At 55.6% G+C, this 138741-nt stretch overlaps 4 protein-coding genes across 4 annotated transcripts; 2 read left to right on the top strand and 2 right to left on the bottom strand.

Annotated features, from left to right (window-relative positions):
- The first annotated feature begins 19018 nt into the window (after nt 1-19018).
- Nucleotides 19019-49800, top strand: KRAS (KRAS proto-oncogene, GTPase). Its single transcript, XM_055118083.1, has 5 exons — nt 19019-19176; nt 21152-21273; nt 33673-33851; nt 34974-35133; nt 45585-49800. Exons 2-5 carry the CDS (start codon nt 21163-21165, stop codon nt 45699-45701), a joined length of 567 nt encoding a protein of 188 aa, XP_054974058.1. The 5' UTR covers nt 19019-19176; nt 21152-21162; the 3' UTR covers nt 45702-49800.
- A 251-nt stretch (nt 49801-50051) lies between these two features.
- Nucleotides 50052-51034, bottom strand: ETFRF1 (electron transfer flavoprotein regulatory factor 1). Its single transcript, XM_004611272.2, has 2 exons — nt 50990-51034; nt 50052-50908 (listed from the first exon to the last, which is right to left on the bottom strand). The coding sequence occupies exons 1-2, from the start codon at nt 51032-51034 to the stop codon at nt 50687-50689; spliced, it is 267 nt and encodes an 88-aa protein (XP_004611329.1). The 3' UTR covers nt 50052-50686.
- An 8412-nt stretch (nt 51035-59446) lies between these two features.
- Nucleotides 59447-97332, top strand: DNAI7 (dynein axonemal intermediate chain 7). Its single transcript, XM_055118057.1, has 15 exons — nt 59447-59459; nt 61026-61110; nt 62741-62832; nt 65461-65562; nt 69406-69543; nt 72299-72445; nt 73557-73660; nt 75474-75867; nt 81133-81211; nt 83402-83562; nt 84458-84614; nt 88870-89084; nt 93875-94042; nt 95774-95887; nt 96990-97332. The coding sequence occupies exons 2-15, from the start codon at nt 61071-61073 to the stop codon at nt 97266-97268; spliced, it is 2190 nt and encodes a 729-aa protein (XP_054974032.1). The 5' UTR covers nt 59447-59459; nt 61026-61070; the 3' UTR covers nt 97269-97332.
- On the bottom strand, nt 97331-124694 carry IRAG2 (inositol 1,4,5-triphosphate receptor associated 2). Its single transcript, XM_055117987.1, has 17 exons — nt 124661-124694; nt 123305-123495; nt 121522-121568; nt 121363-121433; nt 117485-117558; nt 115485-115542; nt 114294-114342; nt 114165-114192; nt 113404-113544; nt 110981-111115; nt 106104-106251; nt 104577-104620; nt 100734-100796; nt 100571-100620; nt 99779-99880; nt 98533-98640; nt 97331-97765 (listed from the first exon to the last, which is right to left on the bottom strand). Exons 1-17 carry the CDS (start codon nt 124692-124694, stop codon nt 97525-97527), a joined length of 1584 nt encoding a protein of 527 aa, XP_054973962.1. The 3' UTR covers nt 97331-97524.
- Nucleotides 124695-138741: the final 14047 nt, after the last annotated feature.

The following is a 138741-nucleotide window of genomic DNA, read 5'->3' as shown; positions in this document are numbered from 1 at the left end:
CGAGGGAGACACGCACGTTTCTAACTCGCTTTGCCTAGCGTGGGAGCCTTCGGTGGAAGCTGATCGACGTCTGCAGTTCCTGCAGGTCTTTGCCCGGAGGGGGCTTGGGATCGTGAAACTGCCCCCCCCCCACCCCAGAAAAGGAATTGAACGAGCTGTTTCCTCAGAACGGCCTGAGAGCTCGGCCTGAAAATTGCCCCAATATTTTTCCTTCCTTTGTATAGCTGGATAGGAGGGGGGAGGGGGAGCAATCTCCCTAAATACCCTTTTCTTCCCGTGATGAACAAAAATATAGTAATTTGGATTCCAGAAAATTGCTGGGCCACCGGAAAGGAAGCAAGCGCGCTCTTCCATCTAGGTGGACGGGGAGCCTCGGGCGGCAGGGGGAGGGCAGACAGCCCCGGGGGAACAAAGGTGTCAGCCTGTGGAGCAAAAAACGTGTGTTTGCTGGAACCCCCCCGGGGGGGGCAGCCAGAGGGGCCCCCCACCTGCAGGCCAGAGCGGCACCCCCAGCTGGCCCAGAGCCGGGCAGACATCCTCAGGCATGGCCCAGATCTCTCCGCTCAGGTTTCCACATCTCCGAGTGCCCTGAGACCAGCTGGAGCAGGATCATATGTGACTCCGCCCACAGCGCCCTCCACTCAGCTTACCGACCTCCCCCGAACTTCCAGGATCACCTGCATCTGGTCAGCTGCAGCGAGGGTGAGCCCAGGCCTGCCTTGGCCCCGTGACCTGCAGCAAGCCCGCCAGATCCGGGTAACCTGGCCATCACGGCCCAGTTCTGTGTTGGCGCTACGAGCAGGAGCTCGGCCTGAGGGGTGGCTCAGGGGGGTTGGGCCATAAGCTCCGGGCACAGGAAGGAGCCCCAGCCGAGCCCCTGGCACCGCATGGTCCCCCGAGCACTGAAGGGACAAAACTCCTGTCCAATAGCTGTGAGACAGAGGCCGCGGCAGGACTCTGAGGAAGCCGGAGCAGCCCCGTGCAAATACACTCAGTGTAAAGTTTATAACCAGTCGCATGTGTGAGGCCCTGGGTTCGACCCCAAGCACCACTAAAATCAATGACAAGAGCATGTTAGCGTCTCCCCTTAGCAATGCGTCTACGCCATTCTCCTTTTAGGAAGAGGGAGTTGTTTTCATCTTATTGTTAATTTAATGATTACCGTTCCGGTCACATGTTAATAGTAGTGCTAACATTTATCATTTGGACATGTCTAGTTGCCTCGCCACCCCCGAAATTCCCAACACCTTCCCCGAAACGCTCCCTCATCACTCTGCCCCCGCCATCCCGGCCCCTCCCCCTCGCCCTCTCCCCTGCTCACTGTTCCTAGTTCTGTCAGCAGGGCTCAGGTTTGGTAGCATCTGCTACAGTCCGCGCCCTGGTCTCTCTGCACACTGACCGGGCCGTCCAGTGTTGTCCTCTGGTGGCTGATTTCCCTTCGCGCGACACTCCCCAGCGCTAGCCACACTGCCGCCAACTGCGTGAATTCCCCTTTCTTAAGGCTGTGCAGTATCTCACTGCACATCTGGGTCACGACTTCTCCATGTCGCAGACACTTGGTTTGTCCCCACGCCCCGGCCCTGGGACTTGGTCCTGCCGTGAACATAGGCGTGCATACGTCTTTCGAGTGGACGCTTTTGGGAGGGAGCGGTAGACGCCCAGAGACGGAAGCCGAGTCTTGCTCTTGTGGGAAATCTCCCGACGGCTGCCCACAGGCCGGACCAGCGACGTTCTCTCGGCCTTGAAGGGAGGCACCTTTCTCGCCGTGGTCCTGCCACATCGGGGTTTCCAGTCTTCGTGAGGTTGACATTCGCACCTGACTCGGTGCTTAGTCATTTCTATGTCCTCCTCCCTGATGACGAGTGACCACGGATGCTCTTTCTCAGGCCTGTTGGCCGTCCATTGTTCTCTTGGTACAAGCTTCTGTTCATCTCCTTCCTCTCCCCATTTTTTGATAAGAGTCATTTGGTTCTGAATAGAATTTTTATAAAGGTGAAGCAAAGAGAGATTTTCTTTTGTTTATTTTGTTTTGTTTTGTTTTTGCTTTTTGGATCACACCCGGTGATGCTCAGGGGTTACTCCTGGCTCTGCACTCAGTAATTACTCCCGGCGGTGCTCGGGGGACCTTATGGGATGCTGGGAATCGAACTCGGGTCGGCCGCATGCCAGGCAAACGCCCTCCCCGCTGTGCTATCGCTCCAGCCCCAAAGACAGATATTTTTTAAGGAAAACGTTGTGCTTTGGCCTCGACATGTCACCAGCCTGTCTGGGGATAGTCCCCCGAGCCCCCTTCCACTCCGGCTGCCAGCTGGCCTTGCCACAGCCCTGACCACTCGTGGTTGGCTGTGCCACGCGCAGAGAACACAGAGCGTCGGGCTCCAGACTCGCCCTTCTCCCAGTCCTGTCGGGTGCCGGCTGTCTCGAGGACCGTGATTTCTCTCATACAAACAAGTGCCGTGTTTCCGGCCCTGAGCTGCCTGGCCCCGGCGTCCGTTGGCTGAAGCCGTGAGAGCCAAGCACTCCATCCTCGAGTGACGTTTGTAGATCCCAACCCCGTTTCGGGGCCAGCGGAGATGCTTTCTAGACAGCGACCCCCGTCCCACCGGCCACTCAAAGGCCAGCGCCCACCGAGGCTCAGCTGCCCTCCCCACCCCCACCCAGGCAGCCAGGACGAGGCTCTGGGAAACTGGGACAGAACCAGCTTCACCAAGGCCAGCGGGGAGCACTCCGCCCTGAGCGGGCGCGCCCTGCCCTGCAGCCTGGCGGGGCCCAGTCCCTCTGGGGGGTCTCCTGCGCCCCCACCCAAGCAGCCTGACTTCCTCATCGGACAGGCTTGCACGTGCCCTGAGCCCCCCGGGAGAAACCCGCGTGCTCTGGGGAGCCCGTTTCCTTCTGACGTCTCTCCCAGTCCCTAAATAAAACATCCCGGCATCACTCTGTCTTCTCCAGAACAGAACATCTTCTCTGCAAGAGGAGACGAGGAACAGAGGAGACCTGGGCTAGGACGGGGGGTGGGGGTGGACACAGGGGCTGTCCGCACCAGGCAGGAGCCCCTCCAGCCCCGGGCTACTCGTGGGCACGGTTTCGGGGGGCAGGCGGGATGCTCCCCATCTCTGGTGCTTGCCCTGTGCTGGGCTGCCCATGCGGCCAGCCGTAGCACAGAGCAAAAGCCTCACCTGTCTGTACACCAGCCTGCGTTAACCGGTCCCTTCCCGCCTGTCTGTCCTCAGCTTCCAAATACAAGGCTGGTGACTCTGGCTGGAGACTCAGGCTGGAGCGGTAGCACAGCGGGAAGGTCACTCACCTTGCGCAGAGCCAACCAGGTCTTGATCCCCGGTACCCCCGAAGGTCCCCGGAGTCCACCAGGATGATCCTTGAGCGGAGAGCCCTGAGCACCGCCAGACGTGATCCCCACCCCCACCCCCCAAAGCAAATCTGTTAAGTCATTCTAGAGAACGTCCCTTTGATGCTGGGTGTCAACTCTGCCCTCGCAGCCATGACAGGGGCAGGCCCTGAGGACCGAGGGGCCAGCGGGGGACGCCTGGTAGCCAGGCTGCCGACGGGACCTGGTTTCTGGAAACTGCTGGGAATTCTTTCAGGGAGTGATCTCCCCTCCAGGAAGGAAGCGGGGGACAGTGATGCTTCCAAAGCCGCTCGCCGTGTCCTGGCGTGGCGGGTGGGGCTCCGGGCCCTCCCCCTTAGAGACTCGGGAAGAGCTGGGCTCCCTGGCCTTGCAGCTGTGAGGCCATCGCTCGCAGCCCTCGGCTCATACACCCAACACGTCACTTTATTCTTTTATTTATTTATTATTTTTTTTCTTTTTGGGTCACACCTGGCTATGCACAGGGGTTACTCCTGGCTCTGCACTCAGGAATTACTCCTGGCGGTGCTCAGGGGACCATATGGGATGCTGGGATTTGAACCCAGGTTGGCCGCATGCAAGGCAAACGCCCTACCTGCTGTGCTATCGCTCCAGCCCCACTTTACTCTTTTAGGACGGAAAATTATCTGCTGAGGTAGGGCATTTGTCTTGCACACGGCCGGCCTGGGTTTGATCCCCGGCATCCCTATGTACATCGCCCGGGCACTTCCAGGAGGGGCTCCAGAGTGCAGAGTCGGGAGTAGACCCCGAGCATAGCCGGCCGTGACCCACTCCACCCCACAAACACCCCCCCCCGCAAAAAAAGAGAAAATAATCTGCTGAAAAGAAAGTGAACTGTTCAGTGGAACATCCATCACAAGGACACACGGGGAGTTGTGAGCACAGGGAGGGCCTGGTTCTAAAGCTCCTGGCAGGGTGGGCGAGATGCTTGGGAGCCCTCGGACCCTCGGCAGTGGCAGAGTTTAATTGGCAGATACCAGGCCACCAGAACGTTGTGTGATTAGAGAGGGAGAGCGCCATTTGCACGAGCAATGTTTTCATGACCGGAAAAGCAGAGCGGTGCGTGGAGTTTCGGGGAAATGTGTGTGTCTCTGTGAACACCAGGCAAACCTCACTCACAGAGACCTGCTGAATATAAATTGAGGCTGAGGGGGTCATACATTATGCATCATGCCAAGAAGCTGTGCTATAAAGCCTAGTTCCTGGGGAGCAAAACATTTCATATGGAAACTCCGCGTTTCCTTTCTTAACTCAAGGGGGCTAACACCGATGGATCACATGCTGAAATCCGGCTGTCTGAAGAATTCATTCCTGATGGGATTTTCTGGGACCACGTCTTTACCGTCAATGCTTTGGACCAGAACCGTCCCCTAACCAGGTTTGGTACTGTTTCAGTGCTACATCTACACCAGAACCATCCCTCACCTTCTTTCTGTTCACACAACAAAAAAAAAAATGTGGAAGGAAATGATATCGTGTGCCTCTCTGCACACACCAAAGTGATCATGCAAGAAAAGCAGATAAATCATCTTCTTTAGGGAGTGGAAGCATTTTTATCTGGTAAGTGATTTGAAAGTGAAATGAGATTCTTACATAAACATTTTACATTTTTTATGGACTTATCTTTTATTGGTATTCTTTCCAGGAAAGAATCATTGCTAGGGAAAAAGGCACATGCATGTGTCAAAATATCTGCCACAAAGCACAGTTCTGGGTGATTTGTGCTAGAGAAATCCAGAAACCTTGCAAAGCGCGTGTGAGAAGGAATCTAGTGATTAGCAGACTAAGAAGGGGCATGAAAGACAGAAGCAACCACAATGTCTTTGTGAGCATAAACCCGCCACCTAGAAATACAACCCAGAAGCCATGACCAGGGAGAGAGAGAAAAGTTGCTTTTGTAAATAGTTTTTTGTGCCATCCCTGTCTTCCTTTGGCGGGCCTGTGGGGCGGGGCTAGAAATGCAGTAACGGGATCGAAAATGTAAACTTAGTTGCACATTCTCGCTCCACCCCTCAAATTCTTCTCCACGGCATCTAAAACGCCCCTTGGCAGTGCCTGCAGCCTTGCAGGGACCCCAGCCTATGTGAAACCCTACAGAGCCGTTTCTGACATAGCCCGCCTTGGGGGAGCACGCGAAACTGGCCCAGGACCCGCCTTGCGTCTCTGGCTTCGCCCCCCTCGGAGGGAAGATGCAGAGAGGAAGAGGAGATGCTTCTGCCTTAGGGGCTCAGTGTGTGTGTGTTGGGGGTCCTTGGCCGGTGTCTGTGGTCTCCGGGATGGTCTCCCAGGCGCGCAGACTGGCTGGACTCGGCTCTGTCGGGCTGCGGAGTTGCGAGCGTGAGTTGACGTCCAGGAGACAGGCCACGAGGCTGTCCGGAGCCACGCAGAGCTGGCGCTAGTGTCTGGGGGGGGGGGGCGCTGCTCTCCAGCACGGCGGGACAGCCCCTCCCCCAGCAGAAAGAAAAAGGTGAGGGAGTCCGTTAGCGTTCAGACCAGAGGGAATTATTTCTTCTTTTTTTTAAGTTTCTTTCTTTCTTTCTTTCTTTCTTTCTTTCTTTCTTTCTTTCTTTCTTTCTTTCTTTCTTTCTTTCTTTCTTTCTTTCTTTCTTTCTTTCTTTCTTTCTTCTTTCTTTTTTTCTCTCTCTCTTTCTTCCTTTCTTCCTTCCTTTCTTTCTCTCTCTCTCCCTTCCTTCCTTCCTTCCTTCCTTCCTTCCTTCCTTCCTTCCTTCCTTCCTTCCTTCCTTCCTTCCTTCCTCTCTTTCTCTCTTTTTTTCCTCTCTTTCTTTCTTTCTTTCTTTCTTTCTTTCTTTCTTTCTTTCTTTCTTTCTTTCTTTCTTTCTTTCTTTCCTTCTTTCTTTCTTTCTTTCTTTCCTTCTTTCTTTCTTTCTTTCTTTCTTTCTTTCTTTCTTTCTTTCTTTCTTTCTTGAATCACTGTGAGAAAGAGTTACAAAGCCTTCATGTTTGAGTTTCAGTCATATAATGATAGAACACCCATCCCCTCACCAATAGACACAAGGGCCAGGAATATTGCCCCGTAGTTGGTAGCCTGCCTCAAGAGCTGGGGGAGAAGGCAGCTGGGACAGAGAAGGGATCACTAAGACAATGATGGTTGGAGGGATCACTCAGGATGGGAGATGTGTGCTGAAAGTAGACAAAGGACCAAATATGATGGCCTCTCGGTATCTATACTGCAAACCATAATGCCCAAAGTAGAGAGTATGAGGGAATTGTTTCTTGCAAAGAGACTCCAAAACCAGTTTCACAGAGAGAGTGTGTGTCCTGGTCAGTGCCTGGGAAAAAGTGGGCCCTCCCACCACCCACCCACCCACCGCCCCAGTATCAAACCATATCAAACCGGGAGGCTGGTTGTTTTCCTTCTTTTAAAAAAAAAAACTTTTTTTAAAAAATTGTGGTAGTGCTGGTTTATGCAGCCACGGATGTTTCAGGGGTGTGACTTTATAGCTGTTCAAAATGCTTGTCTCTAACCCAGAATGCGAGGAGCCGTGTCCCTCCATCACCGCCCAGGTCCCCTCGGGTCAGAGGTGGAGGCCGTGTCTTCCCTGAGCTTTGCTGCTCTCGGTAGCTCACCTGTGCGTGGGGTCGCCTGGTATTTCTTTTTCTCCTTCTGGCCGATTCCTGATCCTCTGCAGTTCCACCACACAAGAGGCAGGGAGGCGCCTTTTCTCCTCGCCGAGTCTCTTGTGTCTGTGGACAAAGAACACAGCTTTCCTGGCCGCTCATCGGTCACCGGTACCTGGGCTGTGTCCAGACCTTGGCTCTGGTAATGGCACGGTGAACATACGTGTGTCTCTGTCGGCCGGACTTAGTGCTGGTGTGTGCTTGGGGGAGGCTGGGAATTGCTGGGTCACATCGTAGCTCAGGTTTTGAATCTGAAGCAACATCCATACTGGCTTTCCCGGGGGGTGAATCCACTTCGTGGTGCCAACAGTGAACGAGGAGGCTCCCTTTCCCTCCAGCACTGGGTGTCTCTGCCGGGTGTGTTTGTTTTTGAGATGGGCCTTCCTGGTGTCAGCTGATAACTCATTGTCACTCTGATGAGCATTTCCCTGACAGTAAGTGCTGTTGGAGAGCACTGTGGTGGGGGGTTGGTGTTGGACCACTGGAGTCTTAAAACCCTCTCTTTAACAGGATTTAAACCACAGGGCTTCCCTCCCTCCCCCACTCCCCCCCAAAAAAGCTGAGAAGATCTTTTCTTGGGCCCATCGACCACCTGCCTGTCTCCTCTGGTGAAGTGTCAGTTCACTTTTTCTTCTGGTTCATTTATTTATTTATTGGTTTGGAGGCTGCACCCCCCGGTGCTCAGGGCTTACTCCTGGCTCTGTGCTCAGGGATCACTCCCAGAGGGTCATGGAGGACCATGTGTGGTGTTGGGGGATGAGACCCAGGTTGACCGCACACCAGGCAAGCACCCTCCCCGCTGTGCTATTGCTTCACTGCCTGCCCTTTTTTTCTTTTGCTTTTGCTTTTTGCTTTTTGGGTCACACCTGGTGATGCTTAGGAGTTCCTCCTGGCTCTGCACTCAGGAATTACCCCTGGCGGTGCTCGGGGGACCCTCTGGGATGCTGGGACTCGAACCCGGGTCAGCCACATGCAAGGCAAACACCCTCCCCGCTGTGCTCTCGCTCCAGCCCCCTGCCCAGTGTTTGGTGATCCTGTTTTCTTGTTAGGCATAGCTGGGTCTCTCATGTATCTTGGCATCATCTCTTTTTCACATGCACGGCGGGTGGATTTCTTCTTCCCCCAAAGGGCCCTTTATCTCCTGTGTGGTTTCGTGGTGCTGAGGAGCACCCAGAGGTCCAGCCTGAGGGGCTGTGGGGCTGAGGTGGTTCCCCTCCCTCGACTGGGAGGCTCGGAAACTGCTCCCGAAGTGCTGCACCGCTGGGGACGTTTCTGTTTCTCTTTCTTTGGGTTTTATTATGATTTTATAAAGGAGCTCACAATATTTGATTACGTTTCATAGTCAAACACCAGTCCCAGCACCATGACACCTTCCCACCGCCATATTCCTGTGTTTCCATCCAGAACCCCAACCCCTACCCCAAAGCAGAAATGAAATAATTTATTTTGTGTTGTTTGTTATAAATAAACTACTGAGAATGCTCCAAAATGCATCTTTCCTTAGAGGAGAATGTGTGAATATTGTTGTACTTCACCCAGGGGCCAGTAAGTCCTTCTATAAGAGATTACTTATAGATTACTTATGTTGTTAAGGGTTGAGCCTTATGTGCTTATATGATATATGTGTGTGTATGTATATAACCTTCTACTGTATCACTGTCATCCCGCTGTGCATCGATTTGCTCCAGCAGGTGCCAGTAATGTCTCCATTCATCCTGTCAAGTTCAGGGTCAGAGGAATGAGGCCCATTATTGTTACTGTTTTTGGCATACCGGATACGCCACCCGTAGCTTGCCAGGCTCTGCCGTGCTAGAGCTCTCTTCTGCATTGCTCTCTTCCGAGAACTTTGTTTTATAGTCTCTGGACCTTGGCCGTTGATGAGATTACATGGCGCCGGGGACAGTTTGTGGGTGTGACTGCCTAGCTACTGGAAAACTGGGGATCTGGGTGGAGGAGGCCCAGTCCCGATCCAAGCAGGCTTGGAGATCTCAGCCACTGGTCCCGCGTACCTGGGTTCCTCTGTTGGTTCCTTCATGCGTGAGGCTCATCCGAGCATGTAGAGAGTGGCCTTGAGCATGGCTATGGCTAGGTTCTAGGTGTTTTTGACTGCCAGGGCTCTGCTTGGGGCAGGAAGGGAAACTCAACCTGCCCCCTTCCAAAGGTCCCCAATGAAGACATCGGGGCAGGAGGTTCCACTAGGTTGATTAATGGTGCAGAAAGCATAGTTCTGAGTTACTTCTATCTTGCCGTCCTATTCAGTCCCTCCCATGGAAGATGGTTTCACTTGTGTCAAAGCATCTCTTCCCATGTTGGAAGCTTCATGCAACCCTTTAACCATCAATTTCCTTTTTGAAAATTTTGTTCCAATGTACTGTTCCTCTTCTACAGTGCAATCTGGCTTAGATGAAATGTTCTCTGGTGTTAATCCCATGGTGCAACAAAAATTAAGAGCTGTTAAAAATCCATATTCTCTCCAAAGGACTACATGTGTTCATAGAACTGAGAACGAATACTTAGAACCAGTTTGGATGTTCTTTGGCACTGTAGCCAACTGACAGGCTGGGGGGAAAGCAATTAATTCTGCACTTTGAGCTGAGGTTCCCCCTAGTAAAGCTCTGGCATCCAATGGCCTGGTCAGACTAGCATGTACAACATCGAGTCCCAAGGACTAGGCTGCTTACTTTACAGTCAGTAAAACACGTTTTATCTGAATTTCCCAAAGGGTATGCATATATCTGTAAAACTATATTTCCCTCTCAGATGGTTGCCTTCTACTTTAAACCCCATCAAATGTGCTACATAACTCTTGGAGTGTCCATGGTGTGAGGTATGGGATGTCTAGGGATAAGTTTACTCGTGGGTAAGGCTCAGCCAGAGCGTGTGGAGAGCCGCCGTGAGCAGGCGGCAGTTGAGTTCTGGAGGTTTTCCACTGCTGGGGCTGGGTCCCTTGGGGGCGGGGTGGGACCTCACCTGCCCTGCTCCAGGTGCTCTGAATCGTCAGGGACATTTCTAAGGTTCTGGTGGAAATACAAGTAGGTAACAGGTGGCCCCTTTGGAAGGGGCCACTTTCCACTTCTCTGGAAAGCCCAGGCTGCCTCAGCCCTGCGTCTGTAATGCGGCCCGGGAGCCAGCTCTCCCTCTGCTCCCAGGGGGCCAGGGCACTCCCAGATGCAGGAAGCAGTATTCCACTCAGTGGACAGATCAGTCAGAGTCAGGAGGAACCCGGGATAACCGATGCCCTGCTTCCGGAAGGGGACAGTGGAGACAGAGCCTGGGTGGGGAAGCCGCTGTGGGCGGGAGCTTTGTCCTGCAGGGAACCACACTGCCGACACTCGGGATTCCTGAGCAAGGGAGGGACGTCAGCCGTGCAGAGAGTACGAAGAGGATTTGGGGCAGGAAAGTCACAGTGGGGGAGGGCCCGGGGCAGGCGGGCTCAGGACAGGGACCCAGGGCAGAACCCTGGGTGAGAAGGGGACCGCCCTCCCGAGAACACTCTCCAGCTGATGCCGTCCCTTCACCTGAGTCCACTTACTGACCAGTCCCGGCTCACCAGCCGCCCGCACTCTTCTCCACCTGCATGACCCGGGCCTGCGTCCAGCTGTGAGCACTCACTGACTGTCCTCCCAATGCTGAGTGTCCTGAGCAGAGCTGTCCCCACACCTGCCTGGCCCACGTCCTTTTAACGTGGCGATTGCTCTTCCAGTGCTCTTGACAACGCTTGGGTTTGCGAGGAAAGACTTCACCTCTTGCTCTTGGCTGGAACCAGCTGGACTCCCTTTGGACCCCTGCACACCCCCTGGGCACTGCAGACACCAGTGGAACCCTACACCCAGCTCCAGCGGGGGCTCCCGAGAACCTGCTCTAGGAATATTTGGGAAAGGGCCCACGAGCAGATCAATCATGGCATCGATACTTTGCTTTTTTTTTTTTTTGGCTTTTTGGATCACACCTGGAGATGCTCAGGGTTTACTCCTGGCTCTGCACTCAGGAATTACTCCTGGCAGTGCTCAGAGGACCACACGGGATGCTGGGAATGGAACCCAGGTCGGCTGCATGCAAGCCAAACGCCCTCCCTGCTGTGCTGTCGCTCCAGCCCCTCTCCTTCTTTATTCTGTAGGATTGCTGATATTTTATTGGGGAAGGAGCCAAGCCAGTGGTTCTCAGCATTCTTCCCTCTGAAGCTGAGATCGCTGCATTCATCCTTGACAGCCCTGGGAACCAGCTGTGACTCCCATTCGGAGACACCAGAGAATTCCAGCCCACGTGAGGAGTATGTACAGGGATGAGCCTGAGCAGGAATTTAATTCTGGAAAGCAAATTCAAGTGTGAACAGCCTTAATATTAGTGACAGATGGCCTCGTGCCGAAATGCACCCCTGCCTGGCCCTATGGGTCAGGATGGTGCCACCATCACCAGGGCTGTGTGGCTCCGGGAACACGCAGCACACGCGTGCACATAGGCACACACGTGCACACGTGCACACACACACACACTACCTGGCACACACGTGCATCACGCCTGAAGCAGACCCACGTCTGTTCACGAAGGTCTCTGCTTTCTCAGGCTCTGCCAATCCGCCCCCGCCGCGTGGACTGTGCCCTTGAACATCATTTACAGGAAACTACGTTTAATGGCAACAAGTTTTCGTTGAGAAAATTCAACTGGTAATTGAGAATTTATTATGTTCTCTGTTTTTCCAGAACTGACTTCAGGCGCATTGGTATTCTTTTGCCGTGCTTTGTGCTTTTTGTGTTTGGATTGTACCCAGCAGTGCTCACTGCTCCCAGCTCGGTGCTCAGAAGTCATTCCTGGCAGTGCTGGGGGACCAGGTGGTGCCAAGACAGAACCCGGGTCTGCTGCATGCAAAGCCTGCACCGCAGAGCGGGAGCCAAGCGGGGGCCCCTCCAGTCTTTCTCCCTCGCCCTGCCCCACCCCTCTCTCCCTCCCCCTCTCCCTCTCCCCCTCTCCCTCTCCCTCCCTCTCCCTCCCCCTCTCTCTCCCTCCTCCTCTCCCTCCCCCTCTCCCTCTCCCTCTCCCTCTCCCTCTCCCTTCCTCTCCCTCCCCCTCTCTCTCCCTCTCTCTCCCTTTCTCTCCCTCTCCCTGCCCCCCTCTCCCTCTCCCTCTCCCTGCCCCCCTCTCCCTCTCCCTCTCCCTCTCTCCCTCTCCCTCTCCCTCTCTCCCTCTCCCTCTCCCTCTCTCTCCCTCTCCCCCTCTCCCTCTCTCTCTCCCTCTCCCTGCCTCCCTCTCCCTCTCCCTCTCCCTCTCCCTTCCCTCTCCCTCTCTCTCCCTCTCCCACTCTCTCTCCCTGCCTCCCTCTCCCTCTCCCTCTCCCTTCCCTCTCCCTCTCTCTCCCTCTCCCACTCTCTCTCCCTGCCTCCCTCTCCCTCTCCCTCTCCCTCTCCCTTCCCTCTCCCTCTCTCTCCCTCTCCCACTCTCTCCCTCTCCCTCTCTCTCCCTCTCCCACTCTCTCCCTCTCCCTCTCTCTCCCTCTCCCTCTCCTTCCTCTCCCTCTTTCCCTCTCCCTGCCTCCCTCTCTCTCCCTCTCCCTCTCTCTCCATCTCCCCCCTCTCTCCCTTTCCCTCTCTTTCCCTCTCCCTGCCCCCTCTCTCCCTCTCCCTCCCCCTTTCCCTCTCTCTCCCTCTCCCTCTCCCTCCCCCTCCCTTGTTCCCTCTCCCTCTCCCTCCCCCTCTTATTCCCTCTCCCTCCCTCTCCTTCTCCCTCTCTCTCTTTCTCTCTCTCTCTCTTCCTGTCTCTGTCTGTCTCTGTGTGTGTTTGTCTGTCTCTCTCTCTATCTCTCTAACTCTGTGCATGGTTCACTGTCTGTCTCTCTCTGTCTCCTTACCCTTCTCTCTCTCCCTTTTCCTCTCCCTCTCTCTCCCCCTCTCCCACCCTCTCTCTCCCTCTCTCTTTTCCTCTGCCTCTGTCTGTCTCTCTCTGTGTTTGTCTGTCTGTCTCTCTCTTTGTGTCTGTCTAACTCTGTGTTTCTCTGTCTGTGTGTCTCCCTTTCCCTCTCCCTCCCTCTCCCTCTCTTGCTCCCTCTCTCTCTTTCTCCCTCTCTCTTTCTCCCTCTCTCTCTCTTCCTCTATCTCTGTCTCTGTGTGTGTTTGTCTGTCTCTCTCTCTGTCTCTCTAATTCTGTGTTTCTCTGTATGTCTGCCTGCCTTCCTGCTTGTCTGTCTGTCTGTCTGTCTCTCTCTGTCCCCTAGTAGGTGAGGTAAGTCATAAAGAGAAAACAAGAAACCTAGGGCCTCTCGGGGCTTGCCACAGGCTGTTCCTCGCCCCGAATGCCTGGGAAGAGGGGACACAGGAGCCCTGCCTGTGTGCACCTCAGCCTGCGCTTTGCCTGGCCTGTACTGTGAATCGGGTGTGTGTGTGTGTGTGTGTGTGTGTGTGTGTGTGTGTGTGTGTGTGTGTGTGTGGTGGGGGGTGATAACATGGGAAGAAATCCAAACACACCATCAGAGGTCATGGAGTGCTTCACCGGCATGAATCACAAGGAACGTTTTCACGGTGCCCACGGGGCGTACCCCCCGCAGAGCCCGCCCGCCCACCGGCCCTGTGTTCACGCAGCAGCGCCGGGCACCACTCGGGGGCTCACACGTGCGCGGCGGACCCGCATCCCTGCCCTCATCATCACTGTGAAGAGGCAGCACAGCCCGTGCCTCACGCGAGGCCCAGAGACAGAGTTAGGGACGCGGTCTCTCTCCCCCAGCCTGGGGACTCACGCGCTTCAGAGTGTTCTCTGGAAATGCATATTTATTGCAGTTTGGGATCATTTTTATATATAGATCCATTTATTCACTCTAATATATGTTGGAGTGCATCTGGGTTTGTTTGTTTTTTAATCGTGTGTGTGTGTGTGTGTGTGCGTGTGTGTGTGTGTGTGTGTGTGTGTCTTTGGGCCACACTGAGCTTACTCCTGTGCTCAGTGGTCACTCCCCGCTGCTCCGTCTGTTCGCCTGTGTGCTGCGAGGAGGGGACCCAGCTGTGGCGCTGGGGATCTCGCCCCAGGGTCTGCCGTGTGGAAGTGAGTGCCCGTCCTCCTGCCCTTGCCCTGAGCACTGTGAGAGAGGGCCTTCTCCCAGGGCGTCTGTTCCAGAACTCTAGACAGCAGCTCGGCAGGGAACATGCCAGACCCAGTCCCAGCTCTCGGGGAGAGGGAAAGTGAAGCAGATTGCGCGGCAGACGGGGCGTGTGCGTGGGGAGGCTGTGCCGAGCAGGGCCTGGCGCTGGGCACAGCCGCCGTCTGCCAGGCGGGCAGGCCTTTCCCGGGGGTGACCTTGCACCCAGGCCCCGAGGAGCCTGGGAGGGGCTCAGTGGCCAGTAGGACGGGTGAGAATAAGGCCCCGCACGGTGCGTCTGCGGGTGCCCAGGAAACCCAGGCACCCACAAAATGACCACAGGAAACGGGAAAGGACCCCGAGATTAGGAAGCCTCAGGCACTTGGGGATCACCGTGGGGGCAGCTGCAGGAGGTTCCAAACAGGAGGGCCTGTGGTTTATGGTGGCCTTCGGAGCGTGGGGGGAATTCCCACCCAGAGCCAGTGAAAAACCGAGTTTCAGGCCCAGAAAAGCAGGATGATGCTAATTTTTTTGTTTTTAATTTGATTGAATCACTTTGAGGTAGTTACAAGCTTTCATGTTTGGGTTACAATCTCTCAATGATCAAACACCCATCCCTCCACCAGTGCACATTCCCCACCACCAATATCCCGGGTATACCCCCCTTTCCCACCCTCCCCCTGCCTCCATGGCAGACAATATTCCCCAGACTCTCTCTCTGCTTTGGGGCATTATGGCTTGCAACACAGACACTGAGAGGTCGTCATGTTTGGTCCATTATCTACTTTCGGCACACATCCCCCATCCTGACCGATTCCTCCAGCCATCATTTTCTTAGTGACCCCTTCTCTATTCCAGCTGTCTTCTCCCTTCCGCCCATGAAGCAGGCTTCCAGCTATGGGGCAATCCTCCTGGCCCTTGTATCTACTGTCCTTGGGTGTCAGCCTCATGTGATGTTCTTTTACACTCCGCAAATGAGTGCAGTCCCTCTGTGCCTGTCCCTCTCTTTCCGACTCATTTCACTCAGCATGATGAGGACCCTGTTCTGATTCCGCTGGTGAACCCCGCTTCCCGGGGCCTCGTTCCGAACTGGGCCCGAACCAAGGCGAGAGCTCTGCTCTGTAGAGTACCTGATGGGAGACGGGGCCTTGGCGGGCAGCTGGCACCAAGAAGCAGAAAGTCCCTTGGCAGGGGCGTCTGGTTTGGAGTCTGTTCCCAGGGCGAGACTGGACAGCAGGACGGCAGAGGGCAGGAAAGTGGGAGCTCGGGGAGGGACCCGGATAAGCACTGCTCCTGATCGAGACCCAGATCTGCTCAGGGAAGCTTCCCCGTGCCCGTCGCTGTGTGTCAGCCACACGGGAAGGAAGAACGAGGGAGCTTCGGGCCGTCCCTGGAGTTAAGGAGACTGCCGCCGCTCTCGAACGCCACCCTCTGAGGGTGCCACGGTGTTTGTGCTCCCGTGTCACTGCTCCCCAGAGGCCCGAAAGAAGCCCTGGCCGTGGTAAGTGCCCACCCGAAAGTCCTTCAGTGACCAGTTCCTCGAGTGAGTACTGAGCGGTTCCCTCACCCGCCCAGTGGAATGACCAGCAATAGCCCGGGGAGAAATGGAAACAGGCCTTTCCGTGTTGGCGCGGGCGGTGGGGGAGAGAGATTCCTGAGTTCGGAGCCAGGAGGAAGCCCTGACCCGCCCCCCCCCCCCCGCAACAAGGCGAAACTAGTAAGTTTTCAAACAGAACACTAGGGAGGACCGAGAAGGCCCTGGCCGGCTGGGGCCGTGAGGGGGTGGGCGCGCTGCAGCTGTGGTGGTCCGCTCTGTGGGCAGTGGCCCGGGTGGCCGGCCAGGACGGAGCCCTCTGAGAGCTGGGGGGCTGAGACAAAGTCCAGGTGAGCCGCCCAGAGGAGGCAGGTCCGAGAGCTGCACCAGCTTCCTGCCCAGGGGAACAGGGTCCCCGGCGTGGGCTCCTGCAGACTGCCCCCACGTGCCACCTGGCACTGCCCTTGCCCTGCCCCATGGCCCGAAGACGTCCGGACGCCCAGGCCACGTCCCTACGGGCCGTCCTTAGTGGACAGGAACCATACTGGCATCCAAATCCACTTGGGCTGTTGGAATGCTTGGGGTTTTGTTCTGGGGTCACACTCGGTGTCTGGAATCAGGCCTGCAGCGTTCAAGGCGACCGCCCGACCGGTTAGCGCCCGCGGTGGAGACCCCGGCAGGCAGGCGCCGAGACACGGATGCCAGAGCGAGGGGCAAGGGGCGCCGCCTGGGCTCATGCGTGTCCTGGGGGCTGCGGGGAAGGGGCCGTGCCTGGGCTGTCCCCAAGGACTGGGGGTGGAGCTAGCTGGAGGTCCGGCTGGTTCTCTGCTTCTTCCCTCTCCTGCTTTCCTTTAAGGCCGTTTCCTGGAAACACACCCAGATCCACAGTGCTCCGAGGAGGGTCCTGCCCCTCCTGTGATCCCAGAAGGGCCTGCTGCACGCACAGGGGGCGCTCCCAGCAAGAGCGCCCTCGTGCCCTGGGCCCTGCGCAGGACTGGCAGAGAGTGCAGGCAGGTGGACAGAGCCCCCAGGGCCGGCATCGCGCCCCCACCATGGAGGCAGGTATTCCCTCCCCGTCCCCCGCCCCTCTCCTGTATCTGCCTGCCCAGCCCTGGGGTCAACAAAGGAAGGGGAGCCAGGGAGGTGCCCCTGGACTTGAGGCAGAGCCGCCCTGGAGAAGACCCGCAGGAGAACAGCTGCCCCAGGGGGAGAGGAGTTGGCGGAGCCCATCCCCCCGGGCTCTGTGCAGACAGCAGGTCGCAGGCCCCGGGGGTCCTGAGCACCTTGGGGTGGGGCCCAAGAAACAAGAACAAAAAGCACTGAGCTTGGATCTCAGCAAAGCACACCCGTGCCCCCACTCCCGTGCTTTTCATAGACAGACAGACAGACAGACACACACACACACACACACACACACGCACGCACACGCACACGCATGCGCGTGCCCCATGCCTCTTCATCTTCAGAGGTTCTCCGGTGGTCCGGGAAGGGCTTCAGACACAGCTCTCCAGCGTGGCGTCGGGAGGAGGGACCTGTGACTCCCAGGCCAGCACCAGCACCGGACCAGTGGGGACGGGCGGCAGGGCCCAGCGCCAGGAGAGAAGCCAAAGGGCCCAGCTGTCCCGGTCCGCAGGCTGGGCGCCTCCTGGGTGCCCTCTCCCACTTCTCCCGCCTCCTGGGTGCCCTCTCCCACTTCTCCCGCCTCCGCTGGGCCCTCTCAGGACCCCCGCAACAGAGCAGCAGGGAGAACACCCTGCTCGGAGCTGTCAGGAGAACAAAAGCTTATCATGTACTTGAAGTGGCACAAATAAATCTGTGCTTTATACGTCGGAACATCTTCAAAGTAACATGCAAAACGAGTGCAAATTCACCGATGGAACAAAAAAGGCATTGTGCCACGGAGCGCGGAGCACGGGCGAGGCGGATTCCTCCAGAAGGTGGGGGTGGGCAGAGGGGTCGGAGGGTGTTTCGCCCACCCCGTCACCATTCCCCGGTATTTGCTGAGGGCCGTGTGTGGCGGGACTGGGCGGGGCGGCCAGCCACGGGCCGCACTCCCTGAAACCCCCTGAACCCGCTCTCATTCCCTGGACAGCGACAGGGCAGGGCCTCAGAGGTGTGGGAACTGCACTGTGGGGCTAGGGAGAGCGCAAGCAGTGCAGTTCCTCACTCCCTGCCGGGGGTCTTTGGGTTCAGCCAGGACTGGCCCCCACCCTCGAAGGAAAAGAGGGGCGTCCAGCAGGGCGAGGGAGTGTCCGAGGTATGTCAGGAGCAGTGGACGAGGGCAGGGCCTCCACACCCGCAGCTTGCTGCTGGCCTTCTCTTAGGTGAAGCGCAGAAGCCACTCGGGGAGCCGTGCAAGGTGGTGCCCAGCGGCGGGGAGGGCGGTGGTCAGTCCCCCTCCTCTGTCTCTCCCACCAGGAGGGGAACTGACTGTCAGAGCAGGAGATAAACGGATTAGTTCAGGTTTCGTGCCGTGGTCTAGAGCGGTGTTTGTCAACCTTTGGGTCCTTGTCAGACTGACCACATAGGGTGGACGCTGGACTTCACCCCTGTAAGGTGGGCCCCGAGACTCACCCCATAGGGTGGGCCGTCCCCTCATGCCCCACCTCCCTTTAGAGCCTTCACCTGTGTCCTCCTTGCGACATCTGGGGGCACTGCAGATGGACAGAGTCTAAGTGGACAGGCCAGGATGCTGAAACAACTGACCTATCCAGACTATCTGTCCACTGCTGTGATGGCCCTTCTGTTTTGGGGGCCTAACCCCCTGTGGGGGGTCTCCTCTCTAATGAACCCCTGCTGTCCTTCCCGGAGCGGGGGGAGTGCAGCCCAGCCAGTCCGCGGCGCCCCTCCTCCGCTGTGACCCGGGAGGTCCCGCACGACCCCTCCCACCTTTGTCAAGTGTCCGCATGTCTAGGCGCGTTATTGAGGGGACACGAACGTGTCCCCGGGCAGACCGGTCCGCAATGCATGTGTAGCGGGGGTGGACTCTCCGGAGCAGCCTCTCTGTGGGGACCTCCCGCCCCCCGGTGCCCCTGCCGGGATCCCACCCTGCGCGACAGCTGCGCGACAGTCGGGGGCGCCGCCGCCCGGGTCCCGCAGAGCCAAAGGGCGCTCGGTCCCCGCCCGGCCGCGGTCCTCCCCGCGGCCCTGAGCGCCCAGCCCGGGCCTTCCCGAAGCCCCGCCCCAGCCGCCCCGAAGCCCCGCCCCAGCCGCCCCGAAGCCCCGCCCCGCCTCAAAGCCCCGCCCCGCCGTCCGAAGCCCCGCCCCGCCCCGAGGCCCCACCCCACCCCGCAGCCCGGCCGCCAGAACGCCCCGCCCCCCGCGTCCCGCCCCGCCCCTCCCCGGCGCCCGCCCCGCCCCGCGCCGTGCGGAGGCTGCGGCGCGCCGAGCGCATCGATCGGGGCTGGCGGCCGCGGCGCGCGGGCATCGCTGCGCTCGGCGCTCGATTCCCCTCGGCGCGGCGGCGGCGGAGGCGGCGGCTCGGGCCGGACTCGCGGCCCCGCCATTTCGGAGCGGGCGGCGGCGGGGCCAGAGGCGCGGCGGCTCCGGAGCGGGGCCCAGGTAGGCGCGGGCGGCGGCGCCGGGCGGGCGCGGCGGGGCCGGGGCCGGGGGCGGCCGGGCGGGGGCCGGACTCGGGGCCGGGGCCGGGGCCGGGGCCGCGGCGCCGCTTCCCGGACGGGGCGGCCCTTCCTGCCGCCGCCGCCGCCGCCGCGCGGGCCGGGGTCGGGGCCCGGGGCGGCGGCCCGACCCTTGACCCCCGACCCCGGCCCCGGCCCCGGCCCCGGCCCGGCCCGGCCCGCGCGGCGGCGGCGGCGTCCCCTCGGCCCCCGCCCGGCCGGCGGTGACATTGGCGGCCACAAAGGCGGGGCCGGCGGCGGTGTCCGCGCAGGTGTCCACGCCCTGCGGCGCCCGCGGCCGGCCCGGCCCCGCCGTCCTGCTCGCCCCGGGCAGCCGGGGGCCGCGCCCGCACCCCGGGCCAGGGCCTCCGCACCCCGGGCCAACCCCTGGGTCCCAGCGCGCCCGCACCCCGGGCCAGGGCCTCCGCACCCCGGGCCAACCCCTGGGTCCCAGCGCGCCCGCACCCTGGGCCAGGGCCCCCGCACCCCGGGCCAGCGGCCCCGCACCCCGGGCCAACCCCTGGGTCCCAGCGCGCCCGCACCCTGGGCCAGGGCCCCCGCACCCCGGACCAGCGGCCCCTGCACCCCGGGCCAGGGCTCCCGCACTCCGGGCCAGCGGCCCCTGCACCCCGGGCCGGCGGCCCCCGCACCTCCCAGGGCCAACCCCTGGGTCCCAGGGCCGCCCGCACCCCCGCGGTCAGCGCTCCCCGCGCCCCTCGCCCAGCTGAGGGCTCACCCAGACCCCGCGGCCCGGGGCTCCAGAGCCGCCCGCTGCCCGCGGCAGGGCCCGAGGCCGGGCCTTGGGGGCCGGGGGCTGACGCCCCCCTCGGCAGCAGCGCGGGCAGAGAGGCTTCCTCCTGCTTCGGCCCCCGGTGCAGGTGGTCTCTGCGGGGGACGCGACGGGAGCGGGTCCGAGGGCAGAGGCTTGAGCCTGCGGCCCCAGGGCCCAGCGCTGACCCTTCCCGGCCTCCCTGACGCCGGCTGGCCGGAGGGTGGCCGCGATGGCCCGTGGCCCCTGGCCTTGGGGGTCTCCCCGGCCAGGCTTTGGTGCCTTCATGGGGCTGATGGATGAGATTTTTTTTCTTCGCATAAAAGCTGAAAATGGGAAAAGCAGATGTGTCCCCCTTGCAGCCCCGGGATGGGGTCCCGCGGAGCGGTTGCTGCCCAGTTTCCCCGCAGACCTGCTCTCAGGTGTGACGGCCCTGGGGACGGGCCCGCTCCCGCGCGGGGAACAGGCCAGAAACTTCTGCCTCCCAGAAGCTGGAGGCGCTGGCGCAGCTGCTGGCCCTGACCGTGGCCAGAGCGCGGAGAATTTTTAACATTCTCGCCGCAGGCAGCTCCTTTGAACTTGGTAGCCTGCTCGTCCTGGGTAGAGTTTCTTTGCACTCACAGACCCGGTGGCGATGCCGAATAGGTCCGGGCTCCCCGAGGGGTCACACCATCACTCCCTGTCGCCAGAGTGGCTGCGTCCTGCAGAAGCGTCCTCAGGGGGTGCCACTATCGGTGTTCGAGTCTTCCCCCCCGGGCATGGCCTGTGCTGTCCGTGGCGCCTCCCGCCGCCCCTCCGGTCCTGTCGGCGGTCTGGACCGTCGCCGGCTCGCTCCCCAGGCGCCGGCCCACCGGAGGGGGTGACCCTCACCCTGCATGCGCCCGGCCCAGTCTGGAGCTTGCTGGCAGGAGCTGGCACAACCTCAGCCCGAGGGGTAGAGCCCGGAGTGCGCGTGGGGTGCAGGGGCGAGTCTGTAAGCCCAGGGCAGCCCGCGACGTGATTCCGCGCCCGTAGTCGGCTCCAGCTCGCGGGGCATTGTGGCGTCCCTTTCTGCGTCAGGGTGCGTCTGTGCTGGACGGCCTGTCGGGGGTCGGTGCCGGGCCCTCCCGAGCAGCGCGCGCTAACCCAGCCGCCTCTGTTCTCTCGCAAGGCCTGCCGAAGATGACCGAGTACAAGCTGGTGGTGGTCGGAGCTGGTGGCGTGGGCAAGAGCGCCCTGACGATTCAGCTGATCCAGAACCACTTTGTGGACGAGTACGACCCCACCATCGAGGTAACGCGCCGCCCAGAGGCGCAGGACACTGTGCTGGAGGGGCCCGCCGGGTTCCCTGCGGTGGCCCGGGCGGCCGGTGGTGTGTGTGTGGCCTTAGGGGGCGCGTCTGGGGGTCACCCGCCGGCTGTGTCGGCCTGTGTGCGTTTTTGCCAGAGCCCGTTGTCAGGCTGCGGGGCGGGGAGTGTTAGTCTGTGCTACAGGCCCCTCACTGACGGTCTCAGCTCAAAAATGCAGATGTTTTTGTGCACTTCTTGGTATCGTGACATGGTGCTAGATGTTGGTCGGAGTGTGAGCGACGGTTGTTTGAAAAATGAAACCATCTTCACGTTGGAGCGCTGAGGAAGCTGCAGCTTTCAACGTGGGGGCCACTGGGCCACACCCAGTGGGACTCGGGACCATTCCTGGAGGGCCCCGAGGGCCCCAGTGAGGTGCGGGGGTCAAAGCCAGGCCCCAGATGTGCCATGCAAATGCCCTGCCTGCTGGGCTGTTGCTGTCGCTCCCAGTGTGATGGATCTCTAAAAGAATCCATCCTTTGCTTTTGTATCGGGCGATCTGTAAGGTACTGTTACTCAGTCTGTGCTCTGTTGCCTTTTCAGCGTATTGAAAAAAATCGTTTCCTCTTAGTTCTGTCAAGATTTCCCTGAGTACAGCCCAGAAAGCTGGGGTCAAGTGTGGGCAGAGAGTGGGGCCAGGTGCCGTCCCCTCGGGTGAGGGGCAGAGAGTGGGGCCAGGTGCTGTCCCCGCGGGTGAGGGGGCAGAGAGTGGGGCCAGGTGCCGTCCCCTCGGGTGAGGGGGCAGAGAGTGGGGCCAGGTGCCGTCCCCTCGGGTGAGGGGCAGAGGGTGGGGCCAGGTGCCGTCCCCTCGGGTGAGGGGCAGAGGGTGGGGCCAGGTGCCCTCCCCGCAGGTGAGGTCTGCAGAGGGGGCTGTCTCACGTCTGCCTTCCTCATCATCTCCAGAGTGTAATTCTTAGCAGTTTGATGCCTACTCGAAATTTCCAGGTCAGTTTAACATCCATGGGAATGGAAGGAGGTGATTGGCCTGTTTTAGAAATGAGTCTGGGGTGTTGAGTTGTCTCTCGGTCTTCTCTCCTTGGGTTAAGCAGGCCCTACCTCACTGTCCCGGGAGTGAGTCAGTCTTTAAAGATCAGCTGTGAAGACGGGGTGTGGCTCCTGTGGCAGTGCCCCCGTGCTGGTGTGGGGGCCCCGGGTTGGACCCCAGCACCCCTGGGAAGAACAAGAAGCCTTGAGTAGGTTCCAGAACTTATCTTTGAGTTCCAAGAGACACGTGCATGCATTGCTCAGAGACAGACTGGGTGGGGGGAGGGGGTTAGTGACCTTGTTCAGAAGCTTTAGCGCTTCTCGGGCTGATTAAATCATGGCTTCTAAGGGAATGTCGACTGTTTGGTGTCACTGATTTGCAAAGCCAGCTCGGTGTAAACCTGGGAGCACTGTTGTTTGGCTTCCTCCCTCCAGATTTGCATTAGTTAGGGGTGGGACACCCCTGCCCTCACACGCTCGCGCTTCCGTGGCTGCTCGGTTCGTGCTGGAGGGTGGTTTTGTGTCTTCCCGAGGAGGCTTACACAGTGGCTCTGTGTCAGAGCCGTTGCTGGCTCTTCAGGGTTCACTTCAAGTTCGTTCCAGTCGCAGTTCGTGCCCTACTCAACCATTCGTGGCAGATCTGAAAGGAAGTTTTCAGGGCGCTCAGGTGGAGCTTGGGAGTTGGCCTGCGCCTGGCAGGTGAGCGCACAGGTGCCTCCGTCTGACGTCCCTGCTGCCCAGCACGGGCCGGGGAACGCTCCGTGGTAGCGGGAGCGAACCAGGTGAATCAGGTAGGAAATCGGGCTGTAACATCTCAGGTGCATTCCCTTAACGCCCACGCCCTGTCTTTGGGGGCGGGTGGAGAGATGCATTTCCCCGACCTGAGCTGGAGTTCTGCCCCAGCCCAGGACTTGGCTCTGCAGCTTTGATTACCTGTGACCTTTGACACGGCTCCTCCCTCCTGGGTCAGCCGGCAGGGGGAAAGTCCCAGGGAGCGACGGTTATCATCTCCCGCACCCGGGCTCCGCAGGGGAGAGAGGTGAGGATTCAGCCCCGTTGTCATGGACCGTCGGTGTCAAGAGCTGGGACTTGGGAGCTCCCTGTGGCCCGAGTGCTCACGTGTGGGGTTTCGCCGGGGCCTCAGGACTGTGCTTGTGGGACTCACACCTGCTCTCCTGCACTCAAGCAATCAAGTCCAGGAAGCAAGTTGGAATTTCAAGCAAACCATACTCTAAGTTCGAGTGACTTAGCTGGGAAGGTGGGCGCCCTCTTCCCATCCTCCCTGTAAAAACGGCCCCAGAGGCAACGGATGGCCGCCTTGGCCCCGGTCACTGGCCGGTGAGGGGCATTACGATTGGGAGGGCCTGAGACCCGGTTCCGTGCGGAGCTCCCTGTGTCCAGTTTCACAGTTTCTTAAAAGCAGAAAATAGTTGGAATCTCGGGCGTGTAGTAGTGGAGGTGGCCTTGGCCTCAGTGCTCCCGAGTCTGGTGTAGAGCCCTCACTGCCGCGCGTGCACGAGCTCACCTGTGCGTCACGACACCGCCAGAGCTCGGAGCTAATGAAGGAGCTTGGCAGCAGGGCAAGTCCCCAGAACTTCACCCACTTCACGAGCAGATACCGGGCAGAGGTGATGCTTCCCCGTGTTTGTGTGAGGCAGCACCCGCAGTGCTGGGCGCTGGGTGCCGGGGGCCGCTCAGGGTGCCCGGGCACCGAGCGCGCTGCCGGGCTCCGTCTCGTCTCGGGCCTCTCGCATGCGAGACAGGTGTCTGGCTGCAGCCCTGGCCCCAGATGTTTTTTGGTTCTGAGATTACTTGTTGCCATAGCACAGTTCCCGAGACGCGTTTCTCTAAAAGCTGGTGGAAGGGCACTTTCGTCCTTTAACAGTAAAGCAGCGTACCGAGAGCACGAGCTCAGTCCCGCTCAGCAGACACCTCGGGGCCGGCCGGGGAGCGGGAGCAGGTCTCGGAGGCCCCGTCCCTGATTCCCGGTGGGCTGCGCTTGTCTCGCCCCTCGGGAGGAACCGACTCAAAACAGACCAAGTCGGCGTGTCTCGGGCCCTGAGCCTCCACGGTGTGTCAGTCTCCTGGTTTGGGGCTCTTTGCTTTCTCTTGTTTCCTTTTATCTCTCCGTGCCCTACCTTTCTGCGTGCAGAGTGCCGAGAGCCAGGGCGCGTGCTCTAGGGCTGCTGGGGCCGGGTGGGCCTGTCCGGCTCGCCAGGGGCTGCTCCTGGCTGTGCTGCGGGGACGGCGGGGGGTGAGGGGATGCAGCGAGCCCGCCTGAGTGAGGCCAGGTGGGTGCCGGCTCCGCCTTTCCTAAGGCCACAGTGGGACCTTCTGGGGCGGATGGAGCCGTCTTGGAGCCCTGGGCGCGCAGGCGAGCCTGGGGCCCTGCCGCCCTGTCCCTCCCGGCGCGCGCGCGCCCCCTGCCGGCCAGCCGCCCTGCCGGAGCCAAGGTGCGCTCGCGGTCCAGCGCCGGGCCGTGCGCATCCCGCATCCGGCTCGTTCAGAAGGCAGGACTGGCGGGCTTTCCCAGGCGGATGTTCGCAGTCCTGGGACTGGTTTGGCCCGACAGAGGGCAAGTGAAGCGGGAGAGAGAGCCGTTCACTCCTGGGTGTTCCTCTTCCTGCCTCACCGTGTGCCCTGCAGGGCGCGCAGCAGCCCGGGCTTGTGGCGGGGCCGCGCGAGGATGAGCCGGCGGATGGGAAGAAGGGCAGCGAGTAACCACCCGGACCTCAGACGCCCCGGGACACGTTTGTTCTAACGAGGGGCTCTGTCAGTGCGGAGCCTCCAGAAAGTAGGGCGGAAGCCGGCCGTGGAGATACCGGAAGGGAAGGAGGTGTGAGCCCTCTGAGACAGGCTCACGGGGCCTGGGGCCTGCCCCCGTGCACGTGAAGGGCGGTCACGCTCCGGAACACGCCTGGTCCCCTCGGGCTCCCGGGTACGGAACAGTCCTGTTGCCCTGGCCGAGACATCATGAGCTTAGGGGAAATGGACAGAGAAGAATACAATCTTTGATAGGATTCAGGAGAGATCAGCGCCTGCCTTAAGGAATTTTTATTTTCCCTTAGTGATTTTCCCCACTTTTGACTTTGAAAATTATGAAACCTCTGGAAAAGTCTCTAAAATAAACAGGAGCTGTTAGGTGAGACTTAGGAGCACGCTGCCGTACTGGCTAGCCCTGTCTGTGTGCAGTGGTACATGGATTGTCACTAGCACTGTCATCCCGTTGCTCACCTACTTGCTCAGGCGGGCACCAGTAACGTCTCCATTGTGAGACTTGTTACTGTTTTTGGTGTATCGAATATGCCACGGGGAGCTTGCCAGGCCCTGCCGTGTGGGCGGGATACTCTCGTTAGCTTGCCGGGCTCTCCAGAGGGGCGGAGGAATTGAACCCGGGTGGGATGCATGCAGCGCAAATGCCCTACCCGCTGTGCTGCCGCTCCAGCCCCAGGTACATGGACACACACTGCAATACATGTTTGTTTGGGGCTGGGGGGCTGCTTCTGGCTCTGTGCTCAGGGGGCCGGGTGCTGTCGGGGTGGAGTGGGGTCAGCCTCCTCTCCCGGCCCCTCCGGCCCTGTTCTTGGGGACTCGCCTGCAGTGCGGTGCCGGCACCGGGGGTTGTCGCTGCTTTGGGGGGGCCGTGCTGAAGCATGCCCAGCGCCCCTGGCCCGCTGCCGGGACCGAGGACACGGCACTTGAGCTGTCAGCTCTCGGGGCTGCGGCGGCCGCTCCTGGATAGTCGATGAGGGTGGGGCGGGTGTGCTGGTGGGAGGCAGCACTCCGCTCCGTGTCACCCGAACCCGTCCCTGGCGTGTCGTGGCGGAGCTGGCCACCTCCTCACGGGGGCGCCCTCGCACCGGCATGCCCGTGGGATCTGTGCGGGTGAGAGGCGCTCCGCCCTCGTCTGTCTTTCACACGGCCTTGGGTTCCTTTTGGTCGTGTGTTCCAATCTGTTGTCCTGCAGCCTGATTGGGCAGCCTGCGGCCTCTGCACGGCCAGATAGGGCTACTCTGGCCCCACTTCCCCTTCCTGTTCCCAGCTGGCCCCTGCCACTGGCCAGAAAGCCAGGGGCCCTGTGTGGGACTGATAGAAGGAGGGCGGCCCGCATGCTGGGTGTTTCGGGCATCTGGGATGGCACTGCTTCCAGAACCTCCCTGGGATGGCACTGCTTCCAGAACCTTCCTGCAGGCAGAGCTCAGAAACGTCGTTCGTGGAAACGCCTTGAGTTCTTCCTCACCTTCTTCCATGTCTTTTTTCCTCTTGTGAACCCTGGATTTCTTTTGCATAGATTTTAATATTACATGTTAGACAGCTGTTAACATAAAATGATAATTATGTCAGTCAGTATTATCTGATTCACAGAAGGTTGAGCAACAAAACGTTAATTTGTAGAATTAGTATTAATTTTTTTCCCCATAGAGAAGCAAAGATCCGTTCTGTTTTCAAAATAGTCTTAAATAGTCTTAAAATTAACATTTAGGGGGCTGGAGTGATAGCACAGCAGGTAGGGCGTTTGCCTTGCACGCGGCCGACCCGGGTTCAAATCCCAGCATCCCATATGGTCCCCTGAGCACCGCCAGGGTAGTTCCTGAGTGCATGAGCCAGGAGTGACCCCTGTGCATCGCCAGGTGTGACCCAAAAAGAAAATTAAAAAAATAAATTAACATTTAGGAAAATATATTTAAAATTGTAGCTATTTGGTCAATAAGAATTTAGACTCCTTCAACAAAGAGGTAAGTGAAAGGAAAAACCCAGGAAAACTCTTCTCCTTGATCAGGAAGCTCTTTGGTGTAAACTAGAAAGAAATGAAGATCCAAGTTGGAAGAATTGGGAGCTGGGGGGAAGGGGAGTAAAAGATATAAGTATCTAGTCTAGGTATCAGAAAAGAAATAAAATAATTTGTATATGACATGTAAAAGATGTACCAGATTTCTTCCCCAGACTCTGGGGAGGTCCGTGGTCTTTCTTGAGCTCCTCCGCCCCACCTGTGTCTGCTCTCGCCCTCAGCACTGAAGTGCGTTTCCTTCAGCAGGACTGTTTGCTTCATGGAATAAGGATGCGTCACAGATACGAAGATGCCTGTTCAGCCGCTCTTGCTTTGCGTCCATCACGCTGGGGAGTTGGGGTGCGCGGGGAGACGCACGCCGGACTCCGGGCCGGGACTGTGCTGGGGAGCAGGGGACGTCACTGGTGTGGGCGCGTTTCCGTCACTTCACACCGTGTTCACCGTGCCACTGACCACTGGCAGCGCGCGCGTCTCAGACTGGGGACGAGAGGCTCCGTGCTCCCGCCTGTCCCTTGAGAGGGAGGGTGGCCGCTGGGGGTGCCAGGGCTCGAGGCTGCGGGGGAAGAGCGCGCGGGCAGTCCTCACTTCATCTTTCTGCCCGCTTCCACGCCTCAGTACGTGGGCACGCAGGAGAGGGCCGGGCTCGTAGTCAGCGGGAACACGCCCGGGGCGCTCCCTTGGCCTCCTTGTGGTCCGGCCGGGCCCCAGGCTGCCCCGGGCTGTGCTGCCGTCCCCTGCCACGGCTCTGGCCGCTGGACTCTGCATCACGGGCGCGGCAGTCTGAGCTGCCCGGGGCCCGGGGTTGCGCGCAGGCCTTCCAGCCGGCCGAGTGTCTGGGAATAGCTAGCCGTGGGGGTGCTGGTCAGACCCGGCTGTCCCCTGGCCCCGCCCTGGCCGTATCTGGCCTGGCCCTCAGAGCTCTCTCCTGGCCTTGGGTTTGACTTGCTCGACTTTGGTTTTGGAGCCACGCCCCGAGGCGCTCAGGAGTTACCCGTGGTGGGCTTGGAGGGCTGTGGGGGACTGGGGTGGGCCAGTGTCGGCTGCGTGCAAGTCCGGCGCCCTCCCCCTGCCCCCTCTCCCCATCTGTGCTTATCTCCGAGGCGCTGTGGGGCGCTTCTCAGCATCTGCGTCTCTCTCAGCGCCAGCTGGGGACCAGCCCCGCCGCCTCCCCACCCCTGCTCACCTGCCTCTTGGTTTGAGCACTCATTCCTTGAGCTCAGTCGTAGTCACCTCCCAGCCTCTGGTCTGGCTCCTTCTGACTTGTGGCCTCTGGGAGCAGGGTCAACCCGACCTGCCCTTGCCCCTTCGCACAGGGGTGATGTCGCACAGGGTGCCGCTCCGGGCCCCTTGCAAGCGCTGGAGAGCCTCCGAGCGCCGCCCCGAGCGCCGTGAGCGGTGCAGTGCCCGAGTGCCCGGGCCCCGGGGCCTGCACGGGGTGTCGGAGCTGCCTTTGCCCGGCGAGCCGCGGGAGGGCCGGGGCCGAGGTGCCTGGCTGAGTCTCAGTAGGTGGGGTGCAGGCCTGAGGGTGCGGGATGCCGGGCTGGAAGAGGGGGCGGAGCTCCCTCGCAGGGGTGCGTGTGCCCCGGAGGCCTCGTCCCCTCCCTGCTGCGGTGGGACGGGCCCGGCCGTGCTGTGCGTTTCCGGCTTCCCCGAGCGCTGGCTGCACCCGTGGGCTGGAGGCGGACGTTCTGTGAGCAGCTCGGTCCTGCAGAGGCCACGCGACGTGAGCCCGGGTGTGGGTGGGCGTCTCTCGCCAGCGGCCGTGCGCGGAGACGCCTCAGACTGACACGGGAACGCACCCTGCGGACGCCTCGGCAGTGAATCCTCAGCCGTGCGGGCTGACATTTCCACAGCCCTGTTCATATTTACAGGCGCGCGGAGGGAATCCCGGCCGGAGCCCGGGATTAGGGGCTTAGGCCGAGATGTGCTCATCAGGCCTGGCAGGAGCGGAGGCGCGGGGCTGCCTGTGCGCCGGAGGGGGTGCGGCTGCCTGACTCCTTTCGGGCGTGCGTCCCCATGCCGCCTGCGCTGGGGACCGCGTGCGAGGTGACACTGCTCGGCGGGACACACTGCCATGAGGGCGAGCGAGCGAGCGAGTGTCTGGGAGGTTCGGTCTCCGCTTTCAGACTCCTCCTGTGGCGTCCTTCAGTCTTTCCATGCTGTGCCCGGGGTCCGAGGACCGGCGGGCAGTTGGAAGCAGGCGGGAGAAAGCAAGAAGGCCTCTGCGCCTGCTGCTCTGGGTGCGCGGGTGCCAGGAACAGCAGGAGGCGTCGAGGGCAAGCACTAGGTGTGCGCGGTCGCGGAGCAGGGCGGGAGGACGGGGTTATGGACACAGGAACTCCTGGGCCTCAGGAAAGGACCGTTTGGCCCTAGTCCGCCGAGGGGAACCTGAGGGGAGCTAGAACTGAAGTTCCTCTTGGCACTGACGGGGGCCTGGGAGGGGTGGGGAGCCCTGCAGCCTGGGCCCGCCTGACGGGGCCGCGGTGGGCGCGGGTCCCGGTCCTTGGGAGGGGGGTAGGCACGGGTCCCAGTCCTTGGGAGGGGGGTGGGCGCGGGTCCCGGTCCTTGGGAGGGGGTGGGCGTGGGTCCCCGTCCTTGGGAGGGGGGTGGGTGGCCCAGGCGTGCTCGCTGCATCCAGTCTCTTTCCAGAGCCTGGAAATATTTTTTCTGTTTTCTCCCGTGGGGCTCAGTTAGTTTTGCCCGGTACTCGTGTGAGCTTAGCGTGTTTAAAACACTCGGCGTGGAAGGCGAGGTCCCCTCGGCTCCCGTGCCCGGCTGCGTCAGAGCTGGGGGCTCGAGTGGGGTGGGGTGGGCCCTGTGTGCTGAGCCTGGGGCACGCCCTCGCAGGCGCTCACGCTGAGCCGTCTCGGCCCGTCGTGGTGTTCCCGCCGCTGCTGTGCGCCCCCTCGCTGAGACGTGTCCTGTGCTGTGCGCCCACGCGGGGCGGTTCCTTCAGGGACAGTGGCCTTCTGCGCGTGGCTGCCGGGCGGAGGCCGCAGCGGCGTTTCCTGGCCAGAGGCATTGTTGCGGGCAGCCGTGCGCGTGCGGAAGGAAGCGCGGAGATCCTGAGGAAGGAGGGGGATTCTCTGCGTTTCCGGCTGGGGACGGAGGGTGCTCCGGAGGCGTGGCGGCACCGACAGCACCGCGGGGGCCAGAGCTGCCCAGGGCTGTGCTGGGGGAGTCTCTGCTGGCGGTACTGAAAGGGTGCGCGCTGCGGGTCGGCGTTACGATGCTCTTGGTGACCGGAGGGTTAAGACTCCCGCGTGGCAGCGTGGCCCAGCCCGGTCCCACCCCGGACACTGGGTACCGTCGGGCCCCGGGCACCACCAGGATGGCCCCCCAGGGATACGGCGCTAGATATGTTTCTGTGTTTTTAGGATGCCGTGTAAAATGTGTTTTTTTGGTAACAGTATTTCTTAAATGCAGATTAGATGCCCATGGCGCTTATGCATTTCCTAGAAATGGCATTATTGTGTCAAAGGCTATGGACATTGGCGTGCTGCTCCATGGATAGCAGTGCTGGTTTCCATGTTGTTGTATCACGTGAAACAGTTGTATTTTTACTCCCGTGAGCTTTGGCTGCCATAGTTTATATTTCACACAGAAAAGCTGTTTATTTTGTTAGTAAATGAAAAGGATCCTTGAGCTGAGCGTTCGGGCAAGTGTACGGGATAGCTTGCTTGCTTGTGGCTTTACCCTTGAGTAGGTTGGAGTCACCGGGTTCGCCCTTATTTCTCGAGGCCTGTGGCTGCTCCCGCAGGGGCTCGGGAAGCTCATTTGGTACTCAGGTAAACGCTTGCTGGTGACAAATCATAATTTTATTTTACATTTAGTTTCATGCTTCTGTAAGGTGTCATGATTTCTGGTTTAAGGAATGAGGGGCTGAAAGAGAGTGTCAGCACTTAAAAAAATTGAAAGTCAGAAATACATTTAACATCACATCTGGTACAAAAGGGGTGAAGTTATGTCTTAGTCTCTCCCTTAAAGATGGAGCCTCGGCCAGCACTTTGATGTAACTGTCACCGGCATTTAAATGTCTGAGCGAGGGGCTAGAGCCTTAGAACCGCCGATAAGGTGCTTGTCTTGCACCCCACATGGCCCCTCAGGAGCGAGCCCTGAGCACTGAACCAGGAGTCAGCCCTGACCACCACCATTGGGTGTAGCCACAAACCAAGCCCTAGGCTCTCCTGCACATGGCTACTTCAGTGCATCAGCGCCAGACAGGTGTCTTCCTGATAGTCTACAGCATTTCCCAGCCACTTGCCTGGGAGTGCACCGTCACCGGCTGTTGCTGCCGTGGGGTCTGAGGTGTCAGCTCTCCGGCCCTAGACTGGCCACTCACCTGTCCCCTTGTCCCTGAAGCTGCTTTGACTGTGTGTGTGCACACGTATGTGCGCATGTGTGTATGTGTCCATGCATGTGTGTGTGTGTGCACATATGTGGGCGTGTCTGCATGCGTGCATGCCTTCGTGTAGGCACATGCACATGTTCCTTGAAAGTCGTGTTGCTTCCCGGGGTCTGTAGGGAAGCCGCCCTCCCGTGTGCGGAGTCAGCGCGCTGGCTCCTGCTCTTCCTCTCGCTCTCCCCTCCCTGGAATCCGCAGAGGAAACAGCTCTCTGGAGTGGTTAGCATCCGCCTGGCTGTTATGGACTGTTCCCCAGACTCCAGCCGTGTTAGGGCAGTAAATTCCCACTAGGGACCGTGCTCTGCAGTGGTCCCTCGGCTGTAAGTAAAATAGAGGCCGGTAGTTACTTGTAAGATCACTGATTTTTTTTTTTCCCCTTGGATCTGAATCATGAAAGTAATGGAGTTGTCATGATTAGAGAAATGCTAATCAAAAATGACCATGCGATACCATCTCACACCGTGAGAATCCGTGTCAGAGAGTCTGGACCGGGCCGGCGTGGGCGGGCCGGGAAAGGAGGGGAAAGCAGTCCAGAGATTTCTCCAGAAAATAGGGCCCAGCTGTGACCCAGCAATACCCCTCTTGGCGTCTGCCCCCAAACACAAAGAACATCAATTCGAAAGGATCTGTGGACACTGTGTTCGTCACTGAACCTAGTGTAGCAGCCCAGGTGCAAAAACACGCCAAATGCCCGTCTGTGTGAGTGGGTCAAGAGGTCATGTGTGTACACAGGGGAATAGTATGCGGCTCTGACAAAGAGCAAGACTGGTCAGTTTGCAGCTACATGGTAGAGCTAGAGGAGGCCGTGCTGCGCCCACATGAGAGGGACACAGAATTCCCCTCCGCCCCCGGACACAGTGAGACAGCAGCAGAGAGCCAAGGCACTTCACGGGGAACTGACAGGCACCATTGAGATGGGAGGGAGGGAGACCCTGCAGATGGGCATGTGGGTGTCCGAGTTACATCCATGAGAAACCACTAATAATATTTTGTAAGACATGGAGCTGGAGTGATAGCACAGCGGGGAGGGCGTTTGCCTTGCACGCGGCCAACCCGGGTTCAATTCCCAGCATCCCATATGGTCCCCTGCGCACCGCCAGGGGTAATTCTTGAGTGCAGAGCCAGGAGTAACCCCTGTGCATCGCCGGGTGTGACCCAAAAAGAAAAAAAACCAAAAAAACCCCAATATTTTGTAAGACAAAATAACATGAAAAGAAGAAAATAATAATGAGTGGTAAAATTTGCCGATTTCTTTTGTAGAGAATTTGTGTCTTTATGATTAATATGTCCACTTTGCTCTCTGTAACACCTTTTTGTCATAAGCTAGATATCAGTAATTCATTTCTATAAAGTAGTTAAATTAATGAACTTACCAGTTAATATTAAATTGGCATGGCAGCATGAAACGGTAGCCATTTTTAAAGTCCTTTAAGCAAAGTGTACATTGGGTAAGTCACATTAAGTAAATTCACAATATCATGCAGCCATTGGTGAGATCGTTTTCCAGAGCCTCATCCCGGACGGAGACTGCCCGGGCCCCACTGACTGCAGCCCAGGGCACCCATTCTCCGTCTCGTCTCCGGCCTGACCCCTCCTAGGCGTCTCTTTATAGGGAATGGGAGGCCGCCTGTCTCTCTGGGTCTACTTGTTCTGAGCTGGTATAACGTTTTCAGAGTTCCTCGATGTTGTGTCATTGCGTTGCTTTCTGTGGCTGAGTAATACCGCGCCTTGGTCTCCCCGTCAGGTGTGTCAGACCGTCCCATTCGGGTTGGCTTCGGCTGTTGTGAATAACGCTGCTTTGCACGCTCCCAGACAGCGTGCTGTCTCCCCCCCACTCCCGTTCCTGTCGGTCATCGCCCAGGGCCAGAGGAGTGGGGTCACGTGGTCCTTCTGTGTGCGTCTTCCACGGTGAGCCCCACCTCACTCCCGTCCCAGCGTGCAGGGCTGCTGGCTTCTCGGGTCCCGAACACTGCTGGTTGCCGGCACCCTCCAGACGGGTGTGAGGAGCAACGCTCAGTGGAGTCTCCTTAGCGCGGGCGAACATCTCTTCCAAGGCTTAGTGGTCGTTTGTTTGTCTGCTTTGAAGAAACTGTGGGTTGTCTGTTCTACACTGTTCTGTCTGACAGCGCCAAGATGCACCCTAATCATGCGACTGTCTCCTTTCCCAGGACTCCTACAGGAAACAGGTAGTCATCGATGGAGAGACCTGTCTCCTGGACATTCTCGACACGGCGGGTCAAGAGGAGTACAGTGCAATGAGGGACCAGTACATGCGGACTGGGGAGGGCTTTCTCTGTGTGTTTGCCATAAATAATACTAAGTCCTTTGAAGATATTCACCATTATAGGTGGGTTCCAAGGAGATAGAGTAAGTTGCCATTCAAGAGTCCTTTCCCTTGCGTCGTTGACTGTTTGCTGAGCACTGCGCCCTGAGCTCATTTCCACTAGAAACCAGCCCCTGGTGCAGACCCAGGTCTCGGCTCCGGGCAGTGAGCTCCTCACTGCAGGGGCGGCGCCTGCCGGAGTCGGGAGACCCCAGCCACCAGGACACCCGTCTCGGGAGGGAAAGGCCTCAGCAGACCTGGGCAGGGGGGGTGGAGGTGCTCACCCCTTGAAGGGCCTTGAAAAGAATCGAGTGTATGTAATTAGGATTCCTTGGACTCGGATCAGCGTTGGCCTTGGAGATGTAGGGGGAAATGCACTCTGGAGGTGAACAAGACTGAGACGTGCTTTCAAGACACTTTCAGAAATCATTATTAAGAGTAGCTTATAGTTCGTCTCTCAGGGTTTAGTGTTCCCGTGAGCAGGGTTCTGTGCACATGTGTCATTCTCTGGCCTTGTCAGATGACAGGGAGTTGTCCTCGGAAAGGCTCTAGCGTTTTGTGTGCACGTATTACAGCAGGTTTTCCTGTAACCTGGTAATGGAGAAGAACAAATCGGGCAACGCTATTTTAGTCGAGCGGTGAATAGGTATGGAGGTGCTGACTCACCCAGCCCTCTCAGCGGGCGAGGAGAGACCGGGCCGGGGGCTGGGCCTGACCCCTGTCCGCTGCTCCTTCTCCCGGGCCGTGTCTTCAGTTGTCAGAAGTATGAAGGAAGAGTTGTATTAAAGTCTGAGCCTGCAGAAGGCCTTTTACAGGCTGTGGCGGCCGCAGTGTGGAGAAACGAGGTGTCCTTCCGCTGGCAGGTGGGAACTAAAGACACTTGCAATTCCACGCGTTTGCATCTGACCACATGTACAGCATGTGTCTGGGAGGCGATGGCCTTGAAGAGCACGCACAGTTTTCAAGGCTTTGATCTTTGTCACCGGCCCTCATAGGAACGCATTAGATGGCAGTTTCTAGGGGTTTGAACCCTTGAGATCTAGAACCGCCCCCTTGGAAGAGTGAGGGCAGCTGGTGTGGTGGGTCGGTGGGGTTGGGGGAAAATTCTCTGTTACTAATGCCTCTACTTTGATTTTTCTTCCTCAGAGAACAAATAAAAAGAGTCAAAGACTCAGAAGATGTCCCCATGGTCCTAGTAGGAAATAAATGTGATTTGCCTTCTAGAACAGTAGATACGAAACAGGCGCAGGATTTAGCAAGAAGTTACGGTATCCCTTTCATTGAGACATCGGCCAAGACAAGACAGGTAAGTGGAGCTGGAGTGACTCCAGGCCTGTGCTCTGCTCACTGTCTCCCGTGATCTGAATCAACCGTGATTTACCTGCTAATGCTCTAACAACGTCACTTCAGGGCCAGGAGCGTGGGAACAGTCAGAAACGTAAACCCTCCAGCACAGCGCCTAGATCATCGATGGCGTTTGTCTGTCTCTCTCCTCCGTGTTCTCAGCTCGGAAACAGAGCAGTGTTCACGTGTTAGACGTTCTGTTAAGGATATACTAGGGCAGCGCTTCTTAATTCTGTATTCGTGGTATGATTTGAGGCTTTGATTTCTTTCCACGTTCAACGTTTCCGCTCTGTTCAGCACACCTTCCGTTTAGGACTCAAGAACTTGGGCGGTTTCTTCTCTGCTCGCTCTGTAAGCTGGAGGCGGGGCCCGGAGCTCGAGTTCCCTGTTTGACAAGCGCATGGCAGTATTATGTCCCGTACTTTCAAATGAAATTTCGTATTTGAAGAATTTTACTTTGGTTGAATTTTTTAAAGGAAGGGAAATTTCCATTAGAGCACGAAAACAGAAAGCAAATAGCAATTCTCAGTTACTTGCTTCCTCTGTCCTGACAGGAATGAATGCTAGTTGGCCCTGACTGATTCCATCAGCATCTCGTGTAAAATGATTGCTGACGGGGTTGGAGGTGCCCTGTGTCGCCAGGGCCCAGCCCGAGCCTCTCACCCGGGGTCGTCTCCATTTCAGAGGCTCTCTTCTCCGGCAGAGCGTGTCAGTTGGTGTGGCGTAGCCACTTTGCTTGCCGTAAGCGTTTACTGGGACAGAAGCAGCCGGAGCTGTGGTAACAGTGAGGCGTGTCGCCTCAGACGAGGACTGGTCGTGTCTGCTTCCGTGCCAGACCGACTCTGTTTCGGCTTCATCCGCTTCTGTGTTCTGCTGAGCCCTAGAAGCCCGTTTTGTGGAATGTTTCCCTTTTGTAAGTGGAGGAGTCAAGAAAATGGGTGAACAGCTCATCCGGGGCTGAGGTAGCTAATTTCCTGAAACCACGCAAAACCTGCTGCCTCGTTTCTCAGGCTTTTTAGAAGAGGCGTTGAGGACAGCCGGTGTTGAGTCTACGTTTGACAGAGGAAGGAGAAAACCTGAGTCTGGGCCCAGTGTTTCAGAGGCCAGCGGGGTGTAGGCACGGCCAGCGGGCCATTCCCGCTGCCCTCGTGAGTCCACCTCGTAACGCACCCGCTCACAGAGCACTGGGCACGGTCAGCGGGCCGTTCCCGCCTCGCTCGGGAGCCCGACACCTCCTAACACACTCACTGCCACTTCAGGCCCGCGGGTCACACACCTGGAGAGGCGGGGCCAGCAGCCTCGTCCTCCCCCGTCCTGCCATCTGGGCACAGCTGTGTCTGGATGTGGTCACTAGTGGATTCTTGGTGTCTGCCCCGATGCCCTAGGACACCACTGCATTCATAATTCATTAAAACTAATAGAGTCATAAGGTTGGTGGGAAGGTGAATGTTGCATGAACGATTTGGAAATGGATTGATTAAAATTTGATTTGTAGGACTTCTGGGGCTCATCTAAAATACAGGGGGATATAATTGAAAGAAGTCCGTCCTTTCTCAACCGAGCTCTCAGGTCCCCTAATATGTAGAGCCTGAGTTATTGGTATCTGGATGGAATCTTGCTGAGCTCTAATTTAGAAGTTTTAATTTCTGGTCTTTGGTTTCTCTTTACTGCATGGACTTTGATTAGCCTTTTGCCAGTTTTTTCATCTTCTGTTGAACTAAAATTTGGCTTTTGGATTCTCTTGGGAGACTTCAGAGGGCCATTCCAGGTAAAGGTTGTCAAGTGCAGTTTGCAGCGTTGGTGCACTCCTCAGCTCCAGGGTTTGAGGCCCGTTTCCTGCAGTCCTGTGTTGCTCGTCGGCTGTAGCTGGTTTTCGGATGAGGCGACTGTGCATGTTCTTACAGCTTTCAGTGAAAGCACTCAGTTCATGTCTGAGCTGTTGATCTTGAGTATGAGCTTACGATAAAAGCACCAAAAAGCGTCTTATTCAAGTTGACAGGACAGGTACTTCAAACTTGTCTGGATTCGCTGGGGGCTGGGAGGCGTCATCTGTGAGGTCCAGGTAACAGCTGAGTCGGGCGTGGTGAGCACAGGAGTGTCGGTGCTTTCTCTCTTCAGCATCCTCAAAGATGCAGGAGTCACACCCGGCCTCTGGACAGCAGCGGGGAGAGGCCGTGGCCACCTGGCCTGCGGCTGTGGTGCGCGGTTGCTCGGCCCCCTGAGGTCCAGGCACACTTCAGACTTCACGGGCAAACGTCAGTCCTGGTCAGGTCAAACCCAGGCTTCCTGGGCAGGAAGAGGGGGCGTCTCACTCGAGCACGCCCCCAGGTGAGGGTATAGAATGGCCGTGTCCCTTCCTTACTCATTGTGTCCTGCGGGCCGTGTTCCCAGGAGCTGGCCTGCTGCACCGGGCGGGGCTCTGGGCCCCTTGGCCGTGCAGGGCACTGTCGTCAAAGGCTGCGGGGACCCAAACGTGGACTCCGTGGCCATCGGCTCTGGATTTCCAGGTGGAGAGGAGAGTTCTGGAAGGTGGGTGACAGAGCAGCCCCCCCACGCCTGTCTTGCTTTCTGGAGCCACTCGGTGGTTCCTGAGCCCGGTGAAGGTTAGTCGCATGACTTGGAGACGTTTCTGAGTGGGTTTTCCTGTTGCGGGTGTTGATTCCCAGATTCTTGGCCTCCCTGGGAAGACTCGCCTCCATTAAAGGACGCTCTGGTCAGATCTTCCGGCAGCGGACCACAGAAAGGCCTTCCCTGCCGTATTTCTACTTCTGATCGTACCTGAGTTTCTGTCCATGAGAGCAGCATTTTGAGGCACTTTTTTTATGAATTAAAAATAGAGCATTTTCTGAGCCCTGCTGTGCACCCGCATTGAGGGGCTTCAGAAGAGGCTTTCCAGGTGTGGGTATGACATGGGTGTCAGTCTGCCACTCCGTCTACCTCCTGGGAGAACCCCAATTTGGCGACGGGGGGCCCATCACGAGATCTTCTTCCTGGCACCTGGCTACAGCACAGGGCAGCCTCGGCCCTCTGCCCCGCCCTCCTCCGCCTTGAAGCCCCCGGGTACTGCAGTGCAGGGCAGTGCTGGCGCCCGTCTCTGTTGTCCCCTGTCTCTGTGCTCTTCAGAGGCACGGAGTTAGACTTGTCCTTCCGCTCACGTCTGATGGCGAGTCAGCGACTAGCCAGCTGAAGGAAAGAACCTGGAAGAGAAGGAAGAATTCCCTCCCCACAGTGGCCTCCTGCGAATGGGTGGGCCTCACCCAGTGCTGCAGAAGGACGTCTTGTTGCTCCTGTTCTCTCCCGAGGAAGCCCGGGGCTGCATCTGTCTCCTCTTGGGTACTTTGAAGTGGTGTTTCCTGAGGGAATTCGCAAGAGGATAGCAGATAATAAATCACTCGCCCAGGACTAAATATTTGTTCAAAATTAAATCTTGGTGAAAGCATTACGGGCCCCAGGGTGGGGAGGAAAGTTGTGTGCCGCCAGCTGTCTCCGGGACGCAGGGCTCAGTCCACAGGCCCACGTGGTCTCCTCCGAGAGCTGGGCTGCAGGCATTTGCATGTCTCTTGTTGGAAGGAGTTTGGCCTACATTGGCATGTGTGCTTCTGGCTCTACGTAAATGTTTCCAGTTCTTTGCAAGTACATGTGACAACAGAGCGTATTCTCCAGAAACAATGGGTTTAGTCCCAGAGCTAAGTGGGCATTAGACACTTGTTCTGGCTGTACTTTTCCTTTTAAAATAACCCACAACCTTCCGGATTTGAACCAGCTCCGTGCAGTGTGCTTTAAGAGCACACAAGGGTGAGTGGTGTCTGTGAGAAAAAGAAGTGACTGAAATCAGAGACGCTGTGGTGATCTCCCGTGAATGTTGTTAGTGAAACAAACCGCCGCTGCCGGTGTTGCCCCTCAGCCGCTCAGGCTCTCCTGCTCAATTCTCGGTGGTGGGCAGTGATCTCTCAATGGCCGGCTTCCGCTTCTCTGCGTCTCGGGAATGACACTCGCATCGGGCACTGGTGATGGGGTCGTGCACACTTAGAAGCAGCTGCGGGACACTGACTCTGGGACTCGGGTCCAGTCCTCGCGCTGCCGGACGGGGCGGCTCCGATTGCCGCACCGCTGGCCGGGACTCCGCCTGGCCACTTTTTTTTTAAACAGGAGTAGAAGTTTGTATTCCTAAAATACCTGAGCTTTTACCTGGTTTGTTTCATTTACGTAGATTTTAAATTTCTTTTTTAAATCGAAAGATAATCATTGTAAAAGTATCAACTCATCATTTACAATTTACTAAGATACTCATGGGTTCTTTATTAGTGGAATAGAAGCATTTGATACCTGGTGGCAGAATAACGTAAGATGAACATCCCAATACATGATCGATGCAGTCAGTTTGTATTCCTTCACTGAAGCTTGATCCCATAAGTCTTCATTGAAAGTTTACTTTCAGGCTGGACTGCAGAGAGTCTGCTGAGGCAGTTCTTAATATATGTTGGAGATTTATAAAAATGCACGTTCCTGTAGAGTGGGAGGCTTGTTCTCTCCTCAGCTACTGCAGGCAGCGGGCCAGGGGAGGCCCCTGGTGCTGGCGTCCCTGACAGTTTAGAACAGCAGCTCAGACTCACCGCCTGCTCGAGCAGCAGGTGCGGGAGCCTGTCACTGTTGGCCCTGAGAAGGATGCTGCAGGGGTGAAGCACCGCAGTAGCCCAGAGGGAGAGAGTAAGAGAGTAAGTGGAGGTGAAGACCCCGGGGAAGCTCAGTAGCAGACCAGCAGTAAGACAGACCAGCGTCCCCCCCCCCCCAGATGTTTAATTCTTTCCACGTGAATAAACCTGTCTCTCTTTTTATTTGCACAGTCTGTAGAGTCATACTTGCAGACATTTGTTTTCAGCTGTTCCTCCTTTGGCTGTAGGTTTCTTCCCACCCAGGTTTTGGTTTTCTGTTTTTTATTCCCCCTTGGTGTTCCTTTTTTCTCGTTATTTTTGGGGGCCACACTTGGCTGTGCTCAGGGGTCACTCCTGGCAGTGCTGGGTGGGGCCTGGGATTGCCCGCTGCGCTGCTCACACTGGCAGGCAGGCAACTACACACCTTGTCCCCTGTGCACTGCCTGATTCTCTGGCCTGGAAAGGACGCTAAAACATGTGCTGTCTGTGTGGCCATGCATGGTGGTGTCAGCAGGCAGACAGCACAGAGCCGTGTAAATGGATACCGTTCTAAAAATGTATTTCGAGAGCTGTGATGAGAATGCAAAGAGAATCAAAATGCATTGCTGCTCTGTCCATCTCTGTCGAACAGTTCAAGATGGCTTTTTTTTTTTCCCTTTTTGTAGCAGAATAATCAGTCCCTCCATTAGCAGTTTTACTTAAATAGCGTTGCTCATTTTCTAAAGCACTGTTCTCACCAGCTCTGCTGTAGACCCTGGGGCTGGCCGTGCTGTGATCAGAGAAAATTCAAGATTCTACTCTCTCGATCCACCTGTATTCGAGGTGTTCTGTGCTTTTTTTTTTTTTTTTTTTTCTAACCAAGACTGAACATCACCTTGCACTATTTTCCCCCTCCTCAGGCAGGTGGTGTTGGGGAAGAGGGGGGAGGAGTGTAGGATTCAGTGAAACATAATTATTTTCTCTAAGTTCAAGAAATCAAGTTTCAGTTTAGGCTTCTTGGTTATTCCGTAACTAGCCAAGTAAAATTCTTGTATTGGTATGGCAAAAATACTTGTATTTATGTTTTCATATTCTCCCCTGATTTCACATTTAATTTTTAAAAATTCTAATTCCATTACAAAGCAAACTGATTTTAAAGATCAAACCAGGATACAAGCCCATTATTTTAAAACTGCATCTCCTATTTGACTAAGACAATCTGATTCCTGTTTAAAAAAAAAACTCTCAAGTAAAGCTCATCATTTTCAACTTCTGCACATGGCTTTCCCAATCAATCACTATTCCCAATAAAACAGACTTTAAAGAAGTTGTGTTTTACAATGCAGAGAGTGGAGGATGCTTTTTATACATTGGTGAGAGAGATCCGACAATACAGATTGAAAAAAATCTGCAAAGAAGAAAAGACTCCGGGCTGTGTGAAAATTAAAAAATGCATTGTAATGTAATCTGGTAAGTCTGGCATATTGATTTTGGCAGAAAACACAGGGCACCAGAGGTACCAACGTACAGCCGTTGTAGAACTACCCGGGTGTGGGTTCTAATCAAGCATGAACCCTAAGGAACCCCAGGCTTGCTTCCATCCCTGGCGTGTTTATTTTTACTCTAACGTGTACTAACTTCTGAGTGAGGTCTCGACTAGGCTGCATCATCCGGTTTGGGAGAAGAGGTAAGAGTGTGCTGGCGGGCTGGCTCTCCGCCTGCGTTTTTCCAGCACCTTCTTTCACCCCTCTCCGGGTGAACCTTAATTTCTTAGGGTGTTCCGTTCTCACTCTCTCACCCCATCCTCACTCAGGCCTCGGGTCTCATGCCGGGGGGAGAGCTTGTTTGGTTTAGCTGGAACTTCATGGTGCCGCCTGATGAAGATTGTGGGAAGAAGTGACCTGCTCTTATCTCGAAGTCCAGCTCTCGGGCTTTCTGTGGCCTGTGGGACTCGTCTCCAGTGATGTAGGCGTAGCTCTTGAGGCCTTTGGCCGTGCCACTGACAGCTCCTGCTCAGACGTGACTGTCCGCGCGGACGTGAACGCCTTGTCCGTCCCCTCCCGGGCCGTGGCTGCTCCCCTCCTTTCCGGGCTCTGGTGGGCCTTCCCTGAGCCCTGCCCTCCTGCCCCTGCCTGCCTCGCGCCCCCGCGTAAGAACCTCTGTGCTGTTTGACTCGGTGTTAGGGCGTGAGAAGCTGTGTCTCTGCATTGATTCTGCGCTGCTAGGGACGGAACTTGGGCCCTCACGCAAGGCAGGGCGCGTGCTCTCCCGCCAGGCCTCATCCCCCACTCCCTGAACTCTGTTTGTGCGTTTGTTTGTTTGGGGGCTCCACCCAGCAGTGCTTGGGGCTGTGCCTGGCTCTGTGCTCTGGAGTGGCCCCGGGTGCTGCTGACGGGACATACTGCGGTGCCTGGATCCAGCCTCCAGCAGCTGCTGTGTGCCGTGGCGACCCGCCTCACCGCGGCAAGTTCCTGCTGAGATCTGTGACGTTTCCGAGCGTCGCCCTTAGCAGGGTCTTCACTTAGAAGTCGTGGTCAGACGTGATCAGACGCTCCAGTGCAGTTTGAGAGGTGAAGCTTCAAACCACGGTAGCAGTGACCAGGTTTAAGGGACGATTTTCACTTTTTATCTTCAGCTTCTATTTTCTCATTATCTCATTATTTTAAAGTAGAATTATTTAGGGTACAATCAGGTTTAATTTAAAACAAGGGCGGAAGCATATACTATAAATTTTTAATTTGTGTAAACTACTCAGTGATTATGCAGTATGAAATTTAATTGTTGAGCATGATGAATTCTATTTAGTGGATGTGAAGAGCATTTATAATTTTAAAAATATACCTGGAGTAGTAAATAGTCTTCATAATATACATTTTTTTCAAATTTGACAGTGGCAGATATTTACAGATTAGTTTTTCTTAGTTCTAAAATGAATGAGCTCAGCCAAACCTTGCTCCTACTTTTTACCCGCCCAAGCACGGCGCATTTTCATTTACATGTATTTATGACTGAGCCATTTTCCTGGCCGTTACTTTATTGTGAGACAGCGGAGAGGTCAGAGATGCGTGCAGTGTGAGCACGCTGCTGCAGACTGTCCTGCGCCCCGCTTGGCCTGAGGATTCTCAGGTGCATCCTCGCGTCTGCCCCGTCGGGGTTCTCGGCCTCCGCCCAGGGCTCTGAGAAGCAGTCGGGGTGGGCGCGAGCACGGGCAGATGCACGGTGAGGGGAGAGCGGTGGGTGGGGGGGGAGCAGGACCCCGGCCAGACCAGGGCTCCCGCCTTTCTGCGCCTTCGGAGCCCAGGGTCAGTGCCTCTGGGATTCCAGCCCGTCTGGAAGGACCAGGACTGGGTCCGGGGGGCCAGGACGGTTCCTTTCACCACACAGGAGACGGATCTTGAACGTCAGGTTCACACTGCACTCATCTCTGCTTTCTGTACTTTATTAAAATGATTTCAGTGGTTAGGAAAATGGTTCAATCAAAACACAGCAGCAAGTTCCTTTTTTTTTTTTTTTGGTTTCTTACAAGGTTTAAGATGAATTATAGAAGTATTAAAAGTTTGTATAGCTATAAACGACGCTTCTTCACGTTGCCCCTCTGTCCTGGGTGAAGCAAAGGCACATGTTTCTGTTGCCTCAGCGATGACATCAGAAGGTTGTGAGCTTTCCAGCACAGACGGGGCCAGAGGGAATTCACGAAGATTCAGTCAATGATACCAGCTTTCATCCCACTGTTTCTTTTTATTTGAACAAGCCTCTCATTTCTCCTTTGTTTTTTAAGAAGTTGCTGAAAATCAACCAAATGTCACTCAAATGAAATGTTCTGAATTTTATTATTATTTGAAATATTAGTTGTAGAATATCTGTGTGGTGCAGTAAAGGAGAAGGTAATATTACTATAAAATTCGAATATTTTTCAGGACAGTAAAGTTCATGGATGTATGTATGTGACTGTTGAGCAGAGGTGATTAGAAAGCCGGGAAGAAACCTTTCTCATTGTTCAAGTGGCTTGATTTAAACCGCTCGGTTGCTGGTTATTGCTCCTGAGACTCCCTCTAGTGTCCGCCCTTGAAAGCTCCGCTAGGTCCTGGTCTGCTCAGCTGGACGCGGCGTAGGCGGAGGAAGAGGAGCTGGGGCTGTGCGCTGAGCACTTCCGTAGCACTGCAGCACCTCGTTAGAAACAAGTCTGCCGTGAACTACAGAAATACAAGTCATGTAGATGGAAAGTGATAAATAGGAAGGATATCTTAAGCTTTTATTTTGCTTGAAATTTGCTTTTAATGGGACGTGCCGTGATTGGCTTCAGCATGGGTCTTATTTAACAGTATTGCAAGGTTACAATCTGTAGTCACTCCTAATTTTCAAGAGCCATTTTCCATGTTATGCATGGTCAGAGAGCAGAGTTCTGCTGGGGAGTCACCTGCAGCCACCCCTAACTGATGTCAGTGTTCGCTCTGTCACGGTAGATTCGAGCTCGGTGACCAAGTGGGAATTTCTTTCAGTGTAACTGGCTCAAAGTTTTCTGAACCATAACTCTGGTTTTGCGTCAGTTTCTGAACGTTTAATACATTGAATCAGAACCAGGGACTGGGAAATAGATGTGAGTAGGGCACAGGCCTGGCACATGCCGTCCCGGGTTCAGTTCCCAGCACTAGCTGGTCCCTTGAGCATCACCAAGTGCAGCCCTGGAGGCCCCGGCACCACAGAGGGACCAGCTGACCTCGGGCACCGGAGGGCGACCAGCTGGTGCCCAGCCCCTCGGGCCGAGTAGCATCGCATCCTCTGGCCCACGCACTGAAGCACCATCCTGTGGGGCCCTGGTTCCCCAAACCTCCAAAAACCCAGATCAGAACAGGAATAAGTAGAAGAGCCTCCTCTAAACTGGCAAACTATGCCGTATTTTACTCCTTTCTCCTCATAACAGAGGTGTCATATTTTTCTCAAAGTAGAGTGTTTTGTTTGGGGGCGATGCAGATTTATTTTATAAGTGAATTAACCTAATGCCTTAATCTGTAATATCTGAAGACTGGAAGTATATACAGATAGTGTTCACTACTGGTAGTGGTGGAAGGCTGAGCACTAGCGTTTAACAAGGGCTCCAGTACTGTGTCTTTAGAAGGTGGTGGAATCTTACTTTGCTTTTGGACCGCATTCGGCAGTGGTCAGAGCTCACTCCTGGCTCTGGGCTCAGGACTCACTCCCCGCAGGTCTCAGGGTGGGCTCGGTGGTATGGGGTGCCAGAGATTGAACCTGGGTTGGCAGCGTGCAAGGCAAGCATTCTCTCCCTTTACTGCTCCAGCCCCCAAATTTGGTATCTTAAATGACCTCTTAAGTATTCTTAATAACCTTTTATTGTCTGTTATAGTCTTAATCTTTGAATTTTTAAGTAATCTTTTTAAAGTTTTTATAATCTTAAAGCTTCTAATGCCTGGAAGCTCAGGTCATTAAGTGTAGGTAACATAAACATAAACGTATTGGGTTTTGGTGGCTAAGGTATGTTGAAATGGAAAAATCTGAAGAGTAATATTGCGGAAAAATAAGAGATTCCTTGTTATCAATTTTCATTACTTTCTGTTGAAAATATCCATGTTCTTATTAACAAGGTTGAAAAAAAAAATGCCCACAAAGACATTTAAGAATCCTAAAAATCTAATATATATTCTTCACCTGAAGAGAATGTAGTGTCTCGTTTTAGTCAGTTAATGTTTCCATTGATTTTCTGTCTGATTATTTGTGCATCCTTAATCATGATATATTCACATTTTAATATTGTTATGTATTTCAGGGTGTTGATGATGCCTTCTATACATTAGTTCGAGAAATTCGAAAACATAAAGAAAAGATGAGCAAAGATGGTAAAAAGAAGAAAAAGAAGTCAAAGACAAAGTGTATAATTATGTAAATACAATTTGTACTTTTTTCTTAAGGCATACTTAAGTAAAAGTGGTAATTTTTGTACATTACACTAAATTATTAGCATTTGTTTAGCATTACCTAATTTTCTTTCTGCTCCATCCAAACTGTTAGCTTTTATCTTGAATGCTTATTTTAAAATGACAGTGGAAACTTTTTCCTCTAAGTGCCAGTATTCCCTGAGTTTTGGTTTTTGAACTAGCAATGCCTGTGAAGAGGAAACTGAATACCTGAGATTTTTGTCTTGGGGTTTTTGGTGCATGCAGTTGATTACTTCCTATTATTCTTACCAATTGTGAACTTTGGTGTGAAAGAAATTAATGAAGCTTTCAATCATCCCTACTCTGTCTTTTATGTAGTCCCTTAAATGGATGGGTAACCAACTACCATTTCAGTTGCGATTTCCTGATACACCAGGGAACATGAATTTCTAGGCTCCCTGTCGACCCGCTTGGAGGCTTCATTCCTGTGATTTCACTCACCCTAATGGTTGTCAAGTTACGTTGTTCGCAAAGGTTTGCTCCCTCTTTCCACTGCTACTTGTCATGGCCATGCTCCTAAAATATATTTTTTCTATAAAAAGGGTGAAAAAAATGGAAAAAAATACAAGGCAGTGGAAATGCTGAGGGCCGTTTCCTTTCCACGCCGCCTTGGCCTGTTAGGGTAGACCCCGCGTGAAAGAGGCTCACGGCAGCCACTGGGGGCTGCATTTGCCTGCTACGAAATTCCTGTAATCATTGAGAAAACACGGATAGAAAGAATCTCATAGTGATTGCGTAGAGATAGAGTCTCCCTGTGTCAGGTTACTCTGTTGGAGCCCAACTTTGAGATCTTGAACTTGTCTCTGGAAATGGTCTGGATGCTGACGGTGTTGTGGGAAGATGGTTTGGGCCAGTCAGCTTCGTAAGGATAGGGCCGCGTCATGGCGGGCCGGGCTCCTGGGACCATCAGAGCGTGCCTGGGCCCTTGTCTCCCCACGTGGTCTTGAGTCGGTGAGTCAGAAATGGGGAGGGGGGGCGGCCTGGGCCTCCAGTGAGACACTCTCACCAGCTGTCCTGCGAACAGATGAGGACGGAGGAATACCTCTTTTGCTTCAGGCAAGCCACCTTCAAAATAATTTTTTAAATGGATTATCAGGTGGTGGGTGCCAAGATTTAAAGAATACTTTGGACAACGAAGCAAGAACACTTCCAAGTTTCTAGTGTTGGCTATTTCCTTAACACTGGCTTAAGTCACAGTTCATAAATACTTTATAAGTCTGAACCATTTTTAAGATTAATGCTTAAGAAATAGATAATAAAGGTTCCTTCAATGTGACTGAACATTACTGACTCTGAAATCTGTGGCATGAGATGGTCCGTTGCGGGGCCACATGACCGGGTTGGAAGGAAAGTGGCCTGGGTTCCAGTCCTGCGTCTCCCAGCTGCGGTTCCGGACAGATCCTTCCTATCCATTGCCTTGTGGCCCGGGAAGTCATCTCAAAGGCTGAGTAGCTTTACACTCTGATTTGCATTCAGTTTACATAGATACACCTATTCCTCAATCTCGGCACAATCTCTAACGTTTTACCTGTCTTCTCACCTGCAGTGCAAATACTGAGCAAAATTGTAGTTTGATTAAATGTCCGTTCCCCGTGTCGCCCAGCCTGTCTGCCCGCTCTGCCCGTGTCTTGTTGCTTTTTCTCTGAATACTTCCCTAACCTCAAGATTCATTGCTGCTTCGGGTGTCTCCGCGGAGGCTTCCCGTCAGGCTGCATCAGCGTGCCCCACGCCCTCCTCAGGCGCAAGCGAATCAGCACCCCCCGTGGGCCTGGCCCGAGCAGCTCCTGTACAGGGGGTGGCTGGAGCAATAGCATCTTCATCCTTTGAACGTCATCTCTTTGCTGGATCGTCCCTTTGTGACTAGGACTTTTCGAACCTGCTCTGAGTAGACGGCACCCTGTCCAGCGGGAGGAGGACTGAGTAAAGGCAGCCGAGAGGGTTCCTTGTACGGTGTGGAGTGTGCAGTGAGGTTAGCCTTGGTAGAGTGATACATTCCACTGCTCATTACCTTCTTACAGTGAAAAGGAGTTTGAAATTTGAGCCTCAAGATTTTTGGCAGAATTCATTTATTCAGCCGAGATCTGAGTGCCTGGTGGTTGCTGGCACTGCACTTGGCCGTGGGGGTATTACGGTACCCCCAAACAGGGGGATGTGGTTCCTTGATTGGTTACAGAATGTCTGAGTGTCTTGTTGAAATGTCTGGCACATGACCCAGAGATACCACTATGCATAATTTAGGCTTTCAGAGCATGAATTTGGTCTTTTTTTCTAGTTCTAAAGTAATTGTCTTGCTGATTCCAATGTAATTGTTTAATCAAACTACTTTATATAAATTACTTTATTGTTTAAAAGGAATAAACTTGATTATATCGTTTTTCATTTGGCATAACTGTGATTTTATTGGGGCAATTATAAGTTGTATTAATATTAAAATTCCCAAGTGTGAAATACTCTAGTTGGTCTCTTTTTCTAAGTAATTAAACGAGACTTTTAAAATTAAATGTTGAATTCTAAAATAGTTTCATCTGGGTATGACTAAACAAGGTGCCTGAGCTAATTCATAGAAGGCTTGTTTCATCTCAGTCTGATTTCTGAAATGAAATAACTAAACCACCGCTTGAGGGAACGTTCTCGAGGGCAGGGTGTTAAGACTATAGTTAAACAGTACCTCCTCTTGTTTCTACACGAGAGAAAGCTATGCCACACTTCAGGAATTGCAGTGCATAGTTGGGGGCCGGGGGCTTAGGACTCTTGAATTTTTGATGTAGCTGGGTAACTTTTTTTTAAACAGTAGTAGTCCTTTATTATGTGAATCCTGAATGGTCTGACAAAAGGTTTGTTTATACAGAGATTTTTGAATGAGAGAGATAATCCTAGAAGTAACATGTTACCTAATTATTACAGCCTTAAAGATAAAAATCCTGTTGAAGTTTTAAAAAAATATTACTAAATTCCAGTCTTCAACATTAATGTTTATGGAAGAATGGAGCAGGCATGTGTCGTCTGAGTGAGTGTTCCCAGTTAGGAATTCCGGACTCTGTTTTAACTGAGTCACACTGCACAGGAGTTGAGAACTGAACTTTTCTTGGCCATCACACCTTGGCCACCTTTGCACAATTTTGTTCTAATACACATAGGGCTGTTATGAGGGATGTTAAGTTGCAATTTGCATTAAGTTCATCTCATTGTATTTCATGGTGGTTTTTTTTTTCCTCCTAACCATTTCCCGCGAATAATACCGGTTATTTTATTGTTGGCAACTGACACTGTCATTTTCATTTGTCAAATGCAATAATTTATTATATAGTGAATTCTAAAAGAATCCATAAGTTACGTTAAAGCTAAATTCCTGTTTATTAGTAAGTTCCTTAATACTGGGCAGCGTGAAATCTGCATTGAGAAACTGAGCAGCATACAATCGGTGGCTGTAAATTCCTTCAGAAAATGAAAATTCTTTCTTAAAGGTCTGTTCATCAGTCCTGAAGAAGTCATAAGCTAGGTGAACAGTTTTTAGTTTCCCATTTTCCAGTGCCAGTTTGGCAAATTCAAATGAATCTAGAGAAATTTATTGCCTGCCCAAATGTCACTTAAGGGGACGGTGCCCCTGTCAAGCTAAATGGGTTATGTAATGTTTTATCCAAAAGTTTCCAATTCCACTGTCTTGTGTTTTCATGTTGAAAATACTTTTGCATTTTTCCTTTGAGTGCCAATTTCTTACTAGTACTCTTTCTTACTGTCACATGTTTACCTGGAATGTATTTTAACTATTTTTGTACAGTGTGAACTGAAACATGCACATTTTGTACATTGTGCTTCTTTGTGGGACATATGCAGTGTGATCCAGTTGTTTCCCATCTTTGGTTGCGCTGACCTAGGAATGTTGGTCACATGAAACATTAAATTAAGAAATGACCACTCTTTTAATTCAAATTAACTTTTAAATGTTCATAGGAGTATGTGCTGTGAAGTGATCTGAAATCTGTAATATTTTTGTCATGAACTGTACTGCTCCTAATTACTGTAATGTAATAAAACAGTTCCGATGACTGTGGAGTGTGTGTTTCCTGCTGGGAATGTGGACTCCGCCCGTGGCTGGTGCAGAATGGTTTTCGAGCCAGGCGCACGAGCAGCTTCAGGAAATCTCTTGTGAAACTTGTTCCAACTCCAAAGTTAGAAATACGCTAAATTTATGAGAGGTGCCGGCCGGGAATATCTGAAAAGGTGTGTCAGCTTGGACTTACTGCCTTTAACTCACTTCAGAGTAGATGCGAAAAAGATCTGATTTCATGACAAAAGAGAAGAACATCATTACTTTTTATTGTGGGAGGTAATTCACAGTGGGTCCTTTGTTTCAAGGCCCAAAGGGAGCCGGCAGCAGAAGTGGCTGTGGAATAAGCACGTCTGTGATGTCAGGTCATTTCAAGATGAGAACAGTACTTGATACGTACTGTCTCTGTGACTCTGCTTTAATCACTGCAGGTGTTACTTGCTTTGTAGGGAACCGTGGATGTCCTAAAGTGCCACTGGGGGTTAAACAAACAAACAAAAAAAAAACCCTTGGAGTAGTGGGTACCCTTCAAAACCTCAAAGGAATCAATTTCCAGGGCGTCACTTTGCTATGTTAAATGTGCATGAGCAGATTAGAGAAGTGCACTGAGATAAGCTTATTCAGTCTAAAGGCTTTTTCAAGGACATTGTATTTTCCTGCACAACTGGGTGTTCATTAGTTGACGATTGCTGACTGGCAGCAATGTAGTGCGTGACACTTTGCCCACGTCAAGAGGGAGGCTGCAGGGCAGCGGAGCACTGAGCATGTGCAGGGGCAAGCCCTGCCCAGTGGTAAGGCAGCTCGGGTGGGTTGGGCACATCACTATTTTCTAACTGTTGGTTTACATGAATAGCCACGCTGATTTTCAAGCGATAGTACAAGTGATCAGTTACTTTTGTTATCATCTGAATAATAGCGTTGTCTCATAGCTCTGTATTTCCTAAGGAAGTATAAGGCTTCTAGCTCTTTCATCACAAATTCACCCCGTCGGATAAGTTCTTTGATCTTCTCTGGGTCCTTCACGTCTTTGTTTTTAAGAAAAACATTCTTCAGACGCCTTTTGAAATAGTCAGCACCTTTGGGATATTCTCGTCCAAGATACAGCAGCTTAAAAAGAAAGATGAAATATTTTCTACACAGTCCTTGCTGTAGAGTAACATTGATACAATGGGTAACGTAATTACTTACATTTTTATAAAGGTTCAGAACTTCTCCTCTTAAAGAATTGGCCATTTTCACATATCATTGAAAGTATCCCCTTCCATATATTGTATACCTGAAGGAAAAGAATTTGCAAGTAACTGCACTGTCGTCTTTAAAGGAGGAAAGATGACTTTACACGTTGGGACAATAGTAACTTGTCCTGTTTTTGGAATACTTCTGTGTTCTGGACACTGGGTTATGAAGGTGTCAGGTAAGAGACGTGTTTGCACAGAACCAAGATCTGTCATAAAACGCAAACAAGGTGTTAGGAATTGTGCAGGTCCTGTGAAGGAAGCGGGAAAGGAGAGAAAATGGGCCTGCATGACACGTAGACAGACGTGTCGGGTACGTCCCCTTCACACTGGAGTGCAGGAGAGCACGAGGACAGCTGAAGCCCAGCTACATCATGGACAGACGGACTGCTCAGGACCGGTTTCCTTCCTGTGGAAGAGTGGGCGCAGGGAGGTGAGCAGCCCCTGGACATCAGCCTGAGGCCACGTGCTGAGAAAGGCAAGGCCGGGTGCAGAGAGACTGGCTCCTGGAGGAAGGGGAAACACTTCTCCAGTTCCCAAGGGTCAGATGGCTAACAAGCTACATAAGAGCAGCCCTTCACTCAACTCCCAGTTTCTCAACGCCCTAAAGAAATGGTTTTATTTGGGGGTGTGCTGGGGCGGGGGCACACCTGGCTGTCCTCTCCTACTCAAGGCAGGAGGGTGCTCCTGGCTGTGCTAGGGGGCCAAGTGGGTGTCGATAGACCTTGGGGCCCCTTCAGTGTATCCCACATGTCCCACAGCTGCAAAAAACTTTGTACTTTGCTCCTCAATTTTAAGTGAAATTGTTAAACTATTGCCTTCCTACAGAAAAGCTGTAAAAAATACCTTTTTTAAATGAACCTTTGGAGAATGTTGCTTCCTATTTTGTATCTAAAACACTTCAGTCTCATGGCAGCTAAACTGTGAGTGTCCAGACTTGCAGCTCCTCGCCCCTCCCCACCCTTCCCATTCGGCCACTCGGCCCGGAGATCCAGAGACCCAACCCAGGCCACAGCGCTTAGTATTCAGGTCCCTAGATCCCCCGGAATCACTCTTCAGGATTCCCTTGGTTTTCAGGAAGTGGACGCGTGGCCAAGGTTGCAGGTCAGTTATTTCTCGTTTTGAAAATCTGAACTGCTGGCCGCATTTGGGGTGTTATTTGGACAGCAGTATCGGACAGGATTTGCTTGTTTCCTTGCAGCCGTCCTGGAGTGGTGACAATGTGGATGCTCACTGGCTCACTCAGAGCGACAGCGGGCTGCACGCTGCGCGGTAACATCTCTCCTTGGCTGTTGGGCGGCACTGAGGCTGAGGGCAGGTACTGCGGGGGAGCCTCCCATCTTGCATCAACTTTGAAAAGGAGCACTAAACATTCAAAATGTTTTATGGGGAAGGCGGATTTGGGACAGGCCACTGCACTGACTGTGATAATGAAAAGCAGCAATGTTACGTGGAGAGCTTATCTGGACCTGATTGCTTTTAGCATGGCTGTAGGCCACCTCAGCTACTGAAAACGTGTGAGAGAGGTTCAGGGGTGGAAACAGCTAGCGTGGAAGGGATGGAGCAGCAGGAGGGATCTTTGGGGTGCTAGTTATGTTTATGATGGGAGTGGTGGTTCCGCGTGTATGCATGTCAAACCCCTCAAACTAAACAGACATGCCCTTGTGGGGATACACCTAAAACAATTAGTGTCGCCAGGCTGACGGTTTGCTAAGAGGTCCTGAGGTATGCAGGGCAACAGAGAACCTACCACAGGCTACCAGTGATGGTGAGGGCCAAGGGACCAGCTGCACCAGTAAGGAACGGGTTGTTTTAAGGTCTGCCCCCTGGAGAGAGGGCCTCAACCTTACTTTAAAATAAAGGACACTTGAAAGGTCTGTGGTCACCTTTTGTTTCTGGCTGTGTCCTCTACCACTACGGTTCCTCTTAAGGGGAAAAAAAATTCAGAACAGTTGGCATTAAGCCTGTGAACACCCTTAGTTATTAGTGGTTTGTGAGCAAATTCCTGTCATGAGCATACAATGGGGAACTTTTTTCTCGAATTAGTATCAGTCTTTGGAATCTGTTTCCCTCCGAATTGCTTTTCTGCATCTGCCGAGTCAGCCCTGAGCTTTCCGCCGTCCACCCAGTGGAAGGGCAGCAGTGCTTATAGGAGCTCTGGGGAACCGGAGTCGGGTCTCATGGTCCTCTGGCCCCGAGCAATCTGCAACCTGAGGACTGGCCTGTTGCAGCATCCGAGGAAGAGGGATGGGGACTCGCAGTGAGCATCCAACTCAGACTGCTTCTGGAGGCCTTGCCACCCACAGGCCTGTCCATCTTGTCCAGCAGTGAACCCACTGGGCGCAGCCCCTTCTGTCACTGGCAGCCTGCACGTGACAACACCACCCTGCTGCCGGGACCTTCGTGCTTTAGAAACTGGCCTCTGCCGCAGTGTGAGGTCACATCGCTGAGTGGCGGCTTCCAGGGTCTTACTGTTGAGGTTTCTCGTCTCCGAGTCATCTTTACGTCCCTCTACCGAAGACTTTGTGAAGTCTGGGCAGGAATCAGCTGGTTGGTTGAACTCCTATTAATGCCTAATTTCCTTTTCAGAATGGGACGACAGCCTGCCTCTGCCCTAAGTGTGGACTTCTAAAGGCCATGGGGGGGTTTTCTTTCGGTTTGGGGGTCACTCCTGTCGGGGCTCAGCACCCAGGGACTGAACCCAGGCTTCCCGCAGCCCCTCCAGCCCGCCCCCACCGAGCTCTCTGCGCCCGAGAACTGTGTGCTTTTGAAATAGAAACTCGCAAAAAAAAAAAAAAAAAAAAAAGAACAGAAAAGAAAAGAAAAAAGAATGGGGCTGGAGCGATAGCACAGCAGGTAGGGCGTTTGCCTTGCACGCGGCCGACCCGGGTTCGAATCCCAGCATCCCATAGGGTCCCCTGAGCACCGCCAGGGGTGATTCCTGAGTGCATGAGCCAGGAGGGACCCCTGTGCATCGCCGGGTGTGATCCAAAAAGCCAAAAAAAAAGAAACTCGCGTACATATGACTTTGGAACGCCCGTTGCAGCCTGCTCCGGCCCTGAGAACGCAGCTCAGGACGGCCTCGGGGCCGCGGCGGGTTCCTCCCAGCTCGGCCCTGTACCCGGTGTCCATCAGGAATCGCCTCCCGTTCCTGGCCGGGCGGCTTCTGCAGCCGGCCTTGCCCTTCCCCGCGCAGGCGCCTCCGCCGGGTCGGTGCGGCCGCGCCCAGGCCGGGGGCCGGAGAGCCGGGTGGGGGTCTGCGGGGGGCGGGCTGAGGCGTGTCCTCGGACGGCGGGTCCCCAACGGCCCGAGGATGCGGCAGGCGCGGCCGCGCGGTCGTTACCATGAAGCCGCCAGCGTCCCGCAGGAGCCCCCGGGCCGGCCGCGGGGGGGGGCGCGGGGCCCAGCAACGCCCCCCGCAAGGCCGGGGCCTGACCCCGCTCACCGCCTCCCCCGGGGGCGGCCGAACCCCCGCGAGCACGGCTGGGGGGTGCCCCGCCCGCTGCCCGGCGCCGTGACCTCCGGGCACAGGGTCAAGGGGGCGCCCCGAAAGGTCGCGCGAGTCAAACCCCGCCGAGGGAGGGCGCGCGAGGGGCGCGGGGCCGCGGGGTCTGCGCCGCCCCCCGCCCCCGCCCGCAGCCGCAGCCCCCGCCCCGCCCACCCGCCCGCCGCATACTTCACCGCCTGCCGACCCCGCGATCCGGAAGCCGACGCCGCGCCCCTCCGGCCGTGACCTCGCGCCGCGCTTTCCGGCGACTTCCGGCCGTAAAAGCCCGCGCCGTCGCGACTCCGCGGGGCGTAAAGCCGCCCAGCGGGCGGGAGGGGCGGGGCAACGGCCGGAAGTGCCCGGCGCGACTGCGCGGGCCCGAGCCCTGTCGGACTTGCGCACTCGCCCCCGCGGCGCGTGGGAGGGGCGGGGCCTGCGGCGTGGTGGGCGGGGCCTGTCGTCCTGACAACGGGGACGCGTTCTCCCCCGCGGTTGTCTGGGCTCCGAGGGTGCGGGGCCGCGTTGGAGGCTCGGACTCGGCATGGTGAGCGGGGACGGCGGGGGCGCGGGCGCAGGGGCTGAGCCCAGACGCGCTGCCCCCGCGCGGGGTCGTGTCCGCAGAGCCGGCCGGGCTTCCCGGGGCGCTGCTGGTCACCCCCGCGCGGCCGGCGCGGCCCCGGCCCCCCTGCCCCTGCCCCTGCACTCTGCTCGGCTCCCGGTCAGCCGCCGGGAACTGCACCTGCCTCTTAGGTTGCTTTAAAAAACAAAAAACAAAACCCTGCATCTTCTCAGGAGGGTGTGTTGGTGCCGCCTCCGCAGCTAATTGGCAGCTGTTGCGACTTACCGCCGCTTTGTAGAGTTCTTTGAACTTTGCAACTTTTGCGCTTTAGAACCTTGCGAAGTTCTCCTACGCGCTGATCTCTCGCCAGAACTGAAACCCGGAGTGAAGCCCGGGGCCCTGGCTTTATTCAGGATGCACGCTCCTCTGGCCTGCTCCTCCCCGACCTCTCCCGCCTTTTCTTAAAAGTGGTTTCCTTTCCTCTGACTTAAACCCAGAAAAGGTTCAGATAGATCCTAAAGGGGGAAAAGCGCTTGCCTTGCCTTGCGCTCGGCCCACCGTGGTTCGATCCTGGGCACCAGAATATGGTCCTCCGAGTACCCACCTCGAGTACCCCCCCAGCACACCCAGGTGTAGCCCCCAAAACAAAGTATATAAATGCACACACACAATTTAAAACTCTTCCTCCAATGCCAGTCCATCTTCTACCCCAGGAAAAACGGCACTAAAGGTGTGAACACAGGGCCAGAGAAATAGCATGTGTGAGCCACCTGCCATGCCAGACATGGCGGGTGTTTCCCCCAGCCCTGCTAGGAGGACCCCTGAGCAACTCCGGTATTCCCTCCTCCCAAACACTCACACACACACACAAAATTAAAGTAAGGCAGAAATGTGCTTAATTATTTAGCTTATTAAGGGAGTGGATCCTCTGTGCTTGGCTTGGGGTTCGAAGCTAGGGGTACAGAGGTGACCAGCCGTCCTGGCTAAGGGACGTTCAGCACGGATCAGAGCGGCTCTGGCTGAAGTATCTCCCGTGGTGTAACAGGTCCTGGGAAAGGATAAGGTTGGGGTCCCCGCCCCCTGCTCAGGAGAGGAAGAACCTCTCAGGGTGTGTTTTAAAGTGTGAATATTACTTTGCTGGAAGGAGTGGGAAGGAAAGAACGGGCTGTAGCGAGCACCTGGGCTGGGGAAGAGAAAGCAAAGTGGCTTTAAACTGCCTTCAGGGCCACCAAGCAGCTATTTATTCTTGTCTGATGGGCGCAGAAGGTTCTGCTTGGATTCATCTAGGAAAGACTCTCAGAGAGGCTCCCAGGGGCACTTGCTTCTGGCCGGGAGTTGGCAGATTCCGGGCACAATCGGATTCCAAATCTACCGTGTTCCTACCGAGTATCTTAACAGCAGTCCCTGAACACGGGGAGGGGGTATTTCATAATGAACGTGGGGCTCATTGCCAGTAGATGGCTGGTTTGTGCACCTAGTCAACACACCTGTAAACCTGGGGCTGTGCAGAAATTTCCGGTGCTCAAGGAGTGACCTGCAGAAACAGGCCTGCTGTCAACGGGAGTGTCTTTGGATCACGGTTCTGCGGTTGGGTGTGCAGACCCAGGCGCCGGGGACTCTGCTCTGTAGCGGCTAGGGAGAGAGACATTCCCACCCCGCCACCATCCCCGCCCCCTGCTCCTGGGGTGTCTTGGCTCGTGGCAGCGGACCTGCCTCCTCCGGCAGCTCTGCCCGGGCGGTCTCATGCACTGTGTCCCGTGTCACTGGACAGCATCCTGGGGCTGAAGGCCGCCTCCCTCCAGATGCCCCGTGCTTCCCCGGCTCTGACGGCAGCAACAAGCTTACTCCCGAATAAGGACCAACGTCCCGGTCCTGAGGGCTGTGGCAAAGGTCAGAGTTTCAAGGAGGCCTGAGTCAGCCCCTCACGTACCACAGCAGGGCGGAGGGGGGGAGACTCCAGTCCCCTTTCAGCCAGGAAAGGGCATTGTTACAAGCATCCCTGGAGAGTCGTTTATGTCTGTTGTATTTTTGTTTGTTTTTGAACCACACCAAGCTGTGCTCGGGGCTCACTCCTGGATCCACACTCAGGGCCCACTCCTGGCAGTGCTCAGGGGACGCTATGGGGTGCCGGGGTTTGAACCCTGCTCAGCCGTGTGCAAGGCCAGCACCGGGCCTGCTGTACTCGCTCCCCAGCCTTTTGCGCCCTGAACCCTGTGAGCTGGTGTCCAGGGTGTTCTCAGGGCTTGCAGCGGGGAGGCGGGGTCCCCGGGCCACTCCGGATTAGAAGCCCGAGTGAAGAACAACTCACCCTTGCTTCAAACATCGCTCTCAGGGGAAGAAGCAAAACCAGTCACACATTCTGCACAGCATGGCGCTTCAGGACAGGAGAATGCCAGCTATTAAGCGATAGCAAATCGAATCACAATATAGAATTCAGGCATTGGAACTCGGCAAGGCAAGTCTCTCTAGGCCCTTTCAGACGGCCCCAGCATCTCTTAGTGCGTGGTGTAGAAATATCAGTAAGTAGGTCCTGAATAAGTTAGCAAGTTCTGTCTCTCTCTCCAAGGTCTCACCTACTCTGTGTTGACTTTAGCATGACTCTTTCAGACACAGCATGTGGCTCCCACCAGAACTTTACCTGTGATGCGGCTGGAGCAATAGCACAGCGGATAGGGTGTTTGTCTTGCACGCAGCCGGCCCGGGTTCGATTCCCAGCATCCCATGTGGTCCCCCAAGCACCGCCAGGAGTAATTCCTGAGTGAAGAGCCAGGAGTAACCCCTGTGCATCACCGGGTGTGACCCAAAGAGAAAAACAAAAACAGAACTTTTTCTGTGAACTTCAGATGTGGGAAGTGTATGATGTTGTAGTTATTTGAGTTACTGTCAGTTTCTTACCAGAAATATCATGGGTATGTGAGAAAAGTATACACGGTTTTCTTGAAAAGTGTTTGTAATAGCAAAGACTTATCAAAACTACTGTTCTTATCAAAATAATTTCGAAAGGAAATATTCTTTAAGAAGCATTGGAAGAAGGATTTTTTTTTTTTAACCAAAGCTTTGTCTACTTTAACTGGTTGTCTTTCTCTGATGCCAATAGTCTAATTTGATAGGATGTTTCGGGGGTGGTTGGAGGGTGGGTTGGGGCTATACCTGGCGGTGCTCAGGGAGCACTCCTGGCAGGGCTTGGGGCACCGTAAGCGGTGAGGGGATGGGACCTAGGTGGTCTGTGAGCAAAGCCAGCGCCTCCCCCTGCGCTATCTCCTGGCTAGAAAGGTTGTTCTAAGGCGACTGTCCCCACTCCTTCAAACCTGCCAGTACAGCTCACACACGGACCAACAACGGATGCTCTTTGGAACCTGTAAATTAGACCTTCCTCTGCGGTTCTCTGCTCTGTGCTTCGGCGTTTCATCAACCTTAATTGTCTAAGAAACTGTAAAGTTGACTCCAAGGATGTTTCAGGGGCTGAACTCCTAGTTTCTCCATGAGTTGCTTGCAGTCATGTCTGAGTTCTGTACTGTGTGTGTGTATGTGTGTGCGCTCGTGTGTGTGTGTGTGTGTGCGTGCGCATGCGTGCTCCCTCCCCCCCCCCTTCTTGTTACTGCAGTGATCAGGGCTCAGGGCACACACAAATGCCCGGTGGTGCACACATCTCAGCAGTGGTGGGTGGTGCTCGCTGAGGCTCGCTGACAATTGCTCTCCTTTCATTCTGGCACATCCTGGGGGCCGTGCTCTTGATTCAGGCACACAAGTTCCGGTTGTAGTGCTTGCCAGGGAGTGCCTCGGTGCCCACGTGTGCTCACACATCTTTTCGGTGATCACACACACACACACTCCTGGCAGCAGTGTGTCTGCACAGGACCTGCAGAGGGACAACAGAGCGGCCAGGCTCCTGCGAGGCGCATGTGGGACACCAGGGGTTCAGACTTCTGACTATTCACTTGCAGGCAGGTGCTCTAAGGCCTGCGCCGTGATCTGCTTCCTGGATTCTTTTTAAAATGACTAGTTCTTGGGGGGCCAGAGAGATCGTACAGTGTGAGTCAGGCACCCGCCTTCCATGCAACAGACCCAGGTTCTGACCCTGGCACCCCCTGTGGTCCCCCAAGCCCATCCAGGAGCGATCCCGGGTGCAGAGTCAGGAGGAAGCCCCGAGCATGGCTAGGGGTGGTCCAGAAACCACACAGCAAACAAATTGTTATTTTGAGGTAAGTTTTGATGGACGGAAAAGTTGCAGGGATGGTCCAGTGAGTTCCTTTACTCAGTTTCTCCTTATTTCCTGGTCTTAGCATCTGACACTGTCATGCTTTTGTTAAAAATTACTTGAATTCTTTTACATTTATTTTTTGTTTTTCCAACTTTTAGGGTCCCAAGGCAAAAAAGGTAAGTAGGAATTATTTTCTCAAAATAATTTTATAAGTATTGACAATGTAGACAGAAATTCTAAACAGTTTTTGAGATCGTAACAATTTACAGAGTTCACTCAGCTTACTTTTTAGACATGAATGCTCTTTAAATCACGGGCTAATCCCTCACAATAGCAGGACGGATTTTAAATTTGACGAGATATTTTTAGTTTCATGCATGCACACACAGCCTTTAAATATACCCTTTACTTTTCACTTGTGTCTAGACTTGAAGCTTTTAAATTACTGGTTCTCTGGAAAGTGTTGGATTAGGAGTTTTTCATCTACTCTTGTGTGTTATACACAAAAGTTTAAGATAATATGATAAGAGAATACCATAAGATAATATGACCCTGTCATTGTATCTCACGGTGATTCAATTGAAAAAAAAATAAAGATAATATGACCCTAAGATAATATGCCCTTAACTGGTTAGTGTGGTAAGATAATTCATTTGTGTTTTCTGTACCAAGTTTTAGACATTCAAGTTCCCTGAGGATGCCTAGAGAGCCTTTTCCCTCGCCTCCCGCCGTAGGTTTACACTGTAAAGCAGAACTGTCTGTCCCTCTTGTACGGGACACCGTGGACTTCCTCAGCCCCCTCTGGGCACTTTCTCACACGGGCATCGTCTGAAGCAGTCCTGTCCGGCGCCCCTTCTGCCCCGCCGATGCACGGGAGAGGGGCCGAGGGGGCAGTGCCCTCCCGGGCATCCCGGCCCTGGCGACAGAGGACCCGGGGTTATGTCTGCGCTGCCCTCTGTCATTTCTCTTTCAAGGCTGCGGCTTCCAGAGGCTCTTCTTGTTCATCCTTCTCCAGTTTCAGCAAATAGGTGGATCACCGGAGACATTATCCACATCCCTATTCTCTGCCTGGGTTGTGCTGTTTTCCCTCCTGACAAGTGAAACATCCCGCTTGCTAGCAGGTTCCTGCTGAGACCGATCTCCTCAGAGCCTCAGCAGTTCTCAGGCACTTAGAGGGTCTCAGGCGGGCTCCCCGCACCCTCCTTTCCACCGTCCAGGAGGCGCCCCTGCACTCGGCCCTCCAGCGTCCCCCGAGCCCCTGCCTGGTGCCAGCACTTCCCCTCTTGGGAGGGCCTGCCCGAGTCTGTAACCATGTGAACACTTGCTGGGAACGGTGCCCCTACCTCGGCCTGGCAGAGTCCCTCCCCTCCCGTCTGCTCCTCACAACACCTTGAGTTTCTAGAGCGAGGTTGCGGTTTGGGCATATATTTTTCTTTTTCGCCTGGACAACTGCGGAAAAAGTTTGGCTTAGCATCCCTCTGAAGGCGTAGCGCTGGTGATGGGAACGCTCTGAGCTGGACCTGCGTCTTCCCCCCCTCCCCCCAGCTCCCCTCTGTGCCCACCACCAGCCGGGGTACAGGGGGGCCAGCTCTGCACACAGTAGGGGGCCTGATGGACTGGGTGGAGGAGCTTTCCGGAAGCAAGCGTGGTTGGTCCTGATTACCAGTTGAGGGGGCCGAGTCGGGGAGCTCCCCCCCGGCATGTGCTAACTGCTCTTTGTACCATGCGACGGCCCCGGGAAGGCTGATGGGAAGAAGAAGAAGATCTCCAAGGCTCAGCGGCTGAAGATGCAGCAGGAAGAGGAGGAGAGACGGCTGAAAGAGGAAGGTACAGAGCAGAGCGGGAGGGAGGGGCGCCCAGGGCGGAGAGGGCGGTGAGGAGGATACAGGGAACAGAGGGCAGAGAGGGGGCTACGGGGCAGGACGGGCAGGGAGGGGGCTACAGGGCAGGGCGGGCAGTGGCACCATTTCCTGCACAGATGAGCCCAGGAGAGGGCGCTGTTCCGGGGAGCCCACAGGTGGTGCTTCTGGAATGCCTCCCTTCCCGAGGTCTCCAGGAAGTTCTCCTGGGAGAAGGCTCTCCCTCAGATCCTGAGGCAGGCTGGCCGGAGCAGATGCAGGAAGCCCGGTGCAGTTCTGCTGGCAGATGGATGAGAGCTGATGTCGCGTGCAATGTTTGGGCCTCGTCAGACCATCCTGCCTCTGAAGTTCAAACCCAGACCGCTCCTGGGCATGCTCACTCCGTGCCGGGGGGCCTGGTGGCTCAGTGCTGAGGCCCAGCAGGGCAGTGCTGGGGGCTGCGAGGGCCCACCCCGCAGGGCTGGCGGCACAGGCGGGTTGGGGGGGGGGGGGCCCAGAACTGAACTCAGGGCCTTAGACACACAACCCACAGGCTCTGTCTGAGCTTCCTCCCCTGCCCAGTGAAACCGACGGCTCTTGAAAACCCGACTTTTTTATTTGCTAGTTCAAACAACCTTGAAGTGTTTGTAGTGACTGGTGAAATAAGAACATTAGTGTTGTTTGCAGTTGAAATTCGAAAACTCAGAGTCACTCCCCTGGGGAGTAATAGCAGCAGCCTGGGGCCTTCATCTCGGTGACACTGGCCAGCTCGACGAGGACCGCCATGCGCTGGAAGCTGTGCAGTGGATATGAAAGTGTTAGCTAGTTAAAATACCCAAACGTAATTTACTATTCTTTTTGTGTCCTTTGGGGGCCATCCCTGGCAGTGCTCAGGGCTCAGTCCTGGCGGGCTCAGGGGACCCCACGTGGTGCTGGGGATTGAAGCCGGGCCAGCCTCGGGCAAGTGCCCTGCCCACTGGGCTCTCACTTCCAGGCCCCAAGAGTCATTTCAAAAACGTAAACGTTCCAAGTGGTGATAGCTTTCAGCCGTCTGTGGCTGTAGATTCAGGCTTCATTTCTGCCCCCGGGTTTCTTATGATATTTCATCACAACCCTCGCACCCTCTCTAAGCGACTCGCGCCAAGACTGTAATATCCGCAGCTCTGTCTCGGGAATTGTTCTACATTGGACTAGGCTTATGTTCTGAAACACACATGCCATATGCTGTTTCCAGGAGCCAGAGCTGAAGATTGAGGCCACTGCTTCTGCTGGTGCCCCCGGAAGGGGCTCTGTGCAGGGATGTGGACATCTGACCACCCCTCGGAGCCCTCTGGCTACTCCGTGTCACTTTTCATTGGTTAAAGTGATTATTGAATCCTTCACTAACCCAATAGTCCTTCCGGTAATCAGAGAAGGATCCCAGAAGAGAAGGAGGGAGATACGAGTCGCGAGCCAGTGTCAGAGTCATTTCCTTTTTCGAAAACCTCTGACACTTCCCCCGAGTCCGCCCCGGGATAGAGTCTGTGGCCCCACGCGTCACCTTGGAATTCTCGGAAGCGGTTCCGAGGGCTTACGTGTCTAGCGGTTCAGTCACAGAGAAATGATTTTCTGCTCCTTAGAGGAAGCACGTTTGAAGAAAGAAAGAGAAGAGTTCGAAAGGCTCGAAAAGAAGCGCCTTGAGCAAGAAAAATGGGAAAAACTTGAAGCAAAAGTAAGTAAACACCCACGATGTCCTTACGGGAGGGCGCGTCCCGTGGCCGTCCCTCTGTCAGGCCCTTCTTGGTCCCGCAGCCCCAGCCCGGTGAGCGGGCTCTGTGCAGCCAGGCCTGGCCGTGGCAGGGTAACCCTGACGGTCAGCACGTGTGGCTCTGATGAGGAAACTGAGGCACAGAGAAGCAACTCTGCGTGGACATGGAGGCGCAGACCTTCTCTCAGCCACTCTCAGCAGAGAGTTTAACAGGACCCCCGAAACTCAGATTCTTCCCCTTCTCTCTGAGCTCTTTATCCCCAGGATGTTTCAGAGCCACAATTCTGACACCTTTTGCCAGGCACCAGCACACTGTTGGCAGTCAAGGCAGGGTTCTGCCCAGGCGCTTTGTTCATCTGGGCTGCAGCGGGCACCACCCCCAGGGGCAGTGGAAACCAGGCACTGCAGACACTCCATACATGAGCAGACTTCATGTTTGTCTAAAGGAAATGCATCTTGCAATAGCACCGCGGGTAGGGCGTTTGCCTTGCACGCGGCTGACCCGGGTTCGAATCCCAGCATCCCATATGGTCCCCCGAGCACCGCCAGGGGTAATTCCTGAGTGCATGAACCAGGAGTAACCCCTGTGCATCGCCGGGTGTGACCCAAAAACCAAAAAAAAAAAAAAAAGGAAATGCATCTACCCATTTCAAAGGGCAAAAGGACAAGTCTCCGTGTGTGTTTCATTAGGGAAATGAGCAGAATTGTCTGATTTTAAACGCCTCGGTGGTGTCTGACCTCACTGAAGGAACTGGAGTCAGAGCCCGCGGGGGCCACGTGTTGTTCTCACTGAATATTTGGAGAAAATCGGACCCGTAGTGAGAAGACGGTCATCGTGTCTTCAGATAATTGGGTCTTTTTGTTTCAGGGTCATAAGGGGCCACAGTGGGGCTCCCGCTTACATACTCCAGCCCTTTGGTCTATCACCCCGGCTCTGCCCTCGGGGCTTGTGGATGCTGTGGGTCATCTTCTGGGGAGACACACCCCGCAGTGCTCTGGGGCTGGTCCCAGCTGTGTGCTCAAGAGTGGCCGCTGGTGGTGTTTGGCGGCCAAAGACAGAGCTGGTGACTGAGCCGGGGTCAGCAGGATGCCAGACAAGTGCCCACCTGCTGCACTGTCTCTCGGGCCCGGCCTCCTTTCATGCCTACCCCAAACTCTGTGGAATCTGAAAGCAACCGGAAGTTCCCACACCAGGGCCCAGAAACTGTGACCTGCCCCATGCGACGCACTGGTCTCGCATCCATGCGTGGTTTTGTGGCGTCAGGCTGCGGTGGTGGCTTAGGAGTATTTGCTGCTCAAATTATTCCCCAGGGGCTGGAGTAGTAGTACAGTGGGGAGGGCATTTGCCTTGCACGCAGCCAACCCAGGTTCAATCCCCAGCATCCAATAGTGTCCCCCAAGCACAGCCAGGAGTAATTCCTGAGTGTACAGCCAGAAGTAATCCCTGCGCATCACTGGGTGTGACCCAAAGAGGAAAAAAAAATTATCTGGAGTGATAGCACAGCATTTGCCTTGCATGTGGATGACCCGGGTTCGATTCCTCTGGCCCTCTCGGAGAGCCCGGCAAGCTGCCGAGAGTATCTCGCCAGCATGGCAGAGGCTGGCAAGCTACCCATGGCGTATTCTATATGCCAAAGACAGTAACAAGTCTCACAATGGAGACGTTACTGGTGCCTGCTCGAGCAAATAGATGAGCAACGGGATGACAGTGATACAGTGATACAGTGACCCCCCCAAAAGCCCCCATTCCACCACCTCCAATGTTGAGGCTATTTTATTACAGTAAAAAAGAAAAATCACCTCTATTGGTCTCTCCAGTTAAATCCTAGAAGAGTTTAATGGCTGGGGAGATTGTCTGGCTCACAGGTGGATACAAGTTTTCTAAACTCTGAATTTCGATGAGAAAACTTGGACCTTATTGCCGACAGCAGATGCCTTGAGTCGCCCCCTGGGAAGGATGCAGCCACTTCTTCTGAGAGCCTGTGAGCCGGAATAGTCCAGTGTTTGCGCCAGTGTTTATTGCCCTTGGCATTGAGAGGAAAGGCCTCCGCACACACCCCGTTTCCTCACACAGACCATGAAAGACCCCCTTCCCCGTCTCTAGTTGGCACTAGCACTGCGGGGGGCCTTAGCGGGTCTCGGGGGTGATGGAGGCAGACAGGGAAGGCCAGGATTAAGGAAGTCCATCGGACCTCACTGACTCCACAGCATTCGAGCCCCCCCGCACTGGCCAAACGACCGTTTCCAAGGAAACTTGGGGGCATTGATTAATCACCTGTTACTCTTAAAATAATTTCATTGTCAATTTTGAAACAAGATGTCTGTCATGTAAATTTTATTTATTTTTGTATTTTTGTGTCACACCCAGCGATGCTCAGGGGTTGCTCCTGGCTCTGTGCTCAGGAATTACTCCTGGTGGTGCTCAGAGGACCATATGGGATGCCGGGGATCGAACTTGGGTCGGCCGCATGCAAGGCAAATGCCCTCCCTGCTATACTATCTACCCCCAAGTCGAGTAAATTTTAGATGCCACTTAGGAAAGCGGCCCTGTGTTCCGAGGACAGACGCAATGGCTCTTGTCCCACACCCTAGGACCTTGAAAGGAAAAACGAGGAGGCCGCGGAACTTTCTTTGCTGGAAAGGTGTTTTTCCAAGGCAGAGCAAATGAAACGAGAAGTTCGCCTGATTTCTCAGGTAAGACGAGTTCATTGGATTTCATGGTTTTGGCGTGTTTGGGGCCATGTCCAGGGGCGCTAAAGGCTTATTTCTTGTGTGTGCTCAGGATTCATTCCTGACAGACCAAATATGGAGCCGGGGGTCGAATCCAGGCCGGCTGTTTTAACTGCTGTGCTGTCTCTCCAGGCCCCAGACTAAATGCATTTTTATTTACTTTTTGTTAATACCTTTGTACCACAAGCGGAAGTTGGTGTTTAATATTCTCAATCCCAGGAAACTTTAAATTTGCTCATCCGAAATCTCTTAACATATCTTTCTCTGCTGTGGCCTTTATCAAAGTGAATTGACTTAGCTTTGGAAAGTCACTTGTGAGTAATAAGATCTTTGGAACATTTCTGTCCTTTGACTTCATTTGGGGACATTGATGCTGAAGAAATTATCTTAAAACAGAAAAGCTCTGAGCTTGTGGAAACCTAGTATTATTGCTCAAAATACCCTAACTTTGGAAACAGAATAGGCGGTTATAAGAGAAAATAAGGAAGACTGATATTAGAGTAAAATATGGTTCAGCCAGGCTCTGCCGAGTGGGCTCGATACTCTTGGGAGCTTCCCGGGCTCTCCGAGAGGGGCGGAGGAATCAAACTCAGGTCGGCCACGTGAAAGGCGAACGCCTAACCGCTGTGCTATCGCTCCAGCCCTCAACAATTTTAAGCAAAAAACTATGGTATGATTACAAGGGGAGTATTTGCACAGATGACAGAAGTAATTCATACTAAAATGATCATTAACAGCTAGTTATCACTTAAATAGCAGAAATGACCCCAAGTGCTGGCTCTTGTCAGTAAATACAGGAACCATGTAGTTAAGAAGGAGGGGCTGGAGCAATAGCACATCGGGGAGGGTATTTATCTTGCACGCAGCCAACCCCAGTTCGATTCCCAGCATCCCATATGGTCCCCTGAGTACTGTCAGGAGTAATTCCTGAGTGCAGAGCCAGGAGTAACCCCTGTGCATCGCTGGGTGTTACCAAAAAAGCCCCCCCCAACAAAAAAGAAGGAGAGGAAGAGCCAGAGAGATAGAGCAGATGATGTTAGGGCCCTGGCCTTGCATGAGGCTGACCCGGGTTCCATCCCTACACCCCAGACAGTTCCCTCAGCACCGCCAGGAATGATCCCTGAGTGCAGAGCCAGGAGTAAGCTCCAAGCACCTCTGCTATGACCCAAATTTCTCCGCCCCCGAATTTTTTTTAAAAGGGAAAATTGGGTTCGGGTAGATAGTACAAGGGGTGAGGTACTTGCCTTGCATGTACCCCATCTAGATTAGATCCTGCACTCATGGTCCCCCAAGAACTGCCTGAGCACCTCTGGGTGTGCCCCCCTCAAAGGAAAGCAAAACAAAACCAATTCAATAACAGTTTAAAAAATAAGTATTTGGCAATAAATAGAAATTTTATCTGAATTAGTAATGCTTCATTTATATTTTTTTGGGGGGGTTACACCCATTGATACACAAGGGTTACTCCTGACTCTGCACTCAGGAATTACTCATGGCGGTGCTGGGGGACTCTATGGGATGCTGGGAATTGAACCCAGGTTGGCCTCATGCAAGGCAAACGCCCTCCCCGCTGTGCTATGGCTCCAGCCCCAGTAAAGCTTAAATTTTATCTGAATTAGTAAAGCTTCTTTTCTTGATAACAAGGAATTAGGTGGTTTTTCCTTGAATATCAAGTAGCTAAAGTCATAATTTTTTCCTTGTTTTTATTAAGACACTGTGATTTACAGAGCTGTCCGTAATAGAGTTGTTTCAGACATAGAATGTTCCAGCACCAACTCATGTACCGGGGGCCCCTCCCTCCACCAATGTACCCAGCTTCCCTCCCACCCCAGCCCGCCCACAGGGCAGGCATGTAGCACATTTACTTCTTACTACTTGCTCCAATAAAACTTAAAGGAATGGCAGATGGAATTATCAGAACATAAATCAACAAGAGCCAATTTATGGTGATTGATTGTTAAGTGATGTTAACCAATGCAAGACTTAATTCATTATTAAAAGTGTATAAAATTGGGGCTGGAGTGATAGCACAACAGGTAGGGCGTTTGCCTTACACGCGGCCGACCCGGGTTCGATTCCCAGCATCCCATACGGTCCCCCGAGGACCGCCAGGAGTAATTCCTGAATGCAGAGCCAGGAGTAACCCCTGAGCATCGCCGGGTGTGACCCAAAAAGAAAAAAAAATAAAAGTGTATAAAATTCCTTAGCAAGCTAATCGTGAGCAGGCCGTCCTTAATCTGATAGAGGGTAACCCTCTGCCTTACTCAGTGCCACACTTGGAGAAGTTTGCCCCTCTGTTAGAGAAGGTCTTTTAATGCTCCTTGAAAAAACTGATTTCAAGGCCTGGATTCCCTAATCTGGTGCCTGTCCATGAAGCACTGAATCGGTCCTTCAAATCGGACAGATAAAATATAGCTGGAAAGAGTTTTTTCTTTTTCTTTTTTTTTTTTTTTTGGTGGGGTTAGGTCACACTTGGCAGTATTCAGGGCTTACTCCTGACTGCACTGAGGTCACTCCTGGCGTGTTCAGAGGACCATACGTGGGTGCCAGTGGCTGAATCGGGTATGCCACATGCAAGGCAAACACCCACCCACTGTACTATCGCTCTAGCCCCTGCACAGAGTATCCTCAAAGTGTTCATTTCACCGAGTTCTTATCATTTATCTCTCCATACTCTTCGGGATCACCGAGTTTAGTCAGATGGAATCGTCCATATGGGCTTCCCTCTGTAAGTTCCTTTTTCGATCTTGCTGCTTTCAGTATTCTGTCTCTCTCTGTGGATTTTGTCATTTTGAGTAGAGTGTGTCTCGGAGTTTTCCTAACAGGGTCTATTTCCACTGGGACCCTGTTGGCCTCTTGGGTCTCCGTGCCTGTAATCCTCAACTCTGGAAAGTTCTTTTCGAGATTCCTTTGATTAACACATCACATTTGCCTTCCTGTTCTTTAGAGACTCCGATGATTGCTATATTGTTCCTCTTGAGCTCACCCCATAGTTCTCTGGCATATGGCATATGCCGTTCATTTCTTCCCAGAGTATTTTCCGCCTTCTGCTTCCTCATCTTGGAGATCCTTGATCTTTTGCTTAGCTGCTGTCCTTTTGCTCTTCAGAGCTTCTCTTGAATTTTATACATATATAAATAATATATATTCTATATCATTATATATTATTCCGTTATAGCATATATCATATATTTACATATATTTATATATAGCACCTACCATACTCCTAATTTCTGTAATTTCTGCCTGTAGTAGGTTTTTTCCTGTCAGCTCTTACACTTTGCTGTGCTTTGCTGGCTGCCTGTGCTTGTGTTTCTTTGAACCCGTTGAACATCCTCATCAGAGCGTCGCTAAGGACAGTCTGAGAATTTCCTGATGTTGTTTGTGCCTCAGTGATACTGTTTGCACTCACTGAACGTGGTGGGTTTGCACAGTTCTCCCCAGGGTTTTTAGTGTCCTTGCTGTGCCGGGGCTGAGTTGCTGTAGCGTGACCCCTGGGAGATGCGGAGGGGGGAGCCCGGGCTGCTCCCTGTCTTCCCCAAAGGACGGGAAGAATATCTGTGTGCCGCATGTGGTTTGCTGAGTCAGTCTGTCGCACCGCCGCTGTGAGGAGCCAGGGCCCAGACGCTGGGCCTCATGCTTGCGAGGAAGGTGCTCCAGCCCCCCGCTGCCCCCCTGGGGCCTGGAGAGTCACAGCTGGTTTTGGGGGTGTTTTGTTTTGCCTGCATTGGGAAACTGGGCTGGGGGAATCCAGGCTGTCAAAGGGAGCGTTTCACGGCGGGCCCCTCTGTCCCCCTCCCCCCGCAGTGGAAGCACTATCTTCAGTGCGATGGACACCCCGACCCTACGGTCGCCCAGGAAATCAACACTTACATCAGCCTGTGGCGGGAGGAGACCAACGAGACCTTCGAGCAGGTGATCCAGAAGAGTGACCAGGTGCTGAGTGTGAGTACTCCTGGCCCCGGCCGCTCTCCTCGCGACGCCAGAGTCCGACCAGGGCCGCACTTGCAGTTGAAAACACAACTGCGGGGCCGGAGCGATGGCGCAGAGGGGAGGGCGTTTGCCTTGCACGCGGCTGACCCGGGTTCCATTCCCAGCATCCCATTAGGGTCCCCTGAGCACCGCCAGGAGCAATTCCTGAGTGCATGAGCCAGGTAACCCCTGAGCATTGCTGAGTGTGACCCAAAAAGCAAAAAAAATATCTAAAAATTTTTTTTATATAAGTTTTTATTTTATTGAATCACCATGAAAAAAAATACAAATCTTTCAGGGTTAACTCTCAGTCATATAATGATTGAACCCCCATCCCTTCACCAGTGCACATGTCCCACCACCAGAAACCCCAAAATACCCCCCTCCTACCCAGCCCCCACCTAAGTAGCTGATGATCTTCACTTTATTCTCTCTATACTTTGAATACATTCAAAATTTTAATAGAGAACTCACTATTATTGTTTGGAATTTCCCCCAACAATCAGGCCTGCTGAAAAGGCATCATTAAATAATTTCTTTTCATTGCTGAGAGTGAAGACTCTATAAACTTGTGTGGCCACGACAGCGGCCGTGTGGTTTTGGATTTCTGATATTTTAGCTCAGCTCACAGTCCCAATGCATTGCTGCAAGAAGCTGCTCTGGGTGCCAAAATGGGTTAGTAGACCTCTGGAATCAAAGTCTTTAGGAGCAGAGGGTCCGTTTCACGCTCAGCAGCTCTGTATTTATCTGGGCCAAGGGTGTGCCGGTAACGCCCACTCAAAAAAAATATTTTTGAAAAAAACCCACAGTTGCTGCTTAGGCTAAGGCGAAAAACGTTTGCTCATTCTTTTTTTTTTAAACATAGATAAAGTGAGTATAACATGAATGTGAGCTCCTTATGTGCGCCTCCAGTTCTGACCAGAAGATCATTGTATTTCTCCTTCATGCAAGTGGCTTGGGGCTGGGGGCAGGGAAGGGCAGGGCGTGCTTTCATCCACGGTCGGAACCAGCCACCGTCAGGAGCTCAGCACCACGTGTTCTAAGGTGCTCTGCATGCCCTGGGCCACAGGAAGCGCAAAGATGAAGGAGGACATTTGCTCTTTCTCCCAGCTGTTGAGCAGGACAGAGTGGCTAGCCCGGGGAGCTGCCCTTTCTGAATACACTCGGAGGTGCTGGTGAAAAGGACAGTTGCACCCCTTGCCTGGCTCAAAAGTCAGGGGGCCCGGGGGAGGGGAATCAGCCTAGAAAGAGTGAAAAGTGCTCAAGGCTTGGGGTCTGCAGCTCCCACACGCCCTGAGCCCGGCTGGCTCAGCACGGGCGCCTGCAGGGCCGGGGACCCCCGACCAGAGGCTTGTGTGTGGCTGGGGGCCCGGTGGGCTCTGCAGAGGACAGTGCAGGGCTTGCCCACGTGCCCGTCGCTTGGTGAGGGGAAGCAGTGGCCTCTGCTGCGCATTCTTCAGCACAGACAGACAGAGGGCGATGGGAAAACTGACCCGAACACGCGCAGGGAGAGGAGGAGGAGGGGAGGGAAGGAAGGAGCCGTAGAGCACCAGGGGCAGAAAATAAACGAGCAGGAGGCCCAGGGGAGGGGGGGTGGGTGGAGAGATGCCGTGTTGAGGGCACAGGTCCTTGGGTCTGGGACACCCGCACGTCCCCCTGGGACCAGAGAACACTTGGCCACGGGCCGACACCCGGCCCTGCTCTCGGAGTCAGCTGTCAGATGGGGGCTGTAGTCAGAAGGAGGAGGCTGCAGGCGTGTGGGGGTCCAGTCAGATGGGGGCTGTAGTCAGAAGGAGGAGGCTGCAGTCCTGTGGGGGGTCCAGTCAGATGGGGGCTGTAGTCAGAAGGAGGAGGCTGCAGGCATGTGGGGGTCCAGTCAGATGGGGGCTGTAGTCAGAAGGAGGAGGCTGCAGGCATGTGGGGGTCCAGTCAGATGGGGGCTGTAGTCAGAAGGAGGAGGCTGCAGGCATGTGGGAGTCCAGTCAGATGGGGGCTGTAGTCAGAAGGAGGAGGCTGCAGGCGTGTGGGGGTCCAGTCAGATGGGGGCTGTAGTCAGAAGGAGGAGGCTGCAGTCCTGTGGGGGGTCCAGTCAGATGGGGGCTGTAGTCAGAAGGAGGAGGCTGCAGTCCTGTGGGGGGTCCAGTCAGATGGAGCCTGTAGTCAGAAGGAGGAGGCTGCAGGCGTGTGGGGGTCCAGTCAGATGGGGGCTGTAGTCAGAAGGAGGAGGCTGCAGTCAGGGATGGGGGGCTTGTGTATGGTCAGCTGGGTCCTGCCCAGCTGCCCAGTGGGTCAGCTCTGGACACCACTTGCCCTGTGCCCGCCCCCCCACCTACCTGGGGGCTCCTGGTTTCCCGTATGCACCTTCACAGCTCTGGTGGGGTGACAGTGGGCGTCTAAGCTCATAGGGTGCCACCAGGTGTGCCTCAGTTTCCCCTCCGTGCCCTGGAAACAGTGCTGCATCTCTTCTCCCTCCTCATGTCTCTCCCCATCTGGCTTTCTCGCTGCTCCCGACTCCCCCATCTCGGGTGAGAGCAGCCGAGTCTCTCCAGAGGCGCAGTGCTCACCACCGAGTTCTTAGGAGAAACCTTGATTTTAACTTTCAGAATGAATACGGGGACGGCCTTGAATCTGCTTTGCCCCTTCGCCTAAGAGTGACGGACTGCCCCCCTTCCAGTGTCCTCTGACAGTTTGCTCCAAGGATGAACGTGAATGTTCTGTTGCTTTACAGCTAATCGATAAACTGACGCTGATGTTATTCGAGACTCCACCGTTTGATCTGCAACATAAAAATATAACACAATACAAAGGGTCGATTCTTGAGCTCCAAGACCTCCTTTTCCTGAAGTTTAATCGAGCCACAGAAATACTTCTCAGAGTAAGTGTGAGATTCCGCTTTTGTTCTTAGCTTTCACAGGGGTTAAAATGTCATTCTGGGGGGCTGGAGCAATAGCACAGCGGGGAGGGCATTTGCCTTGCATGCGGCCGACCAGGGTTCGATTCCCAGCGTCCCATAGGGTCCCCTGAGCACTGCCAGGAGTAATTCCTGAGTGCAGAGCCAGGAGTGACCCCTGTGCATTGCCGGGTGTGACCCCAAAAGAAAAAAAAAGAGTTAACAAAGTCGTTCTGTGGAGCCAGCTGGCCTGCCCCCTTGGAGCGAGAGGCCCGGAGGAGCGGAGTAGTGAAGGCGCGGGTGCTCACTCAGGCCCCGAAGGCAGGGGTGCGTTATCCGGGGCGAAGGCTGTTCCAGGTGTGGCCAGCGCCCGCTCATGTCTCGGCTTCTGAGAGTTGCTGGTGCGGAGGGGGAACGGGCCCCGCCCTGACAGTGCCCGGGGCGGGTCTAGCCACACGGCACACGCAAGGAGCAAGTTCAGCCGCACGTTGGGGTCCCCCGAGCTTTGGGACTCAAGGCCCCCAGCTGTGTCTGCTCTGCCGCACCCGGCAGGCTCGCCCGGGGCCTGGGAGCTGCCCGTGACCCCTGGGGGAGACTGGGCGGGAGGGCGTGGGCAGCAGCCCCCTGCAGGGGCTCGCCGCTGACTGCCCTGGCGCAGGGAGAGGAGGCTAAACGTCTCCTCAGTCAGGAAAGGGCCTGGTTTTCCGCTCAAAGTGACCCCATACCAAAGCCGCACGCTCTGCGGGGGGGGGGGGGGGTGGTGGTCCCCAACCCCTGTATTTGGGCCACAGTGAAAATAAACTCCCAAAGCACCCTAGGGTGGAGAGTCCCGCTAAGTCCCGAATGCACCCTAAGATCCTGAGAACTTTGCCTGGAGACATCCCCGGGAACCCCGAAAGGAAGAGGAGAAGCAGGTCTTTGCAATTAAGAGCCTCTCCCCCACATCGATTCGCATTAGATTGTCATTTTGACAGAACCGATTTCTTGCCCAGCTGACTAAGGCAGGGAGTGAGTGCCCAGCGGGCCTGGACCAGCTCTGGCCTGGCCACGCCCCAGCTGCGGCCACAGCCTCTGAAAGGCCTTTCTTCCCCGACAGCAAGCCAGCGCCTTAGCAGACCTGGACAGTGGGAATATGGAAAAAGTCATCCAAGCGGAAAACATCACTGTCTACCTGTGGGCGAACCTCAAGAAGAACCCAAGGTGGGCCCTGGGCAACGGGGCGCGGGCGGGCGGGCCGCTCCTGCCCAGCAGCCCGGGTTCCGGCCTTCCCTTTGTGAACCCGTTAGCACCCTGGCCCAGGCGCTGCGGGTCATCGTGTCATTGAGCCCCATCCAGCGGTTCAAACATGGGCATTGCCTACACTCTCAGGAGATGTTAGTGCCCGTTCCCCAGTGCTCTCTGCCATCGGGACATCTTTCTGAGAGCAGCGGCTGCGTGTGCCATGAATTCTCCGTCACTAGGGGGTGCCTGGTCTTCATTTCAGATTCAGTGAAGCAGGACCGTGGCGAGTTTGGGGCTGGGAGGAGCCGAGATTCTGGTCTTAGCTCTGAGAAGACGGGTGGTGGGACAGTGGGGGAAACTAGACTTTAGTTTGGCTGTTTAGTAAAAAGGAATGAACAGTGGAGCCCGAGTAGGGGGTGGCTCTTGCCCGGTGTGTGGACAGCCCCTTGTTTGATCCCCAGCACCCGATAGGGTCCCCTGGATTCCACCAGCAGTACTCCCTGAGCACAGAGCTAGGGGTAAGCCCTGAACACTGCCAGGGGTGGCCCCAGAACAAAGACGAAAATGGAAGAAAGGAAGGAAAGAAGAAAGAAAGGAAGGAAGGAAGGAAGGAAGGAAGGAAGGAAGGAAGGAAGGAAGGAAGGAAGGAAGGAAGGAAGGAAGGAAAGAAAGAAAGATAGAGGGAGAGAGATAGAGAGGATGGAGGGAGGAAGGGAGGGAGGGAGATAAAGGAACAGCATGTTTTCCAAGCTTCATTCATTACAAAAAAAAAAAATACCCTGTGGTTTAAGAGGCAGCATGTTAACATAAGCGTGATTCACTGTAAAATTTGCCATGTGTCCAGGAAACCAAACCATCCTGTGTTCAAAGCACAGAATGACAGTAAGGGGTTCTGTGCTAACCCTGGACAGAAGAGGAAACGTGGGGGTCTTTTTTTTTTTTTTGGCTTTTTGGGTCACACCCGGCGATGCTCAGGGGTTACTCCTGGCTCTGCACTCAGGAATCACTCCTGGCGGTGCTCAGGGGACCCTATGGGATGCTGGGAATCAAACCCAGGTCGGCCGCGTGCAAGGCAAACGCCCTCCCCGCTGTGCTCTCGCTCCAGCCCCACATGGGGGTCTTTGAGTGAGAGGTGGGATCCCGGAGCAGACGAGCTTGCCGTGGCTTTGAGGGCCATGGAGAGTGGGTTGGTCGGGCTGGTGCTTCAAGAAGGCTTAGGAACCTCTGAGAGAGCCTCGCCGCCCAGGGCACCGAGAGAGTCTGGGCTTCCCTGGGGGTCACCTGCGTGAGGTCAATGATTCTAAGCAGTGAGGGGACCGCAGATTCTCGGGAGCCTGAAACCCCACCCAGAGCCCCGGAAACACGGGCTCAGGAAACTCGGTCCTTACCACAGGCGGTGGCAGGCGTGCCCTGGGAATGCACCTCTGGCTGACCCCTGGGTGGCCTCCTGCGTGTCTAGTCACGTCACCCTCCCCGTGGCCGCGCAGTGCGTCTGTTGGGCCCACAGTTGCCTGTGTGGTCCCCTAAGCATTGTCTTGTCCCCATGGCCAGAATGGAGCTGCAGAGATGACGCTGCCCAGCAGAGCAAGCGGGGAGAAGCGTCCTGGCGCCCTGGAGGGAGGGCGGGAAGAAACCCCCACAGGCGAGGCAGGAAGGAGCCACCAGAGATGCGAGGGGGCTGGGGGTACGGAGTAGGACTCGGGCGCAAGAGTGCTGGGGTGATGCCCCTGGCCACAGTCCAGCTGGCCACCGGCCGCAGAACCGAAGCTGCCCGGGGCCTTCCCACCCGCAGGCAGCGCAGCGTCCGCTTCTGCGGCTCGGAGATCGGCTTCGAGATCCCCAGGGTGCTGGCCACGAGCGACATCGCCCTCCGGCTCCTGCACACCCACTTCGATCACGTCTCCCCGCTGCCCACCGTGACCCCCTTCGACCACGCCCCCGAGCCCGGCGGAGAGGACACGGCGGTGAAGGCGGCGGGCAGCGCGCTGGCCGAGACGGCGGCTAGCCCCGAGCCCGAGGCGGCGGCGGGCAGCCCCGAGCCGGAGGCCGCGGGCAGCTCCGAGGCCGAGGCGCTGGACAGCCTGGTGGAGAGCCCCACCGAGGACCTGCTGTCCGCGCAGGACGAGGAGGCGGAGGTGCAGGAGGAGGCGCCCGAGGAGCCCCGGCCAGAGAGCAGCCTGCACGTGGTAGGGCCCGGGGCGCGGGGGCAGGGGCAGGGGCGCGGGGGCACGGGCAGGGGGCCGGCCTGGCCCTTCTCGGCGCCCGGGAGCCTCTGGGAGGGGTGCGGGGTGATGCTCCGGCCGCGGGCGTGGCCCGAGAGAGGGTCCCCAGCGGGCCTCCCTGCGCGCTGGCAGGACGGCCGCGGGCGGAGCTGTGTGAAGCGCCCGCCAGTGCTCCGGGCTGCCTGGCAGCGGGTCGCCGCTTCCCTTCAGCCCCATCCCCCTCTGGGCAGGAGGGGACGGTCGCTGGGCACCGGGCGAGGCTTTCTCAGGGTTCAGCAGCCGTGGGCTGGGTTTGGGCTCTCGGGGCCTTTAAAATTATTTTTGGTTTTGATTTTATTTATTATTATTTTTTTTAGCCACAAGAGAATTTGCGGTTTATTTATTTATTTATTTATTTATTTATTTATTTATTTATTTATTTATTTATTTATTTATTTATTTATTTATTTATGGCTTTTTGGGTCACACCCGGCGATGCACAGGGGTTCCTCCTGGCTCATGCACTCAGGAATTACTCCTGACGGTGCTCAGGGGACCCTATGGGATGCTGGGATTCGAACTCGGGTGGGCCACGTGCAAGGCAGACGCCCTCCCCGCTGTGCTATCGCTCCAGCCCCGAGAATTTGCGTTTTTAGGAAGAACCAGAGATAGGTTTTCATACAGGTGCCTAAGACATCGTTGGTTTATTGTTTTATCTTTTTATTTCTTTTTCAAAAACATTTATTTGGAGGTTGGGGGGGTTCACAACTACTGTGCCCCAGGATTATGCCTGGCTCTGTGCTCAGGGATCACTCCTGGCAGTGCCAGGACACCACAGGTGGTGCCAGGGATCAAACCTGGGTTGGCAGCATGCAAGGCACGTGTCTCACCGCGGTGCTATCTCTCAGCCCCAAAACAGAGGCAAAGAGGCCATTTACTAGTCTGTGTATTTTATTTGCTTTTTTTTTTTCCCCTTGGGGGCAGGAGGTAAGCCACATCCGGTGGTGCTTAGGACTTACTCCTGGTTCTGTGATCCAGGATTGCACCTCACAACCTCACAACATTTCAGGAACCAGATGTGGTACCTGGGATCGAACCCTGGTTAGCTGTGTGGAAGGCAGGTGCCTGGCTCTCTAGTCCTTGCTTTATATCACCTTTAAACACAGTTAGGGTTAGAGTTGGATAGAATATAAATGTGAGATCAGGACAGAAATTACTAGATATTCTAAGAACATAATTGTTAGATTCCAATTTTTCCCCCAATACGGCAGTTTCCTTAGACTCCGTACTAAAGTCCCATCGACTTCCTTTCGGCTTCCAATGCTACACAGTCCGCACACCCCCTGGCGCCACACCCCTCCCAGTGCGGGCAGCTCACCACACCGGGCACCATGCTTCCTTAAGAGGCGAAATTGTGCCTTTTGTGACAACATGGCTGGAACATGAGATGAGGAGGCCAAGTGAAGCCTAGAGGTGGAAGACATGAGATGGCTTCCTTCCTACGTGAAATATAAGTCACCAAAGCAAACCTACAAGCTGCTCAGAAGGAGCTCGGGCTCTGAACACTAGGACGGGAAGCAGGGGTGGGGGAGGGGTGGGTCACAGGGCACTTGAGCAAAGTCCCACCTAAAACATTATAGCAGCATGTGATATTGTATCATATAGCGTGATGGTCTGCAGCTGCCGTTTGGAGGAGCTCGGGAGGGATGGGATTAGCTCTCTGATTGGCTGGTGGAGTTCATCATCGAGGCATCTAACCCCGACCTTCTCCCCGCCTGCCTCCTCGCTGTTGTGGGGTGGAAATTCTCACCGAGAGCCAGCGAAAGAGCCAGGCTGCACCTCTGAGAAGGGAGATGGTCAGTTTTATGATCCCAGCAGGCCCAGCTGGGCGGGACCACGGCAGTGCCCGTGTAGGGGCCACGGGGGTCATGTGGAGTGAACTGCTTAGACTCATGACTTAAGGTTGGCACATTTTTGCATAAATATTTCTCATCATCTTTCTGATAGGTTTGGAGATGAATCCAGAGACAGAGATCAGTAATTTATGACCCACAGTACCGGGGTCGTAGTTGATATGTAACCTGTGATAGCACCAGAATTTCCAGATATTTAGTTCTTTGTTAGTTTGAAATCTGAATCTCTTAGATTTAGAAGATGATGCAAAAGAGCTTTCCTTTTTTGTCTGTTTTTTTGGGGGGCTACACCCAGCGGTGCTCAGGGCCTTTTCCTTCCCCTAAGAACTCTGTCACTAGGGGGCTCTAAATACCAAATTTTAGCCAAGTGTGTCTCGATCCTTAATACTATAAGTGCCGGGCAATCTCTCTTCCCAAGTAGTATGGCTTACAAACTTTTGATAAAATCAAGTTTGTGGGCAGTATTGTAAAGTGATAATCACCCCCAGAAACAGTTCAGTGATCTGTGGAGCATGCATGGTAGCATATGGGTCTCTGAGCTTCTACGGAACAAGTTACAAATAATTTCTCTCTTTAAGATACTCAGCATCGGGGCTGGAGCGATAGCACAGCAGGTAGGGCATTTGCCTTGCACACAGCCGACCCGGGTTCGATTTCCAGCATCCCATATGGTCCCCCAAGCACCGCCAGGAGTTAATTCCTGAGAGCATGAGCCAGGAGGAACCCCTGTGCATCGCCGGGTGTGACCCAAAAAGCCAAAAACAGAAAAAAAAAGATACTCAGCATCAACTTCAGAGATAGAAATAAGGGTACCTGTGTCCGGTATAAACATGAGCATGTATTTACAATGTGGGGGGAGAGGGAGATGGTTCGAATCTCGGTGGGCTCAACCCCCAGCACTGACTGTGCCAGGAAGAGCCTCCCAGCACCCCATGAGTCCCCTCCCCCCTCCCCTTCCCCTCTGTAGCCTCAGCTTGCCTCCCCCCAGCCCTCCCTGGCCACCCGAGGTCTGGGGACCCTCTCTGCCCCCCGCCTTTCTGCCTTTACGTACCCGGACTGTCACCCTGCTGTCATCCTAGTTCCTTCTCCAGGCCTTCCCACAGCAGCCATCCTGGCTCCCCCAACCCCACCCCTGCACAATGGCCTGTTTTACTGTCACCTGCAGACCCCCCTCCAGGGTCACCCCCATCTCCTTACCAGCTTCCCTACTGGACCTGGAGGTCCTTTACATTTTTTGGGCGGGACACACCCAGCGATGCTCAGAGTTACTCCTCACACTGCACTCAGGAATTACTCCTGGCAGTGCTCAGGGGACCAGAGAGGATGTCGGGGATCGAACCTAGGTTGGCAGCCTGCAGGCAAGAACCCTCACGACTGTATTATCACTCTGACCCCTAAATTTAAAAAAAATTAATTAAATAACGGTGATATACAAACTTATTGATTGCTGAATTTGGGGCGTATACTATTTCAGTACTAGTCCCACCACTAGTGATACCCTCCCTCCACCAGTGTTCCCGTGTTCCGTGTCCCCTCCTGCCTGTCACCGTAACAGACACATTCCAACACCCCAGACTTGTGGTGCTTAGATCTCATTTTCTTTCTTTCTTTTTTGCATTTTGGGTCACACCCGGCAATGCACAGGGGTCACTCCTGGCTCTGCACTCAGGAATTACTCCTGGCGGTGCTCAGGGGACCATATGGGATGCTGGGAATTGAACCCGGGTCAGCTGCGTGCAAGGCAAACGCCCTACCCGCTGTGCTATTGCTCCGGCCCCCTTGGATCTCATTTTCAGTGTCGTTGAGTCTATTTGGGTATTGGCTGGGCCGCTGCCCCACGACTGTATGACTGAAGCCCTTGCCTTGGTCGCCCACCGCCTCCCCCTTCTCTCCTTCCTTGACTGTTCCCTTCTCTGTCCTTCTCCTCTGGGTCTCAGAGTCCTGGCAGAAGGTTCTGACAGGAAAAAAGCTGGGGTCCGAGGTCAGGGGCTCGCTGGGTGTCACCTGCTTGACAAAAAGCAGCCCCACACTGTACTCCCGGCTAAGCGTCCCACAGGGGAGCGTGTTTCAGGGGAGTGTCCCTCACGGTCACACACTGTCCCTCAGGGGAGTGTCCCTCACGGTCACACACTGTCCCTCAGGGGAGTGTCCCTCATGGTCACACACTGTCCCTCAGGAGTGTCCCTCATGGTCACACACTCTCTCTCATGGGAGTGTCCCTCATGGTCACACACTGTCCCTCAGGGGAGTGTCCCTCACGGTCACACACTGTCCCTCAGCTGAGTGTCCCTCACGGTCACACACTGTCCCTCAGGGGAGTGTCCCTCACAGTCATACACTGTCCCTCAGGGGAGTGTCCCTCATGGTCACACACTGTCCCTCAGGGGAGTGTCCCTCACAGTCATACACTGTCCCTCAGGGGAGTGTCCCTCATGGTCACACACTGTCCCTCAGGGGAGTGTCCCTCACGGTCACACACTGTCCCTCAGGGGAGTGTCCCTCACAGTCATACACTGTCCCTCAGGGGAGTGTCCCTCATGGTCACACACTGTCCCTCAGGGGAGTGTCCCTCACGGTCACACACTGTCCCTCAGGGGAGTGTCCCCCATGGTGCACTGTCCCATGGGGGAGAGTCCCACAGGGTCACACTGTCCTGCTTAAGTCTCCTTCTCGGTCACACTCCAGGGTGCCGCAGTCACAGGACCTGGCCCTTGGGCCTGGCCTCCACAGGCTTCTTTCCCTGTTTGTCCAGCAGAGATAGCAGCCTCGAGTGCCACTGCCAGGTGGCCTCGGTGTAGCACCTGGGGAGGGCCGGAAGTGCCGCCCGGCCACTGCCCCGGAGGTGAGGACGCATGCCCAAGGGCACAGCGGGGAGCTAGCTGCAGATTGAGAAGAATGTTCTAGAACCGACCGAGGGCCTCTACCCAGGTCTCTTTCAGGAGATGGTTCCCTGAGAGGCTGACCCCAAGGCAGGGGCCGGGCAAGGTAGTTGAGGGGACGGAGCCTGGGCTCGGCACAGGCTGAAGAGTTCCTGAAGGGTCCCCACCCCCCCATTCTCGCCCAGCCCACCCCCACCAAACAAGAAGCCGTCAGTCTTCAGAATCACTCTCAGAGAGCAACGTCGAGCACGTGGTGAAGACCAAGGTGCAAACTCGAACCCTCCTTCCGTGGCGTCACGCGGGGCTGGCTCCTCCCCTGCCGAGTCCTGTAGGACACGTCCCCTGGGACTCCTGGCTGGACGGTGCTTGTGGGTCCGGCTTGAGACCAGAGCGGGTGTCGGGGGCGGGGGCTGGGCGTGGGGGCAGAGCCTGAGCCTCCCTCTCTGTTTCCTCCGCAGACCGTGGGGGAGGAGGAAGACCCCAAAGCCGGCACGCAGGAGCTGGAGCTGGCACTGCTAAGCCAGAGGGTCTCGGCAGGTACCCCCGTCCCCGCCCCTGCTTTCGGCTTTCCCAGGGAATTCCGTGTGTCCACCAACGTCGGGTCATCACGAAACCAAAGAAATCCAGATGTTGCCAGAGTGGCCTAAGAGTGCGAATTCTTTGAGATTCTGGAAACCCTTGCGAAGGCGTCTTTAGTTCTTAGTTTATGTACACTCTGTCTCATAAAAGCCACAGGGTCCTCTTAGACTCACAGTTTTGTAGAAATTACTTTGTCTCACCTGGCAACCTTCATCGTTCTCAGAGCAGTTTTCCACACAGACGTGGAAGGTGCCACACATGCTACAGGAGTGGCTGATGTGGGGCATTGTTCTCGCCTGTCGCAGGCACTGCCGCCTCCTGTGGGGCTACCCGGGTCATTCCACACAGCAGTGCAGCCTCGGTGGGTGGCGCTGAGGAGCCACCCTGCAGCTGACCTTCCCCAGCACCAGACACCGGACCCCCACCCCCACCCTACGCTGTTCATGTGTGCGTGCATGTGCACACGAATGTGCACACACAGCACAGATACACATGCACACACAACACACACGCGCACACACACAACACACATGCACACACAACACTCACATACACACATGCACAACACACACATACACACATGCACACACAACACAGACAAATACCCACACGTACACATGCACACACATGCATACACATGTGTGCATACACATGCGTGCACACACACATACACACATGTGCACACTCAACACAGACACACAGACACACATGCACACACATAACACACATACACATATGCACACACACATATACACACACAAACACAGACACACACATACACACATGCACACACACAACACACACATTTCTGAATCCTGCCTAATCTTACCTTGCCGTCTCATCTCGCCAAATCTGACAGTTTGGGCAAAGGTCAAAGCCATAGTGATGTCTAATTTCTAGGTCCTTCCATCTGAGATTTGACTTGATCACCTTCTCCTTCCTAGTAACTTCTTGCCACCGCCACCAGTTTCATGAAAGCACCGTGATTTGCAAAGTTACTCTTCATTGGGTTTTAGACCTACCGCATTGCAGCCCCGACCCCAGCTCCAGGGTCAGCGTCGCTCCACCCCTGTTCCCAGGGTCGCCCCCGCCCACCACCCCACCTGCCCTCTCAGTGGGCGTTGTTCCAGTTGGGTTGAGTTTGGGCTCCTGCTTTCGGCTCTGTGGCTGGGGTACTCAGCTCTGTCATTCCTGCACACCACAGGCGCACAGTGGCCGGACCCTTGCTTCTCACCTGTCTCTTCTCCCCTCACCCTCTGCCCACCGTCTCTCCTCCTCCTGCCTGTGTCATTTTTTTCCTGCTTTTTGGGTCACACCCGGCAATGCTCAGGGGTTACTCCTGGCTCATGCACTCCGGAGGCGGTGCTCAGGCAATCATATGGAATGCTGGAAATCGAACCCGGGTCGGCCGCGTGCAAGGCAAATGCCCTCCCTGCTGTGCTATCGCTCCAGCCCCTTTTAACTGTATCTGGAGGACTCTCTTTCCCACATAACTCGGAGCATATTTTCTGGAGCTGCGTTCTTGTGCACTTTCTCCAACACACGTTTGTTTCTGCAGACGCCCAGGCCTGTATGGATTTTGTGTTTTGGAGTGGTTTGGGGCTCGCCCACTGGTGCTCAGGGACTCCCTCCTGCTCTGTGCTTGGGGGCCACTTCCAAAGGTGCTGGGGGCGGGGGAGGGGCGCAGCACGGTGCCGGAGGTCAAACTTGTCTGCTTCAGCCCCGGACAGAGCCCGCGCCCTCCTCTCTTAACTACTTTTTAAAAATTTGTCCAGATTCTTCCTGAAAAAAAAAAAAAGTACCATCTAGTGAAGAAAAAACTTCCTTTAGCAGTGTGGGGATTTTCTCCCATTTGCCTCCTAGGAAAATGTGAAGGATAATAATAATGGTAGCGATAATAATAAAATTGAGGATTTAGGGGCTGGAGCGACAGCACAGCGGGGAGGGCGTTTGCCTTGCACGCAGCCGACCCGGGTTTGATTCCCAGCATCCCCTATGGTCCTCTGAGCACTGCCAGGGGTGATTCCTGAGTGCAGAGCCAGGAGTGACCCCTGTGCATCGCCAGGTGTGACGCAAAAGAGAAAAAAATTAAAATGAAATTAAATCGAGGGTTCAAAAGTAGCCTGGCCCTGGCCGTCTTCCCCGCAGCGCAGCTGAAGATGCTGGAGAACGTGCAGGACAAGCCCCACTTCTTCGAAGACGACGAGGTAGACATGTGCCAGTTCTCCACCCTGGGTGGCGTGTACCACCTGGACGTTCTGGAGCTGCCGCCGCAGTGCAAGCCAATGAAGGGCTGGGTGATCGTGCGGGTACGTGGGGCCCCCCACAGCCCGCCGCTGCCCTCTTCCCTCCCTCTTGCACTCCATCCCGAGAGACAGAGACGGGACCCCGGGAAGCTGGGCAGACTGGGATTTGTCAAAATCAAGGATCAGAACCTAACCCAGGCGGCTCGAGCCGGGGCCGCATGTCCCCTTGAGCTTGGTCTCGGAGCCCTCGGCTGAGACTGGGCCAGAGTCACCTGCCAATGACGCCTCCCTCTGGGGGCTCACTGATGCTCTCTGGGCCTCTGTCCATCTGTGGGGGGCCTCCCCACCCCCCCAGCCCTGCGGCTTGGAGGTGATGGGGGAGTCACAGCCAGAATCAGACCTGTAGGGATCCCAGAGCACCGCGATTACCTTTGGACTCTGATTCTTTTCTTTACGATTAAAAAAAATTGTTGTGATGTTTTGTTAATGTATAATGAAGTGGAAGCAAGTCGCAGTGCTTGTTAGGAACTGTGCAGGGGGACTGGAGCGACAGCACAGCGGGTAGGGCGTTTGCCTTGCACGCGGCTGACCCGGGTTCAATTCCCAGCATCCCATAGGGTCCCCTGAGCACTGCCAGGAGTAATTCCTGAGTGTATGAGCCAGGAGTGACCCCTGTGCATCGCCAGGTGTGACCCCTCCCCCCAAAAAAAAGAACTGTGCAGGGGTGGAGCATAGTGTCTCGAGTACTGTGCAAGGAGTCTCCTTGCACACAGCCGCCCTGGGTTCTATCCCTGGGTCCCCTTACGGTCCCCCGAGGCCACCAGGAGTCATCCCTGAGCACTGCCTGCTCTGAGCCCCCCGAAAAGCCGAGCAAGCAGGAAAGAGTAATTGCACGGGTGCCGTTTGTGTCTCGGGTTGTCGGCTGCTAAGTCCTGTTCCTTTCGGTCCCCTTGGAAAGGTGCTCCAGGAAGGGTTACAGAAATACATCTACCCGCCAGAAACCACGGAAGAGGCAGACGTGGAAAACGCCTTCCCGCCCATCGAGGTCACGCTGCAGGTCCACAAGAATGTCGTCTTCTTTGAGAATCCCCTGGTGGCCAGGTGGGACCCTCAAGGTACAGAAGGGCTTCCTCCTCCTTGGCTAAGCGTCTGGCACGGCGGGCGGAGCACTAGGACCCCCAACCACAGGTGCGGCGAGGCGCCCGAGGGCCCCGTCTCACAACCCACCTCCTTTGCTCACCGGAGATGTGAACGGGGATCCGGGCTTAAGGTTTGGCCGAGGGGGCTGGCGAGATAGCACAGCGGGTAGGGCGTTTGCCTTGCACGCGGCCGACCCGGGTTCAAATCCCAGCATCCCATAGGGTCCCCTGAGCACCGCCAGGGGTAATTCCTGAGTGCAGAGCCAGGAGTAACCCCTGTGCATCGCCAGGTGTGATCCCCCCCCAAAAAAAAGCAAAAAAAAAAAAAAAAAAAAAAGGTTTGGCCGAGTTTTGTGACCCCCCTCCCCGAAGGGGGCTGGCTGGGCAGGTATCACACTGTGGCATCATTATGATTTAAGTGTGTGTATGTGTGTTTGTGTGTGTGTGTCCAGATACGATAGCAAAGGAAAAAGCCTACGTGCGCCGTAAGACAACTCAGATTACAACTCGATTCTGGGGCTAGAGAGAGAGACAGAGGCAGGCGCTTGCTTTGCATGGACCCAGCTTGGACCCTGGAACCACATGTGGTCCTGGAGACAGCCCAGGAGTGACCCCTGGGCACAGAGCTGGGGGCAACCCTGAGTCCCTCTGGGGGTGACTCCAACTACCCACCTTCCCCCCTAAAAAGAGTGAAACTTGATTGCTTATTTTGGCGAAAGTTCCGGCTTCCAGGCCACACCCCCAGTCGTCATTCTCCCCGGGCAGTCCAGGGAGTGGTCAGCGTCCTGGGTGGGGGGCAGCTTGAACCGGCCCCACGCCCGAGGGCAGAGCTCTGGGAGAGGCTGCGCCTGCGTCTCGGGTCCAAGCAGAGGCGGGCAGGGAAACCCAGGGCTGGTGTGGGAAATGCCGCCTCAGACCGTGGCTCGAGTGGACCGGGCTCGGGTTCGACCAGAGCATTCGCCCAAGTGGAGGACAGACGCCAGGGCCCAGCAACCTCCACACTCGAGTATCTCTGGGGGTGTGTCAGGACCAAGCTCTTAGCTTACAGTTAAGTATCATGGCACTTGGCCTGGCCCGTTTCGAGACCAGGGTAGCTTAGAACTCGCCCTGGGTCCATCAGGCCCTTCATCGGGACCCTGCTCTTGGGGTGCTAGGAACTAAGGGCAGCTGAGGCTTAAGTAAGTAAATATGGATGCCCAGGAGCAAATATTATTTTGGAGTCAATTAACTTCCAAGTTACATAGCACAGCATCGACTGTCTTCCTGTGTCCACACTAGAGGGACATTGCTAAACCAGCCATGCAAACGACATAAAGGAAAGAGAAACGCAATCTAGGGTTACTAGTTGTGCCCCAGTTGCTCTGTTGTGGGAGTGGCTCGGTAAACCTTAAGCTTCCTGCGGGAGCATCAAAGTGTTGTCCAACAGAGGCGCCGCTCTTCTGCTAGGAGTGGAGGCGCTGAGGCGAATGGAAAATCAGTTTCACTCTCCGTGACCTTAATCTGTTGGTTTTCCGTTTTGAGGTGCTGTGGCACTTCATGTGCCTGCTAGTCGCATCCACGACTTCCCGTGGTCCCGTTACCTGTCTGTGTGTGGACCTGGCAGTTTCCAAGCACAGACGAAGGCCAGTGACACTGCAGAGCGCAGGGCTCCGTGGCCGCTGTGCTTCTTCAATCAGTGTGTTTCCCTCTCTGGGCAGACACGCAGAGGACAGTCTTGACCTTGCTTCCCATAATGCCTCTCCTTTATTTTGTTTGTTGGGTGGTTTTTGTTGTTGTTGTTGTTGTTTGGGTTGTTGTGCATTTTATTCTCAAAGAATATAGTTTAGATATTACCTTTGTCTGCTGAGGACTTTGCAAACATCTCCTTCCGTTCAGTAGTTTGCTTTGTGTGTGTGTGTTTGCATGATCATTCCTATGCAGAATCCCGCGCTCAGAGGGAACGCAGTGCTCTGGCTGAGCAGGACGTGCATAGTAAGATGCAGTCCTGCTTTTATCATTGCTTTTGTTTTCAAGTTGCGGTTGAAGTTGTTTGTTTTCAAGTTGCGGTTGAAGTTGAATTTAAGGTCAATAACAAAAAGCCTCGCATGGTACATACATCCTATTTCTATGTATTTTATGGTTTAAAGACATCTTAAAGTCTGTAGCCCATTTATAATTTCTGTCCCCAAAATGTGGCTAGTTTCATTCTTTTGCATGTGGCCATTCAGTTTTCCCAGCCGGCGTGTTGAGGAGACTTCTTGCTCCATTGAATACTCTTGTATCCTTTGTCTGACACTATTTATTCATATTCATGTTTTCTTTTTTTCACTTTGATTTGGTTCAGGGACCTGCCACTCCTTATCCCAATCCTGTGCTGTCTTGTTCCTATTTGTCTGTAGTAGTTTGAGATTGAGTGTGATAACTCCATTTTGGTTTTGTTTGATTTCCAGGATTATCTGGCCAACTGGGATCTTTTGCAATTCCAAAGTTTGTGAACTTCTGGTTCTATTTCTGTAACAAAAGTCATTGGAACGTCGGTAGATTACACTGAATCTGAAGGCTGCACTAGGGAATAATTCCTCCCCTCTCTGTCCAGGAGTCTAGATTATCTGCTCATTTCTTGATGTCTCCTATTTCTTTCAGCAGCTCTTAGAACTTTCAATGTACAAACCTTTCATTAATTTGGCTTTATTTATTCCTAGGTATCCGACTCACTTTTGGTACAGTGGTAAATGGGATTCTTTCCCTGCATTCTCTTGTACTCATGGCTTGTGGGGAGAAAAGCATCTGGATTTGTTTAACTTCATTTCCATGTGTCTCAGGCCCTGCAGCCCTGCCAGGCCTAAGTGCTGAGGGTCAGGCTGTACCGCTGGTAGAAAATGACCAGGGTCACCCTGAGTTGTCCTGGGGAGGCCCCGTGTGTGTGTGTGTGTGTGTGTGTGTGTGTGTGTGTGTGTGTAAGTCTGTGTGCATGTGTGCACGTGTATGTGAGTGTGTGCATGTGCATGTGTGTGCTTGTGCATGTGTGTGCAAGTGCACGTGAGTGTGCATGTGCGTGTCTGTGCATGTATGTGTGCATGTGTGAGTGTGTATGTGTGTGTGTGCATGTGCATGTGTGTATGCACGTGAGTGCACGCACACATATGCATGCACATGCATGCATGCACATGGGTACACAGCAGAATTCCCTGTTTTTGTTTTTGAGTCTGCCACTTCACTGTGTCACTTCAGACGGTTTGTACTAGAGTCCTTGGGGCGTTCTATCATGCGTTATCTTTGGGGGCCCATTTTCCAACTGTGCTGTTTTGCTGAGTCTGAAGAACACGAGAGACCATGGTTAGCCAATGGCGTGATGTGAGACGCCCAGAGAAGACAAAGTGTCTGTCTTCCCAGAGATGGGGGAGTACGAGCGGGTACCCAGGGGCTGCGGGTGGGACTAAACGGGGACGGAACAGCAGGTGCCTGGGGAGAAGCCGGCACGCCAGACTCTGAGAAGGGCGGGACCATCAACGGCGAGTACATTTCACGTATTGAGTCAGGGGACAAGGGAACAGACGAACCCTCGGCCTTGGGCTGCGGAGCTGACCAGCAGTGAGGTTGTGGGGGTGGCGGTGAAGGTGAGACTGAGGTGACGGGGGACGGCAGGGAAGGAGCACAGGTGCCTCGGTGGCGGGTGCAGGAACCTCGCACCCAGTTCCACAAGCTCTAACACTCTCGTAGCCTGCGGCCTAAACTAAATCAAGTAACTGTATACTTCAGCGAGGCCGCCTTCTCCAGGGAGAAAGACCAGCGTGCAGCAGGCCCGGGGTGTGGCCTGCTCTTGGGGAGGGGAGAGCATGGCGAGGGCAAGGTCAGTGTGAACCCCACATTTCATCCCGAGACTCTGAGCCCCGCTGGGACCTGCTCCCGCTGGCACGAGCTGCTCGCGGGCACGTTGGTCTCTGGAGCGTCTCTCCCACGTGGCAAATCTGCCCACCCGCCAGTACTCGGGGGCTTCATCCAGCAGATGCTTATTATTTATTTTGTTTTGCTTCTTGGGTCACACCCGACGATGCTCAGGGGTTACTCCTGCTTCTGCACTCAGGAATTACTCCTGGCGGTGCTCAGGGGACTAAATGGGATGCTGGGAATCGAACCCAGGTCAGCAGCATGCAAGGCAAATGCCCTCCCCCGCTGTGCTATGGCTCCAGCCCCTCAGCCAGCAGATGCTTTGTGTCAGTAAAAACCAAACTTTCTCCATGTTTTTATAAAGTCAAACTCTGGAAGACGGACGGCATCAGCCACACCTCCTACAACCCAGAGAGCAGGCTTGTGTCCTTCAGCATGGACACCTTCAGCCCCGTCACTCTGATCCAGGACACGCACATTAACATGCCTTTCCAGTACTGGGAACTTGTGCCCCTCGACGTGAACCAGGCGCTTTTCACCGTGAAGACGGTGTTTGCTAAGATTCAGATCCACATCAAGGTACGTGACCCCGCATCCTCCCGTATCAGGAAGCCTCCGGGGGGACCAGTGAGGGCAGGGTGCCGTGTTACACCCTCAAATGTTCAATACATGCATTTCTTTTTTACAAAAATTTAATTAATTAATTGGGCTGGAGCGATAGCACAGCGATTGGGCTTTCGCCTTTCACTCGGCCAACCCATGTTTGATTCCTCCGTCCCTCTCGGAGAGCCCGGCAAGCTACCGAGACTATCGAGCCCAAGCGGCAGAGCCTGGCAAGCTACCCGTGTGTATTGGATATGCCAAAAACAGTAACAATAAGTCTCTCAATGAGAGACGTTACTGGTGCCCACTCGAACAAATCGATAAGCAACGGGATGACAGTGACAGTGACCAATTAATTAATTAATTAATTTTGCTTCTTGGGTCACACCCGGTGGTGCTCAGGGGTTACTCCTGGCTCTGCACTCAAGAATTACTCCTGGCGGTGCTTGGGGGACCATATGGGATGCCAGAGATCAAACCTGAGTCAGCCGCGTGCAAGGCAAACGCCCTACCTGCTGTGCTATCGCTCCAACCCCCAATACATACATTCCAGTTGTACCTTGCGCTCTCATGCTACGAGAAGCATTAATGAGCAACGGCCCGGAGGAAGTAGGGCTCCGTGCTCTTGTTTTCTTAGGTTTGGGGGCTCTGCGGAAGTAGCAGGACTAGACCAGTGAGGGAAGCCGCCAGCCGCTCTCCGGGGAGTGGTACCCGGAGTTGGTGAGCCACTTTGCAGGACACTCCTGGGCTTTGGCCCCACGCTGGACGCTGCTCTCAGGCGGCACGCCATTGCCACTCACCCTGAGCCACTGAGGCACCAAGTGGACCTGGTTGCCTAGGGCTGAGGCTGGGGAATGTGCTGAAGGGTCTCTGTGTAAGTGTGCTGAGGGGTCTCTGTGTAAGTGTGCTGAAGGGTCTCTGTGTAAGTGTGCTGAAGGGTCTCTGTGTAAGTGTGCTGAAGGGTCTTTGCTGGGGCGTGGGGCAGGGGTCAGGTGTCAGCATGCAAAAAAATGTTCTAAAACGGATTTACGGTATTTTAAGCACTTGGTAATGTTATAAAGCAGTCACTGGATGCATCCCTGAAGTGAGTGGCTCTCAGTGTGTCGGAGAGGGACCTCACTCTAGTCGCTTCAAGGCTGGAGAGACAGAAAGGAATGAAGGTGCCGACTGCCTTCAATCTCCTGCTTCTGCTCTGCCCCTCGAGCACCTCTGGGAGTGACCCCTCACCAGAGCCAGGCTAGGCCCTGAGTGCAGCAGGGCTGTAGGAGAACATGGGGTTTGTCCTTTTAGCTTTGCCGCAGGGACTCAGTTTACCTTAGAGCAATGTCCTTTCTGTGTGGACACAGGAAGACAGTTTATATTATGCTTTGTAATTTGGGAGCTGATTGACTCCAATAATACTCCTGGGCATCTGATTTCTTTTTTTTTTTTTTTTTGATTTTATTTTTAATTTTATTTATTTTTAATTAGAGAATCACCGTGAGGGTACAGTTACAGATTTATACACTTTTGTGCTTATACTTCCCTCATACAAAGTTCGGGAACCCATCCCTTCACCAGTGCCCATTCTCCACCACCCGTAAACCCAGCGTCCCTCCCACCCTCCCCAATCCCATCTCCCCCCCACCCCACCCTGCCACTGTGGCAAGGCATTCCCTTCTGTTCTCTCTCTCTAATTAGCTGTTGTGGTTTGCAATAAAGGTGTTCAGTGGCCGCTGTGCTCAGTCTCTAGCCCTCATTCAGCCCGCAACTCCCTTCCCCCACATGGCCTTCGACTACAATGTAGTTGGTGATCGCTTCTCTGAGTTGACCTTTCCCCGGAACGTGAGGCCAGCCTCGAAGCCATGGAGTCAACCTCCTGGTACTTATTTCTACAGTTCTTGGGTGATAGTCTCCCACTCTGTTATTCTATATACCATAGATGAGTGCAATCTTTCTATGTCTGTCTCTCTCTTTCTGACTCATTTCACTCAGCATGAAACTTTTCATGCCCATCCACTTAACTACAAAATTCTTGACCTCCTTTTTTCTAACAGCTGCATAGTATTCCATTGTATAGATGTACCAAAGTTTCCTCAACCAGTCATCCGTTCTGGGGCATTCGGGTTTTTTCCAGATTCTGGCTATTGTAAACAGTGCTGCGATGAACATACATGTGCAGATGTTGTTTCGATTGTACTTTTTTGCCTCTCTGGGATATATTCCCAGCAGTGGTATTGCTGGGTCAAATGGGAATTCAATATCTAATTTTTTGAGAATCGTCCAAATTGTTTTCCAGAAGGGCTGAACCAGTCGGCATTCCCACCAGCAGTGAAGAAGGGTCCCTTTCTCCCCACATCCTCTCCAACAGCGGTTGCTTTTGTTCTTTTGGATGTGTGCTAGTCTCTGTGGTGTGAGGTGGTATCTCATGGTTGTTTTGATCTGCATCTCTCTGATGATTAGTGGGCATCTGATTTCTTGACTCAGTTGCCCTTAGTTCCTAGCACCCCAAAAGTAGGGTTCTGACGAGGGACGGAATGGACCCAGGGCAAGCTGTGAGCTACCCTGGCATCAAAATGGACCAGGCCAAAGCGCCACAATATTCAGCTATAAGTTGAGAGCATGGTCATAGACAAATGCTGTCATGATCCAAAAGTAACGATGACACTAGGACCCTGCTGGGGTTAGGAAGACTAACATGGCTTGAGGACTGTGGTCTGGAATATATAGTGAATGTCCTCAGGAAGAACTAAACTTTAAATCTGATGTATCTCTTACTGTGCTCATACAGAATGGCATTGCTAGAAATATTAGAAGTAAATTTACTACAACTATTTAAGTGGATTACTAGCTGAGGAAGGAAGAAAGCGACACGCCCTGGATGGGATCCTGCCCTTAAGCAGATCTCGTCGTAATCTGGAGTAATCTCCTTAGATGAGATTTTGTTAATCTCCTGGAGGAGTGGCCTTACCCCTCTGTGTTGATTGTTAATGTTCAACCCACCTTTGTGTCACCACCCTATGTGATTGCTATGTAAACTAAAGCTGTGAGAGAAGTAGGGAGAAGATACAGAAACAGCACAAGGCAAAAGAGAATCAGGGAGTCACTGGAGCCAGAAGCAGGGGAAAGAAAGAGCACAAAGCGAGTGAGAGTCAGAGTCAGAAGTGAGGGTCAGAGTCAAAAGTGAGAGTGAGGAGGGCTCCGGAGAGAGAGATCGGGAGAGAAACCATAGGAGATACAATAGAGACAGAGAGAGGTCGGAAGAGACCAGAGGAGAGACTACAGAGACAGAGAGAGATAGAGAGACAGACAGAAGAGAGCACAGTGGCTCACACAGAAGCAGAGCACAAGGAGGAGCCATCACCATCCGGTCCATACACAGCGGCTCGAGAGCACTGAACGAGAGCAGCAGGAGAGAGAGAGAGAGAGAGAGAGAGAGAGAGAGAGTGCCAATCCGAGAGCCCTCAAACACATCACATCACCCCTTCCGCGCTTCTACATTTGTATTTTACACAGGGTGATGTCCCCCAACTCAGCAAAACAGCAGAAGAGCCTGAAATTCCTTGTGAATGTGGCAGGGTCACCAGACTATCAGATTTTGCTTTTAAAACCACACCATGGGCTGGAGCGATAGTACAGCGGGTAGGGCGTTTGCCTTGCATGCAGCCAATCCGAGTTCAATTTCCAGCATCCCATATGGTCCCCCGAGCACCTAAGTGCAGAGCCAGGACTAACCCCTGAGCATCACTGGTTGTGACCCGAAAAGCCAAAAAAAAAAAAAAACCCACACAAGATAGGTGAAATCACCTCAACACCTTTCATCTGCCCCTTGCTAACCTTTAAGTCGACAATAATTTTATATTGTTAAATTCAAACATAATGATTTTTCATACAACTAAAATTTAAACATCCAAGCGTGATTCTTAAAAGTTGCCACCTGAGGTATCACTGTAGCACTATAGCACTGTCATCCCGTTGTTCATCCATTTGCTCAAGTGGGCACCAGTAATGTCTCCATTGTGAGACTTGTTGTGACTGTTTTTGGCATATCGAATACACCACAGGGAGCTTGCCAGGCTCTGCCATGTGGGCGGGATACTCTCGGTAGCTTGCTGGGCTCTCTGAGAGGGGCGGAGGAGTCGAACCCAGGTCTGCCACATGCAAGGCGAATGCCCTACCACTGCGTTATCGCTCAAGCCCATCCACCCGAGGCACCAGAGCAATAATGCAGCAGGGACGGCACTTGCCTTGCACAAGGCCAACCTGAGTTTGACTCCCAGCACCCCATATGGTCCCCGAACCCACCAAGAGAGACTCCTGACTGCAGAGCCAGGAATGAACCCTGAGCACCACTGCTTGTGGCTCCCATCTCCCCCCCCCCCGCCCAAATCTCGACACCTGATTCCTAGCAGAGGTTACTCCTGGCTCATGCACTCAGGAATTACTCCTGGCGATGCTCAGGGAACCATACGGGATGCTGGGAATCGAACCCTGGTCAACCGCATGCAAGGCAAACGCCCTCCCTGCTGTGCTAGGGCTCAGGGAGATGTTTTAGTTCTCCTCTTTGCTTAAACCCCAGCGAGATGTTTTAGTGTTTTAGTTCACCTCTTTGCTTAAAACCCCAGGGAGATGTTTTAGTGTTTTAGTTCTCCTCTTTGCTTAAAACCCCAAGAAGGAAGCTGCTAGAGATCGGGGAGGACTTTGTGCCGGAACTTTCAGACCAGGCCTGCCCCAGAATGATAATGAACTCCTCTGACTCATAGACAACCTTCTTTTCTGAAAACTAGGACAACCTCTGTCTGCTAGCCTCCCTTGACTTACGTAACAACCAGGACTTCACTTTTCTGGAAGGAAAATGGATGACGCCCATTTCTTTCATTCTTGCCTTAAAAAACGCCGGACTGAACATTTTCCCCTCTGGACACTCTCACTTCTACGTGCTTATAAACTATAAGGTAAGCCTGATCCCCCCCCCCCCCCGAGCGTGAGGACATCTCCGCTTCTGCAGACAGCTTGCCCTGTCCCTCTCCGGCCAGCCCGGGCCTCCAGGGCAGGGAGGAAACAAGAGGCGAGACCCCAAATCAGGGTCTCTCAGTCCCACCACGGGGCCCCAGAGAAGTGGGTCTGGAGCCGGAAGTGCCAGTCATCTCCCGTCGGCGTCCATTCCCCGTTCCCCCACCTTAGACAGCTTCGTGGTGTCTTAACACCCTGGTGACTCAGCGTGTCCCCAAACAGTACCTCGGGCTGCGGGAGGAGCAGAGAAACCCCACGGCCTCTGGGTCTTTTATTATTATTATTATTATTATTATTTGCTTTTGGGTCACACCCAGAGATGCTCAGGGGTCACTCCTGGCTCTGCACTCTGGAACTACTCCTGGTGGTGCTCGGGGGACTATATGGGATGCCGAGAATTGAACCCAGGTCGGCCTTGTGCAAACGCCCTCCCCATTGTCCTATCGCTCCGGCCTGGCCCCTGGGTCTCGACCAGTTGCTGTTGCTGCCTGTGGCCCCTTGGGCTTCTGCTCACTGACCTGGAGGTGAGGACTGTCCCCCCGTCAGCGCCGAGCCTGCTCGCAGAACCGAGCAGAAGCCTCGCAGCCGGTTAGGAGGCAAAGGACCCAGCATGACTCTGAGCTCCAGGAGGCGTGTCGGGGTGGGAGGTCAGATAATGTTGCTAACGTCCCAGAAAGTGACAGGGCAGGTAGAGGCCCGAAAGACACTTGGAAAATCGTTGATGAGGATGGACTTGGAGGAGGGGGAGACTGGGTGGGAGTTAAAGTGCTCTAAAAGGGGCTGGAGAAATAGCACAGCGGGGAGAGCGTTTGTCTTGCACACGGTCGACCTGGGTTCGATTCCCAGCATCCTGTATGGTCCCCAAGCACCGCCAGGAGTAATTTCTGAGTGCAGAGCCAGGAGTAACTCCTGAGCATCACCGGGTGTGACCCAAAAAGAAAAATAAATAATAAAGTGCTCCATGAGGGACTGGAGCGATTGTCCAGAGGGGAGGGAGGGCACTCTCCTGCCATGCAGCCAACCTAGGTTTGATCCCTGAGGCCACCAGGAGTGATCCCTGAGCTCAGAGCCAGGAGTCAGCCCTGAGCACTGCCGGGTGTGGCCCCAGAAAACTAAAATTAAAAAAAAATTTTTTTTTAAGTGCTGTGCGAATGCTGTGTTAAGTCCTGCTCCTCGTCTGGAAGTCTCGGCTCACTCCCAAGCTTTTGTGGCACCTTCCCGCGCCTTGTTCTGGGGCCCCAGGGCACGCTGGCGAATGACGGGTCCCTGGGGGGCTTCACTCTCGTCTGGAAAGCCGAGAGGCACCAAGGGGCCGTGTGTCTGGGGACTCGGGCCCTGCAGACCCGAGGGCAGCCCCAGGAGGGAACAAAGCGCCACCGAGAAGGTGGAGGAGAGGTCAGCGTGTGGCGGGCGGGGGCCCGGTGAGGACCTGGTGGTCTGCCCTGCAGGCTGCAAACAGACCACGGAGCAGCCGGGTGGGGACAGCGGCTGGAGAGGGCCACCGGGCAAGGCTGTCTGCCTTGGGCTTGGCCTTTGGTTTGGGGGCCACACTGGACATTGCTCGGGGCTTGCTCCTGGCTTTGTGCTCTGGGTCACTCCTGGTGGGATTTGGGGTACTGGGGATCAAATCGCATGCCAGGCGAGTACTGACCCGCTGTGCCTCGCCCCGGCAGAGCCCCAAGGTGGAGGTGAAGACTTACCAGCAAATGGCCCTGCTGAGCTCCGCCTTCGCCTTCGGCTGGAGCAAGTGGAACATACACTGTGACTCCAGGAAAGCCATCTTTAAGGTACCGTATGCGCAAAGGGAAAACCCCCAAGCCCCCAAAGCTACTTTGTGCTTCTTGCAAAGGGGAGGGCCTGAAGGGCAGGATGCGCATCGATCATGCCTTCCTCTGAAATGGGGCTGGGGTGGGGAGGGCATTACCCGACATGGACTCTGAGCCCTCGCACCCGAGGAAGCGTCTGCCACCATCACCACGGCAGCCCAGAGTCTTCCTCTTCCCTCCGGGGCCCAGGACTCAGACACTCCCGGCACTTCCGCTCCACAGCAAGGAGGAGCCTTGGCGTGTCCTGATTGCTGGCCGAGAGTGTTTTAGTCTACACAAGGGATTTTTTTTTTTTAAATATTAGTACTCTGCTCGAATACATGCTTTAAAAAAAATTTTTTTTTCTTTTTGGGTCACACCCGGCGATGCTCAGAGGTTACTCCTGGCTCTGCACTCAGGAATCACCCCTGGTGGTGCTCAGGAGACCATATGGGATGCTGGAAATAAAACCTAGGTCTTGATTTTAAAAAACAGGTGCTTGGAGGACCATATGGGATGCTGAGAATCAAACCGGGTTGGCTTCATGCAAGGGAAACGCCCTACCCGCTGTGCTATTGCTCTAGTCCTATCTCTCTCTCTCTCTCTCTCTCTCTCTCTCCCTCTCTCTCTCTCTCTCTCTCTCTCCCCCCCCCCTCTCTCTCTCTCTCTCTGTTTTTGCTTTCTGGGAATACATGCTTCTTATAGAGAAGCGGTCAGCTGATTGCCCCTTTGCTCTGTGCCCAGTACCTGGAGCAGGAAAGTCCTTCCGATAAACTGAACACATTTGACTCGGCTCCGTTCCTAACCGGGACCCAGGGCATGCTTCCTTTGGAGAGGCTCTGGCCGCCAGCTCGGCCTGGCCTTCTGGGGTCCAGCCCGATGGCCCCCGGGGTACAAAACGCACCAGCGTCCTGTCATGTACCGGCCCTCAGGGCTTCTCAGCCTTTGGCCCATTCACCCCCCTCCCATGCAATAGTCCTGGGGCCCCCAGAGCCACCCGCACCTTCCTCCTGTCAGAGTCGAGGGCCCCCCGGGGCCCCACCCCGGCTCCCGCTGAGCGACGGCCCCTCCTCCCCCTCCTCAGGCCAGGGAGCACAACCCCGAAGAGGAGTCGATTCAGGACATCGACTGCATGATCGTCATGTTCACGGGCGACCGCGCCCAGAGGCTGCACGTCAGCGAGTACAGCGAGGACTTCTCGGAGCAGCCCCAGGAGGGCTCGGAGTTCCACTCGACCCTGTACCACATGGTCACGGGCGTGGCCTCCCCCGCTGCCCTGGACAACATCAGGAACTCCAGCGCCCTCTTCGTGGACACCGTCTGCCACATGCTGCTGTCCACCCGCCCGCTCAGCTACTCGTAGTCCCGCCTCAGCCCTGCGCAGGGACTCGGGTGGCGGGGGCCATTAAAGCCGTCTTCCCGGTGCACTCGTAACTATTTTTATTTCTATAAAAATTTAAAAACAATAATCTCTCTCCTCGGGGAGGCTCCCCGGCAGGCAAGGCCTTCCCGTGGTGGTGGGGCGGGGGTGGGCTGGGAGGGGACACGCCACAGAGGGGCAGTGACGGATCAGAGGGTCCGGAGGCGGAGACCCTAAGAATCGGGGGTCCCCGCTGCCCTCACACGGGGGGCGGCCCCTGGGGCTGGAGCTTGGTAAACGGCCACAGGAGATGCTCCAGAGACATCCATGAGTCCCCGTCCTGCGTGGGCGCGGCGTCCACGGACTTCTGGAAGAACCGGCCCGTGAGGAAGCTGATCAGGGCTGCGACCAGGACAAGGAGGGCCACAGAGAGCCAGGGGGCCTTGGCGTTGCGGACGGAAGTCTTGAGCTGGGCCGTCCACGCCGTGAGCCTGTCCTGGCTGGAGACACGCACAGGCCTGGGGTCAGCCCCGTGGGCCCCTGCACCTGCCCCCCACCGCCCCCGCTCACGCTTAGAACGTAAGAAGCCCCGTGCCCTAGCAAGGCTGTAGAAGATGCCCTCTTGCCCCAACCCGGAAGCGTTTCTCGTGCGTTTCTCGTGCCTGCAGCCTGCTACGGCGGCTTATCCTCCTAGAGCAAGCAGAGCACGAGGAACTGCCACAGAAGCTATTTGTAAGTGGCTCCGCCTAACACCAGCGCTGCGGTTTGCGTTCATGAAGCCACAGCCGGGGGTGAGCCCCCGGGAATACGTGTCGGCACCCGCCAGCACCCCCTGTTAATCACGACGGCAGAGCCTTGACTGGGGTCCGGGGGGGAGCAGGCTAGGGGGGGTGTGTCCCGTGCAGTGCTCAGGACGGGACACTCCTGCGGCTCTCAGGCCCAGCAGTGAGGGGACCTCGAACCCTCCGCAGCCGGGCGCGCACTCCAGCGCCCTCAGCTGTGGCCCCTACCCAGCCCTACGGACAGCCCGGCCTTCCTCAGCCCCTTCTCACAGGTGGAACGGTCAGGCCGTGGCCGTGGAAGCATTTGGCCAGGTCACCCAGGCTCTTGGTGGGGACTGGACTCGGGTGAGTGACCACCCAGAATGCACTTCCTGTAAAAGAGGGTGAGGGGGGAGCCCCGCAGGCCACGGGCAGCTGTGCCTCCCGCCAGGCACCTAGGCCGCCCGCTGCCCTCACCCCTCCCCGGCCCGGCACACGGCACTCACACAGCCCACACGGCCCATTTGGGGGGGTCATTTCTCTTCTCGCTCAGACTCGGCCTCCTGTCTTCCTCTGCAGCTTCTTCTCCGGGTGGCTCGGTGTCGTCTTTAGGTCTATAAAGAAGAACTGACTGTTTAGGGACGCTGGAAAGCAAGGACGAGCTGCTTCTATAGAACAGGGTCCAGTGTTACTGTATCCCTAAGGGGCTGCTTCTATAGAACAGGGTCCAGTGTTACTGTATCCCTAAGGGGCTGTTTCTGTAGAACAGGGTTCAGTGTTACTGTACCCCTGAAGGGCTGCTTCTATAGAACAGGGTTCAGTGTTACTGTATCCCTAAGGGGCTCTTTCTATAGAATGGGGTTCAGGGTTACTGTACCCCTAAGGGGCTATTTCTATAGAACAGGGTCCAGTGCTACTGTATCCCTAAGGGGCTGTTTCTATAGAACAGGGTCCAGTGTTACTGTATCCCTGACAGGCTTGCTATATGCTTGTGTTGCTTTTCAAAGAGTGGATGAAGGTCTTGGAAGCTGATTCACCAAAATTTACATTTTAACCATCTACCGGAACTATGGTCTAAAAAGTCCCTTTCTCTGCTTAGAAATACAGTGATTGTTGTAGAAACTGGGGCACTAGAAGCTGGGGAGAGACGTGTTGCCAGTCCAGGCTACAGCCCCCAGGTATATTTCCTGAACGCAGCAGGGTGCGATGTGTATGAGGTACGTGAGGAGGGGACTCTGCGATAGAAACGTATGTGGGGCCACGCCCCCTGCAGATGGGGCCACCCCCTGCAGATGAGGTCCCGCTCCCTGTAAGTGGAGCTCCGCCCACTGCAGGTGAGGCCCCGCCCTCTGCAGGTAGAGCGGTAGAGCCCTGCGCACTGCAGGTGAGGCCCCGCCCAGCTGCGCCTTGGAGGCCGCAGTGTCCCCGGCTCAGCCCGGCTCCCTGCTCTGGACAAGTCCCTTCAGCCAGACGCGCTGGAGCCAGGGGCCGGGGCCACTGTGCAGCTGTGCCTCCCGTGCCTTCCGTTGGCGAAGCGACTATGGGTGGGGACTACACACGTGCACCCACCGTTCCTTTTGACTTGGGTGCCCTGGCGCCCTTTGCATCCACCCCTGGGAACCAGCCGCCCGGACCTGGCCGACTTCGGGCGTGTTTCTAAGGGAAGGGCTAAAACCTGAAGTTCCCGGGGATGAGGATTCTTCAGAGTCCGCACCAGCCCACAGCGATCCCCGCCCACGCGGCTCCACCTACCTGAGCTCGCCCTTTTCTTCTTCTGCATCGGCCCAGGAGTAGGTGCTAATGAACCGCTGCAGCGAGGGCCGGTGTTCGCTCTGCTTGGAGCCCAAAATGCGCCTAAGTAAAGATCACAGCCACCGTCACGTCACGCACACCCCTGCCCCGTAGCAAATCCCATTCCTCCTCCTGAGATCTACATAAAAAATACTGCGTTCTAAAGAGAGGACTGTAGAGGTAGTACAGCGGGAACGGGGTGGGGGGGAGCGGAGGAGGGGGCTTTTGCCTTGCAGGCGCCGGACCCAGATTTGATCCCCAGCATCCCATATAGCGCCCCCTTCCGGCACTACCAGGAGTGTCCCTGGTGCACAGCCAGGGGTAACCCTGAGCGTTGCCAGGTGTGGCTCCAAAACAAATCTCATGAAGGGCTTGAGCAATAGCACAGCGGGTGGGGCGTTTGCCTTGCACTCGGCCGACCCGGGTTTGATTCCCAGCATCCCATATGGTCCCCCGAGCACTGCCAGGAGTTATTCCTGAGTGCATGAGCCAGGAGTAACCCCTGTGCATCGCCGGGTGTGACCCAAAAAGCAAAAAAAACAAAAGCAAAACAAGTCTCATGAATATATTCTGGATTCTAATTTTTGTCCTTGGCCCAGGCGCAGTAACACTGGCTTCATCCTTCCGGAACAACGAAACTCCTCCTGGTCGTGTACAAACCAGACACGACTATCGCTTGCTCCAGGTCATGTATTTGCTTTCTCCTGCCGGGAACCTGGGAGGTTCCCCGCGAGTTGCGGGGGTGAGACTCACCAGCTGCTCGACCGCCGGCCGAATCGGTCGTTGCTCTCCATCCCAGCCACCTTCAAGATGCAGATGTGGAGGAAACAAGAGAATAAACCTGGAGTGAGCGCGGTATTTTAGCATCTGAAAACGAATTTGCCTTTTGGCGAAGGGCACGCGCGACTGGGCTTACCGTCCCCATGTTGCCAATGCCCCTGGGCAAAGTGGCGATGGTCACTCTCCGGAGAGAAGGGGGCTGTCCAGGGACAGAGAGAGACATTGAGGTCCTCCTCCACGGTTTCGGCCACCTGTCGGACTCGCTGTCCTGACACCCGGGCACGGGGCCCCGGGTGACAAGGAGACCCGCTTTATCCCTGGGGGCAGCCCCGGGGCCATGCTCAGGGCACCTCGGGGCCACGCCTGGTGAATTTGGTGCACTGGTGCCGAAATGATGGTAAAATGCTCAGGTCCTGAGATTCGGTGCTGCCTGGGGGTAGTAGTACCGAGAACCGTACTGGGGGCCACGCGGGTCTTGGGGATGGAGCTCGGGGCCTGCGGAACTCCTGGTTCACACCCACGGCCCCTGCCCTACTAGTCTTACTTATTTTTTGGCTTTTTGGGTCACACCCGGCGATGCTCAGGGGTTACTCCTGGCTCTGCACTCAGGAATCACTCCTGGTGGTGCTTGGGGGACCCTATGGGATGCTGGGGATTGAACTCGGGTTGGCTGCATGCAAGGCAAACGCCCTCCCCGCTGTGCTCTCGCTCCAGCCTCTAGTAGTTTTATTTTTTAAAGGCCTCATTACGACAAAATTTCTCTCTGGAAATAGTCAACAAATCCAGTCAACCTTTCCCAGCATGGGATGAGCATAAATTGTGCCCATCAAATTAGGAATATAAGGCTGTAGCTTTATTTGCTACTTTATTAGCTTTACTCAACTACTGTGAGGCTTGGCCGACAGTGGCACCGAAGGTTGTCTTTCTTTGTGAACCACTGGTATCCACTCTGAGGGGTTTATGGCCTTTGCTCAGATTAATTTTGCTCATATTTCTGGGAGACAATGTTTTCCTAGTTAATGGCAGCATGAACATTTTCCCTTAACATTTTTATCTGAACATTTTCATTCCAGGCAGCCTGGAATCTCATTGTTAATGCAGCCACATCAATTTGTCTTTTCTCTTCAGCCACTGATTCTTTTTTTTTTTTCTTTTTGGGTCACACCCAGCAATGCACAGGGGTCACTCCTGGCTCATGCACTCAGGAATCACCCCTGGCGGTGCTCAGGGGACCATATGGGATGCTGGGATTTGAACCCGGGTTGGCCGCATGCAAGGCAAATGCCCTACCCACTGTGCTATCGCTCCAGCCCCCGGCCACTGATTCTTTTAAACTTAGATTTTCCCCAGCACAAGAAGAGACAAGCAGGTGTTTGTGTTTATACTTTTCTCCTGTCACAATTTCCCCCCATTTAATGCATTCAAGGCTCAGTCCCTGGCCAGGCACGGAGCCCTTGCGGCCACTGGCTGAGGCCCCCAAGCAACACATATAAGGATGAACATGATTTTTGTTTCTTTGTTTCTTCTCTGAATTCTGTGCATGGGGGTCGCTCCCGAAGGTGCGTGGCTGACCACGTGGTGCAAGGACCACACCGGGGCTCCCACAAGCTAACCGTGCACTCCAGCTCCGGGCCCTCTCCCTGGCCTGCGTGGGCTCTGAGGAATAGACGTGTTCATACAGCTGCCTTGAGTTTTGCACAGGGAAGTGCCATATTACTATCAGCTGGGCTTATAGGTCAAATAGATTTTACTTCAGGAAATAAAAATATCTTAAGTGCAGGGAAGATTTTATGTGAATCTTTTTTTTTTAAAAAAAAAACCATCATCCCTAATTGAATTCTTAGGTTGAGCATCAAAAAATAACATCTTGGGGAGCCAGAGAGACAGTACCGCAGGTACTAACCCTAGCCCTAACCCTAACCTCCTGCCTTGTGCTCACAGTTTCTATCCCCGAGCGCAGATTCAGGAGTAAGCCCTGAGTACCACCAGGTGTGACCCCCCAAACTACGAATAACAGTAGCGTATTGGACTGGCATTAGCACATGCCCTGCATTCACCCAACTGGGTTTGCGCTCCAGCACTGCGTGGCCTCCTGAGCGTGGCCAGGAGTGACCTGGAGGCCCCTGGCCCCCACTGAGTTCCCCTGGTGGTCCTCAATACCACAAGGATTGAGTTACCTGTGTGAACTGAACTACCCGTGTGGTTGGCTAAATATCACCAGGAACGATGCTGGGGACCCCTGGACACCCCTTGGGAGCCCCCCAGACAACAATAGCCATGATAATAACACTGCAGTCCAAGAGCCTGGATTTGATGAGGGCTCCGCTCCTACGTGATCACAACTGCTCACTTAAGTTCTGCGGCTGTGACTGTGCCCATCTGTGGGAAAAGGTCGGGATGGAATGGTCTGAAAGTCACTCAAGTCCCATGCAGAAATTCTATGAAGGCCTCATGTCCAAATGGATGCCAGAGCGGCTGGCTGCCTTTCAGCATCCTGCTCGCCCACTCCTTGTTGAGAGCTTACACGTCCCTAGGGTTTGCCCAAGCGTTCGAGAATTAAAACTGTTTCCCCAGTCTCATTTCTGACCAGAGGAGAAAAGGAAAATGTTACATGGGACTTCCAGGAAGTGCAAAGAGAGAAAGGGGGGGAGAGGGGGAGGGAAAGAAAGAGAGAGAGAGAGAGAGAGAGTCAGAGACAGAGACCCCGAGAGAGACAGAGAGATGAGAGAGAGAGAGTCAGAGACAGAGATAGAGACAGAGACCTGAGAGAGACAGAGAGATGAGAGAGAGAGTCAGAGACAGAGATAGAGACAGAGACCTGAGAGAGACAGAGAGATGAAAGAGAGAGTCAGAGATAGAGACAGAGACCCCGAGAGAGACAGAGAGATGAGAGAGAGAGTCAGAGATAGAGACAGAGACCCCGAGAGAGACAGAGAGATGAGAGAGTCAGAGATAGAGACAGAGACCCCGAGAGAGACAGAGAGATGAGAGAGAGAGAGTCAGAGACAGAGATAGAGACAGAGACCCGAGAGAGACAGAGAGATGAGAGAGAGAGTCAGAGATAGAGACAGAGACCCCGAGAGAGACAGAGAGATGAGAGAGAGAGTCAGAGATAGAGACAGAGACCCCGAGAGAGACAGAGAGATGAGAGAGAGAGAGTCAGAGACAGAGATAGAGACAGAGACCCGAGAGAGACAGAGAGATGAGAGAGAGAGTCAGAGATAGAGACAGAGACCCTGAGAGAGACAGAGAGATGAGAGAGAGAGTCAGAAATAGAGACAGAGACCCCGAGAGAGACAGAGAGATGAGAGAGAGAGTCAGAGATAGAGACAGAGACCCCGAGAGAGACAGAGAGATGAGAGAGAGAGTCAGAGACAGAGACCCCAAGAGAGACAGAGATGAGAGAGAGACAGAGATAGAGATAGAGACCCTGAGAGAGACAGAGAAATGAGAGAAAGAGTCAGAGATGGAGACAGAGACCCGAGAGAGACAGAGAGATGAGGGAGAGAGTCAGAGACAGAGACCCGAGAGAGACAGAGATGAGAGAGAGAGTCAGAGACAGAGACCCGAGAGAGACAGAGATGAGAGAGAGTCAGAGACAGAGACAGAGACCCGAGAGAGACAGAAGAATGCAGAGCTGCTCCTTCTCTTCCCCCTGGGCTGTGACCCCGTGTGAGGAGGTTGTGTGCCTAAAGCTTAAGCATGGGGGGATGTCCTCACAGGTTCTGCAAAGTCGCCCTCACTGTCCGGAGGCCCCTGTCCAGGTGTGGGGGAGAGGGCGCCACCCTCGGCCCCTCCCTCCCGGGGCAGTAACCACATCATCTTATCTGGCATGCAAGAGCGGCGGGAGGCTGCAGGCCCACGCTTCTGAACACGCTTGCATGCACGCGTGTCCCGCAGAGCCCGGCCGCTCTGAGTGCCGGTAAGGCCGCCTCTCCTGTCCCTTGGACCCAACCGTGCTACGCGGATTCGCAGTTACCTTGGGGTTCAGGGAGGACGAGCGCTTTTTGTGTTGGCAGTCTTCTAAAGAGAAAGGAAACATTTGCCTGGATTAGGGCCTCGTCCCGTACAGTGGCCAGTGGTGGAGAGCAGAAGGAAGAAGCTAACGCGCTCTGCGGGCTGGGGGCTGCACTGCGGGGACTGACCCCCCCCCGGCCAGAGTCTCACCTCGCAGTGCTCCGCCCCACCACATCCCCGCCCTGTTATCAGACTGTTTCAGCTTGAGGTTAAGAGACTCTGGCTGGCGTCTCTAGTCTCCTGCGTGCCCTCTCAGCTCACTGCATTAGGCTTATTTCTCTTGGGAACGTGAAGCCGATGAGCGCGGTCACTCCACCGGTCACTCCACTGGTCACTCCACCGGTCACTCCACCGGCCACTCCACCGGCTCACCTCAGTCGGGTTAAGACTTTCACTCTTGGGTCAAGAGCAATAGCACAGCACATAGGGCATTTGCCTTGCATGCTCGGACCCGGGTTCAATCTCTGGCATCTCATAGGGTCCCCCGAGCACTGCCAGGAGTAATTCCTGAGTGCAGAGCCAGGAATAACCTCTGAGCATTGCCAGGTGTGAACCAGAAAAAAAAAAAAGAAAAGAAAAGAAAAAAGAGAAGACTTTCACTCTCACCCAAATGATAGTGCAGTTGGCTGACCTGGGTCCGATCCCCGGCATCCCATATGATCCCTGAGGTGCCTCTAGGAGTCATTCCTGAGTGCACAGCCTGGAGTGACCCCTGGGCATCGCCAGGAGCGGCCCCCCAAGCCAAAATAAATAAAAGACATTTGTTCTCATCTCCAGGTCGACTTTAGGTTGACCTTGTGACCACTCACTACTTTCGGACTGGAGCGATAGCACAGCGGGTAGGGCATTTGCCTTGCACGCGGCCAACCCGGGGTTCGATTCCTCTGTCCCTCTCGGAGAGCCTGGCAAGCTACCGACAGTATCTCACCCACACGGCAGAGCCTGGCAAGCTCCCCATGGTGTATTCGATATGCCAAAACAGTCATAAGTCTCACAATGGAGACGTTACTGGTGCCCGCTCGAGCAAATCGATGATCAACAGGACGACAGTGCTCTGACAGTGCAGTGCTATTCTCATCCCAGCAAGCTGAACAGGGCCGGGGGTCATTTCTGAAGATCTCGTCTCCCAACCCATTTTTCAACTGATGTGTTACTTTTGACCCTAGAAACACCAAGATTGTGTGTTTTTTTTCTAATTATAACCTGAACCTAAGACTCATTCTAGTCGGCAGGGGGGCAGGGTGGGGAGAGAGGGGGTGGGAGTCACTTGCAGCAGTGAGGCGCTGAGTCTGGCTCTGTGCTTAGGAGGGACCCTGGGAGGTCCTCGGGGGACCCTATGCGGCCCCAGGATTCGAACCCGAGTGGGCTGCGTGCAAGCCAAGCTCCCTACCCACTGTGCTATCCTGCCCCGCGCCCACTCCTCAGTCCGAGGACACCACAGAGAAAGGAGGCTGAGCCAGGACGCTGCGGGCGCCCTCCCTCCCCTTACCTTCGTTTTCCAGCGGGTTGAAAGACCTCTCGTTCCGCAGGAGCACCTGCTTGAGATCCTCCAGCTCGGCGTGCTCCTTGGCGTACATGCGCTTGAGGTTCTCCACGTGCTGGATCATCACCTCCACCGCCTTGCTCACCCGGCTCTCCTGGAGAGAGCAGAGGGGCCGCCGTGAGAGAGAGGGCGCTCACGGGTCCTCCCGTCCCCGGGGGACACGAGGATGACAGGCCCAGAGGGAAGCGGAGCGGAGAGGGGAGCGTGGCGGCAGGATCCCAGCGAGCCGGCGCTCACGAGCGGCTGCAAGGCTGACCCTGCAAGGCTGACCCTGCGCGGGCGGGGGCAGCTAGCAGCACGGGGCTTGCTTCCCCGAAAGCGCCAAAGACCCCGAGACCTGGGACTCCTCTGGAGCTGAGCTGGAACCCGGACGGGAAGCAGAGAAAATGCTTTTACAGGGGCTGGAGCAATAGCACAGCAGGGAGGGCGTTTGCCTTGCACGCGGCCGACCCCGGTTCGATTCCCAGCATCCCATATTCCCAGCATCCCTGAGCACCGCCAGGAGTAATTCCTGAGTGCAGAGCCAGGAGTAACCCCTGTGCATCGCCGGTTGTGACCCAAAAAGAAAAAAAAAAAAGCAAAAAAAAAAAAAAAAGAAAATGCTTTTACAGATCTGGGTAAAAGGCAGGTCGGCTCCTTCCCCGGCCAGCCCAGCGGCTTTGCCCTGCCGCGCCATAGACGAGGGGCGCTGGGTTCTAGAGAACTGGAAACCGGGCCATGGCCTGGGACAGGGACGCGGTCGGCGCGCGGCCGTGCAGATGGAGACAGACCGGCGCCGAGTCTGTGCGGTCTGGAATTGGAGGCTGGAGGGACGGTCCGGCAGGGAGGACGCTGGCCTTGCACTCGGCCGACCCCACTTCATGCCTGGCGCCCATCTGGTGGCCCAAGCCTGCCAGGAGTGACCCCTGAGCACAGAATCAGGAGTCCTGCTGGGTGTGGCCTCCAAACAAACGGAAACAAGGAATCTGCAATCTGGGGCCATATCCCAGCCGTCGTGTCCTCCAGTTCCTGGGCACGGAGAATGTCCCTTTCACACTCGAGGCCAGGAGATCGGACGTTTCCTCTGGGGAATGGACCATCCAAAAATGAAAGCCCTAAAACAATCAACCTCTTAATTTTTTTGGCTTTTTGGGTCACACCCAGCGATTCACAGGGGTTCCTCCTGGCTCTGCACTCAGGAATTACTCCTGTCGGTCCGTGCTCAGGGGACCTTATGGGATGCTGGGGGTTGAATTCCAATCAGCCACATGCAAGGGAAACGCCCTCCCTGCTGTGCTATCGCTCCAGTCCCCAAATCGATCAACCTTGAAGCTGCCCCCCGGGAAACAGCCGGGCGCGGGCTCGGAGTTGGAGGCACGGAGTCCCCGTGACTCCCCACTGCGGGGACAGAAAATCCAAACCCAGAAGCACAAAGCAAACGGGGGCAAAGCCAAGAGGAGCCGCCACAGGCTACAAGGGGGGTCTGCAGAGGTAAACAGCTGTGCAAAAACAACTGTCTGAACCCGAGCCATTTGCAGAGCTGGGGAACGACATAAAAAGACACAAAAAGTTGCAAGTCCAGGAGAGCCGATATCCAAAGGAGAGAAATATCAGGAGAGTATCCAACATTTCAGAAAAGGGGCCAGAGAGCACGGGGGTAAGGTGTTTGCCTTGCACATGACCCAGGTGCCACCCAGCACCCCATATGGTCCCCTGAGCCCCACCAGGAGTGATCCCTAAGCACAGAGCCTAGAGTAAGCCCCGCGCACTACCAAGTATAGCTCCAAACAACAGCAAAAAGTGCGCTAAATGCAAAAAGGAAAATAATTTTAAGAACATATTAGCAGCTTACAAACATCATTCAATTTTAAAAAAATTTATAAAACTACTCAGTGGGTGATAATCCGCCTAGGGAGGGAGGGAGAAGATAGAAGCAAAAGGCCAAGAATCAGGATGGCTTCCAATTTTGATGGCAACACTAGAAATTTAGCAAAAAGGAAGCAATCTGGGTTTTGCTTTAGCCTGTAAAACGCTCCAGGAACCGTCTCTCGCCGGGATCCAGCCCAGGACTCCACTGAGCATGACCCCAAAGACCGTCCCAGTAGCATCGCCAAGGGGTTCCCTCCTGCACTCTCCCCGCTTCGAAGTTGCTGGGTGAGAATTCCCACCATCACAAAAGGGGGGAGAGGAGGGACTGGGCAAGTGCAAGGGACAGGTGCGTCCTCGTAAGCGTGTCCGAGATGATCCAAGAAGAAGCCGATGTTTAGGACTTGGGGACAGGGACCGTCGGGAGAGGCTGAACGTGATTTAGAGATAAGTAAATCGCCACTAAGCAAATGACAATCCTGGCCAAAAAAAAAATAGTGACGAACTCCGGACCCAGGTGAACTTGTGCAAAGAAGCCAGCGCTGTCCTTAGGGCTGTGTCTGCTCTGGCCGCCCTGGGCCTGGCCCTGGCCACACCTCCGAGGTTGCTGGAGCGGCACCCAGCACTGTTCCCCTCAGGGCCGAGAACGTCATTCCATGCATAGACCTCAGCTTCCCGACTCTCCGCAACACCAATCTTCTTTCCTTCTCTCTGACATCCACCCCCGGAGTGTCACGGTGCCTCCTTACGAGCTGGGTCTGTAAACTGATCAAGCCTCTCGCCGTGTGTTTGGGGCCTTTGGAGATCTTCCTGGGAAAATGTCTACCCGCGTATCGGGCCGTTTTCTGTCTTCCTGCCGTTCGGTTGCCGGGTCCTTTGCCGTTATCCCCCGCCCTCCCCCTCACCCCCCCTCGCCCAGCAGGTTCTCTTCCCTTCCTAGAGGGGGTCCTCGGGCACACAGAACCTTTCAGGCTGACGCCTCTCCCCGCTGCTGGGGTCTGAGCTGGGGGTCACGCTCTCCTCAGACAAGTGCTGACCAAGCCCCTGCCGTGTGTCGAGTGACCCGTGTCCGAGGGACAGAGCAGTGGGTCCCACCAGGCCCCACCTTCAGGCTGCGTCTATTCTGGGGGGAAGCGGGAGGGGAAAGCAGCAGCCAGGAGGGGGGATCAGAGCTGTCCTGTGGTGGGGGGGGAGGTGGATCGCCCCCCAGGCTGTCAGGGGAGTTGGGGTGGGAGCCCACCGGGAGCTGAGAAGGACGTCCCGGGATCCTGGGACACGTGCACAGCGGGAGGCGCGCGGGTGGCTGAGAGGGTTCGAGGGGGTTGGCTTCTCTGCAAACAGCAGGGCAAGCGCTGGAGGGCAGCTGGGCCAGGGAGTGTTTCACGGGATTCCTCCAGCCCGGAGGCTGTCCGGGTGGGGCTGCGGAGACCAGAGTGGGGGCTAAGGTCGTGGGGGTGGGCAGAGGGGGGCACTGGAGGCCGGACATGGAGGAGGAAGAGCTCGCGTTGGCCGGGCTGGGCCGCTGCCAGGGTGCGGGGCAGAGCGGGCGAGAGTGGTTTCCAGCCGCAGCAAGAGGAGCAGATGTGAGGGCAGGTGCAGGGGCATGACTTGGGGCCATGAGGCAGGGCTGGCCGGAGAAGAAGCGAGAAGGGAGGGCGGGGCAGACGGGGGTGCACTTCCCGTGGGGACCCTCCAGAAGTGCCCGCAAGGCGCGGAGGGTCAGTGGAAGCGGCTCTTTGCCCAGAGCTCAGGAAGGGCAGCCGGAGCAGGGGTGGGAACCCGTTGCTGTGGAAACGCAGGAAACAGCCTCGGCAACAACCTGATTTCTTTGTGTATCTCCCAGCCCTCAGCCGCAGCAGCATGGAGATCAGCCTCAGGACGGGGTCCAAAGAGGAACTAGGATACTTGTGGGTAAGCCGCCATCAGACCACAGCAGGAAAGTGGCCTCTCAGGAAATACATTGTGACAAGTTTGTTTGGATCTGGAGCGAAACAATGCAAGATTCCCCAACGGCCCTCCAAGGAATTTAAAATTTTTTTCCTATGAATAATACAGCGAAGATGCACAGATAGACTTTATTCTTGATGGTCTATAGAGCAGCCGAGAGGCAGTCTGGAATAATCATGTCTAGAGGAGTGCTTGAATAATTTATGATCTGTTGAGCCAACATAGGATATTAAAAAATACAATGATGTACATGTTTATAACCACTGTCACTCTTACTGTTACCGTCATCCCGTTGCTCATCGATTTGTTTGAGCGGGCAGCAGTAATGTCTCCATTGTGATACTTGTTGTGACTGTTTTTGGCATATCGAATATGCCACGGGTAGCTTGCCAGGCTCTGCTGTGTGGTCGGGATACCCTCGGTAGCTTGCCGGGTTCTCCAAGAGGGATGGAGGAACCAAACCTGGGTTGGCCGCATGCAAGGCAAATGCCCTACCCGCTGTGCTATCGCTCCTGGGAATTAATTATGAATGAAAAAAGTACATCGTGTGAACGCTCGAGAAAAGTAGATCATAGCAATCACAAATTGGTTTTTACTGATTTATTTTCTCATCATTCTATTTGCCGTTTCTTTAAATTTTGTTGGAGCAAGAAATAGAAAGTAAATGTGTTAGGTACCTAAGGGGGCAGGTTGGTTGGGAGGGAAGCCGGGGACACTGGTGGAGGTCAGGTCACACTGGGGGTGTTGGGACACTAAATGCCTGAAACATCTATTATGAACAACTCCTTAAATCACAGTGTTTTAATAAAAATAAACTTTAAAAGAAAAGAAAAACCTCAAATTTTTATAATGACTATCACTGGCTAGTGATAGAGATTTTATTTACCTTTGTATTTTCATTTTTTTCCTTATGAAAAAGACTGTCTCATACAAAAAGTGTTCCTTTCAAACTCTCCTACAAAAACCATCCTTCATCGCCAGGAAAGTAAGTGGCTCTGTCAGTGCGAATGGGAGGGACGAGGATCAGTTACCTGGTTGATGGCCCCCAGCATCTCCGCCCGGCTGGCCACTCGCTCCGTGCACTGCCGGAGGAACCCGATGCTCTTCTCCAGCTTCCCGACGATCTCCTGGGCCTGGTGGTCGTCTTCGCAAAGCGGCGCTAAGGACTACATGGAGAGCGGGGGATGAAAAAGGATCCAATGCTTGCCTCCAGCCAGCCAGCAGAGACACAGGGGACAGGACATGGTCCCTGATCTCCATGGAGGGGGCAAAGCCGCAGCCGGACCCCTGATGAAGGAAACTGCAAGCGGACCCTCTCTGCTGCTTCTGTTGTAAACCGCACGGACGCCCACGGTACCTTGTACGGCCAATCTCCACCCCTGCTTCCTCCCCAGATGGGCCCCTCTTCCAAATACGTTAACATGTTTCTTCTCAAAGCAGGAGGCTGGGATCGGCCTCACGGATGCTCCTTAAGAGGTTACACTTACGGGGCCGGAGCGATAGCACAGCGGGAAGGGCATTTGCTTTGCACGCGGCTGACCCGGGCTCGATTCCCAGCATCGCATAGGGTCCCCTGAGCACTTCCAGGAGTAATTCCTGATTGCAGAGCCAGGAGTAACCCCTGTGCATCGCCAGGTGTGACCCAAAAAGCTAATAATAATAATAATAACAATAAAATAAATAAAGAGGTTACGCTTAGGGATGGCATGCCCAGACTCTGTGAATTTGAACTTTGAAGAACAGCTGCAAAAATTATGCTGCAGGGGCTGGAGCGATAGCACAGCGGGGAGGGCGTTTGCCTTGCATGCAGCCGACCCGGGTTCAAATCCCAGCATCCCATATGGTCCCCTGAGCACCACCAGGGTAATTCCTGAGCACAGAGCCAGGAGTAACCCCTGTACATCGCCGGGTGTGACCCAAAAAGAAAAAAAAATTATGCTGTAGTTAGATATGGTCCTGACAATTTCACCGGATGTTCCAAGGGGGATAGAGTCTGATGGGGCTTGGTGAGGTGGGTGCACCTTCATTGCCGTAAGCCCATTTCTCTCGAGTTTGTGCCCTGATCCGAAGTGACGGCCCCTCAGGAGGGGAAGCGGCCTCCTCACAGGACAGAGCAGCAGGAAAGGACAGCGAACTTGGATGCCAACAAATGACTGCTTGCCACGTGTGTGGTCATGAGCCCATGTATTAGGCCTGCCTAGATCGAAAATACCAAAAAAATGGTAGGAGGTATCATTATTTTGTATAGCATCAAAGAATAAAAATGTTCTGCCAACAAAACGATAAGAAACTGCTGATGGTACATTGACCGGTTTCTGTAGGAGCGTTTCCGACGCCAGTCTTAGTGATGTGCTGTGTGCTTCCACCCCCGGAGACGGGGAGACTGCGACGGGAGAGAAGTAAGCTCCGGTAACGTGTTAACACTTATTAGGTGTTCAGCGAGGGCTGGCCACTTCTGAGACAGGCATGTCCGTGGGGTGGCTGGACTCCTGGTCACCCACGGGAAAGGGCATCGCTAAACATGGACTTGACCACTCATGGTTAAACAACCACCTTCACTGGGGAAGGGAGAGGAGATGTTGGTCGTTAGTAGGAAGCTCGCCTGGCACACAGCTGACCTGGGTTCAATCCCCGATACCCTGCGTGACCCCCTGAGCCTGCCAGGAGCAAACCGTGAGTGTGAAACAGGAGTAAGCCCTGAGCACAGCTAGGTGTGGTCTAAAAACAAACAACATTTTATCAGCCAGCACCTGGGGGGAATAAGGATTGGGCTGGAGCAACAGCACAAGCGGGGAGAGTGTTTGCCTTGCACGCGGCCGACCCGGGTTCGATTCCCAGCATCCCTTATGGTCCCCCGAGCACTGCCAGGGGTAATTCCTGAGTGCAGAGCCAGGAGTAACCCCTGAGAAATGCTGGGTGTGACCCAAAAAGCAAAAAAGAAAAGGAGTCCAGGGATTAGAGCACTTTCCTTGCATGCGACTAAGCCTGCAGTGCATTGCGTTCCTTGAGCACTGCTTAGGGTGACTCCTGAGCCCCAAAGTAAGAAAAGTCTCTGAGTGAACACTACCAGGCATGGCCCCAAACTCACCCCCCCAAAAAAAACCCAAAAAGATATGATACCAAAAAAAAAAAAAAGATATGATACCAAAAAATAGGCTAAAATTAGACATGAATATTCATGTAAAAATTCTCATAAGATACTAGCGAACTACTAGAGGCTGTGACCAAGTGAGGCTCACTCCTGGAGGGCAGGGAATATCAAGGGTGAGAGCTGGTCAGTCTAACTCGCTGAAGGAAGGGCAAAGATGACCCGGTTATTTAAACTGATGTGGAAAAGCATTTAACAAGATGCATTACATCCCATAATAAAAAATAGTCATAACAAAACAATGTTCAGGTAGAGCTGGCAGGAGCAGGGCAAGCTGACCAGCGGTGGGAGGGGCCAGACACTCACCCCGAGGAGCGCCAAGCAGTTGGTGATTTCCTTCTTCAGGTTCTCTTCGGCCAGGTCGCGGGCCCTTTCCTCAAGCTTCACTCTTTTCTCCAAGGTGAACCCGTCACACTTAAAGCCCAGAGACAACCTGAGAAACTCGGCCTGTCGTCAAAATAAAATGCGAGAGGCCGGAGAGACAGTACGATGGGCGGGGAGCTTGCCTGGCGCCCGGAGGACCTGGGTTCAACCCCTGACGCCACTCAGGGTCCCCTGAGGCCCGCCAGGAGTGATGCCCCAATACAGGACCAGGAGTGAGTCCTGAGCACTGCTGGGTGGACTCCCAAACTTAAAAAATAAAATAAAATAAAATACAAGTCAGGGTGAGAACTAGTGAGATAGCAGAGCGAAGGAGGCGCCTGCCTTGCCTCCGGGGACCTGGGTTTGATCCCTCGCCCCCAGAGGGAGCCCTGAGCCCAGCCAGGAGTGATTCCTCGGGCTGGCCCCGACGCTGCACAGCCACCAAGGCAAGAGGCTCGGCTGAGGGAAAGCGGGGTCCACTACCAGCTGGGTCCGAGAAAACATGTTTTTTTCTTTTCTGCTTTCAGACCATACTTGGTGGCAAGTCGTGACTCGGAACTCAGGGGTCATCCGGGTGGTCCTCGGGGGGGCCCGTGCAGTGCCAGGGGTCCAGCCCGGGTCTCCCACCTACAGAACACACGCCCAGCTCCTTCCCCGTCCCCCAAAACACCGGCTTCCAAACTACAGGGAAAACACGGACTCACCTCCACCTCCTTCTCATTCACAGAGGTGCTGCGGGACAAGACAGGGAGGGGCTTGGTGAAACCCCCTGGGTGGAAAAGCAAAAGCCCCCCCCCCCACCCCGCACGCTCGCTCTGGGGAGGGGGACTTACTTGTCACTTGGCTTGAAGTTAACCGACTTGGCAGGGGAGGTGGCGGGGTCTGGGAAAAGACAGTGGCACGCGTTGTTTGGGCGATCAGGCTCCCTGCTCCCCCGGTGGGTACCACCCGCCCTCGCCCTTGACAAAGGCATTTTACGTGGGCCAGCAGTAAGGCTGGGGCAGGACGGCAGTGACCTCTAACCCTCAGGCCCATACGTGGCCAGTGGCGAGTATGAAACGTGAGGGTGCCAGGGGCCAGGGTGCCACGCACACCCTCCCTTGTATCCGCCTCTTCTAGCAGCGGAAGTGGGCCCGGCCCTGGGGTACTGAGCGGCAACACCATGCCCTCAAGCTTGGCATCCAGCACTTCCTCCAGGGTGCGCTGATTTGTGTGTTTTTTTTCTTTTGCTCATTCTTTCCTTTTGTGGAGTGCCACAGCCAGCAGTGCTAGAAGCTGACTCCTGACTCTATGCTCGGGGCTCCCTGCCGTGACTCCAGGCAAGTGCTCCCCCTGCTAGGCTTCTCCTGCGGCCCCGTGATTCATTCCTCCCCAGTGCTGAGGACGAGACTGAGACTTGAAGTCCGTGAACTCTGCAAAGTCTTGGTGCGTCCACAGGCCGGTGGCCCAAAACCTGCCCTGGACCCTGGACCCATCTACAGGAGGCTCGACGGGCCGGAGCGATAGCACAGCACATAGGGCGTTTGCCTTGCATGTGGCCGACCCGGGTTCGATTCCCAGCATCCCATAGGGTCCCCCGAGCACCGCCCGGAGTCATTCCTGAGTGCAGAGCCAGGAGTGACCCCTGAGCATCGCCGGGTGTGACCCAGAAAGCAAAAAAAAAAACAAAAGTAAAATAAAATAAAGGGGGCTGAGCGGGGTGGGCAGCCCTTTAGGCTTCCGGTTCCCCTGCTGGCCTGTCCGCCGGGGGTTGAGCTGACAGTGGTCACTAAGCAGAGCTTAGGCTTCGCGCCCACCCCGGCAGGGCTGGCCGGGCTCTGAGTTCCCACGGGGCCCGGGTCACTTGGCTCCTCAGGGACCCGACAGCCAGCGCCGATCTCTGCGGCGACCCCAGGGGCGTGACCCCGTTCTTCTCCGCCAGAAACCCCACCTCAGCCCTCGGGAAACCCCCAGAAGCACGGGGCCGAGTTCCCACGGGCGCAGGGGCGGGCGCAGGGGCGGGTGCGGGGGGGAACAGGCATTACCTCCTGCCACACTTTCTTTTTTCGGTTCCTCCATTGTTTCAGGCTCCGCTTGGGCTTCCTAAAACCATAAAAACCATTTTTTCAAGCAGTGTTTTATGGCTGCGCAGGGAGCAGAAATCCTCCAGGAGCTGCCGTTGCCCCTTCCTGTCTGTGCCCACCCGGGCTGCCCGGCCAGGGGCGACGGGGAAAGCAGGCCTGGCCGGGGCCGGGCCTCCAGTCCAGGCTCGGAGGACAGATACACCACGGAAGACTGAAACCGTGACTGAAGTTCACGGCCAGGGAAGAGAGATGAGGCCAAGTCGCCTCTGGCAGAGGGGGGCAGCGTGCCCGGGCACCCATCTGGGCTGGGGGCAGGTGGCGGAGCCTGCAGCCTCCTCGTGAGTGTCGGGTGGGCAACCAGCCGCTGAGATGGTGTTCTATGGGCCGCTCTCGGACCCAAGCCGTGCCCCCCGCTACCCAGAGTCGAAAGTCTCTGCCTGTGGTTTCCTACGTGGGGGGGCCAGGCGTGCTGCCACCATTGATTCCGCTGGAACACGGTTCACCTGACTTTCCCAGAGGGGCCACATGCAGGGGGACCGCCGAAGGGGCCGCCAGGGACATTCCTGGGGATGCTCGGGGCCGGCTGGGCTCCTCCCCACACAGCCTGGGGAGCCGGGCGGCGGGGGGGGGGCTGGGAACTGAGCCCAGGCTTCACGCCTGCTGGGCACCTGCCTGCCCCGCATCCTAGAGAAACGCTTCTGAGCACTCCCAGAGCCCGCAGACCCTCTCACAGCATCCCGGATGGAGGGGCAGGGGGTCCCTGGAGGGGAGTAAGTCAGAAGAAGAAAGACAGATATGGAACGAGACCTCACCGGGTGCGAGGAAACAAGAAAACTCAGAGACAGAGCGGGGGAGGGGGCGGCGTGTGCTGGGGTCAGGGATGAGATGCTGACCACGAAGGGGCGGGGTGGGAGGGACGGGGACTTCAATGTTAGACCTAATGCGATGAAGTGGGCCCCGGAAACAAACTGACACTCTGACACACTTGCAAAACAGAACCCACAAAAAGTCAAACTAAGTCTGCTGCCACATCCTTTTAAAAATCGATGGAGGTTTGTCAGGTGGCAAAATGACCCCCATGCCTTTCCCCGCCTGGCTGGCGTGGTCCTTTCCTGCCTGAAGGGACATTTCCATCACTAAGTAACTGTTCCTCTCCTCTCACTCAAGCGTCTCTTTAAGACACAGAGGGCCGCCTCTCGCGGGTGGGATGCATCATCCATGGAAACGCCCGTCCAGCCACTGCTGAGGAACTCTTTTCCCGTGGGCCTTTGAGGCGCACAGGGGCGAATGAATGACCGAACAACTGAAAGAACAGCTGGAAGCAAGAATAACCCATCTGCTCTCGGCCGGTCCTGGCTCTGACTGCAATGAATGACCTTGAACAAGTCAAGGGTACTTGAGCACATGGACTCAGCTCCACGGGCCTGCCGGCTAGTGTGTGCTGGGCACTCGGGAGACCCTGTCCCCCCAACACTGCTGGGTGTGGCCCCAAAGCTTTATCAAAAAATGACTAAGGGGGGGCTGAAGCGATAGCACAGCGGGGAGGGCGTTTCCCTTGCACACAGCTGACCCGGGTTCGATTCCCAGCATCCCATGTGGTCCCCTGAGCACCGCCAGGAGTAACCCCTGAGCATCACTGGGTGCGACCCAAAAATTAAAAAAAAAAAACAACTGACGAAGGAAACATCGACGAGCCCCCCAGTATTGCTGAAAGGCTTTCTTGAGGGGGAGTTGGGCGGGGGCGCAGTGTTCGGGCCACACCTGCTCGGGGTGACTCCTGGCTCTGTGCTCAGGGGTCACTGCAGCCAGCGCTGGGCACCCCACGGGGGTGCCTGCAGCAAAGTGCTCGGGCCCTGGCTCTCACTCCAGCCACAGCGTCTGGGCAAGGTCCGAGGGGCTCCTGCGGCTGAGACTCGGCCCCAGGCTGGCACCTTTCCCGGACCGTGCCCGGGTGTCCTCACCTGAGGTGACGTGGCTGCCGCCTCACTCTCGGAGGAGCCCGGGGGGGCAGGGCCGCCGGCCGCTGGACTGCAGCCTGTGGGAAAGGAAGCAGGGCGCGTCAGGGAGCGGGGAGGAGGAGGCGGTGCGGGGACGCACCAGGTCCCTGGCAGTGGCCCCTGGGGGACAAACGAGTTTCTTTTTTTTTTTTTAACGACACTTTGGGTCCCGCGGCTGCTCACGTTCCTGGTCCTGACGCTTTGCTCCTGCACCTCCCGGGCGCCGAGCCCCAGAGGGTCCTGCGGCTGGTGGCTGGGTTCAGGAGAGTTTCTTTAGGGACAGGGGTAGCACAGCAGTGAGGGTGCGTGCCAGGCAGGCGCCAACCCGATTCGATTCCCGACATTCCCCCAGAGTGGCCCTGGAGGGCCCCAGAACTCCTGAGCACCTCTTGGGACCCTGCACCCAGCACCACGACCCAGAATCAGGGTTTTCCTTAAAAGGCCAGAGCGGGGGGTGGGGGCAAGGACGTTCCCACCGGGGGGCCACTGCCTCTGACACGGGCTTCCTGGCACCCACGGTCCTTCCGTGCCCCAGGCCCCTCCAGTCCCTTTCGGGGGCGGCTCTGAGTTCTTTTGGTAAATAGAAGGAGTGGGATTCGAGAGACGCAGGGAAGGGTGGATATGCATTCGGGGTGTTAGTGGCTTTTTGCTACCTTGACACGCGGGTGTTTATGAATGACGTAGTCAAGGTGGGCACCAAAGCACGCGCCCCTCCCAGTCAGCCTCTGCTCCAAGGGAAATGCCCGCAAGAAGGACCCGTTTCCAGTCCTGCAGTTCCTTCCCGCCCAGCCGGCTCCCTGGGCTCCTTCACCAGCCCCAGAAGGACACAGGAGGGTGCGCTGGTCAGGAGGTCAGCACAGCTCTCAGCAGCCAGGGGCAGGTTCTGTCCATCTTTTGTGATTTTTGTTACCACACCTGGTGGTCCTGGGGGGGGTGGTGGATTCAGAGGTATGGGGGATGGGAGCCAGTACGAGGAGGCCTGAGCCAGACCCCTGAGCTGACCTGGCTTCTTTTTAAGGAAAATGGTTGGGCTGGAGCTATAGCACAGCAGGGAGGGCATTTGCCTTGCATGCGGCTAACCCAGGTTTGATTCCCAGCATCCCATATGGTCCCCCGAGCACCACCAGGAGTAATTCCTGAGTGCAGAGCCAGGAGTAACCCCTGTGCATCGCTGGGTGTGACCCAAAAAGCAAAACAAAAAAACAAAAATAAAAGGTCATTAAAGGAGGCATTTTTTTTTTCAGTTCACAAATTTTATAAGAACATAAGAATAAACTGCAGTGGGGCCAGCGTGCTAGTGCAGCGGGCAGGGAGCCTGCTTTGCACACAGCCAGCCTGGGTTCAACCCCTGGCGTCCTGTCTAGTCCCCACGAAGTGTCCCCTGAGAACTTCCTGAGCACAGAGCTGGGAGCGAGCCCTGGCACTGCCCGGTGTGGTCCCCAAACAACCAACCGAGAAGAACAGACTAGAAAACTGGAAACCGTGTCTATGTCCCTCTCGGAGACAAACAAGCTTTCCCTAGGGGGAATCCTCCTTTAGTTTCAAACTTTAAGGCCCACTGAAGCATCATCTGGTTCATAAACCAGTGTGTGTGCTGTGGCGAAGGTTCTCTTCCCACTCAGGCCCTACAGACAACGTTGAGCATTTTGGTTTCCCCTTCGAGAGACATTTTACGTTCACTTACAAACTTCCCTATCTGGGCTGGAGCAATAGCACAGTGGGTAGGGCGTTTGCCTTGCAACGGCCGACCTGGTTTCGATTCCCAGCATCTCATATGGTCCCCTGAGCACCGCCAGGAGTAATTCCTGAGTGCAGAGCCAGGAGTAACCCCTGAGCATCACCGGATGTGACCCTCCCCCCAAAAAAGAATCTCCCTATCCTTCCAGTTTTCACTAAATGTGCACCTTCTCCCTCCCGAGAAATAGCTCCTTGAGGACAGGGCAATAGTCCAGGGGTTACGTTGTGTGCAGCCTTGCACACAGGCAACCCGGCTTCCGTCTCTGCCCCCCCGTGTGGCCCTTGAGTCCTGCCAAAAGTGATCCCTGAGTGGAGAGTCAGGAGTCAGCCCGAGACCACCAGATGCGACTCTAAAAAAAAAACCCAAAAAACAATTCTCTGATATGATTACAAGACAAAACTTCCCGAAGACATGTTTCATATTTCATTTTATGCCAAAAAACTACTGATAATTAACTCATCTATAAGCAGTGAACTGGCACCAATATTTCTGTATCACAGAGAATGCTGCAGTCAATAGACTTGGCAGCATATAACAATAAATACGCATATCCAGAATAAACCCACAGACGCCGAGCTGCTGGGTCTCAGGCTAGGAGTGTTTAATATTGGGGCTGCCAGGGGCACATTTTCCTCCACATAATTACCACCATTGAAGTAGGGCAAAAGAGACGGTACGGGAGGTGAGGAGTTGGTCCAGGGCCGGGGCTGACCTGGGTTCTAGCGCCGGGACCCTGTGTGGTCCCTTGAGCACTGCCTGGAGTGATCCCTAAGTGCAGAGCCAGGAGGAGCCCCCGAGCACCAGAAGGAAAAGCCCCCAAAGCCAAATAACTGAATCCCCCCCAGTCACGCGTGGAAATGCTGCCCTTCCCGCGGCTGTCCGGGGAGGGTTCGAGAGCCAGTTCTGAGGCTGCGTCTGGGGCTGGTGAGAAGGGGCTCTGCACGCGGCTTCCCTCCTCGCAGCGTGAGGCACTCGCTTCCACCCCCACCCCCCACCCCACGGAAACCTGGGCTCCATCTCCACAGCCGGGCACATTCTCCGCTCCAGTGCCTGGATCTCAATCCCTAAGGCCCCATTTGAGAACTCGGGGGCATTTTCCTGGCACGGCTGTGGAGCGCGGGGAGGCTCGGGGCCCCTGGTTCTCAGGTCACTGTGCTCTCCCGGCCCCCCTTCTCCAGGGCTCCCCGCCTTCCCGGGCCTGCCGCTCCCTTGTCAGGAAGAAGACGGTCAGAACCTGGACAGCTGCCTTTTTGGAGTTTGGTTGGTTTTACTGTGGGGCCACACCCAGTGGTGCTCAGGGATCACTCCTGGCCCGCCTCGGGGGACCCTACGCAGGGGACCGAACCCAGGTCGGCTGCATGCAGAGGCCTTACCCCCCCCCCCCCGTACGATCTCTCCAGCTCAAAATCCATCTTTGAAAAAAAAAAAAAAACCAAAACCAAAACGAACAAACAGAAAGTGTCATTCAGCGGCACGGGAGGCTGCTCCCCCCCCCGCACTGCGGCTCCAGCGCCCCCTCCCCGGGAGAGGGCAGTGTCCCCCTCTGAAAGATTCTGAGACTTTCCGAGGCAGGACACTCCTCCCGGCCACCAGCTGACAACCAGCGGTTCCCACTCACTTTTGCTGTTGTTGCCATCAGAGAATACATGCATCCATTAATATCCACATGTTAGTATTGATGCAATAGACAAGCTTCAGGGGGGATGCTAGCGTCCTCACCTGTGAGGCTGGGCGGAGACCCTCAGCGCTTGGACACCTTGTCCCCCAACGCCATCTCCCACTGAGCTACCCAGCCAGCTAGACCCGCGACTGGGGTGGTTTCGGATGGAAACTGAGCCCCGCCCGGCAGCTTACCTCTGATCTCTGCCCCAGCCGCCGCTGATCTCGCAGCCTCTCTCTCACCGCTGAGTGATTTACGATCAAGGTCACCAGATGCCATATTCAAAGCTTCTGATCCCGAGCCTAGCAACAGGAAGAAACTCGCTGCCCGAATACTTTGCAAAAGGAGGATTTGCCTACGTGCCTTTGATTGGCGCAGACACACACACACACACACACACACACACACACACACACACACACACGCAGGCTGAGGGGCACTCACCAGTGGAAGGTGCAACGCCCTCGAAGGAGGAAGGTGTTCCAGGAGATGGTGCAGGCACCCTGGGGTGCTCCCTGCAGAAAGAATACAAGAGTCTCGGGCCCCAAGAATTCTCTTAAAAACCGACCCACCAGAAGGACAAATCGCACTCAAGAGACAAACCTGGCCAGCAGGGCGCTCTCCGAAGCCGCAGGCTCCCCGCCATTCTCCTTAAGAAAGAGAGAAAAAGAGAGCGAGACACAAGATCAGCAATTTGACATTTCCTACCCCAGAGAGGTGGTTGGAAGGGAATATTTTCAAACACATGTAAATGGGCTGCTGTTGACTTTGCTCGCTCTGGGAGCCCAGATGGAAATGAGGAGAGAGAGGGGTGGGGGCAGGTCACCCAGGTCACGGGCTATCCAGCACCCCCGCAACTGGGCGAGCCCCCCACAAATCTAATTTTAAGTATCCTTCCAGCCTGATATTTAAAGAAAACCTAATAAAAATTCTAAACCTAAAGGGCAGAGAGAGTTTATTCCATACGTGCAGTCAAGTTCTCTCGAGCCGGCCCCCGTTTTGCATGGGCTTGAACCAACCTTTCTATTTGTGGAAACGTGACTCAGCCTGAAACTGTTGACCCAGTGATATTTAAATGGCCCTTGATTGTCTAGCGAGATGGCATATATCACGCTGATCCTGCGCGCCGAGATCTGGGAGATTACCTCGAAGGCAGCAGGGAGAACTCAGGGTTCAAACGGGCCGAACGAGACCGTGCCCCCCAGCCTGTCCCCACACGTCCCCACACGTCTGTGTGAACTTTGTGGCTGTCCCGGGCTCCTCAGCTGTCGGGCAGACCAGTTCCTCTCTTCAGGTTCCAAAAAAAATACTTTTTGAATTTTTGGAAGATATCCAAGAAAGTAGTTTTTGAATTTGGGGAAAGGTCATAGGTACCTTTTAATTTGATCTGTTTGGGGAAGGAGGTTGGTTGGTCCCACCTGAAGGTGCTCGGGGCTTACTCCTTGAGGTGCTCAGGGGACCATACGGGGTCCCCGGGACGGAACCAGAGTGTGTCCCAGGCAAGGCCCAGCTGCTGGAGCAGCTCCCCGAGCAAAACACCTTTTCAACAACCGGCTTTTCTCTCCTGTCCAGTGTGGAGTCGGCTTCGCACAGGCAGGGCATGTGTGCAGGGCTCACAGCTACTCCTAATGTCCTTCTAAGCTGATTTTCACTTTTACTTAAGAAAATGAATTAGGGGCTAGAGCAATAGCACAGTGGGTGGGGTATTTGCCTTGCACGTGGCTGACCCGGGTTCGATTCCCAGCATCCCATATGGTCCCCTGAGCACCGCCAGGAGTAATTCCTGAGTGCAGAACCAGGAGTAACCCCTGTACATTGCCAGGTGTGACCCAAAAAGCCAAAAAAAATAAGCATTCACTCCTTAATTAATAATAAAATATCAGGACGAGAGAGAGAGAAAGAGAGAGAGAGAGGGAGGGAGAGAGAGAGAGAGGGAGAGGGAGAGAGAGAGAGAGAGAGAGAGAGAGAGAGAGAGAGAGAGAGAGAGAGAGAGAGAGAGAGAGAGAGAGAGGATGGGGTCAGGCGTGTGCCTTGGTGCAGCTGACCCAACCTTGACTCCCAACCCCTCGTGGGGTCCCGAGAGCGTTGCTGAGCCCCTGAGCATCACCGGGTCCCAGCACGGCCAGAGGACCTGGACAAGCCCCAGCACTGCAGGGCCGGACAGTTCCACGTCCCTGGGCCTGGCATGGCACAGGCCAGCTGTTCTCCTTCGGGGAGTCTCCTTCAGGGCAGGCCGTGGGCCTCCCGAGCAGCCTGTGGGGACCCGGCACGGACTAGCCCCCAGCTCAGAAACGAGGCCCCTTTCCACACACCGTGGCACCTCCACGCTGGCTGCCGCATGCGGCTGGGAATGACGGTTCTGACTGGGCCGGAACCCGCACGCCACCTTCGTGCGGCCAACACGTGGGGCTGTGTGTCCAGACTCGGGGATGAGGGTGTCGTCCTTGCTCCCTGCGCCTTGAAACCGGGGTCCCCCATGGGAGCAGGAAGCTCCTGGCTTGTCTAGACTCGGCTTCTTGGGGGAGCTCGGGGGCAGGGCAGCCAGGAACTCCTTCACGGAGACGTGAACGGCCCCAGCTGCAACGGCCCGGGCTGGGGCGGGAAACGAGAAGGTCCGCTTTATTATAGAGAGGGAACAACAGAGAGAGGAGAGCGGGCCCTCCTCTGCAGCAGGGGCCGGCGGGGGGGACCCTCGTGGGGGGCTCTCTGTGGCCCTTCTCTGCTCCGGGACCTCACGGGTGAATCTTCCAGAACTGGCCCCCGACACCCCAGGACGTGCCAGCAGCCGTCTGCCCGCCGTCGGGGACGCGAGGAGGCCGGCCGTCAGGACCACTCCTCAGACTCCCCGACCAAGCCCCGAGGTGAGGGGACAGGGCAGCGCCCCGCGTCCCACAGCCCTGCGGCTTCACAAATCTGGCTCGCAGGGGTTCGACCCTCTCCCGAGGACACACAGGCTCAAGGCGTGGCAGGGGTGCTGCTGTCGTTGTTTATGTGGCAGCATGGCCCTGTGCTCAGGGCTCTCTCCTGGTGAAGCCCCGGACACCAGACGTGGTACCGGGGGTCCAACTGAGGCCGGTCACATGCAAGGCAAGAGCCCGACCCGCTGTACCATCTCCGGTCTAGAAGTTCTGGTGCTGTCAAGGTGGGGGTGACAGTGAGTGACGGCTGGAGATGCAGCCTGCCAGACTGCCTGTGCACGTGTAGGGGGAGGTGAGGGCGGCTCTAAGTGAGGGGGTGGGGGGCATCTCTCTGTGCCGGGGGGAGAGGGGACATGAGGGCGTCTCTATTGCTGTGGGTGGGCAATGAGGCGTCTCTATGTGCCGGGGGGGTCAGGTGAGGGCTTCTCCATGTGCTGTTTGGGAGGGAAGAATGTCTCCATGTGCCCAGCGGGGGATGGGGGCTGAGGGCGTCTCTGTGTACTGGGGGGGGGGGGGAGTGTGTCTCCGGGTGCTGGGGCTCGGTGGCGGGAAGCTGAGCGTGTCTCCACGTGCCGTGGGGAGGAGGTGGCTGGACCAAGACTGGCCACTTCTCTGCCCGCTGGGGAGTCCCCCCTGTTCTAACCAGCGTCCAGCCCCCGGGCACCTAGCGCAGACGGCAGAGGCCAGGGCTGGGCAGGACCGAGACCGCCCACGAGAAGCATGGCGGGAAGCCGACAAACCGCTGGGGCGGGTGGTGGCCCCGGGCCAGGGGACCCACAGAAATGGACGGGGAGCAAGAAAGAGCCCGGCCGGGGCCGACTTACTTGGACGCAGCTGTGGTGGCGGAACCTGCCCCATGCCCGGGCGGCCGAGAGGGGGCGTCCTTCCTGTTGCCCCCTGCACGGGGGTCCAGCCAGCCGGCTGCTTCTGCTGGGAGCGCCGAGGGCTGGGTGGGGCGGAACAGAGCCGGGCCGGGGCGGGCGGGGCAGAGGCTGGGCACCCTGGCACCCGCGGGCAGCGTGAGTTCAGCCGCAGATAACAAAGGCGGGAGCAGTAACTCACGGCACGGGAAGGGCACGCCAGGGCCGAGACATCTCCCGGCGTGTTTGCTCCTTCCCTGATTTACTCTCCTCTGACAGCGGCGGGGCCCCGGCCCCCCGCTGCTGCTTCCGATCTTTCGGATGAAACAGGACTTTCCAGATTTTAAAAATTGGGGGCCGGAGAAATAGCCCAGGGGGCAAAATGCACGTCCTGCATCCAGCGAACCCGGAGTCCATCCCTGTCACCGCATGTGGTCCCCAAGCCCGTCCAGGAGTGAAGACTGAGCACTGAGCCAGGAGTAATCGTAAACCCTGAGCACTGTAGAGCGTGGCCCCAAACCAAAAATTGAGTATTTTCTGGGCTGGCAGGATGGTGCAGAGCTTAGGGCACACGCCTGCTTACGGCTGGCCCGGCTCCGATCCCTAGCACCAGGGGGCTGCCCGAGCACTGCTGGGGCAGCCTGCAGGTCCCCAAGCACCCCAGGAATGACCCGGGCAATCCCGGGTCCTACAGCGCCCAAGTAGCATTGCCTCCTCGCCTGGGAGGGCCTGGCTTCCTCCCGCCCGCCACCTTTTACATGTAGGGCGAGGGGGCAGGTCAGAGAGGGGACACTGCAGTACTCCCTGGGGGAAATGGTCACTCTGGACAAAGCCGAGGGCGGAAGGAGGCACAGTGACACGCGTGATGCCCTCTCGGTAACCGTGCGGGAACCACAGTGCCACAGAGGAAAATTAAACAAAGGGAAGGAAAACGGTGCCTGCCACGGAGGCGGGGAGCAGGAGGGTGGGTGGGGGGCGTTGGCGAGGGAAGCTGGACGCTGGCTCAGGAATGCGTGTTGGAAGTCGCATGCCTGAAACTCGATCATGAACCACTTGGTCATTCTTGGTGACTCAGTTTTTCAAAAAGACAAAACCTTTTTAAATTCAAACATGTCTCCAGGGGCTGGAGCGATAGCACAGCGGGGAGGGCATTTGCCTTGCACGTGGCCAACCTGGGTTCGATTCCCAGCATCCCATATGGTCCCCCGAGCACCACCAGGGGTAATTCCTGAGTGCATGAGCCAGGAGTAACCCCTGAGCATCGCTGGGTGTGACCCAAAAAGCAAAAAAAAAAAAAAAAAAAAAAAACATGTCTCGGGATTGAAGTCTCCTCGGCTGCTCGAGTTCACCAGGCGATGCCAGGCGCCTGGCAGCAAAAACCAACACCCGTCCCAGCCAGAAGCCCGAGGACTGACCAACACTCGAGTTGTCAAAGTCAGTGCTTAAGACAGTGGGGCTGGAGCGATAGCACGGCGGGTAAGGCGTTTGCCTTGCATACAGCCAATCCGGGTTCGATTCCCAGCATTCCATATGGTCCCCTGAGCAACGCCAGGAGTAATTCCTGAGTGCAGAGCCAGGAGTGACCCCTGGGCATCACCAGGTGTGACCACCCTCCCCCCCACACAAAAAAAAGAAAAACAGTATAAAATGGTTTTCCTCTGTAAAGCCAAGTAAAAATGGTTTTCTGAGGAAAGCTGAACAAGAAGTCCATAGCGGCTTCATGTTTGCTTCAGGAAAAGATGCCCTGAGCATGGCTCCCTGCCATTATCAGGGTTCGAGAGGAGCAAGAACGTGACGGACGCCGGAGTGACCACGCTGTGGCCAGGGCGCTCAGCCTTGCACACGGCCAGCCCGGGTTCCCCGGTCCCTGCCAGGGGTGATCCTGAGCTTAGGGCCCAAAGGAAGTCCTGCGCATGGCTGGGTGTGGCCCCAAAGCAGAACAAATGAAGGATGGGAACCGCGTGGCGAAAGAGGACAGCTGGTCCCTTCGAGGACACTGCGATGGGGGTGCCGGGACACGCCCTGGACGCCCGAGGAGCCAGCGGTCAGTCAGTCCCCTGGTCCACAGACGGCCCTCCCCACGCTGTGCAGCTCGACACGAGGGCCCACGTCTTGGGGTGTGGCTCTGCCTTTCCCGGCTCAGCCTCTCCGAGAGACCGGACACCACGCTGGACAAAACGGCAAACGCCACGGAGGAGACTGCCGGGGGCTGCAAGACCAAGTGTCCACCCGAGGGGACACGTTTCTTTTAAAGTCTGGGGGCTTCCCAAGCTCAGGAGGCCCAGGCATCCCCCCCGCAAGTCTTGGCCAACTCGATGGTCAGTTCGATGCCAGGACCCGAGGGTGGGGGTCCTGCAGGCCATGCCCAGCTCTGCTCGGAGCCCCGTGGCACAGGGGCGGGAAAGGGCGGGCTGAGAGGTCGGGTCCTTCCTGCCGAGTCTCTCCATGTCCCTGGCGCCTTTCCCAGGCGCCTCTGCAGTGCCCCTGCGAGCTGCCGGGGCTTAGTCAGAGGGGCCGGAGGAGCCCAGAGAGGTTTGACTCTTTTTCTGATGAGGCCCGGAGGGGTGGGGGCAGAGGGGGCCCCCCTGGCCCCTCCCAGCAACCAGGCCAACCTGGTGGGTGGTTCATGCCGGGTCCTGGGTGCTGGCGGTGACCCAGTCGTGCCCGGTGACCATGGCGTGCCAGGGACTGACCCAAGGTCGACAATACGCCAGGCAGATCCTTCACCCCTTCGCTTTCTGTCGGGTCCGAGGAAGGTTTATTCTTGGAAGTCAGGTGAACGAACGGGCACTGGAGTCTGCTGAGACTAGCGGCCCCGGCAGCCCCCGGCCCCTCTCCGAGCTCTGGCCTCACCCGCCAATGCAGACGTTTCCTCGGTTTGCCCTGCTAACGCACATGTTCCCTCCACTCGGCATGCGGGGAGGGGTCCTGGCAGGGCGAGGGACCCCACACACCACGGACGCGCTTTCTGCCAGGTGCCAGGGGGGTCCCTGACAGCCCTCACGGGGGCCTTCCAGGCTCCACTTCCTTTCCTGCAGCTGAGCCACAGCGAGAGAGACTCGCTTCCTTTCTCTCGCCTCTCCTAAGTTACTCGGTAAGGTCGACTCCGAGGACAGGCCAGGTGGGTACACACGGGGAAGGGAAAAGGGACAAGGAGACCCATTTCCACGGGCCAGGGCTGGGAACGAGGCTCTGTCGGAGATCACTCCCTCCCCCTTGAGGCTGCCGGTCGTCCAGATTCCCAGTGTCCACCCAGCGTCGCGGTCAAGGATTAGACACACACCCCTCCCCCCCCAGACGTGGTCACAGCAACAACAACAACAAAAGGGAAGTGGAAATAGGCAGAGAAAAGTGGGTGGCTGCTTCCCCAGGACAGACAGCCGACGGCCCACACTCCACACCTCGCCGGTAGGAAAGTCACAGGTGTTACCACTGCGTGCCGCCACGGTGGTTGAAATCCAACTCGACAGGTGCTGGCAAAGGCGTGGGGTTCAGGACGCACACCTCTGCCCCACACAGCTGGACAATGGGAGATCTCTTTTCCAGTTCCTCAAAACGTCCAGCATAGCCCTGCCCAGCGGGGGTCACACCCATCAGTGTGGTCTAAGTGACAAAGGCTCGCGACAGTACGTGCTGGTGAGAAAGGGACCCTCACGCCCTGCTGGTTGGCTCTGCGATCCGCTTCATTCTCTTTAGAAAACACTTTGGAGATGCCTCAGAACAAACTGAACTTCCACGTGACTCAGTGATCCCACTCCTGGCATCTACTCCCAAGAGCACAAAAGCGTTAATGCAGAAAGACATATGCGCACCCGTGTTCCTCACAACACGGAGAAGCCACGATCAGCCCAGGTGCCCAACGGAGAAAGGACTTGAGGTATGTGTGCATAAGGGCACACATACCTCAATACGGCACAGCAGTGAGAAGATGAAATATTGCCGTTTGCTGCAGCGTGGACAGCCTTGGAGAGTGCCGTGCTCAGTGAAGAGACCCAGCAAGTATGGGCTAGAGCAATAGCCCAGCGGGCAGGGCATTTGCCTTGCACGCAGCCAACCCGATTCTCAATTCCCAGCATCCCATATGATCCCCCAAGCGCTACCAGGAGTAATTCCTGAGCACAGAGCCAGGAGTAAACCCTGAACATCGCCAGATGTGACCCCAAAAGAGGGGGGGAAAAAAGAGACCTAGCAAGTAAAATACTGAATGACTTCACCTGTGGGAAATTGTCCCCCTGATAAAAACCTCAAGGTTAGGATAGTCCCTTGGGAAAAATAGTTTAGGTCTTAGAGAATAAAGGGGCAAGCGAACAGGCCAGGAAGGAATAGGGAAGTTGGTTGGTTATGGGCAAGCAAGCCCTGTGGCATAGCCGCATGAGGTGGAATGAAACAGTTGAGGTCTTTTAGATGAGAGGAAAACAGGCAAGTGGAGTGGGAGATCGTCACTGAATTCTGATGTGCTTGTTAACTGTCCTTGGGGCTGAGATCTCCAAGCCTGCTTGGATCAGGACTGGGCCTCCTCCACCCAGACCCCCCATTTTCCAGTAGCTAGGCAGCCACACCCACAAAGGGCCCTGGTGCTGTGTAATCCCATCAATGGCCAAGATCCAGAGACTAAAAAACAGTGCTCCCGGAAGAGAGTGACGCAGCCTCTTGCCCCATGCCTGGTTGTCTTCACCGGGGCCCCTCGGAGGGGATGGGTTGAGTTTCCCTCCCCACCCCGAGCAGAGCCCCGGCAGCCGAAGACCTCCAGAATCCAGCCACAGCGATGCTCAAGGCCCCTCTCCACACATTTGGACAAGCCTCATGCATGAAGGAACCGGCAGAGGAACCCAGGTGTGCGGGACCCGGGGCTGAGATCTTCAAGCCTGCTGGGATCGGGACTGGGCCTCCCCAACCCACACCCCTGATTTTGTGAGTGTGGCAGCCACACCCACAAACTGCCCCTGGCGTCCATGTAATCCCATCAACAACCAAAATCCAGAAACTACCTCTTATAGCCTATTTCTCCCTCTCAGAGAGCCTAGCAAGGTATCGAGGGCATCCCGCCCGCATGGCAGAGGTTGGCAAGCTCTCTGTGGCGTATTCGATATGCCAAACACAGTAACAATGATGGGTCTCATTCCCCTGACCCTGAAAGAGCCTCCAATGTGGCACCGCTGGGAAGGATGAGTCAAGAGAGGCTGCTAAAATCTCAGAGCTAGGACGAATGGAGATGTTACTGGTGCCCACTCAAGAAAAATTGATGATCAATGGGATGACAGTGACAGTGAATGTCTCTATCAACTCTCAAGATACATGGGTCTTTGCAGCTGAAAACCCCAGGCCTTCTTGGAGTTGGAGTGGGCAACCTCCCCTCACCTCCCTGTAATTCCAGAAGACCCAGCAACTATACCTAGTTAGATATATAACTGCCCAGTTAAATATTCTGGATTCTCTGGGGCATGTGGCTGCATCTGTGGCTCCATGACATGTTCAAACTCCACAACACTGACATCCCAGCAGTAACACACCAGGTTGTATGGGATGTAACACAGAAGCCAAGCAATGTCAACTAACAAAAGCAGTAACACAGAAGAAGGCTGAACACACAACAGCAGCTTAGTAACCCTGCAGCCCAGACTTAATGGCCCCACGGTGAGACACAGTAATTTTCACAACTTTTTGTCTATGGAAATAATTTTTTGGTCATTCCATTTTGCCTTGTAGTGGTACCAAGCAATATAAAATAAATGACTGTGGGCCTGCTCTGGGGGCAGGCTTGAGGGATAGTTGGGAAAATGGAGACAGTGGTGGAGGGAAGGTGACAGTGGTGGAGGGAAGGGGACAGTGGTGGTGGGAAGGTGACAGTGGTGGAGGGACTGGGGCTGGGATATTAAATGTCTGTAACAAATCATCATGGATGACACCGTTTAAATAGAATTTAAATGCCACGGTGTTTAAATAAAGGGGGGGAGTAGAATAATGTCTCTGTCGACTTAATGGCTCATGTGTTGGGAGTCAGGCTGGGAGGGACCATGCATGGAGTCAGTGGCCAGTCGGCCAGTCTGCGAGACCACTTGTGGCTGCCCAGGGACACTAAAGCTTGGAAAGTCCTTGGGATTTGTTTGTTCCCTTGTGTGTCCATCTCATTCCCTGCCACTGCCCCCAGCTGGACAGAGGTCCGAGTGGCTTTAGTGGGACTGGCTTTGCTGTGGTAAACGGCCGTTCGTTCACGGGCAGTGTGTAAAGGAACAAAGGGCAACCCCAGTGGAAACAACCGTCCGTGGGACAGGATCAGCAGCAGTGGGGACTGAGGAGGCTAAGGGGGGTGGGGGCAGGGACGGGGGCCAGGGCTGGAGGGATCTTGAACTCCGCTGGCAGGACTGGTGGATAAAACAAGCCTTCATGCTACTGCCAATCACAACACCACTATAAAAATTGTTTGAGTTCTGTGATTTTTCTCAAGTGAAAACACCATCCGTCCTCAGCGCCCATATCCACGGGCGAGGGGACAAACCAGCGTGGTGTCGCCTTTCGTGGAGTGGACGGCAGTCTGGAGTAGGAACAGCCCTGGCCACACCAGGCTCCAGTGTGACCCTGAAAACGCTCAAGAGGTGAGAGAACCCAGTCACGGCTGGTCACATGTCCCACAGTCCCATCCATCTCGGCCGCCCCGAGTGAACGCCTCTCTGGGGACAGAGAGAGGCAGGGTTGGTGACGGGCCCGGGGTGGCTACAGGGAGAGACCACCCTGAGGCGTGGGTTTTCTTGCTGGGGTGGTGGAAATGTTCTGGATGACGTGTAGGGAGTGTACTTGGGAGCACTTTGCCTTTACCCAGGTGCTCAGATGGTCTGTGACGAGGTGCCCTTCTGGAAGGAGGATTATTGGCACGGCCGCACCCCAGCCACCAGCCCGCCTGGTGGGGACGGCCTTGGGCTCGGAGCCCGGATGGAGAGCCCAGAGGCAGCCCAGCCCTCAGGGCTTCTCCAGGCCTTCTCCGCCCTTGAGTGCTGCCGCCTTCTACTCTGCTGGGACACAGGGATAATCGGGGCCCCGGACCACTGCCGGGCGCCCTCTGAGTCTGCTCGCAGAGGGCCAGCACCGCTCAGCTGGCCCAAGCATCACCTGGACAGCCCCAGGCCTGCAGGCCTCTCCAGCCCGAGATGTGCACGCTTCGTGGAATCCTCCAGAAGCTTCCAGACTCCATTCTCTCCACCTACAGAGTAGCAAGTCCCCGTGGCTGGATTTTGATTTTCATTTTTCCTGTCTAACATTTCTCTTGTACCTGAGTTCTTGAGTTTTATGGTGTTGAAGATACCTTTCGTATCAGGAGAGAGAGACAGACAGACAGACAGAGACAGAGACGGAGAGACAGAGAGGGAGACAGAGAGAGAGGGAGAAGAAGAGAGGCAGAGACAGAGAGAAACAGAGAGACAGAGAGAGAGAGGGAGGGAGAGAGAGAGGGGGAGGGAGAGAGAGAGGGAGAGAGAGAGAGAAGAGAGAGAGGGGAGAGAGAGGAGAGAGAGAGAGAGGGAGAGAGAGAGAGAGAGAGAGAGAGAGAGAGAGAGAGAGAGAGAGAGAGAGAGAGAGAGAGAGAGAGAGAGAGAGAGAGGCCCCAGGTGCGCGAGTCCCAGGCATGGAATTGAAATGGGGCCGCAACTCACTTCCGTCCTGGGGTCCTCGTTCATCTTCACGTGACCTGGAAGATCTGCTCCTGGGTGGGGACTGTTGAGGGGGGGACCAGGGCACCTGGGGAGGAAACACAGCCGCTTACTCCCGGTGGGGGTCTGTCCCTCTCTGCACAGCCCAGCCCCGGGCCCCAAGGCTGCCCTGCGGGGTTAAGGCTCAGTAAGAGGGACACTAGAGTGCTCCAGCTCCCCGTCCCCTCCAGGGAAGCTCGGAGAGTCTCAGGGTCGGGGCAAAATGAAAATGAAGAATTTGCAAGTCAAAGCCCGGCTTCCTCCCTGGAATCCAGAAGGGCATCTGGACGGAGGGGTGGGGCCAGCATGACCCGCCCGAGGGTTTCCAAGGAAGCTGAAGGGAAGCAGCGCGGGAGCTCCCGGAAGGGGAGGGTTGAGGACCCCGGCAGGTTCCCGAGGGCCCCTCAGCCTGGACACAGGCGGAGGAACAGGAGAGACGCTTCTGAGTTAACTCGGCCGGAGGGGACAGAGCCGGACCCTTACACTGCGGGGAGACAACAGACACCGTCCCAAGGGTCCATCTGGGGGCCGAGGCTGAGGCTCAGAGGGTGCAGTGCGTGCGCAGGCCTCCCCCGTGCTGGGGGTTCGACCCCCGGCACAGCAGGAATCCCCACCCCCTCCCAAGGGCCACTGCGGGTGGCCCCAGAACAAGGAATGAGTTCATTGAAAAACAGGGGGGGGGAAGGCAGGAAGAGGCTCTCTGGGCCCGCAGGCCCCGGCCTCCTGCCCTCGGAGCTCACCTGGGTCTCCCGGTCACTTGTGCAGCACCATGGTCTCTGCGCCCGGGGCGGGTCTGTCACAGGACGCCTGGGCCGGCCGGCTCCGCATGGGCCGTCAGATCCCCGCCGGGCTCCCCGTCCTGTGCTCAGCTCTCGGGTCCTACAGCAGGGAGGAAGCAGCGAGTCAGGCCGAGGCCGGGCTCAGACTGGGTTCATGGTGTGGGTAAGTGAGACACAGAGAGGTGCTTACACACACACACACACACACACACACACACGCACATAAACGCGCGCACACACACGCACATTCACACACACACGCATACACACATGTACACACACACGCACATACACACACGCGCACACACACACACACGCACACACACACGCACATGCACACACACATATACACACACACGCACATACACACACGCGCACACACACACATACACACACACACAGAGTCTCCTGCTGTCTTTTGTTTGGGGGTCACGCTGCAAGGTCCACAGGGCCCACCCCTGGCTTGTGCCCAGGGGTCACTCCCGGCGGTGCTTGGGGCACCCTGTGTGGTGCTGGGACTGAGCCCCCGTTGCGCCTTGCCTTGCCCGCTGTGCTACCTCTCCGACCCTACGCACATCACTTCTTCCCTCTTGGCAACTGTACCGCTTAGGAAAATTAGCAAAAATCAAACCAGTTCGACAAACATTTTCGCACCCGCCCCCCACTCCCAACACCCGAGGCCTGGCTCCAAGCGGTGGAAAAGCTAAGTGCGGAGCTCGGGGGGACGTGTGTCATCCCACCGCAGGCAGGCGCAGGGGCACGGCCCAGCGCTCACGCGCCCTCCTTCCGAGCCTCAGACCTGGGTCCCACTGCTGCCAAGAAGCAAAGGAAAACTCAACCCGTTCCGCTGTGGCCTCCAGGGGCACCGTGTGGGAGACGGGGACAGAAGCCCCTCTCGAGAGCAGCGCTGCCCCCCTGCAGCCCGGGGCCTCGTGCGTGGACAGAACATCGTGGGCTGGAAGCCCAGAACCTTCCGGAGACACGCCCCTCCCAGCCGGCACGCAGCTCTGTGCCCCGAGCCTGGCCCTGTGCCCGGGTCTGGGAGGAACGGGCCAGGATCTGTGGCGCCGGGTGCTGTGGTCCGAGTCCCTCTGTGCACAGGGGCCCCTGCCACGCCACCTCAGGCCTGCACTCAACATTGACTGCAGTTCCTGTCCCTGCAGGCGGTCTGGGGTCAATGACCCAATAAACGCTGAGCCTCAGTTTACCCATGGAGGAAGAGGCACGTGGTCTGAGGGGGATGACTGTGTGCTCCTGCCTCCCGGGGTGCTCTGGGGGTCCTGGGCTGGGGCACTGCCCTGGGCTGGGGTGAGGGCGTGGATTTTGAGGGTCACCCTCCAGGCACCTGGGAGCCGCCCCCAGGGGGGAGGGAGACGCACGCTTTGAGGACACCTGGGGGGGCGGGAGGCTCCTTCCTTGGCCGGTGACTGCTGCGTGCTCGGCCCCTATGCACCCCGACACGACCTGCCCGTCCTCCCCGGTCCCCCTCGCGCGGCTCTCCCGCCCCCTCAGCTCCTGGCTCCTGCTTCTGAGGCGTGTTCCAGGCGCGGCACCGACTGTCCCAGGAACTCGGTCACACGCCGGCACTCGGGACTCTGGATCCACGCCGTAGCTTGTATTTTTATGTGTTTATTTTGGGGGTCTCCCAAGCGGTGCTCAGAGGGCGCAGGGGCCGCTCCCAGGGACAGGCCCCAGGCCGGCTGCTGGGGGCAGGAGCCTGGAAGGTGCCACTTCACAGGTGACAGAGTGAGGTCAGGCTGGCGGGGGACCCTCACCACCCGCCCCTGGGGGTTATGGCCTGTGCTATCGGTCCCCTCGAGGGGCGCACTGCTCCACACCTCGCAGGGACCCCGCCTCTCCACAGCAAAGACCGTCTCGCTCGCCTCAGAGAGCCCTGCCAGAGACGCCGGGGAGCAGAGCCTCAGAAGCTCTGAGCAAAAGGCCCGTCACCCTGATGGAAAATCACAGCTCAGTTTTTTTTTTTTTTTCTTTTTGGGTCACACCTGGCGATGCACAGGGGTTACTCCTGGCTCTGCACTCAGGAATTACTCCTGGCGGTGCTCGGGGGACCCTATGGGATGCTGGGAATCAAACCTGGGTTGGCCGCGTGCAAGGCAAACGCCCTCCCCGCTGTGCTATTGCTCCAGCCCCTACAGCTCAGTGTTTTAACTGAGGAATCCCATCTGCTCCCGGGGCCGCTCTCCTGTCAGCCGGGCCGTGAGGAAAGAAGCTTCCTGTCCACCCCACACGGCACTTCTACCTCTCCGCATTCTCTCTTCGTGTTCCCCCAGGCCTCCGGGACAGGGTTCATGTGTGAGACCCCGACAGAGAGCTGGTGCCTGTGGGCTGACTATCCATTATCTCAACAAGAATCCATCCTGGGCTGGAGCACAGCGGGAGGGCGTTTGCCTTGCACATGGCCAACCCGGGTTCGATTCCCAGCATCCCTGTGCATCGCTGGGTGTGACCCAAAAAGCAAAGAGAGAGAGAGGGAGAAAGGGAGGGAGAGAGAGAGAGAGAGAGAGAGAGAGAGAGAGAGGGAGGGAGGGAGAGAGAGAGAGAGAGAGGGAGAGAGAGAGAGGGAGGGAGAGGGAGGGAGAGGGAGAGGGAGGGAGAGAGAGAAAGGGAGAGAGAGAGAGGGAGGGAGAGAGAGGGAGAGAGAGAGAGGGAGAGGGAGGGAGAGAGAGAGAGAGAGAACCCATCTTTGAGCCACCTAACGACAGCCCTACAGCAAGCTGTACATTCTTTTTGCTTTTTTTTTCTTTTTGGGTCACACCAGTGATGCACGAGGGTCACTTCTGACTCTGCACTCAGGAATCACTCCTGGTGGTGCTTGGGGGTCCCTGTGAGATGCCGGGAATCAATGTGATCGGCCCCAGGCAAGGCAAACGCCCTCCCCGCTGTGCTCTCTCTGCCCCCAAGTTGCACTTTCTGTCTGGGCACAGTCAGTTCACTGTCGGTTCTTTTGTCCGAACGTTTCAGCTGACCAGTAGCTCTTAGCGAGGCTGTGAATCAGGCCTGTGTGGGCCAGAAGGCGTGGGCGAGGGGGGTGCTCCTGGGGTCAGCCCTGCTGAGCGGAAGCTGGGCTGTGCTCAGAGCCTGTGGGGTAAGCGGGTCAGAGAGAGGAGCTGTCAGCTCAGGAGACTGCCCGCCCTGCCCTGCGGTCCACTTGAAGGAAACCCTTTTTGTGGTGTTCTTTGGGCCACACACAGCGGGGCTCAGAGATCCGACCTGCTGGGTTTGGGGGACCCTGTGGGGTGCCAGGGGAATCAAACCCGGGTTGCCTGTGCACAAGGCAAATGCCCTCCCCACTGCTGCGCTCTTTCTCCAGCCTCAGGAAGCATTTTCAGGGCAAACCTCTCCCCCTCCGTCCCCGCAGTGTCCTCGTTCCCTATTCTGCTGATGAAACGCGTTGAACAGGAACAGGAAACCCAAAGATCTCAGTGTTCTAATCATTAGGCCCAGGCCAAAGGAGATGACGAGAGATAACGGGCCTCAGAGCAGCAAAGAAATAAGGGGGAAGGGGGCTCCGTGAAAACCTCACGCTCATGAAGCTGCAGTTCGTGCCAAGAAGCAGATCCTTATCCAACAGAGTTCTGAGAAAGAACAGACTTCTGCTGGCGCCCTGGGTGGGACGTGAGTGTGTGTCATTCGGTCCCAAGGTTTCTCGGGTACCACTTACACCAACAACCCAGACACCGCCCGTCTCCAGCCCCCACGGCCATGTTTTCCGCTGGCTGTTCTGTTTGAACACCCAAGCCTCCCGGGCCCCCGGAACAGATCCAAGCGAGTGTCCCCATCCTGCCTCCTCCTCCAGCCCCAAGCGCTTCTCCTCCGTTCCTGGGCGGTGAACAGGAACGAGAGATCCGCGAAGGGTTGCAAGAGAAAAACACAGGGGGGAGTCGGACCCGAGCTCCTGAATTGGAGCGAGCTCAGATCCAAACGGGAGAGAAAGACGGTCACCAGGGGAAACGGGAAGGACACCACAGTCGCAGGAGGGCCCTGGGCCCAGAGAGGCGCCCCTTTCCAATGGCAGGGCATCCCCAGGGCTCCTCCCAGACCCGGCTCCGTACAAGCCCTCCCCCACTGTGCTCCCCAGCGAGCAATGTCCACCACGGCAGCTTCTCGGTGCCCCCGAAGGCATTATAAAGGCCTCTTTTTTTTTTTTTTGCTTTTTTTGGGTCACACCCGGCAATGCACAGGGGTCATTCCTGGCTCATCCACTCAGGAATTACCCCTGGCGGTGCTCAGGGGACCCTATGGGATGCTGGGATTCGAACCCGGGTCGGCCGCGTGCAAGGCAAATGCCCTACCCCCTGTGCTATCGCTCCAGCCCCTATAAAGGCCTGTTCAGAATAAGAGACAGTGTGAGGTTGGCGAGTTGGCTGGCTCGGCCTGGAGCACAGGGTGTGGGAGTCCTGGCTCCCATCTCAGCTTGCTCCCGAGCGGATCCTGCCCCTGGTCCTGGCCCCCAGCCACAGAGAGAGACATCACCCGCTAGCTCCCGCCCCGCTCTGGCCCGGGCCCCGCCCCACGGCCAGCACCCACGGCAGCACTGTGTGCTCCTGGGTTTCGCCTGCAGCGCGGTCTGTGGAGCTGTCCTGAGCTGACCTGCTCTCCCACTGCCCCCAGGGCTGCTGGAGGGGAAGTGAGAAGGGGAGGACACACGCTCACCCCCTTCTCTCTCTCTCTGCGTTTCCCTTCTTCCGGTTCTGTGTGTGAGCCCCCCCAGTGCTGCTGGGGGCTGACTCCGGGCTCTGCTCTCAGGCTTCTCTCCCGGGGCCAGAGGGAGCACCGGGATGGAACCGGAGCCACGGGGCTCATTTCACTATTAACATCTCACTGTTCACTATTCACCATCAGCCACTGTAAACTCACTCGCTTCCCACGGAGAGTCTAAGCAGGCCAGGCGGTGGGACAGTTGGCCTTGCAGGGCCAACAAGGGTTCGAGTCCCAGCATCTCCTAAGGTTCCTCGAGCTCCGTCAGGAGCCATCCCTGAGTAAAAAGGCACTTCCGGTGAGGCCCGAACACCAAACACATATGGGGAGATAGGGAAATAGATAGATGGATGGATAGATAGATAGGTAGGTAGATAGATAGATAGATAGATAGATAGATAGATAGACAGATAGATAGATAGATGGGTGGGTAGATAGATAGATAGATAGATAGATAGATAGATAGATAGATAGATAGGTAGATAGATAGATAGGTAGGTAGATAGAGATAGATAGATAGATAGATAGATAGGTAGATAGGTAGATAGATAGGTAGGTAGCGATAGATAGATAGATAGATAGATAGATAGATAGATAGATAGATAGATAGATAGATAGATAGATAGATAGATAGATAGATAGAAAGATAGATAGATAGACAGACAGATCCCTCAACTTAACCGAAGTCAACTCCTCAGTGACTCCCCAGTTTTCATCTCTGCAAGGAGAGAAGTGCCAAAGCAATCCCAGCTGGAAGCTGAGTTCCAGCATCACGGAGCACCTGTCTGACAGCCCAGGCTCCCTCTGGGGCTCAGAGCCAAGAACCAGAAAGCAGGTCCCAGCTTCCAAGCCTCCAAAATAGATGCAA

The sequence above is a fragment of the Sorex araneus genome, chromosome 10 (assembly GCF_027595985.1).
Source record: "Sorex araneus isolate mSorAra2 chromosome 10, mSorAra2.pri, whole genome shotgun sequence".
In the NCBI taxonomy this organism is placed as follows: domain Eukaryota; kingdom Metazoa; phylum Chordata; class Mammalia; order Eulipotyphla; family Soricidae; genus Sorex; species Sorex araneus.
Note: the sequence above shows the minus strand (reverse complement) of the source record. Positions and strands in the feature narration are given on the sequence as shown.

Excerpts from the sequence above, each read along its gene's own strand:
- KRAS (XM_055118083.1), top strand. The coding sequence starts at position 21,163 with ATGACCGAGTACAAGCTGGTGGTGGTCGGAGCTGGTGGCGTGGGCAAG. Across the intron at positions 21,274-33,672 it reads AGTACGACCCCACCATCGAG|GACTCCTACAGGAAACAGGT; the intron begins GTAACGCGCCGC and ends CTCCTTTCCCAG. Across the intron at positions 33,852-34,973 it reads GAAGATATTCACCATTATAG|AGAACAAATAAAAAGAGTCA; the intron begins GTGGGTTCCAAG and ends TTTCTTCCTCAG.
- IRAG2 (XM_055117987.1), bottom strand. The coding sequence starts at position 124,694 with ATGGGGCAGGTTCCGCCACCACAGCTGCGTCCAA. Across the intron at positions 121,569-123,304 it reads CACGTGTTGGCCGCACGAAG|GAGAATGGCGGGGAGCCTGC; the intron begins GTGGCGTGCGGG and ends CTCTTTCTTAAG. Across the intron at positions 113,545-114,164 it reads TGAATGAGAAGGAGGTGGAG|GCCGAGTTTCTCAGGTTGTC; the intron begins GTGAGTCCGTGT and ends TTTTGACGACAG.
- ETFRF1 (XM_004611272.2), bottom strand. The coding sequence starts at position 51,034 with ATGGCCAATTCTTTAAGAGGAGAAGTTCTGAACCTTTATAAAAAT. Across the intron at positions 50,909-50,989 it reads TTCTGAACCTTTATAAAAAT|CTGCTGTATCTTGGACGAGA; the intron begins GTAAGTAATTAC and ends TTTCTTTTTAAG.
- DNAI7 (XM_055118057.1), top strand. The coding sequence starts at position 61,071 with ATGCAGCAGGAAGAGGAGGAGAGACGGCTGAAAGAGGAAG. Across the intron at positions 61,111-62,740 it reads GAGACGGCTGAAAGAGGAAG|AGGAAGCACGTTTGAAGAAA; the intron begins GTACAGAGCAGA and ends TCTGCTCCTTAG. Across the intron at positions 73,661-75,473 it reads AACCTCAAGAAGAACCCAAG|GCAGCGCAGCGTCCGCTTCT; the intron begins GTGGGCCCTGGG and ends TCCCACCCGCAG.